This window comes from Eptesicus fuscus, chromosome 3, assembly GCF_027574615.1.
Source record: "Eptesicus fuscus isolate TK198812 chromosome 3, DD_ASM_mEF_20220401, whole genome shotgun sequence".
Lineage (NCBI taxonomy): Eukaryota > Metazoa > Chordata > Mammalia > Chiroptera > Vespertilionidae > Eptesicus > Eptesicus fuscus.
The window spans coordinates 42,032,150-42,139,512 of NC_072475.1; the positions used below are offsets into that span (position 1 = coordinate 42,032,150).

A 107,363-nucleotide genomic window follows, 5' to 3' on the forward strand; every position below is an offset into this window, starting at 1 on the left:
GCATTTGGGGGCAGTTCTGGAACAGAAGGGCCATCCACAAGGAAGCCAGGAAGAGATCATGATAAAACCCAGCAGAGAATAATACAAGTAAATACCATCAAGGATATTAAAGGCTATTAGAAATTCTGTCAGCAAATAAATAAGCTCAGCACTAGAGTTGTTGTTTATCTTTCATAACAGAGAACTGTAGTGTGGAAGTCCAATTTAAAAACAATTAGCGGGGTGGGAGTTCTGGGGAGAGGTCAATGGGGGGAAAAGGAGACATAAGTAATACTTTATATTTTTAAAATATATTTTTATTGATTTCAGAGAGGAAGGGAGAGGGAAAGAGAAACATCAATGATGAAGAATCATTGATCGACTGCCTTCTGCACGCCCCCTACTGGGGACCGAGCCCGCACCCAGGCATGTGCCCTTGACCATTCAGTCCGGAGGCCGACGCTCTATCCACTGAGCCAAGCCGGCTAGGGCAATACTTTATTTTTATATTTATTTTAAATCCTCACCTGAAGATATTTTTCCATTGATTTTTAGAGAGAGTGGAAGAGAAAGGGAAAGAGAAATATCGATGCGAGAGAAACACATCTATTAGTTGCCTCCTGCACGAACCCCGACCAGGGTCCAGGATGGGGAGGAGCCTGCAACCGAGGTACGTGCCCTTGACCAGAATGGAACCCAGGACCCTTCAGTCCGCAGGCCAACGCTCTATCCACTGAGCCAAATCGGGTAGGCAACATATGTAATACTTTAAACAATGAAGAATTAAAGAAAAAATAAAACTACCATCATCCAAAAAAAAAATTAAAAATAAATAAATAAAAACAATTAAATGAAGATATCTCAATACTGTATTAACTGGACACCTAAAAGCTGAAGTCTTCATTTTTAAAAAATTTGACCGGGAAGTTTAAGTAGAACTGGTTTTGTATGCTCCCCTTTTTACATTGTCTATGTTCCACCAGAAACAGCTCATATTACAGCTGAAGTTTTATATTTATTTTACCTTACCTTTACAAGTAATTTTCAGACATTTTGAGCCTATGTCCAGAGGCCTCTTTTTAAAATATTTTTAACAACTTTATTAATTCACGCTTTTGTTATGAATATTTCTGGGCAAATTTTGTGCAGACATATGGTTTTGCCTCTCTGGGTATCAGCCTAGGAGTTAACTGCTGGGTCATATGGTAACTGTGGAACTGCTAGGCTATTTGCCACAGTGGCTACACCCTCTTACATTCCCACCAGTAATGTGTGAGAGGTCCAATTTCTCCACATTTAGAGGCTTCGTTTTTATATGAAACTGTGGACGGGGGGAGGGGGGGGGAGTGTCCTATGGAAAGTAACCTCACAGGGTGATCTGATCATAAGTTCCTAACTGGGCAGGTCATGGTGGGTAGTCAAGGCCCAGCCATATAACTTCTGTAGTGAAAGGTTTTAAGCCATCCGGTGTGCATCTAAGTTAATACCCCTTTGAAACACCAGAAGTAATATCCCTCAGAGGAAGTACTAACCCTCAAGAGAGCACATAATTTTGTTCACAATCCTGTAATCCAATCCCCACTTTGCTTTCTCCCACCTTCCTTGCACCCTCTTTTAAATTTCAAATGTATAAAAGAAACTGCAAAACTGTTTTTCTGAGGAGCATTTGAGATCTTGCTCCCCAGCATATGTCATCAGTTTGGCTCAAATAAACTCATTAACGATTTTCTACAGGTTTGCCCGGACCTGTGTGGCTCGTTTGATTGAGCGTAGTCCCATAGACTGGTTCTATTCCCGGTTGGGGTGCCCCGGTTGCTGTTTCTCTTTCACATGGCGGGGCAGCCGACTGATATTTCTCTTTCACATTGATGTTTCTCTCCCTCTCCCTTTCTTTCTCTCTAAAAAATCAATTAAAAAATTTTAAACATTCTCACCAGGCCAGCATGGCTCAGTGGTTGAGAATCGACCTATGGACCAGGAGGTCATGGTTTTGATTCCTGGTCAGGGCACATACCTGGGTTGTGGGGTGTGCAGCAGGGAGGTGATCAATGATTCTCTCTTATCATTAATGTTTTTTTCTCTCCCTCTCCCTTTCTCTCTGAAATCAATCAATATGTATATATATTTATATATATAAATATATATATATTTAAATTCTCTATAGGCTTAATATATATATATATACAAATACATATATATATAAATATATATATTTATATAAATAAATATATATATATTTAAATTCTATATAGGCTTAAACATTTCTTATGTCAACAAACACAGAGAACTCAACCAGTTCCAGCCATGGAAAGTTTCCTATCAGGGAAAATATCCTTTTTTTTTAAATGAATGGAAACATGTCTTGCATCCTCTCCCCCATTCCCAAAGTCTGTGTTCCATGGTGACTGTACAATCCACAGGAGAAGAAGCACAATACATGGCTTCTTTGTGGTTAAGTTAGGGTCCAATAAGATCTACCAGGGTGGAATACTGAATCATGGGGTTCAGGGTACAGACTTTTCTTCCTGTAGGTTCTTGTCCTCACGAAGTTTGAAGAATAAACTTGCGGACAAAAAGGCTCCTTTAATAAAAAATGTGGAAGTTTATTGGAAGCAGATACAAACTCCATCTGGGCAGGGGTGTCCCCAAAAGGGACCCCCAGGGGAGGGGCCCCCCAATGGGAAAAGCCTGCCCTCTCTCTCTCTAATGGGAAAATAAAAAAATCCTGCCTCGTGTCCCTTTGTCTCCAGTTTATATATGCTGCAGTTCTTTGTTTGAACCTGACCCATTCTTATTGGTCCCTTTCCTTAATTTGGGACCCCCATGTTTTCCTCACTGGTCATTCTCCTAAACCAGGCGTCCTCAAACTACGGCCCACAGGCCACATGCGGGTGTTTTTGCCGTTTTGTTTTTTACGTCAAAATAAGATATGTGCAGTGTGCATAGGAATTTGTTCATAGTTTTTTTTTTAAACTATAGTCCGGCCCTCCAACGGTCTGAGGGACAGTGAACTGGCCCCCTGTTTAAAAAGTTTGAGGACCCCTGTCCTAAACAGAATTAGTTTTCAAAGCTCAAAGCCCACGTGGTGCCCTCCTTTTTCTCTTCCCCTTATCTTGCTGGTTGGAGTTGGCCTTTGATCTCCCAACTGCTCAGGCCAGAGCCCCCCAGCCCCCCACCTGTCCTTGGTTTATGGCTGTTTTAATTGTTTAGGCCAGAAATGTTTCCATTTGCCTGGACCCTCTCTTCCTGTGGCATTTCTCTATCCTCTATATAAAATAAGCACCCTTGCGTCTTTAAGTCTCCATCCATTCATTCCTCTCCCATGGACCCTCCTTATTCCCTAAACCTTCCTAATTAAGCTAGTTAGCTAATCCTTTCAATATGGTTTTACCAAAATCCAAATAGGCCTAACAAACGTTTGGTTTCTTGTTTGGACCTGGTTGGGGACAATGATTTATTTTTAACTACCCGAATGTAATTCCCAGGCACTAATTTAAGTTTGCTTGAGGCTGTAAATAAGTGAGGCTCTCATTTTACAGGTCTAATTAGTATCTGCATCCTGGTAGGGGAACCTCATTACCTTAAGGGCTCCAGGAGTCAGGTTCCTGCCTAATCTTAGGAAGAGTGGTTGGTCTTCCCAGGGAAGAAGCCAGGATACCTGGGGCCTGGGAATCTCTGGTCCATTTAGCAACCGTTTTCCATCTGAACCAGCTTCCCCTTCCCACTCAGGCCCAGCGTTGGAGCCACCACCCTTCTCAGGTTTGCCTTCCCCTGTTTCTCTGATGCAAGAAGCTATCTGCCAGCAATCGCCAGTGTGAGGCTCCCCCAAACTACTGGCTCCTTTTCCTAGGTCAGTGTCAACACTCCTGGAACCTCCCCCACCAACCCCGTCCCCACCCTTACCCTCACCCACTCCCCACCCTATTCCACTCCTCACCCCCTCCACCTCCAGTGATTGCACCGGTGAATAATGCCTGAGGAGGCCTGGGCCAAGGAGGGGCCTGAAATCCAACCTCCAGCCGCTTGCCCAGCTGTGTGCCCCAGCACAGGTCTTTGTCTGCCTGAAGGGTAGGGTGGCTCTTTCTCAGGTGCCATTTGACTGAGCAGGGGCTTCCTTCCAGCTCATTACCAAGTCTCTGTATTTTGTCCCCAGTTGCTGAATCTATCCTCTTACTTCCCTCCATCTCCACTGTCCAGTGGAAGCCATTCTCCTATTTCACCTGGGCAATTCAAATTGCTTTCCAACGGTCTGGATGCTTTTTTTCCTCTTTCTTTCTTTTTTTTTTAAAATATATTTTATTGATTTTTCACAGAGAGGAAGAGAGAGGGATAGAGAGTTAGAAACATTGATAAGCTGCCTCTTGCACAACCCCTACTGGGGATGTGCCCGCAACCAAGGTACATGCCCTTGACCGGAATCGAACCTGGGACCTTTCAGTCCGCAGGCCGACGCTCTATCCACTGAGCCAAACCGGTTTCGGCTCTTTCTTTCTTTTAATTGATTTTAAAGAGAGAGAGAGGAAGGGAGAGAAACATCGATTTGTTGTTCTACTTATTTATGCATTCATTGGTTGATGCTCGTATGTGCCCTGAGGTACATACCAGGAGGATGCTCCAACCATCTGAGCAATCCGGCCAGGGCGTGATCTATTTTGAAGGGAAATTAAATACTGTTCACTCCACACTTAACACTCTTGATGACCTCTTGTGGTTCTTACAATAAAGATCAAAATCTTAATGCCACTTCCTGTGTGATCTGGCCTCTGACTAACTCAGCCCCATCCCAGCCATTTTGCTCTTGCTTAGGTTACCCTGTGTGAGGGTGGTCAAAGGAGGGACACACGAAGCCAAAAGGGGTGAGGACTTATAAATGGATTAGGTCATCTGGAAAACCAGATGGGCTGAACCCCAAAATGGCACCAGCACCCAGGGACGGGAGTCAGAGATTTTAAGGGACTCTAGTAGTGGGCTTTTTCTGGGCGGAGAATTCTCTAGGTGAGTCCGAATCCTGGAAAGGTCCAGAGGGGGCAGGTCATGGCTTCAGCATTTAGCATTTAGCCAAGTGGAATGTGGTCTAGCAAGTGGAATGTGTTCTAAACGAAAGGGAATGTTCTTGTAAAGTGGTCTAAAGGTCAGTTCCCAGGGGAGGGGGTGTCCATTCAAAGATTTGATCAGACCTAACACCCTGGACTTCTCTTACCTTGTCTTAGGCTTTATCATGACCCACAGCTCCTACTGCCTCAGGTTTCATTTAATATTTTTTTCAGGGAGGACTTCTTTACTTCCACTTCCCAGCACCCCGCCCTTTTCCTTCGTAGAGCTTATCTGTGATTGAAATGGACACACTGCATGCACACGTGTAAAGATCTGTAGCTATGTTATTTCTCTTTAAATATGCAAGCTTTCTCACGGGCTCTAATTCCTACTGGGGACTGGGCTCAACTCAAACTTGCCTATTAAAGTTATCTAGTCTTAAACAGTCTCATTTGGGGTAAATATTCAGTCAGTTCAGAGTTGCAGCCCTGCCAGACTTTCCCCACTCCCTCTTGACTTGCCAAGATGGCTTGTGGGATCACAGGGAAGCTTCAAGAAAGTGACAGGAGCTGGGAGCTGTAGCCTGGGTCCTCAGTGGCCTCCGCTCCCTAGTTATTCCTGGTCGCCATGGTCCTGCTGGCATCAGCTGCTGAGCTTGTTGACCGGCAAGCTCCTGACGTGTTATTTCAGCACCTTCAGAGTCTGACATCTCACTTCCCTCCGTCTCTGCTCTGCTCACCAGCTGACTTAGGAGCACTTCTGTTCTTGTTGGGGTCTTCAGCTTTTCCCATCCTCGGGGTCTTAGCCACATTCTCCAGCCATTCCCTGACAAATCCGTGCGCCTTGCCTTTGGTTTAGGATCACAGTGCCCATTGGCCTGTCCCTGGCTCTCGACCATGCTACTTTCCGCCTGCCTGGCAGGAAGCACAGAGAGAAGGGTTTCTGGCATGCCATGTGCAAGTTCTGGACACCCAGCAGAGTTCTGACTCCTCTCCCTCCCCAAGGCTGCTCTCTGCTCCTGAGCCCTGATCAATGTAAAACTTCTACCAGAATTTGGCAGCCTTCCAAGAGCTGGGCCAGGGGAAATGGGCTCCCAACCTCACCTCCTGACCCCTGCTTAATGGGGTACTTTTGTGCTCTTGTATCAGGGTTAGACCCCAAAAGTCAGGAACACTGACACACACATGCTGACCTCTTACCTTATCTATTTCTCTATGACATTTATTTTTAACATCCCAATTCCTAATATGTCTGTGGGTCTTAGCTAAAGCTCAGGGAGGCCTTTCCTGTCTTTCACATAAGATTGATCATACATTTCACAACGACAGGAACTGTTTTGTTTGTTTCTGATTCTCAGTGGCTAACATAGGTCTTGGCACACAGTGCCAAAACACAGAGTAGAAGTGCAATAAAAAAATTGCTGAACAAAACAAAATTTACTGAACAAATATTGTTAATCTGGTTAACCCCTAATAGACCTAAACCCCAGTCAATTACTGGCCCTCTTATTCGTTCACTCAACAAATACTTCTTGAGTTCATACTATGCACCAGGCTTGCTATTGGAGATCAAAGTCCTTTGCCGAAACCGGTTTGGCTCAGTGGATAGAGCGTTGATCTGTGGACTGAAAGGTCCCAGGTTCGATTCTGGTCAAGGGCATGTACATTGGTTGCGGGCACATCCCCGGTAGGGGGTGTGCAGGAGGCAGCTGGTCGATGTTTCTCTCTCATCGATGTTTCTAGCTCCCTATCCCTCTCCCTTCCTCTCTGTAAAAAAATCAATAAAATATATTTAAAAAAAAAAAAGTAAGTCCTGCCGAAACCGGTTTGGCTCAGTGGATAGAGCGTCGGCATGCGGACTGAAAGGTCCCGGGTTCGATTCCAGTCAAGGGCATGTACCTTGGTTGCGGGCACATCCCCAGTAGGGGGTGTGCAAGAGGCAGCTGATCGATGTTTCTAACTCTCTATCCCTCTCTCTTCCTCTCTGTAAAAAAATCAATAAAATAAAGAAAAAAAAAAAAGTAAGTCCTTTAAGACATGTTTATTAAACATTAAATACATCCAAAAGTTGACAACATATGTAAAGTATAAATCAATTGCAAAGTGAACCCTCTCTAAGCCTACCACCCATCTCCAGTGGTAAATCCTATCTAATAAAAGAGAAACATGCAAATTGACCATACCTCTGCCATGCCCACCGGCCAATCAGGAGCGAGTATGCAAATTAACCCAACCAAGATGGTAGTTAATTTGCATATCCAGGCACAGCGCAAAGACTGAAGACAGCGTAGAAGGAAGCCAAGCTCTACAGAAGGGAACGAAGCTGCGGAGAAGCAAGCAAGCAGGGCGGCAGAGAAGGGAGGGAAGCAGGCGGGGTGGGGTAGAAGGGAGGGAAGCAGGAGGGGCGGGGGAGAAGGAAATGAAGCAGGCAGGGTGGGGTAGAATGGAGGGAAGTAGGAGAGGTGGGGGAGAAGGGAGGGAAGCAGGCAGGGCGGGGGGAAGGGAGGGAAGCAGGCGGGGTGGGGGAGTCCTCCACAGGAAGCCTTATTGCAGGAATCTTCTTGCAACAGGCCTCTAGTCCTATAAAATAAAAGCCTAATATGCAAATTGTCCCGTCAACCATGAGTTCAACCAGGGGGCGGGGCCAGCTGGCCAACTGCTGGCAGCCCCTCCCCCTGGCCAGCCAACGGATCTGCCCTGGGCGGGTCGGCCAGACCCCACCCGTGCACCAATTTGTGCAGCAGGCCTCTAGTCTTTACATAATGAAAACAGATGAAAGGGGGACAGGGCAGAAACAGATCCCTGGAGACCAGTTGGGAGGCTAGAGGAGTCTTGAGCAGAGAGAAGAAGGAATTTGGGGCAGGGTGGTATAGGGCAAGAGGAGGATAGGGTCGGCTCAAGAGATATTTAAAGGAAACGTGGACTTGATGGATTGTCACTCGCTAGTTGTGTGACCCAGCCTTCCCAAGCCTCAGTTTCTGCATCTGTAAAATAGGCTGGTAATAACGACAGTTATTTGCATTCCTAGCACCTAGCACAAAGCTTGGTACAAGATGACACACAAAAATCATAGCCACTGTTGTCAATTACTGCACTCGGTAAACTTCATAAATGCTGGCAGAATGAATATTCTGTCCAACTTGGAGCTGGAACCTCCCATTTCCTTCTAGGAAGGAAACCGACAAAGGATGCTAACCCTGCCATAACCGAAGCCCATACTTCCAGGAAAAGTGGCAGCGCGGGCCTGGGTCTGAGTCTGGGCCAGCCCCCGCCCCCTGCAGGCCCCGCCCACATTCCAGCGAGCACCGCCCCCAGGCCGCGCGCGGCGCCGCTGCCGCCTCCGCGCGCGCCCCGCCCCGCCCCTGCCGGTGACGTGCGGGCCGAGCGAACCGGGCGGGCTACACCAAGCCTTGTGCTTCCGCGGGCTCCGGGGTCGCTGGGGCTTCGTGGCGCGGGGGTCTGTGCGGGGTTTTCACTGCTCCCTCACCTTCCCCGCGCGGCCTCGTGGCTTCCTGCTTGGCCTGCGTTCAGCCGGAGACCCGGGAAAGGGTGAGTGTTGGCGGGAGCAGGATGGGACCGGCGGGGAGCGCGCTCCGCTCTCGGGGCCTTGTCTGGGCGGGGGCGGCGCGGGCACGTGCGCGCCCCTCCCCCACCCCGCCGCCGCGCCGCCCCCGGTGCAGGGGGGCGGCGGGGGGGGGGGGGAGACCGCGGGTGAGTGCGGAAAGGAGGGGACCTGAAGGGGGAGCCTGGATCCAGGGAGTGTGTGTGTGTGTGTCCGGGGTGTCTCCGGAGCGGGAACCCGGAATTTGGGTCTGTGTGTGGGAGGTTCCTTTCCTCGGGGGCACAGCGCTCGCTGCGGGGATGGGGGCCCCCTGGAGCCCCTGGAGTCGGCGCTTGCAGGTTGGTGAGCTTGGAGGCCTGTGGTGGGGGTGGAGATCAGCGTGGCCCCCAGCAGTAGCAAGTTGTGGACTTACCCACAAGAATCCTGGAATCTCCCTCCAACCTGTCGCCATCCCCCCCCCGCCCCCCGCCGCGAAGGAGGCGTGGGGTTTGGGGAGGTCGGAGGGTGTTCCAGGAATGCTGCCCCGGTTCCCGCTGCGGAGGTGCGAGACCGGGCCGGGCTGGCGTGCGGAGCTTGGGAAAGGGAGTGCTTGGAAGAAAGGCTGGCTTGGTGGGTTGTGGCCAGATTGCAGAAGACAATGAAGTTTATACCATCGCATTCCCCCCCGTTAGGAATGTAATTATGTTAAAAAATAGAAAGGAGAGGAGTAAAGTAGCACCAAAGAAACCTTAGAGTTTGATAGTGTTTTCATCTACCCTGATAACAGTTAGAGGTTACCTACAATTTTCTATTCCGTTTTCTCGTTATCATGTAAAATGCGATGTAATAAGTAGTACTCAGGAATATAATTGCCTCCTCCTTAATAAGCAAGTAGCAAGTATTCATCGTAGAAAAATTTAGAAATACAAGCAAAACGAGAGAAAGTATCCAATAGTTTCCCGGTCCACAGAGATGATCATTGAGTGTATATTTTTGGCTGTGTATTTTCTTCCAAAGACAGGCGCAAATGATGCCCTGATTAGGAATTCAGTTTTTATGGGAATCTTTTGAAGGTTTTAAGCAGGTCAGCATCATAATGGGACTGCTCTGTGGAGACCAGTTAGGATGCTGTTTGCAGTACCGTGAACGAGGTCCATGACAGTGGAAACAGAGAAGGATAGAAAGGTTAAAAAGATACTTTGGAGCCCTGGCCCGTGTGGCTCCGTTGGTTGAGCATCATCGTGTGTACCAAAGGGTCGCTGGTTCAATTCCCAATGGGGGCACATGCCTGGGGTTTGGATGATCCCTGGGGGCGGTAGGGGGGCTTCGATGGGGAGGCTACTGATTGATGTTTCTGCCTCTAAAATAAATTTTAAAAATTAACTTTTAAAAAAAATGTTTTGGAGGAAAAATGAACAGGACTTAGAAATGGATTGGTTAGGGAAAAGGAGACGTCTTTGCTTTTCAGTATTTGTTTCGAGCAACTATGAATAGGTGGTGCCATTTACCGGGAAGAAGAATGGAAGAGAAATTTGAGGTGGGAAAAACCATGTTTTGTCTGGATATATTAAATTTGAGATGCATATTACTTATGAAGTCAGTATATTGAGGAGGCGGTTGGCTGTACAGGTTTGGCACTCACAGAAGAGAGAGCCTAGAGCTGGAGATAAAAGTTTGGGAGGCCCTGGTGAGTATGGCTAGGTGGTTGGAGCATCTGCCAGGGACCTGAGGTTTCGGGGTTCAGTTCCTGGTCTAGGGCAAGGGTTGCAGGTTCAATCCCCACCACCCAGGGTGGTGTGTGGGAGACAACCAATCCATGTTGATGACTCTCTCTCTCCCCCCCTCCCTCCCTCCATCCCTCTCATCCACTCTCTCTAGAAAATCAATGAAAAAAATATCCCTGGGTGAAGAGTGACAAAACAAAATGAAAAATTGGGGGGGACTACTCAGTTATATAGGTGATATCAAAGTTTTGGGACTATATGAGATCACTTAGGGAGTATGAGTTAGCTCCTGCACTCAATACTTTGAGGTCTGATAGAAGGAGAAGATAGAGCATAACAGGCCAATGAGGTCTGAGAAAAAGCAGGACACTGGTGTCATGGAAGCCAAAAGAGATAAGTTTCTGGAAGATGGAGAATTTTTTTTTTAATCAGTATTTCTAAGATATTTGGTAAGATGCTCAGTTGGCTTTGACATCATGGAGGTTATTGGTTTTGGGTCTATCCAATAATCTAGGAGTGAAAGGTGGAAACCAGATTGGGATAATTGAATGGGATGTGAGGAAGTGAAGACAGTGGTTGTGAATTAGAAAAAAGTGCCCCTTCCTCAAGATCCCTTACGTTCATGTACCCAAAACTAAATTTGATAGGTGAAAAATGGATGTCTTGTTTAATTTTCCCATTTCTTGATTACTAATATGGTTGAAGATTTTTTTCACATTTATTGACCATTGGTGAGTTTCTGTTCCTGTCCTCTGTACTGTTGCTGCTTTTTAAAAAAAAATCATTTTCTAATTTATTGTTGAGTTCTTTAGGCAGTAATAATACGTAGCTGATAGAGTGGAATCATGTAATTGTCTTTTTGTGGCTGGCTTGTTTCACTTAGTGTAATATTCTCTATGTTCACCCAGGTTGTAGCATGTGTCATAATTTCCGTTTTAAGGCTGAATAATATTCCAGTGTATGTCTATATCTATTTTGTTTATCCAAGTGACAATGAACACTTGGGCTGCTTCATGTTTTGGCTGTTGTGAATAATGCTGCTAAGAAGGTGGGTGTACAGATATCTGTAGTAGATACTTGTTCAAGTCCCTGCTTTCAGTTCTTTTGGATATATACACCCAGCCGAGTGATTACTGAATTATATGGTAGTTCTATTGTTAACTTTTTTGAGGAACTGCCACTTTTCTTTTTTTGTTTTTTGTTAATTCTCACCCAAGGATATTTTTCCATTGATTTTTAGAGAGAGTGGGAGGGAGAGGGAGAGACAGAGAGAAACATCGATGTGAGAGAGACACATCGATTGGTTGCCACCTGCCTGCACCCCGACCAGGGCCGGGGAACCTGCAACCCAGGTGTAAGCCCTTGACTGAAATCTAACCTGGGACTTTTCAGTCCGAGGGCCAACGCTCTGTCCACTGACCCAAACCGGCTAGGGCAGGGGTCGGCAAACTCATTAGTCAACAGAGCGAGCCGCAGTTTGCCAACCATGGGTATCATGACATTTTTGTCTTATGTTTTCCTCTAAGAGTTTTATTGTTTTACTAGAGGCCCAGTGCACGAAATTCATGGAAGGGGCTTGGCCCTCGCAGCCCCAGCTTCATCCAGAAGGTCGTCCCGCTGTTTGGCCATCAGGACTAATTATCATATTACGCTTTTATTATTATAGATATCTTACATTAAGGTCTTAGATCCTTTCAAAATTAATTTTTGTTTATGGTGTTAGATAAGTGTCTGATTTCATTCTTAAAAATTTTTTTGTAATTGATTTTAAATTAAATTTCATTTATATTTTAATGTGTTTTTATTGACTTGAGAAACAGTGATATGAGAGAAACGTCTACTGGTTGCCTCCCACACACACCCTGAACATGGTTTGAACTATAACCTGGGTATGTGCCCTGGCTGGGAATTGAACTGGGGACCTTTCAGTGCACAGGATGACACTAAGCCAACTAAGCCACACCGGTCAGGGCTTAATTGATATTGTGTATGTGTGTGTGTGAGAGAGAGAGAGAGACGTCAATTTGTTATTTGACTTAGTTATGCATCATTTATTGGTTGATTCTTGAATATGCCCTGGCTGAGGATCAAATCCGCCACCTTGATGTATCGGGATGATGCTCTAAGTCTAAACCAACTGAGCTACTCGGCCATCAGCACCATTTGTTGAAAGGACCGTTCTTTCCCCCATTGAATGGCCTTGGCACCCTTGCCATAAATCATTTGGCCATCTATTCAAAGGCTTTTTGGGGAGAAGGGGGTCCCACTATATGGTGACAGGAGAAGATGTGACTTTGGATGATGGGCACATGGTGCAATATACAGATCTTGTAATATAGAAAACCCACACCTGAAACCTGTATGTTCATGTTGACCAATGTCACCCCAGTAAATCTAATTTTTCAAAAAACGGTTTATTTTCGGTCTCTAGTCTATTCCATTGGTCTCTATATTTGTCTTTATGCCAATACCACAGTCTTTTTGTTATTGTTGTTAATCCTTACCCCAGGATACTTTTTTCCATTAATTTTTAGAGAGAGTAGAAAGGAGGGCAAGATACAGAGAGAAACATAAATGTGAGAGAAACATCCTGACCAACCGGGGCCTGGGATTGGGATTGAGCCTGTAACTGAGGTATGTACCCTTGGGGACCCTTCAGTCTGCAGGCCAAGGCTCTATCTACATAGCCAAACCTGCCAGGGCCCCAAATATCATATTCTTGATTACTGTAGCTTTGTAGTAAGTTTTAAAATCAGGAAGTGCAAGTCCTCCAGCTTTGTTCTTTTTCATGATTGTTTTGATATTTTGGTGCCTTAAAATTCTATATGAATTTTAGGGTATGTTTCTCTACTTACGCAAAAATGTCATTGGGATTTTGATAGGGATTGCATTGAATCTGTAAATGGCTTTGGGTAGTATAGACATTTTTTATTTTAAAATTTTATATATACATATACATATATATATATATATATATATATTTTTTTTTTTTTTTTCAGAGAGGAAGGGAGAGAGAGAGAAACATCAATGATGAGAGAGAATCATGGATCGGCTGCCTCCTGCACGCCCCCTACTGGGAATGGAGCCTGCAATCCAGGCATGAGCCCTGGACTGGAATTGAACCCGGGACCCTTCAGTCCGCAGGCCCATGCTCTATCCATTGAGCCAAACCGGCTAGGGCCATAGTTCATTTTTTTAAAATATATTTTTATTCATTTCAGAGAGGAGGGGAGAAAGAGAGAGAGATAGAAACATCAATGATGAGAGAGACTCATTGATCGACTGCCTCTTGCAGGCCCCATACTGGAATCAAGCCTGCAACCTGGACATGGAATTGAACCGAGGACCTCCTGGTTCATAGGTCGAAGCTCAACCACTGAGTCACATCAGCCAGGCTCATAGTTCATTTTTCGTGTATAGAAATGCAACTTATTTTCTTTTTTTTATTTGAGAAAGAAGGAAACATCAGTTTGTTCCACTTATTTCTGTGTTCATTGGTTGATTCTTTTTTAAACAAATAACTCCTTCTTTTACTTATTTATTTTTTTGTTAATCCTCACCTGAGGATATTTTCCCATTGATTTTTTTAGAGAGAGTAGAAGACGGGGAAAGACAGAGAGAGAAACATTGATGTTAGTGTGTATTGGTTGCATCCCACACATTCCCGAATCAGGTCAGGGGATAGAGCCTGCAACCAAGGTACGTGCCCTTGACCAGAATCAAACCCAGGACTCTTCCGTCCATGGTCTGACGTTCTATCCACGGAGCCAGACTGGCTAGGGCAGTGGTCGGCAAACCTCGGCTCATGAGTTTGCCGACCACTGACCTAAGCATTTAAAAGAGGAACACTGTGGCTCAGTAGTTGAACTTCGACCTATGAACTAGGACAGTGCTCGGCAAACTCATTAGTCAACAGAGCGGCAAACCGCGGCTCGTGAGCCGCATGTGGCTTGCGAGCCGCAGTTTGTCGACCACTGTTTTAGTGGATGCACTATAATTTGCTAGGGACTATTTCCAGTTTTTTTAATTATCAAACTAGAGGCCCAGTGCACGGATTTGTGCACCGTAGGGGTCCCTCAGCCTGGCCTACACCCTCTCACATCCCCGCGGGGATTGGGCTGGTCCGACATCCCCCAGAGGGATGTAGCAGTGCGGGAAGTGACAGGCGGCCAGGGAAGAGCCTGAGCCCGGGCTGGTGCCTGCCTCTGCTGCCACTGCTTGGTAGTGCTGCCCTGGAGGCGGGAGAGGCTTGTGCCACTGCAGCTGCGCTCACCAGCCACGAGCCCCGCGTCTGGCGCCCGCTGGTCAGCTGAGCGGTGCTCCCATAAGCAGCGCTCCCACTATGGGAGCGCACTGACCACCAGGGGGCAGCTCCTGCATTGAGTGTCTGCCCCCTGGTGGTCAGTGTACGTCATTCGCTTGACCATTCGCTTATAGAGTTTTATATATATAGATACATAGGAAGAGAACTAACATTTAAGCAGCCAACATATGATGTACATCACCCTTCCTTGAGAGTATTTCCTTAGGATAGATTCTCAGAAATACCTGATCCTCCTCTCTTCTCATTTGACCACAGATTTTTATTTGAATCTTCATTGCCATCTCCTTAAATTGCCCTCCCGTTTCCCTCCCTGCCTTTAATCCTGGTCCCCTTTCATTCTGTTTTATACACTGCTATCAAATGAAAAGTGAAGGTCGGTGTGCTTTTCCATCATAGAAAACAAGACTTATGAAACAGATTGTTTCTGTATCATCGGTTCTGTGGGTGTTAGAAAAAAAAGTTTTCAAAGGCTGGAGTGCATTTCATGGATGAGTTGAAATTTAATTTGATTCTTGAAGGATGAAGTAGCATTTTAGTAAGTGGAGAGAAGGCAGAGGTGCAATATTACCCATTAGAAGGTAATTGTGAGATGTTCAGGCATGTGAACTTTGATGATTGCAGACAAGGGAGAGGTAGAACTCATTCTCCTAGATAAGGATTGTTTATTCTGCTTATCTGAAGAGTGAGCTAGGGTTTTAGATATCATTGGTGATTTTTACCCATTTTGTTTTAGAAAAAATAGTTTATTTGAGGTTGAATGTATACCCTTTTATTGAGGTATATAAATCACGGTGTAAAATTCACCATTTTTATTTATCTTGTTTTTTTTTCTTTATTGATTAAGGTATTACATATGTGTCCTTATTCCCTCATTGCCCCCCCACCCCCACTCATGCCCTCACTCCCCCTGGTGTCTGTTTCCATTGGTTAGGCTTATATGCATGCATACAAGTCCTTTGGTTGATCTCTCCCCCTACCCACACCCTCCCCTACCTTCCCTCTGAGTTTTGACGGTCTGATTGATGCTTCTCTGTTTTTGTTCATCAGTTTATGTTGTTCATTAAATTCACCATTTTTAAGTGCATAAAGTATATTCACAAGGTTGTGCAGCCATTACTATCTAATTCTGTAAGTTTTCCATCTCCCTAGTAAGAAATCCCATATCTATTAGCAGTCAATCCCAGTTCCCCCCGGCAACCATTTTCTGTGTCTATTGACTTGTCTGTCTGTGGACATTTCATATAAATAGTCATATAATTTGTGACTTTTTGTGTCTGCTTAATAATATTCTATTGTATGAGAGAGAGAGAGAGAGAGAGAGAGAGAGAGAGAGAGAGAGAGAGAGAGAGATATCGATTGGTTGCCTCCTGCATGTGCTCCGACCAGGGCCAGGAATCAAACCTGTGACCCTTTGGTGCAGGTGCCAACATTCTAACCACTGAGACACACTGGCCAGGGCTAACCAGCTTTATTGAGGTACAATTTGCATATCACAAACTGCACATATATGAAATGTACAATTTGATAAGTTTCGACATCCTTATATACCTGTGAAACCATTCCCATAATCAAGATAGTGATCATATGCATTTCCCCGAAATTTTTCTTATGCCCCTAACTGCCTCTGCCTGCCTGGTCACCTCCAACTGCCCTCCCCTGCCTGCCTGGTCGCCTCCAACTGCCCTCCCCTGCCAGCCTGATCTTGCCCCCAACTGCCCTCCCCTGCCGGCCTGATCTCGCCCCCAACCGCCCTCCCCTGCTGGCCTGATCGCCCCTAACTGCCTCTGCCTCGGCCCCACCACCATAGTTTTGTTCAGAAGGAAGTCGGACGTCTGGAAGATGGCCAGTCGACCCAGTCTAATTAGCATATTACCCTTTTATTAGTATAGATAGATTATATAGGATAGGATTGCTTAAATGGGGTGCGGCGGAAAGCCTTTTTCAGCAGGAGGAGATGCTCTTGGCAGACAAAAACACATAATCCCTATATCTGGACTGATAGCCAGCCATATGCACTATACTGCCAAACCGGTCATTAAAAAATTGAATCACTTTCTTACACCTTACACCAAACAGCTGTTGCCCTTAAAACTCCTCCTCAGCCCCCACCTTAGGTTCTGCCTTCACAGTTTATCCAGATTTGGTTCTGATTGGTTGGTTTTTATGCCAGTCAGCATCTCCGGGCCTGATCTTGGAGGAGGGGCTGATCAGCAGCCGCCTCTCTCTTCGAGAGGTCAGCAGTTCAGCCCTCTCGCCTGCTGCGCGTGCAGCCTGGCGTATGGTCGAGCCTTCGGTCGTTTTGGATGTTACAACGCTGGCTCTATATATATAGGTAATAGTCTATTGTGTGGATATATCACAATTTGTTTATCCATTCACCTGTTAATGGACATTTAGGTTGTGGCTAGTTTCTGACTAGCACAAATAAAGTTGCTGTGAACATTTGTGTACAAGTTTTTGTATGGTCATATGCTTTTATTTCTCTTGGGTAAATACTTAGGAGCAGAATAGCTGAGTCATATGGCAGAGTGTGTTTAACTGTTTAGGAAACTGCCAAACTGTTCTCCAAAGTGACTGTCCCATTTTTCATTCCCACTAGCAGTTCATGAGAATTCCAGTTGTTCCACACTCTAATTGTGTTCTTTTTAACATACAGAGAAGTAAGAAGAAAACAGAAAGAGACATAAAGATACCTATAATCAATCTCTCAGATTGTTCCTTTTGGCATTTCCCTCCCCCAAATAACTCATACATGATTAGAAAATTTAAACATTGTAGTCAGGAATAAAATGAAAAGCAAAACCACTACCCAGAGACAATGATAGTTAATTGTTTTTGATGTAGAAAAACACACACATATACCAGCATCTCTTTTGTCTCTTTTTCTTCTGGTTTACAACAGAAGCAATCAAAGTATAGATGTTGTTCTGCACCTTGTTTTTTTTTTTCACTTTACAATCTATTTTAGAGGTATTTAAATAGTTTCATTACAGTTTTACAGTAGTACCATCAGTTTTGCTACAGGAAAACACAAATTTGTTCAGTGCAATTGATATATTAGAGAATTGTTTGAGTATAATCTGAAGTTTGTCTGCAAGAAATGCTAGGCAAATGCAGGAAACTACCCTGCCCAACTGAGCCACGGGAGGAATACACAAGCCACACACAGGCATGCACTTCAAATACCTTCCAGCAACCTCAGTTTACTGCTGTGTAATGAGTCATACCCATCCACATCTGGTGTTACAGATTTCTGTTGATTTCACATTACCCTCCTACCACTGGACAGTAACTCGTAAGCTGCAAACTTGCAATGTCCACTAACGACCACAGCAAACTTGAAGTCTTTTTCAAGGTAAAGTGCCATGTTTCTTTATGTACTAGAGGACTGGTGCATGAAATTCGTGCATGGGTAGGGTCCTTAGGCCTGGCCGGTGATCAGGGCTGATGGGGGCCTTCCTTCATTCCGCGCCACCCCCTGGTGGTCAGCACATGTCATAGCAGGTGATCGAACTCCAGGTCGGTTGAACTCCCAAGGGGACAATTTGCATATTAGCCTTTTATTATATAGGATTTCTTAACCATTTAGCATGTGTAAAACATCTACCATTATAATTAGACTCCCTTTTTTATGTTATTGGTAAAAATTTCGAGTGTCATACTTCGAAACTTCATTTTTCCCATAAGCCTTGTGATTTTTATGATACAATTTTACACAGCATGGTACATTTTAAAAATGTGTCTGTCACATTATAGAAGAACTGATTTATTCCATGGTATGAATGTACATACTTTCTTTACTTTTTAAACTTTTCAAGTTTTGTTTCAAAATTGGGGATATACATCATATATACTAAAGAACACATAAATAAGGAAGTATGTTATAAAGAATAGTAGTAAAGCAATAAATGACTACTTAGCTCCTACCCAGCTTACAAAATAGTAAATTACTATTTTTTTTGAATTTATTGTATGCCCCTCACTGAGCATTTTTACTTTTTTGAATATCTGAAATATTTCATGATAAAATTAAATTTAAAAATATTAAAAATCTGTACTTCCCCCTCAAGTGGTCTTCCTAATGAATATTGATTCCCCAGCTGATAGCCCTGTCAGTGCACAAATAGTGTGCACACACATACTGGGGGTAGGATAATCTGTAAATAGATTTCCGTTTAAGATTAATGTGTGTTTATCATTGTTATTTTTTATAATTGCTTTGTTGAAATCTAATTTATATGCCATAAAGTTCACTCTGGTAAAGTGTAACATTTAGTTTAGTTTAGTTTTTTAAATTATATTCACAAAGTTGTACAAACATATATCTAATTCCGAAATTTTTCATTAATCGGTAGGTTTTTATTAATGGGTAGATTTTTCAGATTAGGCAGTGTTATTCTAAAGAAAAACTAATTTTCTAAGATATTAAAAAATGTCTTAGGCTTTAAGGTGCTATTTCCTTTATAGAAAGAATCATAGCTCCAGGTAGAAAGGCATAACACTTATCCCCATAGGATTTATTGTCCATTTGAAAGCTCCAGTGAAAAGTCCCTATTTAGTGAAGATGGCAAGATTTGGCTCAATTTATATAGTCCCAATGACTGTGTCCACGAGTTTGGCACAGTCTTGATCTGGTCCTGTTCTTTTCTCTCCAACATAGATATGTAGACGAGTTTTGTTTCCTTTTTGCTTCTCTTGGAAAGAAAACTTTTATGGCTTCACAAATGATACAACAGGATTGTCATATGAGTCAGAACTATCATTTTATAGGATTCCAATGATCTTTGCCTGAAAAGGGCTTCAAGTCTTTGGAAGGTTATATGGCTCCCTTTTGTATATTTTGACACTATGTTTGGTGTATAGGTTATGATAGATCTTTGTGATTGTGTCTTTTAATAGTAGCAGTCTTTATTGTTTTCTTTGCCTTAAATTATTGTCTGTTATTAATCTTGCCAAGCCTGCTATCTTTTTGTTTGCACATGCTTGTGTATAACTTTGCACATCTCTTTTGTTTTAATTGATTTCAGAGAGGATTGGGGAGAGAGAGGGTGAAGCATCAGTGATGAGAGAGAATCATTCATTGATCTGCTGCCTCTTGCACACTCCCTACTGGAGATCAAGCCTGCAACCCACCCAGACAGGTACCCTGAACTGTGACCTCCTGGTTCATGGGTTGATGCTCAACTACTGGCCAGGCATTTTTGCACATCTCTTTATTTTAAACATTTAGCCATAGTGCTTTTGAAGTTGTAGCAATATGAACAAATTCATTTATAAGTGTAGTATTGTGGAAAGCATGATGAAAGCTAGTGTAAACTAGTAGTTATAGTTCCTGTGGATATTTATATTTTATCATGTATTTTAGGTAGCCATTAATTTATTCAGCAAATAGTTTCTTGAGAGCTTACAGGAACTGTGTAGGGGAAAGATGGAGAGAGCTATGTTGGAAGGTATGATCAGGGAAGGCTTTCTCTGATAAGGTGAACATTTGAATTGGGATCTGGTAAAACTAACCTAGGGGGAGAGCATTCCAGAGAGAAGGAACCTTAAGTCCAAAAACCCTACGGAAAGATTGAGGTGTATTTGGGGAACAGAAAGAAAACATACGTCTGAATGTTAATGATGAAGAATGGAAAGGAAGGCTGGACCCAATTCGTGTAAGATCTTGTAGGTCATGTTAAAGAGAGTGATTTTATTCTTTGTTATGAGAGGCCATTGAAGATTTCAAGCAGGGATGACATGATCAGATATATATTTTTATAGTCCTAAACAGGTATAGTGAAATACACCAACAGTTGAAATACATGGATTTTAAGTGTGTGGTTGGATGAGTTTTCATGATTGCACATTACCCATGTAACTCACACCATTATTAAGATATAAAATATTTCTATCACCCCAGAATGATCCTTATTCCTCTTCCCAATCACTCTCCATCACCAGCACCCCACTACTATTCTCTTTTCATTCACCAAAGATAAATTTGTCTGTTTCAGAATTTCATATAAGTGGAATCATTTTATGCATTCTTTCATGTCTGGTTCTTTTACTTACCATAATGATTTTGAAATTCATTCCTGTAGTTGCTTGGATAAGGAGTTCATTGGGTATACCACAGTTTGTTTGCCCATTCTGTTTTGGATTTTGTAGATATTTTTTAAATGTCTCTTTGGCTAATAGAGGAGAATGGTTGCAGATTCTCTCATTCAAATATTTGATAAAGAAACATTGGTTGTCATGTTAACAAAGGGGAAAATATTTTGTAGGAAGTGAAGACTATAGAAATAGGGCCAAAGAATTATAAAAACCATTATTAACATCTTAGAAACATTTGTCTATGTGGAAGCAGATGGAAAACGATTGTTCTGCTCCTCCCCATTACCCTTTTTAAATCAGACGGGCAAAGTTGTCTTAAATGAGAGCACAAAATAGTGGTTCTAATGAGATTCACATGCCATAAAGATCATAGAATTTTAAATAAGTTTTTATTGATTTCAGAGAGAGAAAGGGAGAGGGATAGAAACATTAATGATGAGAGAGAATCATTAATTAGCTGCCTCCTGCACGGCCCCTTCTGGGAATGGAGCCTGCAACCCAGGCATTTACCCTGACTGTGAATCAAATCCTGAACTCCCGGCTCAGCCACTGAGCCACACCAACTGGGCGATCATAGAATTTTATATTGAGAAGATACCTCACATAGTGCATAGAACATTTTTCAAGGACCTCTTTCCCCTAAGAATTGGCCACCCTTGTAAGATATGTCTGCAAGACAGGGTTCTAGGACTAAATTCTAGGGGTTCTAGGTTTTCTCTGACATGAGAACTAAAACTTTTTACTAAGAATTTCTAGTGACTATTACCTAATTTTTATGTTTTTAATTATATAATTTAAAAAAATTTTTCTCTTAGAGTTTATTTCAAAATATAGAGTATTAAAAGGTTTTGTTTTGGTTTTGGTCTTTAATCTTTTTAAAAAACTCAGACTAGTTTATGTTACTTGAATAGGTGTGATACAGGCTGGTTTTGCTTTCTTACATTATACATGGGGAAAAATGTGTGTGTTTTTAAGGCTAACGACAACATTTACTGTTTATAATGAAGCTGTTTCAATGAGATGAAAATTTTAAATTACAGGAATGAGTATTACATATATTTCTGCGTTAGTATTTGATCCCAGGGTATGGAGAAAGTCCTTTTTCACAGACAAATTATAAACAGTAACAGATTTTTTTAAACAGTTCACAGTAACATTTCAGTATTCTTTTTAATTTCATTTTATTTAAAACCTACAAAGGATTAGTAGGACATTTTGTGTCAGAGTTGAATCTGACAATATCTAACAACTGTTCACATTTCCTTTTCATAAATTTCGAAACCAGACAAGAAGAATCCAAAAATTCATATTGCCATGGTTTCTTACACATTCCATTCGCTTATTTATTACATCATGATGATAGCATGCTTCGGCATACGTGCCTAGCCTTAACTGGCATATACTTGAATGCAGCATGTGTATACTTTAGTATTCTTGCTAAGACTGAAGCAGACTGACTTATTTAAACATGCTCAATACACTCCTAAATCTTCCGATAATGTTTATCGGAAGCTCAAGTTTATGCCCAAAGATGGCAGGAGAAGATTGCTTACAAGGGCTGCATGAAATAGGAATTACCTTGGCTGAAAAAGTTAACTCATTGGTGGTTTCTTCCTTACTTACCCAACCTCCCCCCCGCCACTACCAAATTCTTCCCTTTTTCCTCTTTATTTCCCCAGCTTCAGAGCAAACATTAAAAGAGTGTTTTTGCTTCATTCCTTAAGTGAGGGTAAAATAAAGTACTATTTTCTTCAAGAAACCCCAACCTTTATGGGGAAGAACCACTGTAATCTTGAGATTACTGGAGGGGTGGTAGGAAGAGAATATGCAGATTATGAGGTCCATGGAATGGGTTAGTGAAGATGATACTGGATTCACTCATCTTCGCAGGTAATCCCATAAGACTCTTGGCAAACTGGAAGACAGGTGGTCTCTGAGGAAATGGTATGGCACAGAAATAGATTTGGAGATCTGCTGGGTTGTCTCTGCCTCCGATTTTAGATTTGTCTGAGAGTAAGGGTGTTATTGGTTTTTTTTCTTATTTGCATTAAGGAAAAAGGAATGAAGTTTATTGTTTTTTTAAAGAATGTATTCTTCATATAACTGTTCCAGAATTTCACTAGAAATTCTTAGTGACAGTTTGTCTAAAACTAGTTGCAGACCAAATGGAGAAGGCTAAAAGAAAAGAGTAAGATTTTTCTCTCACTTTTTATAAGCTCTGAAAACAGAAAATAATAGATTCAGGGTCTGTATAAAAATAAAGTCTTATTTCTGAATTAGAGCAGGTTAGGTAATGATGGTGAATAACATTAAATGGCTTGATTAAGTATGTTTATTAACACTGAAGTTTTTAGAACATTTTAAAGCTTAGGGCTGTTTTGCACGATAACAGTTATAGGGAAAATGTTCTCTTAAATCCAGGATTTACATATACATATATCAGTACATGAGTCTGACACCTGAATCAAGTGAGTCTGTCCCTGGGATGGGTGTAAGAACTGAACTAAGAGCCTTTTTTTTTTAAAGAGTAGATTTTTTTTTTTTTTAATTCTCACCTGAGGATATGTTTATTGATGAGAAGGTGGGGGGGCGGGGAGATGGGAAAGAAACATTGATCCATTGCCTCCTGTTACACACCCCCACGTGGGATTGAGCCCGCTACCTAGGTATATGCCCTGACCAGGAATTGAACCCACAACCTTTCTGGTGTATTGGACAATGCTCCAAACGGAGCCACCCAACCAGGCAAGAGGCAAGAGAATTTTAAATTGTTATTTCTGTTAATTTTGAGTGAATAAAAAAGTAAGTATTTTTTGAGTTAACATTTCATCTTCATTAATTTTATTTTAAAACTTTGTATTACCTCAATAAATATTCATTGTATTTTTGTCTTTGGTTAGGTACATAATCTCTTAGTGATAGAGCAGAGGTTTGGAAATCAGAGAAATATTCTTGTCTTTTTTATATTGTAGATTATCTAGAGGCCCAGTGCATGAAATTCGTGCACGGGGTGTCCGTGTGTGTCCCTCAGCCCAGCCCGCACCCTCTCCAATCTGGGACCCTTTGAGGGATCAGGCCTAAACGGGCAGTCGGACATCCCTCTCACAATCCAGGACTGCCGGCTCCCAACCGCTCGCCTGCCTGCAGGCCTGGTCCCCCCAACTGCCCTCCCCCTGCAGACCCGATTGCCCCTAACTGCCCTCCCCTGTCCACATGGGGTCGGCCATCTTGTGTGTTGGAGTGGTGGTCAATTTGCATATTACCTCTTTATTATATAGGATGCTAAGGGGCAACTCATGTAACCACCCTGGAGCAGTTTTTTTATTTTATTTGTATGTCAGTAGAAACTGGCTGCCCAATAAGGAGCCACTAGCCATGGATGATTATTGAATCTTTGAAATGTGGCTACTCCAAATCGAGATGTGCTCTCCGTTTAAAATACACACTGGATTTTAAAGACTTAGTTCAAAGATAAGAATGTAAAAAGTATCTTCTTGCTAATTTGTTTATATTGATTACATTGTTGGAGTAATATTTTGGGTATATTGGTTGAATAAAATACATTATTAAAATTAATTTCACCCATTTTTTTTCCTCTTTTAAATGTGACTGCTAGGCCCTGACTGGTTTATTCAGTTGGTTAGAGCAGTGGTCAGCAAACCGCAGCTCGCTAGCCACATGCGGCTCTTTGGCCCCTTGAGTGTTCTAACGCCACTTCTTCAAAATAGACTCGCCCAGGCCGAAAACCGACTTCTGCGCATGGGCCACAAAGTTTCAATCACACCACACGTGGTATTTTGTGGAAGAGCCACACTCAAGGGGCCAAAGAACCGCATGTGGCTTGCGAGCCGCGGTTTGCCGACCACTGGGTTAGAGCATCATCCCGATGCATCAAGGTTGTGGGTTCGATCCCTGGCCAAGGCACGTACAAGAATAAACCAATGGGTCCGGGTGAGGCCGTGTGCCCCTGGATCCGGGTGAAGCTGGGTCCCGGGCCCGGGTGAGGCCGTGTGCCCCCGGGTCCGGGTGAGGCCTCGCGCCCCTGGGTCTGGGAGAGGCCACGTGCCCCTGGGTCTGGGAGAGGCCACGCGCCCCCGGGTCCGGGTGAGGCCTCGCGCCCCTGGGTCTGGGTGAAGCTGGATCCCGGGTCCGGGTGAGGCCATGTGCCCCTGGATCCGGGTAAGGCTGGGTCCCGGGTCCGGGTGAGGCCACGCGCCCCTGGGTCCGGGTGAGGCCATGTGTCCCTGGATCCGGGTGAGACCTCGCGCACCTAGGTCCGGGTGAGGCCACGTGCCCCTGGGTCTGGGAGAGGCCACGCGCCCCCCCGGTCCGGGTGAGGCCATGTGTCCCTGGATCCGGGTGAGGCCTCGCGCACCTAGGTCCGGGTGAGGCCACGCGCCCCTGGGTCTGGGAGAGGCCACGCGCCCCCGGGTCCAGGTGAGGCCATGTGTCCCTGGATCCGGGTGAGGCTGGGTCCCGGGTCCGGGTGAGGCCTCGCGCACCTAGGTCCGGGTGAGGCCACGCGCCCCTGGGTCCGGGTGAGGCCATGTGCCCCTGGATCCGGGTAAGGCTGGGTCCCGGGTCCGGGTGAGGCCTCGCGCACCTAGGTCCGGGTGAGGCCACGCGCCCCTGGGTCCGGGTGAGGCCATGTGTCCCTGGATCCGGGTGAGACCTCGCGCACCTAGGTCCGGGTGAGGCCACGTGCCCCTGGGTCTGGGAGAGGCCACGCGCCCCCGGGTCCGGGTGAGGCCATGTGTCCCTGGATCCGGGTGAGGCCTCGCGCACCTAGGTCCGGGTGAGGCCACGCGCCCCTGGGTCTGGGAGAGGCCACGTGCCCCCGGGTCCAGGTGAGGCCATGTGTCCCTGGATCCGGGTGAGGCTGGGTCCCGGGTCCGGGTGAGGCCTCGCGCACCTAGGTCCGGGTGAGGCCACGCGCCCCTGGGTCTGAGAGAGGCCACGCGCCCCTGGGTCCGGGTGAGGCCATGTGTCCCTGGATCCGGGTGAGGCCTCGCGCACCTAGGCCCGGGTGAGGCCACGTGCCCCTGGGTCTGGGAGAGGCCACACGCCCCTGGGTCCGGGTGAGGCCACGCGCCACTGGACCCGGATGAGGCTGGGTCCCTGGGCCTGGGTGAGGCCATGTGCCCGGGTGAGGCCATGTGCCACTGGGTCCGGGTGAGGCCTTGCGCCCCTGGGTCCGGGTGAGGCCTTGCGCCCCTGGGTACGGGTGAAGCCGGATCCTGGGCCCGGGTGAGGCCGTGTGCCCCTGGATCCATCCGGGTGAGGCTGGGTCCCGGGCCCGGGTGAGGCCACGCGCCCCTTGGGTCTGGGTGAGGCCACGTGCCCCTTAGTCCGGGTGAAGCCGTGACCCTGGGTCCGGCCAAGACCAAACCAGAGGGAGTCGGACCTCCGTTACCACCATTTGTCCACCATCCAGAGCTGAGGGGTCAGTGCTGACATGTACATATAAGGAACTGGTGGACATTGAAATTGGGTCTCAAAAGAACTGTTGGTCCAGAAAGAAACTCACTACAGACTGATTCATTTGCCTGTCAGCATAACTATTATTGTTCGTCTCACATTCAGTTCTTATAAGTATATCTCTAGTGACACATGATCTCGCTCATCTAGGGGAAATGATGAACAACATAGACTGAGGAACAAGAACAGAACCAGAAACAAGGAGGCATCGATCGGACTATCGGGCCTCAGAGGGAGGGTAGGGGAAGGTGGGGGTAGGGGGGAGAGATCAACCAAAGGACTTGTGTGCATGCATATGAGCCTATCCAATGGTTAAGTTCAACAGGGGGTTGGGGCATCCGTGGGGAGGGGTGTGGGATGGGAATGGGGGAATGAGGACAAATATGTGACACCTTAATCAATAAAGAAATTAAAAAAAAAAAAAGAATAAACCAATGAATGCACCAGTGGGTGGGACAGCAGATCGATCTCTCTCTCTCTCTCTCTCTCTCTCTCTCTCTCTCTCTCAAATAAGGCTGCTAGAAGATATTAAATTTGTTTGTGGCTCACATGATACTTCCTTTGGACAGTGCTGGTCTAGACAGCATGTATTACAGTGACTTAAGAAAAGTTAGTAAGTGCTCAATGAAACAAGTTTGGAAGAGGAGCACTGTCCAGCAGGACTTTTTGCAGTGACATAATTCTTCTATGTCTTTGCTTATAGTAGTAGCTACTAGCCACTGATGACTATTGAGCACGTGAAATGTAGCTCGTTCTGAAATGTGAAATATTGAAATGTGGAACAAAACTGAATTCTAAATTTTATTTAATTTTAATTAACTTTAAATAGCGATGTATGGGTAGTGGCTCATGTATTAGGACAATGCAGATCTAGAAGATTTATTGGACTTTACTATAAGTCTATACAGTTTGTTTATTATGAGTAATAATAAACTATCAATAACAATATTTATTGAGTACCTGTTCTGTAGTAGGTATTGTGTAAGTACCAGAGAGAGGATTTATATAATAAATTTTTTATTGAGACTATATTGCTCATATTTTGTAATATGTTTGATACATTAGGAATTTCAAGATAATGTGTGGGCCTACCATGTTTTCATTCAAGTCTGTTTTTTTTCCCTTTTCTTTCTTTTCCTTACGATGGTCCTTCTGTGAAAGCCTGGCCCTTTAAAAAAGTCTGAACAATGTGCTGCTTTGTTAAAGGATTTTCTCTTGGAAGGAAATCCATGCTTTGTAACAGATGATGATGAGCATGATGATTTTTTTTAGTAAACTTTTGAAGTTGTGTCTTGGGGTTGAGAGGGATATGTACATATTTACACTGACTTGTGTCAGTATTTATTCCCGTTGTATGTGTGTACACATATATTTATAAGTACTAGTACCCAGCTGTGTTATTAATTAATTTATTATTGCTTCACAGTGAAGAACGGATGTCATCATGTCTGGAATCAAGCGAACAATTAAAGAAACTGACCCTGATTATGAGGATGTATCTGTGGCTCTTCCAAATAAGCGGCATAAAGCAATTGAGAATTCAGGTAGAAATTCACCTACCTTAGGAAATTATGTATTTTTTTGTTGGCACATGCTAAAATGAAATGCATTTCCAAGGTGTATATAATTTGAAGAAGCTTGTGAGAGGGATAAATAAGTGCTCTGTTTAATAGTAATACACCATGTGTGGCATAAAAGATAGGAACAATCAGGTAGACTGTGAAGCATCAGTAATGAGACAGGCTATAAGTTTTAGTCATTATTGTATGTTAGGTGTAATCATAAAGTCTTATATAAGCTATGTGTACTACAGTGTGGTGTCATGTGAGATGATTATAGGTGGTACATGGATTCAGGTTTTTTATATTAATAGTTATATATATTATTTTAATGTCTATAGAAACGATGATGGTCTCATGAGACTTGTAGTTTTGTGACTATTGCTAAGGATAAGGCTAAAATTATTTTAAAATATTTAATTATATGTTTCACGTGGTTCTCAGATCTGGTAGGTATCTTGAAGGTGGTATATGAATGATGGAAATTTGGGAAACATTGATCTAGTTTACCTCTGCACATAGAGGATAGTAGTTAAGGCTCAAGAGCATTAAATTACTTGCTCAGCATCATATAATTACTAGTTTTAAGTTAAAGAGCAGATCATCAATTAAGTGTCTGTAATTACCCAGAATGTTTTAAGCTATCTTTAAAAATGGAGCTAAATTTTGAGTTTTCAAAACAAATTACTACTGAAATTTATTATTGTTCATTTAAGTGACAAATCTATGTAAGTTAATATTTACAGCTGAGTAAAGAAGGCATCAAAGTCATAAAAAGGTGTTACAGCTCCAACAAAGATGAGGACCCCTAGAGTTTAAGTAGTCAAGAAAATTCCTGTCTCTATAAGTGCAATCAAGTCATACTGTACCCTCCACCAAAGTCTTTGTAGAGCAAAGATTACTAAATCTTACAAGGAAATGTTGTTTCCTTTCAGAAACAAACAAAATAAATGTGAAAGTATCATGCAACTCAAATGTATCATATGACAACTTTTTTAAAAATATTTTTTTATTGATTTCAGAGAGGAAGGGAGAGGGAGAGAGAGATAGAAACATCAATGATGAGAGAGAATTATCAATTGCCTGCCTCCTGCACACCCCATACTTGGGATCAAACCTGCAACCTGGGCATATGCCCTAACCAGAAATTGAACCGTGACCTTCTGGATCATAGGTCGACACTCAACCACTGAGCCACGCCAGCCGGGCAACATAACTTTTTAAAAATAAAAATGAGAATAGGGAAAACAATGTTTTAGTAAACATCATAATTTCAATTTAATCCAGTTTAAATTCCCAAGCACTCAGCCTGAGCAGGGATACTTTTTGTTATTGAGTCACAATTTGTTAGCTCTTGATATCCATACCCTATCTAATTCCCAATCGTATTTTTCAGAATTTTCTCAAAATAGATTTGGTAGGATGCTTCCTTTGCCTGTATTTTATTTTGTTTGTTGTTCTGTTTTTACTTATTCCATGAAAGGATAATTTAGAAGAGTTTTTTCTTTTTCAGGAGCTTATGATAAAATAGCATTCAATGATCATTGTCTCTGGGGAGACTTTCAGTCTCTGCTGGTTTCTGTACACAGGGTTTGTATCAAGAATATATACAGTCATACTAGAAAATATTCTTCACCTCAGATATGAGAAAAATTGGTCATTTGCCTTTATGCAGACATCTATAAGAATGTTTATATCATTACTAGTTTTAAATTGACAATTTAATGGCATATTTTATGGGGAGAAAGTGACAGGGGTGATCACGGAGTCCAAATTTTCTCTGTAATTTTTCATATACCCCAAAGCATGGTGATTTTCTTTTCATCTTACAAATGCAGGTTGTTTTGCAAAATCCCAGGTTGTTCAAGTGGTTATTTGGCTCTTCTATTTTTAAATATTCTCTATCAAGCTACATTTTATATTCTGATATTTTAACTCTTTGAGTTGCACGTTACTTTGAGTAGTCATCATCTAAATTCTGTTACCTTCGGAGGCATTTTCTTTCCTTTTGAATTTTCTTCACTCATCCCTTTGGGTAGTTGTGGTTAGAAACTGCTGAATTGCTTGCTAGATCCTTCTCTACAGAAGGAAACTTCCTGTGTTATAAACTGCTCTGATGTTACTGCTCTAGCTAATTCTCTACTTCTTTCTCCTAAGTCACCAAATTTTCTCTCAGAATCTTCATGGGTTTCTTTTTATATTTTGGTAATTTTATTTTGATGTAATTTCAAACAGGAAAATTTCAAGAATTACCCATATTTTTAAAATTATGATTAATGACCAGTTGTTTACATTTCGCCTTCTTTGGTTTATCGTTCTCCCTCAACCAGTTATCCCAGTATTGTTTTTTATAATGTCAACATAAGAAATATTCAAACCAATAGAGAAGTTTTGTGAGTTTACTTGAGCCAAACTGTCGACAGTTGTTGGGAAGCAAAATCTCAACAGATTGAAATAATGCTCCAGAGAATGGCAGTTTTGCACCTTATTTTATACATTATAATCAAAAGAGAAGACATAAAATCCATTGGTGATAGACTAGGGCGCAGTGATGGCGAACCTATGACACGCGTGTCAGCACTGACACGCGTAGCCATTTCTGATGACACGTGGCCGCTGAGGCGGCTGCATGCCGAGGATGAAACATTTGCGAAATAATGTTTTTTCCTCAAAGTGACACACTACCTGAGTTATGCTCAGTTTTTTGGCGAAGTTTGACACACCAAGCTCAAAAGGTTGCCCATCACTGGACTAGGGAGATGGGAGAAAGCAAAGTGGAGAAGCCTTTGGGTTTGGGTAAAAAGTAAAATAACAGACACATATATCTTTTACATAGGTGGGTACAGGATAGTTAACAGTCAACAATTAACATGATAAAATAATGAGAGGCTTTATGGTCTCTGCTCTGGTGCATTAATTGTGCTCTGAGGGGTCTGGAAAAGGGGGAGTTACCCTGACATTCCAAAGGAATGTTATCGAAGATGCATTGTCTTTTGTCAGGGAAGATTCTAGTCTAGGACGTGACTACCTGCCATAAACTGCTTTTAGTTAAAATTGTTTTAAATTTCAGACCATCTGATGTGGTTACTTTAAGTCCCTGAGCTTGCAAGGCCATCCTGCAGGCCTTCCCTAACCTTGTCAGGCTATCATGTGGCCCCTTTTCAACCACAATAACTCTTTTTCCCTCTCTGGGATCCAGTCCAGGATCACACAGTGCATTTAGTTGTCATATATCTTTAGTCTTTTTTAATCTCCTCAAATAGTAACATTTGAATTATATAGGCCAGTTATTTTATAGAATGTCCTTTAGTTTAGGTTTGTTTGATATCCCTGTAATTAGATTCAGCTTGTTGGCTGAGTGATGTAGTCTTCTCAATGCATCCTATCAGGAAACACAATATTAGTGACTAGAGGCCCAGTGCATGATTGAATCATGCACGTGTAGGGTCCCCTACACGCTTTCGCTTTCCATCGCGGGGGAGCTGGGTGCCTGTCCGCTGGTGCACCAGGCCTTTCGGAAGCCTCCTCCGGCTCGGCGGAGGCTTCCGAAAGGCCTGGTGCCGGAGCAGACAGGCACCCAGCTCCCCCGCTTTTGATGGTCCGCGGCGGGACGTGAGCTCGCTGCCCCAGAGGCCCCTTCTGTGCCGCAGCACAGCCATGGTGCAGACGCTGAGCTCGCGTCGCCACTGGCCCAATCGGCTACCCCGGCCACCCTGAGTCCCGCCCCCTGCGCCTCCCGCTGGCCCAATCGTGGGCGTAGCGGAGTGATGGTAATTTACATATTACCATTTTATTAGGTAGGATGTTCACTTTTCATCATTGGTTAAGATGATGGCCACTAGGTTACTATTTTCCTGGGTTTCTTCTTTGCTTGTTGACTTAAGACAACCACTGATTAATTAGACCATGAATTACTTTATGTTCTTTGTGTAGCTCGAGATGCTGCTGTGCAGAAGATAGAGACTATTATCAAGGAGCAATTTGCACTTGAAATGAAGAATAAGGAACATGAAATTGAAGTCATTGACCAGGTATAATGATGACAAATTAAAAAAACACACAAAGCTATTGAAAAAAATCTACACATGATGACTTGAAAAAATATCTCTTGAGATAGAATCATAGTTTATTTTTTCCCTTTGCTGTTTTTTTTTTTTTTAAAGAGCTTTCTCATTTTTGGAAAAAAGACATGCCCCCTCCCTTTTTTTTAATTAATGAAATTACAGGAAAAGATAAAAAATTTACCTGAAATTTCATCCCAAATATAATTCCTCTTTGCTCTTGTGCTCAATTCTTTGTGGATGTTTCAATGACAATGCATGTGTACACATAAATATACATATTAATATGTCTGTATGCTCTTGCAAAAACATTGGTTTTTGTCATTCTTTTAGGTCTTTTGCCAACCTGATTGGTGGAAAATGGTCATTTTTATTTGTCTTTGATTATTAGAGAGGCCTAGCTTTGGTTGGTCATTTGCATTTCTTATTTTATGAATTATTTATATATCCGTCCTGTCATTTCTATTTTTTAAAGTAATGAGTTGACATTTGTTTTTAGCGACTGATTGAGGCAAGAAGGATGATGGATAAACTTCGTGCCTGTATTGTCGCAAACTACTATGCTTCTGCAGGACTTCTAAAAGTTTCTGAGGTAACTTTTCCTCATATGCAGTCATTTCTGGCCACCCATGTTTGTTGTGTGAAGGGGAAATTAGTGTTGATGTGGAATTCCTGCCTTTGAAACATTTCTTATATTGACCTTTAGAATTCAAGAAGCCTAGCCTACTTTCCTGGGAATGTACATAAACTTATTGTGTTCAACCATAATCCTTTATTTGTCCTTTCATCGTACCTCTCTATGTTGTCAATAATCCTAAGTAACATTTTTTTTCTTTTTAATTAATCCCTTTCCTACTAATATTTAGCAGTGTTGTTAGGCTTTGCAGATAAAAAAATAATTTGCCTTCTTTCTCTTCATTTGATTATGGTTGGCTTTGGAGGAAGTTGTAGGTTGTTTTTTTTTTTTTTCTTTGACTTTTCATTGCTAATGAATGGAATTTCTTTTTGTTTGTTTCAGTAGATTTGCCCTGTTCAGGAAGCCCTGATTTCCATCCCCCCTTACTTTTTATGAAAAATTTCAAATATGCAGAGAAGGTTAAATAAGCACCTCTTAATGCATCACTTAGAATGAACAATTTTAACATTTTGCCATATTTGTTTTATCTGTTTTATTTTTCTCTAAAGCATTTGAAAATAAGTCCAGGCATCATGACACTTCACCTCTAAATATTTAATTACATATTTCCTAATGGCCATTCTTCTATGTAGTCACAATACCTAAGAGAATGATTCACTGCTATTATCTGTTAACCAGTCCATATTCAAATTTTCCTAGTTGTCCCCAAAATACCTTTTAAAGCTGCTTTGTGCGTTGTTGTTGTTTTTTTTTAAAAAAACACAACAAGGATCTAATCAAGGTTCATAGCTACATTTAGCTATTTTGTTTCTCTAGATTAATTTTATCTAGACCCTTTCTCCCGCCTATTTTCCCCCCCAGAATATTGATTTATTTTAAGAGATCAGGGCATTTATTTTGTAAAATGTTCCACATTTTGAATTTATTTTTTTCCCTTGGTTATTTCTTCATTCCCTCTGTTTTTCCTGAAAACTGAAAGTCAAATCTAAATATTTGATTATTTTAAGGTTAAATCATTTTGGCAATAATGCTTCATAGGTGATGCTATATACCTCATGTTGTTTCACTTCAGGAGATATAGTAATCAGGTTGTCCTGCTGTTGGTGATAAGAGTGTAATTATTTGGTTACTGTGATTGCCACTAGATCACTCCAGTTATAAAGGATGTGGATAGGATTGAAAGGCAACAGGACAGATTGACATTTTGATAATTTCAGCATAACTTTGTTGTTCTCTCTTAAAATTTTTTTTTCTTAAGTTTCTTTCTATTAGAGTTAGGTAGTTCTCCTTTTGGACAGTACTGGCTCTGTGAGAATGGCGGGAGGTATGATGGCATACCGCTTTGCATCGTTTCCTATGGTTTTTGTAGCTAAGGGGTACCTTTCATATTTAGGCGTTCATGTCATCCCGTGGAGCTTTAGGGTGCCTGGTGTTGGTGATACTCCTGTTGTTGTCTTAGAGAAATCTGGAGTATTATTTGAATTTAATTTTAGATGGTAGACAGTTGTCTCTTCTATTGCAGGAGTTTCCATAAAACATTAGAGTCTGAACCACTTTTCTGCAGCTAACAAATCATAACAAATTACCACAAGCTTGGTTGGCTTTAAACAACAGGAAGTTATGATTCTGGAGCCCAGCAGTCCAAAATCAAGGTGTTGGCTGGCGCATGCTCTCTTTGAAGACTCTTAGGAATAATCCTTCCTAGCCTTGTCCTAGCTTCTAGTGGTTGCTGGCAATCCTTGGTGTTCCTTGGTTTGTAGCTGCATCACTCTAATTTCTGCCTCTGTCTTCACATGGATGTTTTCCCTCTGCATATCTTCTCTTTCTCTCTATGTTCAAGTTTCCTCTTTTTTTTTTTTTTTTTAATGTTTTTGTTGATTTTAGTGAGAGAGAGAGAAACTTTGAAGTGAGAGAAACATTGATCTACTGCCTCCTGCACCACCCCTACGGGGGATTGAGCCCACAACCCGGGTATGTGCCTGACCGGGAATCAAACTGGTGACCTTTTGGTGCATGGGACGGCGATCAAACAACAGAGCCACCCACGCCAGGCCAAATTTCCCTCTAAAAAGAGCACTACTAATGGTATCAGGGCCTACCTTTATCCAAATGACTTTATCTGAACTTGATTACATCTGCAAAGACCCTATTTCCAAATAAAGTCACATTCATAGGTTTAGGGTGGACATGAATTTTTGGAGACACTATTTAACACAGAGTAGATTCTGATGTCATTTGTTATGTGGCTTGCTGTTGGATTCAACAAAATGGACATCATGATCTAAGGGTTGTATGACGTAGGACTGGAGCTATTCTGAAGAGCTGATTATTCATTTAATGTTTTGTTTCCTTTTTTTCTTTCTTTTTTTTACCATTAGCAGTTTTGAGTTGTGCTATTTTGTGGTCCAGAAATGTAATGGTTTTTATCTTATATTCTGATTAGGATATATTCAGTGATATTTAGTTATAATTTTAGTTTGTTGTAAAAAATATATTTATAGCTCTAAAAGATACCTTTATTATTGAAATTCAACAACTTTGTTGCTTTGATTCTGAAACACTAGTCTCTGGCTCCTTTTTCTTTCTAAAACAATTATTTTAATAGCACAAGGTTTTTTTGTTTTTTAATTTTATTTATTAAATTGATTGGGGTGACATTGGTCAACATGAACATATAGTTTTCATGTGTGGGTTTCTATGTTACAAGATCTGTATATTGCACTATGAATGGCACAGGTTTTAAAAGCTGGGCTTCCTAGGAATGTAGCACAGTGTGTCGTATTATATAACAGAACACACTGTGTTTTGTATGCAGGTTAACGAGATACAGAAAAATACCCTAGGCTTCAGTACTGAACTGAGGACAAAGTTTATGTCAGTATTAATAATTTTAAAGCATTGTATACTACATTTTTCTCCTACGTGGGAACTATTTAACATATGCATATATTTTTATATTTCTTACAGGGATGTTTTATTCAGAGCTGTTCTATCTATGTAAAGCAATGTGAAACTTATTTGTTTAAATTTTTTATTGATTTGGAGGAGAGAGAGAGAGAGAGAGAAACATCAATTTGTTGCTCCATTTTTTTGCATTCATTGGTTGCTTCTTGTATGTGCCCTGACTGGGGATCAAACCTGCAACCTTGGTGTATCAGGACAATGCTCTGACTGAAACATATTTTCTAAAGTCAGATTTTGCTTTCTATATGTTACTATGTATTTACCTTTATTTTTCATTTACCTTCAGAGGACTTGTATCTTTAGCCTTTAGTGTTAGGATCTTTGCATAGTTACTTATCACTTTCTTGTTTTGGTGGTTCAGACCATGTTCAGGAATTAGAACTTTATTTTATGGGTGTGGAGAGATTTTGAAAGATTTTAAGCATGAACATAAAGTAGATAATTTTTCCTACTTTTGATGAATTTGATTAAAGTTTATTTTGATTGCTTTCACTTTTGCAGGGATCAAAGGCATGTGATACAATGGTTTTTAATCATCCTGCTATCAAGAAATTTTTGGAATCACCATCTAGGTCATCATCTCCTGCCAATCAGAGATCAGAAACTCCATCAGCCAATCATTCTGAAAGTGATTCTTTATCTCAACACAATGACTTCTTGTCTGACAAAGACAATAACAGCAATATGGATATAGAGGAAAGACTCTCAAACAACATGGAACAGAGACCAAGTCGAAATACTGGAAGGGTATAGTAGAATGGACGGGAGGGAACCAAAGGAAAAGGGAACTATATTTAGTAGAGTATGTATATGTTATTTAATTTAACCTATTTTATAGGAACCCTGGGAAATAAGTTAATTCTATTCCTTTTAGAGATGGGGAAACTGAGTCTCAATGAGATTAAAGTTATATGTGTCCTCAAGCATCAGAACCGAGAACTAAACCTGTGTCTTTCCTTTTTGTTGTTTTTGTTACTCCTCACCCAAGGACATATTCCATTGATTTTCAGAGAAAGTGGAAAGGAGGGGGAGAGACACAGAGAAACATCGATGTGAGAGCAACACTTCGATAGGCTGCCTCCCGCACATGCCCCCACCAGGGCTAGGGATTGAGCCTGCAACCGAGGCATGTGCCCATGACTGGAATTGAATTTGGAACCCTTTAGTCTGCAGGCTGACACTGTATCCACTTAGCCAAACCAGCCAAGGCTAAACCTATGTCTTTCTTTTGTTCTTCAACATTTTTAAATTTATTTTTTAATTTTTATTGATGTCAGAGAGGAAGGGAGAGGGAGAGATAGAAACATCAATGATGAGAGAGAATCATTGATTGGCTGCCTCCTGCATGCCCCCTACTGGGGATCAAGTCTGGGACCCTTCTCCGAAGACCAGCACTTTATCCACTGAGCCAAACCCGCTAGGGCTAAACCTATGTCTTTCTGATTTTAAAATTCAGTACCCCTGCATATGGCACCACTCCTAGTGCCATTCACATGGATATGAAAGAAATTTTGAGGAGTTGGCAATGCTGACCTTGCCAAGGTCTTTCCACTCTGTCATGTTTATTTGCAAGAGCAGTGATTCTTTAGCATTTTACTCTGTGAAACTGGATATTCTAAGATACTTTGATAACTGGAGGAAATTTGACGAATGATAAATAGAATTGAAAACCATTTATTGCTCTTTGATCCTGCCAGCTTATGGAGTTGCCATCTCAAGATACTCTGAACTTGTTAGTATAATATTTGGCTTCGTTTATTTTTAAAATAATTTTTATTGGGGAAAAAAATAACTTTTTGAGAGAGAGAGAAACATTGAGGTGGCAGTGAAACAGCCCTGACCAGGAATCGAACCAGCGACCTTTTGGTACAGGGGCAATGCCTGTTAACTGAGCCACACCGGCCAGGGCAACATTTGGCTTTAGAAATGAGACTGATTGTTTTTCTCATCTACGTGTTCTGTGATAGAAGACATTTCAGGGTTCCTTTTCACAAACTCAGACATCAAGGATTTGATTTTTTTTTATATATATAAAAATGAAATTGGAAATTTTTATTATTATAAATTCATGTATTCATTGCTGAAAAATTTACAGAAAAGTAAAAAAGAATAGAAAAATCAATCATAATGCCACTACTCAAAAATTGGAACTCTTAATGTTTGGGTTTACTTGCCTTTTTCAGTATTGTTTCTGGGAAAATACTGTGTATTTTTTCTTTTTATAATTAAAAAGAATTCAGGTTGTATTGATCATTGGATTTATCATCTTTTATATAATACATATAGTCATGTTTATGTAACAAATATTTAGTGCTATGTTTCAGGCACTTTTCTAAGAATTGTAAAAAGCAATCATATAAGGTAAAAACTATTATCATCCTTATTTTATAGGTGAGGAAACTGAGACAGAAGTTAAATAATTACCCAAGATTACAAATCTACTAAATGGAAAAACCAGGATTTAAACCCTGGCAGTCTGTCTCCATAATTAAACTTGAACTATTGTGTTTAAATTACTTCTCATCGAAAATGTTTTGATAGTATAGAAGGTGGAAAAGAAAGTAAATCCCATTGAGCCCTTTCCCCTTTACTATTTCCCAGAGGTAATCATTGTAATTAGTTTCTTGTGTATCCTTCCACACCCTATTTGCATAGACAAAGCATATGTGTATGCCTGTTAAATACACACACGTGGAAATATAGTGTACAAACTTTTTGTCTCAACTAATGCAAATATTAGAGTAAAATTATTCTTTTATACTCTGAGGTGCCACAAAGCCAGAGAATTTTATAATAAAAAAATTGCAAGTTATTCATTTCATACCTTGTATGATTTTATAGTTTCTGCCTATTGAAAATTGTCCAAATTGAAAATGAAAATTATGATTTCTTTCAGGACACCTCTAGTATTACTGGCTCCCATAAAACAGAGCAGCGGAATGTTGATCTTGCAGGAGATGAGACTTCACGACTTTTTGTAAAGAAAACAATAGTAGTGGGCAATGTGTCCAAGTGAGTACCCAGTTGAATTGTCTCATTTTCAGTCATCCATTTATGTTAATAGAACTCAGGCATACTCTTATTCTAATATATAAAAACCCAGGGTCCATAACGACTGAAGGCTCGACTGACCAGAAGTCAGTCTTGCAGTCAGTGCTGTTGCTGTGGCGACCCAGCACTGACTGCCGAGGGGGCTGCAGATCAGGCCTAGAGAGAGGCTTGGACAGAGAAGCAGGGTCTGATCCGTAGCCTCTGGCAGCTGTTGATCAGCCCTTTCCTCTCTCTTTCTCTCCGGGCCTGGCCAGCAGCCGAGCCTCTCTTTCTCTCCGCGCCTCCACGTGGGCTGCTGATCAGACCCGCCTCTCTGATCAGACCCGGAGATAGGCCCAGAGACACTGACTGGCATAGAAACCAACCAATCAGAACCTAATCTGGGTGAACTGCAAAGGCAGAACCTAAGGTGGGAGCTGAGGAAGGGTTTTAAGGGCAACAGCTGTTTGGTGTAAGGTGTAAGAAAGCGGTTCAAGTTTTTAATGACCAGTTTGGCAGCATAGTGCATATGGCTGGCTATCAGTCCAGATATAGGGATTTTGTATTTTTGTTTGCCAAGAGCATCTCCTCCTGCTGAAAAAGGCTTTTCCTCTCCACCCCCTCACCCATTTAAGCAATCCTATCCTATATAATCTATACTAATAAAAGGGTAATATGCTAATTATACCAGGTCGACCGACCATCTTCCGGACGTCCAACTTCCTTCCTTCTGGACAAAGCCATGGTGGTGGGGGCCGAGGCAGAGAGGGCAGTTGGGGGCAAGATCAGGCCAACAGAAGCAGTGAGGAGTGATCAGGCCGGCAGGGGAGAGCAGTTAGGGGTGAGATCAGGCCAGCAGGGAAGGGCCGTTGGGGGCAAGATCAGGCCAGCTGGGGAGGGCAGTTGGGGGCAACCAGGTCAGCAGGGTAGGGCAGTTGTGGGCGAGATCAGGCTGGCAGGGGTGGGCCGTTGGGGGTGAGATCAGGCCAGCAGGGGAGGGCCATTGGGGGCAACCATGCTGGTAGGGGAGGGCAGTTGGGGGCGAGATCAGGCCGACAGGAAGGCTGTTGGGGCCGAGATCAGGCCGGCAGGGGAGGGCAGTTGGAGGCGATCAGGCAGGCAGGTAGAGAGGTTAGGGGCGATCAGGCAGGCAGGAAGGTGAGCGGTTAGGAGCCAGCGGTGGGATCGGCCCTAAACCGGCAGTCGGACATCCCTCAAGGAGTCCCCGATTGGAGAGGGTGCAGGCTGGACTGAGGGAAACCCCCGCCCTCCTCCCCGACCGTGCACCGGGCCTCTGGTAGTATTATAATAGAGAACTCAGGAATTCTTTTTTTCAAACTCTTAGTTGTTTTGTTTTAAAATACATTTTTATTGACTTCAGAGAGGAAGGGAAAAGGAGAGAGAGATAGAAACATCAGTGATGAGAGAGAATCATTGATTGGCCACCTCCTGCATGCCCCCTACTGGGGTTTGAGCCCACAACCCAGGCATGTGCCTTGACCTGGAATCAAACACTGACCTCCTGGTTCATGGGTCGATGCTGAACCACTTAGCCACGCTGGTCGGACAAACTCTTAGTTGTTTTAAAAAAAAGTAATATCCAGAGACTTGAGAATGCTGCTTTAATGTGTCTGCTAATCTTTGACATAGAGTAAATTATGCTTGGTAAAAATTTCTAAGACATGAGGTTTTACACAAATGGTGTATTTCATTAAGCATGTAAGTGTGGATAAGTTTAGAGGGACTTTTGACTTCTTCTGACCTAGTTTTAACTTAGGTAGGTAGATCCTAAAAATGTTTTATTTGGTTGCCAAAATTGAAATGTTTTTAATTTGTAGCAGAAGGTTGCAGACCAGTTCTTAAAGACAGAATTCCTCAAAGTTAAAGAGCTATCTATCTCTCTTAACAGTATGATCTCATGCTATCTTTTGGGAGTGTGAACATTTTTGCCAAGTATTTAGGAATGAATAAAGACATAAATCTTCAAATAGCAGAAGATTATTTCCTCACAAAGTCTTACTTGCCCTTTTCCAACCCTGTTAGGTATATTTCCCCTGTTTTTCCTTGTCATTTTTTTCATTTAATCATTTTCTGTTTTTGTACATTTTCCCCAAATCAGACTGGAATCTCTTTTGGGTAGGAACTATGACTTATTTATTTTGTACCTTATATTAGTTGGAGTTCAGTAAATATTTGCTTGATGAATAAATTGATATATTTATAGAAATTGTAATTAGATTCAATTATTTAAAAAAGGATTTGGAATTACAATAATTATCTGGCAGGAAAATCAGATGGGGGGCGGAGAGGATCTTCCAAGCCCCAGTTAATGGATCATTAATAACAAACAAGATGTACATAAAATCTCAGGATACTAAAAACAAAGATTCTTAATGGTCCATGTAAAAGTATTTAAATGGAATCATAAAATATGATTAGGCAATTAGATTCCTGTTTTATAGATTATTTTAGAGTTAGCATGTATTCAGCTAAGGAAACTAAATAGCTTGTGTGAAGTGTGAGAGCTGGGGTCTTAAATATAGTACAGGACAGATCAGCCCAGGAAAGGTCTAAGTTAGAAATCTAGATAGATCCACCAGGCCACAAGAAGATTGGGTAGAAACCGTCATTGACATTTTCAAACAATTATGTCTAATTTGTAGGTTTTGGGGTTTTTTAAAGATACGCTAGAACTAAAATACTGGTTAATTATAAATTTTAAGTAGAGGGAGTGATTGGCATGAAAATTGTAAGGTCTTTGTTCTGGAAGAGGGTAAAAATATTGATTGACCTTAGATTTTGTTAAGAGTGCTTGCTGTAATATCTAAGATAACAACTAAAAGAATAGATAATAGAAATTTAAACTTTAACAATAAGGGGAGGGGTGGAGAATGAATGAAAAGGGAGAATCTGATTCTAGAAAAAGGCAAGCAGGGGCAGGAGGAGGGATATAAAGAGAAAAAACAAGACAAATAGTATAAAGTAATTTGGTAATAACAAATCTAAATGTATAAACAGTCATAAAATGCATATGGATTTAACTAGTTAGAATATAGTAATTCTTTTTTTTTTAAAAATATATTTCTTTATTGATTTCAGAGAGGAAGGGAGAGGGAGAGAGAAAGAAACATCAATGATAGAAGAGAATCATTGATTGGCTGCCTCTTGCACACACCCCACTGGGGATCGAGCCCGCAACCCGGGCATGCGCCCCTGGTCGGAATCGAACCTGGGACCCTTCAGTCCGCATGCTGACACTCTATCCACTGAGTCAAACCAGCTAGGGCTATAGTAATTCTTATATTGAGATAAAATAACCTAAAATTCAGATCTCTGAATTTTATCAGTGAAATCTAAATACAGAAAGATTGAGAGTAAGCAAATAGGATCTTGCTCCCAGCATATGTCCTCAGTTTGGCCCAAAAAAGAAAAGAAAGTAAGAAAATAGATAAATTATAACTAGCAGATTCTAACCAAAAGAAAACCAGTGTAACATATTGATATCAGGCAAAAGAGACGTTAGGACCAAAAGCATTCCTAGAGGTAAAGATTTATTATATAATGGTAAAAGGTTTTCTTCATCAAGAAGATAAAAAAATTCTTAGCTTCTGTGTACTTCATAACATAGTCTTAAAATGATAACAAAGTCTTAAAATTGATAGAACCACAAGCAGAAATTACCAAATGCACTACCACTGACTTTATTTTTTTTATTTTTTTCTTTTTTTGGGTTAGGGCTAGGGTTCGGGTTAGGGTTTGGGTTAGGGTTAGGGTTAGGGCTAGGGCTAGGGTTAGGGTTCACCACTGACTTTATATACATCTCTCAGTAATTGGTACATCCAGCAAACTACTTATATGAATATAAAAAGTTGGAATATCAGTTAACAAAGTTGAAGTACACACATATAGAAAATTACACAAGAGAAACATTTTTAAGCATACAAGGAACATTTATGAAAATTGACTACATAATAATCCAAAAAGCAAGCTTCAACAAAGGACTTGTATTTTTTCTGACCACTAGTGCAATAAAGCTAGAAATCAGTGACAATAGGATAACTAAAAAACCTCCAATATATCTGGAAATTCAAAACACTTGCAAAAACTCATTAAGGCAATGAAAAAAATCACATTAAAATAACCAGAACTAAATAATAAAATCAAAAGTTGTAGGATAACACTAAAGGGATAGTTAAAGGGAAATTTAAAGTCTTAAAAGACTACAGTAAAAAAGCTTAATATTAATAAACTAAGCATCTATTTTTTTTTTTTTAACTAAGCATCTTAATTAGACAATGCAATGGGGGAAGCAAAGAATTTAGGAAAAAAAATAAACAGCATACATAAACATGGTGAAATTAAGGAAAAAAGATACAAATATTAGAAATGAAAAAAGACATAACTTCAGATGCTGCACACTGTTAAAGAGATAAATTATGTATATCTTTATGCCAGTGTATTTGAAAATTTAGATGAACTGAAGAATCCCTAGAAAAATACAACTTAAAAGTGACGTTGACAAAGGAAACTTGGAATAGTTATAGAACTACTAAGTAAATTTACTGATTTTTTTTAACATTCCTGTGACAAAACCAAACCACACCACTTGGCTTAGATTGCTTTACAGGCTGCATGAATAGATAATTCTATTTGTATACAAAATCTGGGGACAAAGAGACAACACTTACCAACTTACATTATGAGGGTATCCTAACTCTGCTCATAAAGCTTGACAGGGAGTTCATAAGAAAAGAAAAATTATAGGACATCACACTTACAGATACAAAAATACTGAACAAAATCTTAGCAAACTGAATTCAGTAACTATAGAAATGGTTATCGTGAGCAAGAAATGCAAGTTTGGATTAACATTAGAAATCAATAAGTGTAATAAACACATTAACAGATTAAAGAAGATAAACACTTGATCAAAAATGCAGAAACAACCTTTGACAAAACTCAACATCCATTTGTGGTAAGTCTTCATGGCAGACTTAGAATTTAGTTAACTCAGATAAAGAATATCTTTGAAAAACCTACAGCATATTTTATACTCAGTGGTGAATTTAAGTCTTCCCGTTAGGATTAGGAACAAGACAAGAAATGTCTGGGGCCACTACTCCTATTCAGTATTGCTCTTGAAGATACTAATGGAGTCCTGTTTAAAAAATTAAAAGTATTTGAATTAAAAAACAAATAAAAGTCATTAACAGATGATACTGTCTACATAGAAAAATATAAAACAATTTTTGATAAAGTTTTAGAGTTAATGAGAGAACTTCACCAGGTTGTTGAATATAATATCAGTATAGAGATCAGTTGTTTCTGTGTGACGGCCACAAAATTAGAAAATGTGATTTTAAAAGATGTATTTACTATAGCAATAAAAATACAGTAAATAAGAGACATGTAAGCTTTTCATGAAGAATTATAAAAACTAAAGACTTAAAAGAACTTAATAGTATACTATGTTCATGGATAGAAAGGCTCAGTATAATAAAGATAACACTCCTCTTCGAATTGATATGTAGATATGCTGATTAAAATCTTGACAGGGTTCATGAAATCCACGGGCTGGTTTTTATATATAGAAGAGCAAAGAGTCAAGACTGGACAAGAATACTGCTGATGAAGAACCAGATTAGGCAACAGGGCCTACTGCATCACTAAGGATACCTATAGGCATAGGTGACATATAGAAGGCTATGATCATATTTTCTAACAGAATGTAATAAGGGGGCCTTGTTAAATAAAATCAACTGCATAAGGGAGGGCTAAAGATACTTGTTTTACCATGGGCAGGACTTAAGGTAATGGCTTGTTTTGGCTTTTAAAAGGCCAAGCCAGTTGCAACATTCTTGACTGCAATTGAGTAGGAACCTGAAGAGTCCAAAGTTCTAGCACCCTGAAACCTATATGAAATCAACCCGAATTCTAGAGGTTCCTAACACAAGAATAAAATACATCAGTTATTTCTACATCATGTACCCACTTGGTAGTAAAAGCAAGGTTAATTTTTTAAATTCCATAGTGATACTCAGAAAACAAAACAAACTTTAGGGGAATGCCCCTTAGACCAAAAAAAAATTTTTTTTTAAAGTAAAGGATTAACTGCAAAGACTTTGGTTAGGTGATATAGCTGTTTTGCTACAATTTAAAATTTTTAAATTAAATTTCAGCTTTATTAAGATGTAATTGACAAAAATGTAAGATTCAAAGTGTACATTGTGATCATTTGATATATGTATACATTTTGAAAGTTTTTCCTCTCATGAAGTTAATTCAAACACCTATCATGACCTCAGATAATTGAGAGAACATTTACGTTCTATTCTCTTAGCAAATTTCAGTTATATAATACAATATTATCAGCTATAGTCACAATGTTATAGCTGAAAGTTAGTATCTTCTTACCAGCCATTCTGTATTTTTCCCAACTCTCAGCCCTGGCAACTTTTTTTCTATTCTTTCTATGAGTTTGATTTTTTTTAGATTCCACATGTAAGTGATACCATGTAGTCTTTGTCTTTCTCTTTCTGACTTATTTCACTTAGCATAATGCTCTCAAGGTCCATCCATATTGTCACAAATGCAAGCCTCCTTCTTTCATGCTTCGGTTGAATAATACTCCATTGTATGTATTTATAATCATATCTTTATTCAGCTGTTGATGGACACTTAAGTTTACTTGTCTTGGCTATTATAAATAACTAGAAGCCCGGTGCACGAAATTCGTGCACGGCGGGGGGTTGTCCCTCTGCCCAGCCTGTACCCTCTCCAATCTGGGACTCCTGGAGGGATGTCCGACTGCCCGTTTAGGCCCGATCCTGGTGGGATCGGGCCTAAACGGGCAGTCGGACATCCCTCTCACAATCCAGGACTGCTGGCTCCCAACTGCTTGCCTGCCTGCCTTCCTGATTGCCCCTAACCGCTTCTGCCTGCCAGCCTGATCACCCCCTAACCACTCCGCTGCCAGCCTGGTTGATGCTTAACTGCTCCCCTGCCAGCCTGTTTGCCCCCAACTTCCCTCCTCTGCCGGCCTGGTCACTCCTAACTGCCCTCTCCTGCAGGGTTGATGACCTCCAACTGCCCTCCCTTGCAAGCCTGGTCCCTCACAACTGCCCTCCCTTGCAGGCCGGGTGCCTCCCAACTGCCCTCTCCTGCTGGCCATCTTGTAGTGGCCATCTTGTAGTGGCCATCTTGTGTCCACATGGGGGCAGGATCTTTGACCACATGGGGGCAGCTATATTGTGTGTTGCAGTGATGATCAATCTGTATATTACTCTTTTATTAGATAGGATAGAGGCCTGGTGCACAGGTGGGGGCCAGCTGGTTTGCCCTGAAGGGTATCACAGATAAGGGTGGGGGTTCCCTTGGGGTGTGGGGCGGCCTGAGCGAGGGGCCTGTGGTGGTTTGCAGGCCGGCCACGCCCCCTGGCAACCCAAGGGGAAGCCCTGGTATCTGGAATTTATTTTCCTTCTACAATTGAAACTTTGTAGCCTAGGGCGGAGCCAAGCCTGCTGCTCCCTCCGGGGGCGGCAGCCATTTCTGTGGCAGTTAATTCACCTTCTACAATTGAAACTTTGTTGCCTTAAGCGGGTGAGCCCGGCCAGGTTGTGCGGAAAGCTTTGCTTCCCCTGTTGCCGGCAGCAACCCTGGCCTGCTCTCTCAAGCTCCATTCTGCCGCCATTTGTTTGAATTTGTTTACCTTCTATAATTGAAACTTTGTAGCTTGAGTGGAGGCTTAGGCCTGCAACGGCTATGGAAAGCTTGGCTTCCTCTGTTACCTGGGAAACCTTGCTCTCTGTGGCTGTAGCCATCTTGGATTGGGGTTAATTTGCATACTCGCCCTGATTGGCTGGTGGGCGTGGCTTGGCTGGTGGGCGTGGCTTATGTAGTGGAGTGATGGTTAATTTGCATATTACCATTTTATTAGAGAGGATGCTGTAGTGAACATGAGAGTGCAGATACCTCTTTGATACACTGTTTTCATTGTGTGTTTATATACTAATCCTATATAATAATAGACAAATATGCAAATTGACCATACCTCCGACACACTCAGAAGCCACACCCACAAGCCACGCCCACCACCCAATCAGAGCGAGTATGCAAATTAACCCAAACCAAGATGGCTACAGCCACAGAGAGTAAGGTTCCCTAGGTAACAGAGGAAGCCAAGCTTTCTGCCAGCCGTTGCAGGCCTAAGCCTCCACTCAAGCTACAAAGTTTCAATTATAGAAGGTAAACAAATTCAAACAAATGGCAGCAGAATGGAGCTTGAGAGAGCAGGCCAGGGTTGCCGTCGGCAACAGGGGAAGCAAAGCTTTCTGCACACCCTGGCCGGGCCCACCCGCTTAAGGCAACAAAGTTTCAATTATAACCCCAACACAAATGGATTCGGGCCTCGGAGGGAGCCCCAGGCTTGGCTCTGCTCCAGGCTACAAAGTTTCAGTTGTAGAAGGAAAATAAATTCCAGATACCAGGGTCTCCGCTTGCGTCCCAGGGGGCGTGGCCCACCTGCAAACCACCACAGGCCCCTCACTCAGGCCGCCCCACGCCCCAAGGGAACCCCACCTTGATCAGGGACACCCTTCAGGGCAAACCAGCTGGTCCCCACCCCTGTACCAGGCCTCTATCCTATCTAATAAAAGAGAACTATGCAGATTGATCATCACTGCAACACACAATATAGCTGCCCCCATGTGGTCAAAGATCCTGCCCCCATGTGGACACAAGATGGCCACCACAAGATGGCCAGCAGGAGAGGGCAGTTGGGAGGCACCCAGCCTGCAAGGGAGGGCAGTTGGGAGGCACCCTGCCTGCAAGGGAGGGCAGTTGAGAGGGACCAGGCTTGCAAGGGAGGGCAGTTGGAGGTGATCAACCCTGCAGGAGAGGGCAGTTAGGGGTGACCAGGCCAGCAGAGGAGGGAAGTTGGGGGCAAACAGGCTGGCATGGGAGTGATTAGGGGGTGATCAGGCCAGCAGGCAGAAGCAGTTAGGGGCAATCAGGAAGGCAGGCAGGCAAGCAGTTGGGAGCCAGCAGTCCTGGATTATGAGAGGGATGTCCGACTGCCCGTTTAGGCCCGATCCCAGGGATCGGGCCTAAACGGGCAGTCGGACATCCTTTGAGGGGTCCGAGATTGGAGAGGGTACAGGCTGGGCTGAGGGACAACCCCCCTCCGTGCACGAATTTAGTGCACCGGGCCTCTAGTATATATATATGCATGTACACTGAGTGGCCAAATTATTATGATCTCTGAATGCATAATAATCTGGCCACTCAGTGTGTGTGTGTGTGTGTGTATTAGAGTCCTGGTGCATGAATTCGTGCATGGGTGGGGTCTGGCCAGCCTGGCCAGGGGGAGGGGACATGGGCAGTTAGCTGGCCTGCCTGCTGGTTGAACTTCTGGTCAAGGGGACAATTTGCTTATTAGCCTTTTATTATATAGGATATACACTGAGTGGCCAGATTGTTATGCATTCAGAGATCATAATAATCTGGCCACTCAGTGTTTATAAACTAGTGGGATAGTTTTATTTATTTATTTATTTATTTGTTTGTTTGTTTGTTTGTTTATTTATTTGGTAGAATTTACTCTAAGCCATCTGGTCCTAGAGTTTTCTTTGTTGGGAGTGTTTTGATTATTGATTCAATCTCCTTACTAGTTAGTAATTGTACTGTTCTGATTTTCAATTTCTTCATGATTCAGTCTTGCTAGAGGAGGAATTTATCCATTTCTTCTAGGTTGTCCAATTTTGGGCATATAATTGTTCATAATCTCATTGTGCTTGTGTGATATCAGTTGCAACATCTCCTCTTTCACTTGTAATTTTATTTATGTGAGTCCTCTCTTTTTTCTTGGTAATTGTAGCTAAAGGTTTTTCTATTTTGTTTATGTTTTCAAAAAACCAACTCCTAATTTCTTGTATCTTTTCTTTTTTATTTTATTTTTGTTGTTGACATTATTACAAAATAGAGGCCCGGTGCACGAAAATTCGTGCACTGTGGCAAGGGGGTCCCTCAGCCTGGCCTGCCCCCCTCACAGTCCGGGAGCAGGCCTAAGCTACAGCCTGGCCGCCCCCATCACCCCACTGCTGCTGCTGCTGCTGCTGCTACCGGCCCTCACAGCTGCTGCGGCTTTGTCCGGAAGGACACCCAGTCTGTCCGGTCTAATTAGCATATTAACCTTTTATTAGTATAGGTGTCCTCATCCTCCCCACCTTTGCCCACCTCCACCTAGCCCCTATGTGCCCCCCATTTTCCTCTAGCCATCATCACACTGTTGTCTGTGTCTATGAGTTGTGCATATATGTTCTTTGGCTAATCCCTTCCCTTTTTTAATCCAGTACCCCCTTTCCCTCCCCTCTGACAGCTATCAGACTGTTTCATGTATCCATGCCTCTGCTTCTATTTTGTCAGTTTATTTTGTTCATTAGATTCCACATATAAGTGAGATTATATGGTATTTGTCTTTCTCTGATTGGCTTATTTTACTTAGCATAATAATCTCTAGGTCCATCCATGCTTTCGCAAAAGGTAAGATTTCCTTTTTAATGGATGCGTAGTATTCCATTGTGTACAGGTATCACAGCTTTTTTATTCACTCATCTACTGATGGGCACTTGTTTTGTTTTCAAATCTTGGCTATTGTAAATAATGCTACTGTGAACTTAGGCATGCATATATTATTTTGAATTGGTGTTTCAGGATTCTTAGGATATATTCCCAGAAGTGGGGTTGCTGGGTCAAAAGGTAGTTCCATTTTTAACTTTTTGAGGAAACTTCATACTGTTTTTCACTGCGGCTGTACCAGTCTATATTCCTACAACAGTACATGAGGGTTCCCTTTTCTTCACATCTTCCCCAGCACTTGTTTGTTGATTTATTGATGGTAGTAGCCATTCTGACAGGTGTGAGGTAATATTTCATGTGGTTTTAATTTGATTCTCTCTAATGATTAATGATGTTGGACACTTTTTCATTCTTTTATCTTTTTTACTAGAGGCCCAGTGCATGATTGAATCATGCACGTGTAGGGGGGGGAGCTGGGTGCCTCTCCGCCTCCGGCGCGGCGAGGCTTCTGAAAGGCCTGGTGCCTGAGTGGACAGGCACCCAGCTTCCACGCTTTTGCTTTCGATCGCAGGGGAGCTGGGTATCTGTCCACTGGTGCCTGAGCGGACAGGCACCCAGCTCCCCCGCTTTTGATGGTCCGCGGCGGGACGTGAGCTCACTGCCCCAGAGGCCCCTTCTGTGCCGCAGCACAGCCATGGTGCAGATGCTGAGCTCGAGCCGCCGCTGGCGACACAAGCTCAGCATCCCGCCGGTCCAATCGGCTACCCCAAGTCCCGCCCCCCCGCGCCTCCTGGCCAATCATGGGCATAGCGAAGGTACGGTCAATTTCCATATTTGTCTATTATTAGGTAGGATTGTCATTTTAGTCTTCTCTGATCTTTGTTATTTCCTTCCTTCTACTAGCTTTCGGCTTAGTTTGTTTTACTTTTGCTAGTTCCTTAGGGTGTAAAGTTAGGTTGTTTATTTGAGATTTTTTATTTTAATGTGGGCTTTTATTGGTATAAACTTCCTTCTTAAGATTGCTTTTGCTGCATCCCTTAAGCTTTGGTGTGTTGTATTTCCATTTTCAGTTGTCTCATGATATTTTTATTTCTCTTTTGATTTCCTCTTTGATCCAGGGATGGTTCAGTAGCATGCTGTTTAATCTCCACATATTTGTGAATTTCCAAGTTTTTTTTTTTATAATTTATTTTTAATCTTGTTTTAAGTAGGTGTTAATTGTTTTATTAGGCTTTTGAAGGATAAAAAGTATTCAGTTTCCTTTTCTTTTCCTCTAGGTATATACCTCCTGATAAGAGAGAAGAAAATGACCAATCAACCCACAAATGGATGGTGTATGTCCGAGGGTCTCGTAGAGAACCCAGCATTAATCATTTTGTCAAGAAAGTTTGGTTCTTCCTTCATCCCAGCTATAAACCAAATGACCTTGTGGAAGTTAGGTAAGCATACTTGAGTTTAAAGAAGTGCAGATTTGCCCTAACCGGTTTGGCTCAGTGGCTAGAACGTCGGCGTGCGGACTGAAGGGTCCTAGGTTTGATTCCGGTCAAGGGCCTGTACCTTGGTTGCGGGCACATCCCCAGTAGAGGGTGTGCAGGAGGCGGCTGATTGATGTTTGTCTCTCATCGATGTTTCTAACTCTCTATCCGTCTCCCTTCCTCTCTAAAAAAATCAATAAAACATATTTAAAAAATAAAATAAAGAAGTGCAGATTTATTCAAGTGAAAGAAAAGTGATTTATTTTGAAAACACTCCCTTGAAATCCTTTCTTCCTTTCTTCCTTCTTTCCTCCCCTCCCTTTCTTCCTCCCCTCTCTCCCTTCCTCCTTTTCTTCCTTCCTTCGCTTCTAGTCTTACATCTATCTTTTTTAAATTTAATATTTTAATTGATTTTCGAGAAAGGAAAATTTCAAACATGTACAAAAGCAGAGTATATTGAACCCTAATATATCCAACACCAATTATTAATAGTTTGCCAGTCTTTTCTTCCATCAAATTTTCTTTTTCTTTTCTTTACAAATTAGGTTCTGACTGAAAATTCATTGGTTCAATTAGCATTCTCATGAGTTCCTCTCTATCCTCTGAAATCATAGTCACTGTTTGGGGAAGATCATATTGTGAACATATCTTTTAAGTCCTCTTAGCAGATACATTCAAATAAATTGTCACTTTCAAATAGAGTATTCATGACTTACTTTGTTTTTGCCAGAGTGGAGGAATAAATAAGTGTTGGGGTAGGAAAAATATATTTCAGCCTATGTCTGTCAAATAGCTATCAAGGATTCTGACTCATATTGTGACATTCATCAAAAATTTTATTTTTTTAAATATATTTTTATTGATTTCAGAGAGGAAGGGAGAGGGAGGGAGATATAGAAACATCAATGGTGAGAGAGAATCATTGATTGGTTGCCTCCTGCACACCCCTCACTGGGGTTCGAGCATGTGCCCTGACCAGGAATTGAACCATGACCTCCTGGTTCATAGGTTGAAGCTCAACCACTGAGCCACACTGTTGGGCCATCCAGTCACTCTATTTCATTATCTGTGAAAAGAATGACGTTGGATTATATGGTAGTAGGGGCTCAGTGCACAAATTCATGCACCTTGAAAGAAACTGTGGGCCGCAAGGCTACGGTGGGCACAGGGGCAGGTCCTGGCCCATCCTCTGTGTTCCCACTGCGCCTCCCTGCCCCTCCCCTGTCCCCTGTCTGCGGCAGCCCTGCTCCTGCCGCCCGCTCCCACACATTGACAGCATGGAGTGGTTGGGGCTGGCGCCAGCAGTGGGTACCAGCAGGGTCGGTTTCAGCAGGTCTGAGTGGCGGCTGCTGCCCTGATTGCCCTTCAGGAGCAGGTGGAGGTGGAGAAGCCCTCAGGGGCGATGGGGGCCGGCAGTCGCCACTTGCACCCGCTGACGGCACCAAGTGATCGGGACTGGTGCTGGACGCCAGCAGTGAGTGCAAACGGTGGCTCTGGAACTAGCTGCAGGTGCGAGCGCCGGGCTGGACCTCGGTGCATGGGAGCAAAGAATTTTCAGTAACCACCAGAGGCTCACCCTAATGATAGCAGCTGGTGCCCCGCCTTGGTCTGGCGCCCCCACTTACCTGCTCTACCATCCTGCCGCAGCCAACACTCGCCATGTTCCCCACTCTGCTGCCTGCTGCCATCGTCTGCCATGTTCCGCACGTGCCCCCTGGTGGTCAGCGCATATCATAGCAACCAGTTGTTCGGTTCCGCCCTTCAGTCTATTTGCATATTAGCCTTTTATTATCTATCTAATAATAGGGTAATATGCATATTGGTCGGGACACCGTCACAGTAACAACTGATCAGCAGGCTGCGCGCGCAGCAGGCGCAGGTGGGCAGGGACTTGCAGTGTTGGGGAGGCAATGGGCAGCTGCCACTTGCCCAGGGCTGGCCTGGGGCTCAGGCAAGCCGCCGATGGCCGATGTCGCTGCAAGGGTCCGAGGCTCAGGCATTGAGGCGAGTCACAGGCAAGCCACAGTGGCTGCGAAGGCCGAGGCTCAGGCAGCCTCGCGGCTGGCAGTGGCAGCAGCATAGGCATGATGGGGGCGTCGCCTTCCCCTGATCGCTGCAGAGGGAGGCCAGAGGCGGCAGCAGCGAGGGGGTGATTGGGGCAGTGCTGATCAGCCGGCGGCAGAGGGAGGCCAGACTGTGGCTTACGCCCGCTCTGCAGGGAACAGGCCTAAGCCATCAGTAGGACATCCCCTGAGGGCTCCCAGAGTGTGAGAAGGGACAGGCCGGGCTGAGGGACCCTGCCCCAGTGCACGAATTTCGTGGACCGGGCCTCTAGTATAGGGTAAGTGTCTTAGCTCTAAGTATCCAGTAATTGAAAATTTAATGTAGGTTTGAGTAAAATTTTTCTTTTATCATTTAGCATTATATTTATTTGTTTATTTATTTTTAAAATATATATTTTACTGATTTTTTTACAGAGAGGGAGGGAGAGGGATAGAGAGTTAGAAACATCCATGAGAGAGAAACATCGATCAGCTGCCTCCTGCACACCCTTTACTGGGGATGTGCCCGCAACCAAAGTACATGCCGGAATCGAACCTGGGACCCTTTAGTCCGCAGGCTGACGCTCAAACCGGTTAGGGCTATAATTTAGCATTTTAGCATAATGCTCAAACCGGTTAGGGCTATAATTTAGCATTTTAGCATAATGCAGCATACTGATTTACCTTCAAATGAGGAAATGTAAATGATTGTCAGAAGGATGTGAATTTCTAACATCCATTGGGAGAAAACTTTTCCTTTAGAATGATTACATGTGGATTAATGTGTTAAAATATCTGCTCTTCCATAGAGAGCCTCCTTTTCACCTGACCAGAAGAGGCTGGGGTGAGTTTCCTGTCAGAGTTCAAGTTCACTTTAAGGACAGCCAGAACAAGCGGATAGATATCATACATAATCTGAAGGTATTGTAACAAAACATTGTTCTCTGGAAATGAACTCTCTCTTTCACCTGGTATTGAACATAGTAGGTTAGTCCTTCTGGGAGAAGTGGCCAGGTGAAGGATAGCGGAAGCAGGATAAACCTTTCTGAGTGTGTTATGCTTACTGCTATACACTCCTTTGTCCTCTGAAGGTTGTGGGGGGAAGGGGGTGCACTTTACAGTTGAATGTATGTTCTTTAGATCAGATCATCAGAACACTTGAATTTCTGACCAGAGCTCACTGTTACTGTGTTACCTGCGGTTAATCTGTGTGTTTTTTTAAATCTTACTTTTCTATAAAATGAGGCAAATGCAGCCCGGCTGGCGTGGCTCAGTGTTTGAGTGTCAACCTATGAAGGAGGAGGTCACAGTTTGATTCCGTGTCAGGGCACATGCCCGGGTTTCAGGCTCGATCCCCAATGTGGGATGTGCAGGAAGTCACTGATCAATGATTCTCTCTCATCATTGATGTTTCTGTCTCTCTTTCCCTCTCCCTTCCTCTCTAAAATCAATAAATATATATATTTAAAAAATGAGGCAAATACAGAAAGTCCTAAAATGATGTTTCGTTCAATGTCATTATAATGATGAGATGTCATAGGAACTTAACTCTTCTATATATCATTTAACCTACAGTAGATTTGGTTTCATTATACTACTAGAGGCCTGATGCACGATATTTGTGCAAGGGGCTTGGCCCTCACAGCCTCGGCTTCATCTGGAAGGTTGTCCAGAAGGTCGTTCGGCTATCCAGTCTAATTAGCATATTACGCTTTTATTATTATAGATAGGTGTTTTGCTTAAAGTCTCAGAACCTATCAACGACATTAGGTGAGGATTTCCTGAAATAAGTCTTGTCTGTTTATCGCATAAGGATAAAGAATATGTTTACCTCCTAAGGGTAACAATTGAAGTGAACATGTTTTAGAAAATGTAAAGTACTCTAGCAGGTTGTAAAACTTTAGTTATTTATCCTCACCTGAGGATATGTTTATTGATTTTTAGAGAGAGGAAGGATTGATCAGTTGCTTCCTGTATGTGCGCTGACTGGGGATCAAACCCCCAACCTTGTGGTGTACAGGAGGACAATCCAACCAACTGAGCCACCTGGCCAGGGTGAGGATTGTAACACTTTTGATTTGTATTGTCAGAAATCCTTCTCTGATATATCCACATGGTTGGTTATGCAGCTATTATAAGTTACATTTTACAAAGTGTTTTCTATGCCTGGGGGGAAATTAGCATTATATAGTAAGCAAAAAGCACCAAGTATAAAGTATATGTATAGTATGAGGTCAACCATGATTTAAAAAAGACACAAAAGAAATATACCAAAATGTTGGAGTATATAATTGAAGTAATGATGTTGTGAACTATTTCCTATGACCTTTTTATCTGTGTGTGTTTTTTTGAAAGTATTTTTACATAATGAACATATTTAACTTTTGTAGTTGGAAGACAGACTATTTTCAAAATGTTCCTCTAGCCCCTCTCTATAGTAGTCTTGTATACATTTTCTTATATTGAACTTCTCCCATAGCACCCTTACTTGTGGCTTACTACATTGTTCTCCTTAATGACTCCCAAAACTGAGCTAAATGAAACTGAATACATCTGCAAAAATCGGTTTTTTGTTTCCTTTGTTCTACAAATGTACCTTTTCTACCTTAAGGCATGCTGAAATTTGCCCTCCATTGCTTGTTATGCATCCATTGTAAAACAGCTTAACTTCATGTACACTTTATTTTCTAGAGATTACTGTGAGATTAGATTGCTTTATGACCTCAGAGCAAAACAAATCAAATAAAGAATTTATTGCCACTTTGTTCAGAGGGGCAAAATATGGTCCCACTTACTTAGAAGAAGGTCTAAATTAGTTTTGCTTTCTTTTTATCTTACTTTAAGCATCACACATACCATTTTGTAGACTGGGCCCAGCCCTTATCCCAATGATTAAGGAAGTTGTTTGCATAGTTTTGTATATTGTATTGTCCATATCATTTAGAATTCCTGGTGAAAGATTGAGGCACATTATTTTAAAATGATGTATTTAAAGCATTTCTTGTCAAGTTTTTTGAAAACTTAATTTTACTACATATTATGTATCAACTAGAGGCCTGATGCACGAAAATTCGTGCAAGAGTAGGCCTTCCTTCCCCCGGCTGCCGGCACTGGCTTCGCCCCGGGACCTGGCGGCTTCCTCCAGCCCCGGCTTCATCCAGAAGAATGTCCATAATGACGTCTGGAACGACATCCAGTATAATGAGCATATTGCCCTTTTATTATTATAGATTGGCCTTGAGACTTTAAACACCTGTATTGTGACCATGTGATTTTTATTTGTACTAGAGCAGTGGTTGGCAAACTGCGGCTCGCAAGCCACATACGGCTCTTTGGCCCTTGAGTTTTTAGCAAAGGCCAGCTTAGGAGTACCCTAATTAAGTTAATAACAATGTACCTACCTATATAGTTTAAGTTTAAAAAATTTGGCTCTCAAAAGAAATTTCAATCGTTGTACTGTTGATATTTGGATCTGTGACTAATGAGTTTGCCGACCACTGTACTAGAGTATCATTTTTCCTGTCATTTCTATGTCAACCCTCAGAGCCATCTTTGCTTCTTCCATTTTTGTTCTAAATATTCTTTTAGTTGCAAAACATTATTCTTCATAATCTTATATTCTACCCTTTTATTGTTTCCTGATTAGCTTATTTAATTCTAATCTGTCTTCATTCTGCATACCACCATCAGATTAGACTTCCCAAACTAGGAGAACTATTATGGTATTCCTGTCTGAGAAACCTATATTGCTTTTATTTTTTGTGATTATAGATAATGCTGCAGTAAACATCTTTTTTTTGTAAAACATCCTCCATTTTTGGATTGTCCTTAGAATGGGTTGTTAGAAGTGTATACGTTATATTAAAAGTATAATTACTACATGTATGTCAGAGGTTTATATTAATTTTGAGTAAAATTAATTGAGTAATTCTTCCCCACAATATTAAGAGGGTTTTTGTTGAAGTGATCAATTTATATTATGAAAAAGTAGTTATGGTATGAAAACTTATGGTGAAAGAGTTGTTAGATAAGATTATATTTATAAGTAAGCATGTGAAACCTAACTCTTGCTTTTGTCTTTAAATAGCTGGATAGAACGTACACTGGCTTGCAGACTCTTGGAGCAGAGACGGTAGGTTTTTCCCTCAATGGCATTATTTGGGAACAAATAGACTGAAAATTGATCTTCATTTTTAGTTAGAAAAAAATGAGTGCTAAATTTAGAAAAATTTTATATCCTCATTTATTTATTTTTTAGTGTGAAAACGTACACATAAAATTTACTATTTTTAAGTATACATTTAAGTATTCTTACATATATTCACATTTTGTGCAGTGATTGCTATCACCCTTTTGGAAAACTGAAACTGTAACAATTTACGATAATTCTCTATTCTCCTCTTCCTCTAGCTCCTGTCACTCACCCTTCTACTTTCTCTCTCTCTGAATTTGACTACACTAGATGCAATATAAGTGGTATCGTACAGTGTTTTGTTTTGTTTTGTAACTGGCATATTTCACTTAGCATGTTTTCAAGATTTATCCACATTGCAGATGTGTCAGAATTTCTTTCCCAAAAAGGCTGAATAATGTTTCATTATACGTACATCCTACATTGTGTTTATCCATTTATCTGTCAGTGAACACTTGAGTTGCTTACATCTTTTGGCTATTGTGAATACTAAGAATGTGGGCCTGTTTGTTCCAGTCCCTGCTTTTAATTCTTTTGGATAGATACCCAGCAGTGAGATTGCTGGATGATACTGTAATTCTGTTTTTAATTTTTTGAGGTTTTCCATAACAGCAGCACCATTTTATATTTCCACTAACAGTGCGTAAGGGTTCCAATTCTCCAGCATTTGTTGTTTTATGTCTTTTTGATAGTAACCAGGTATTTCATTGCGGGTTTGGTTTACATGTCCCTAATGGTAATTGATGTTGAGCATCTTTTCATGTGTTTGTTGGCCATTTGTATATCTTCTTTTGAGAAATGTCTTCAAATCCTTTACCCATTTTTTAATCTGGTGGTTTGGTTTTTTTGTTGTTGAGTTTTAGGAGTTCTCTCTATATTCTTGGTATTAGTCTCTTATTAGATATATGAAATACAAATATTTTCTCCCATTATGTGGGTTACCTTTACATTCTTTTTTTTTTTTAACTTTTCATTCTTGATTATGTCCTTGGATGCACAAAAGTTTTTAGTTTTGACATAGTTCAATTTATGTTTTTTTCTTTTGTTACATGTTTTTATGTGTCATATCCAAGAAATCATTGCCAAAGCCAATGTCACAAAGCTTTGCCCCTATGTTTCCTTCTAAGAGTTTTATTGTTTTAGGTCTTTGATCCATTTTGAATTAATTTTTGTATATGGTGTAAGGTAAAGATCCACATTCATTCTAATGCATGTAGGTATCCAATTTTCTCAACACCATTTTGTGAAAGACTGTCCTTTTCACATTGAATGGTCTTGGCATCCTTGTCAAAAATAATTTGACCATAGCCCTAACTGGTATGGCTCAGTGGATAGAGCGTCAGCCTGCGGACTGAAGGGTCCCAGGTTCGATTCTGGTCAAGGGCATGTACCTTATTTGCGGGCACATCCCCAGTAGGAGGTGTGCAGGAGGCAGCTGATCGATGTTTCTAACTCTCTATCCCTCTCCCTTCCTCTCTGTAAAAAATCAATAAAATATATTTAAAATAATAATAATAATAATAATTTGACCATATATGTAATAATTTGACCATATATGTGAGGGTGTATTCTATTCTAATGGTCTATATGTCTTTTATGCCAGTACTACACTGTTTTAATTAATACAGCTTTGTAATTATAAGTTTTGAAATCTGGAAGTATGAGACTCCAACTTCACTTTTTCTCTTCTTACCACCTCCCTCCCACCTTTTTTTGGAATTTATGATATATCAGCAGTAGTCATCCTATCTAATAAAAGAGTAATATGCAAATTGACAGTACCTCCACAAGCCACGCCCACCAGCCAATCAGGAGCGAGTATGCAAATTAACCCAACCAAGATGGCTGCAGCCATGGAGCTGCAGCAAGCAGGAGGCTTGGGTTTCCCTGGCAATGGAGGAAGCCAAGCTTCCCTGCCTCCCTGGCTGGCCCAGGCCTACACTCAAGGCTACAAAGTTTCAATTATAGAAGATAAATAAACCCCAGATACAAGGGCCTCTGCTTGGGTCACCAGTGGGCGTGGCCAGCCTGCAAACCACCACAGGCCCCTCGCCCAGGCCACCCCACACCCCAAGGGAACCCCCACCCTGATCCAGGACACCCTTCAGGACAAACCAGCTGGCCCCCACCTGTGCACCAGGCCTCTATCCTATCTAATAATCCTATCTAATAAAAGAGTAATATGCAAATTGACCATCACTCCAACACACAAGATGGCTGCCCCCATGTGGACACAAGATGGCCACAACAAGATGGCCAGCAGGGGAGGGCAGTTGGGAGGGACAAAGTCTGCAAGGGAGGGCAGTTGTGGGCGATCAGACCAGCAGGGGAGGGCAGTTGGGGGTGACCAGGCCGGTAGAAGAGGGAAGTTGGGGGTGACCGGGCCTGCAGGGAAGGACAGTTGGGGGGACCCAGGCCTGCAGGGAAGAGCAGTTGGGGGAGGACCAGGCCTGCAGGGGAGGGCAGTTAGGGGTGACCAGGCTGGCAGGGGAGCAGTTAGGCATCAATCAGGCTGGCAGGGAAGTGGTTAGGGGGTGATCAGGCTGGCAGGCAGAAGCAGTTAGGGGCAATCAGGAAGGCAAGCAGGCAAGCAGTTGGGAGCCAGCAGTCCTGGATTGTGAGAGATATGTCCGACTGCCTGTGGTAGGATCGGGCCTAAACAGGCAGTTGGACATCCCTTAAGGGGTCCCAGATTGGAGAGGGTGCAGGCTGGGCTGAAGGACAAACACCCCCCCCCCCCGCCGCACGAATTTCGTGCACCGCGCCTCTAGTTATAATTATAATTAGCTAGTTATACTTTGTGTTATATTAGAAGATATTTTTTGAACACAGAGTATATGCGAGGCACCAGTCTAGGTAGTGGGGATACAGATTTTTGTACAAGGTAGCTATTCTCAACTATTCTTGGTTGTGTTGCGTTGAGAACTGGCAGATGGTATACAGTAAGCATAAAAGCAAATAAGGTTTCATTTACAAATAAGTGCAATAAAGAAGAGAGTTGCTTTAGCTAGGTTGTTTAGGGAAGGCCTGAGGACGGCGTTGGATTGAGACCAAATGGTGGGAAAGAGGCAGACATGCAAAGATTTGGGGGAAGAGTGTTCTAAGGCAGTGAAACAACAAGTGGAAAGACCTCAGTTTTATGGTTGGAATTACTGATTATCGATTAAACCAGAACAGATTATATCTGGGATAACCCTTTAGTTCTTGAGATGGAGATTGCCTTTAAAGTATGATTAGAAATCATTTGTCACATCTCTTTCTTAGAGCATTGTGTTCTTAGAAGGTTTGGGGCTTTCTGGGACACTAATGATGAATTCATGAGCCCAATTATTGCCCGATTTTGTAGGTAGTGGATGTTGAGCTCCACCGGCATTCCCTTGGAGAAGACTCCCTTTACCCTCAGTCCTCCGAGTCAGACCTCTCTGATGCCCCACCATCTTTGCCTTTGACCATCCCAGCCCCAGTGAAAGCTTCCTCACCAATAAAGCAGTCGCGTGAGGCAGTACCTGACACCTCTGTGGAGAAAGGTAATATATTTTTTCTTGTACATTCATGTATTTTTCCTTATATGGAGGAATCATTCTGGAGCATTTTTTTCTCATTTACATAACACGATAATTAACTGCTACCTTCAGAGACTCAGAGAAAGGAAATTTTCCATAAGTAGGCAAGTTGCCTCTACTACCCAGTACTATTATGAAAATACCAAAATGCTTATTACTCTTCTCAGAAAATATCTTTCATTAAGTTCTCCTAACATTTTGTAGAACACAAAACTCACTAAAAAGCATTAAATTTTTAAAATAGAAATTACTTTATTTTTATGGTTATATTGCTATTTCTGTAGATTCAACAAAAGCTAAATGCTTCTCTACAGGACATACTTGAATAAATCAGTGTTGCAAACTAGACCATGCCACAAATCTTTTTTTATTTATTTCAGAGAGGAAGGGAGGAGAGATAGAAACATCAATGATGAGAGAGAATCATTGATTGGCTGCCTCCTGCACGCCCCCTACTGGGGATTGAGCCTGCAACCCAGGCATGTGCCCTTGGCTGGAATCGAACCTGGGACCCTTCCGTCTGCAGGCTGACGTTCTATCTACTGAGCCAACCCAGTTAGGGCCACAAATCTTCTTTAAGTATGACAAATCGTTTGTTAAGGAATAGATACCATTCTTCCCACATGATAAAATAGAGCAAAACATCAAAGTAATAATAGAGAATTGGAAAAATCAATTAATAAACCTATATGTGCATTAGGGAAGGGGACTTGAACACAGTCTCAATTATAGCTGAGCAGGAAGAAACAAAACCTCTTCCACTGTGAGATGCGCTGATGATAAATAAGGTGACCCTGCCTCCTCCTCCTCACCAAAGTAAAAGAATTCATTAACATTTCCTGTAACCCTGACAAAACATTAGTTCTGATTTTGCAATATTAATGTTGGATTTTACAGCACAAACTTTATAAAGTTTTCTCTGTTAAATGCTTTTGTGCTTGAGACTTCTTTTATGACAGGTAACTCAGAGAAAAGTAAGGCTTATCGAACGAAGTTCATGAGGTTGGGGCATATAATAAAACTGAATTTCTGCTCTAGTTTGGGTTTGTAGATGTGTCTCTCACTGGAGGAGAATGTGGATATTTTAACAATCATATTAGAGAAAAGATAGGCATTAAAAGTATGACAAAGATAATTTCCCTGTTTTTAACTTAATCAAGGCTTTTCAGTCCAACTTAGAGAACTCTTATCATCATAATTAAAATCAAGCAGATAAATAAAGTTGCATTTTTGAGTTGCATCAATCTTTTTCATTAATGGAAAAACTACTTCTCACTGGCTCAACAAGGGGAAACTATAAATAGGCATCCTAGAACAGCCCTGTGATGTGATTATGTCCAGCATCATCAATGTCATGGAGCATAGATATATATTTTTTAATTTAAGTTTTCCCATCACCATTTATCCCCTCTATGCCCTCTTCCACCTCCACCCCCCCTCACCCCCTGTAGTCACCACACTGTTGTCCATGTCCATGGGTTTTCTCATGGAGCATAGAGCTTAATGTTTCTTTCCAGCCTGTCGTTGCACTCAATTCCTTTTATTAAATTACAGCTAATTAATTGAGTTACAATTCTTGCATCTAGTAGATATTAATTAAAATACCATGTATTTTAAGCCATTTTATAATTATATGTAGTAAATACAGAAATATATTGAATTTTGTCAGTTCTTCAGGTGGAAGAAAATTATATTTTTTTCTGAGTTAAAAACCATTAATTTTTTATTCCTTGATGATTATAGTAGTTTCTTGTAATTCTGGTCTGGTTCCCAATTTTGTGAACAAGAAACTTAAATAATAAATATCTAATCTTATTTAAAATACTAGAGGCCTGATGCACGAAGATTCATGCAAGAATGGGCCTTCCTTCTCCAGTCTGCGGGCACCGTCTTCGCTCTGGCTGGAGCTGACTTTCTACCTTCGCTCCGGCCTGGAGCCACCTTTCTGCCTTCCCACCCTGCCCAGAGGCCCGGAGCTGCTGAGGGGCGGGGGGGCAGAATGCCTACATTGTCACCATGGCAATGACACAAGTGTCCCACTCCACCCCCGGCCACTCAGTGCCTGCATATGCAACTTTTTTTTTTTTAAATATATTTTATTGATTTTTTACAGAGAGGAAGAGAGAGGGATAGAGAGTTAGAAACATCGATCAGCTGCCTCTTGCACACCCCCTACTGGGGATGTGCCTGCAATCAAGGTACATGCCCTTGACCGGAAACGAACCCGGGACCCTTGAGTCTGCAGGCTGACGCTCTATCCACTGAGCCATACCATTTCGGCCTGCGTATGCAACTTAACCCGCCATATTTGTTGGGTTAATTTGCATACTCCTGATTGGCTGGTTGGCGTCTCAAGGTTACGGTCAATTTGCATCTTTCTCTTTTATTAGTGTAGATAAGATTCATCATCAATAAATGTTTAAGTATTCACTTATATAACTTACGTACAAGAAATAAAATTGACTCTAAATGGTATTAGTTTGTCTCTTAGCCTTCATTTTAATGTGATGTTAATATTTTTGTTCTTTTATAAAATCTCAACTTTATTCCTCTTTAAATTTTAATTACATATTCTTTATGGGCATTTAATAAGATAGGACATCATTAGATTAAGTTAATCCTTTTGAGTTTTTCCTCCTCTCTAATTTAAACAGGTTTCAATTTGTATAAAAAAATAGAACAAAATGAAATTGTGTACTGTTTATAGTTAATATGTTTTCTAATTTTTTAAAGAAACATTTTAACAAAATATGATTCTAGGCATATTCACATTTGTTAAAAAACAAGACAACAGGCCCCAAATGTGGTCACCTATGCCAAGCTCACATCACCAAATTCAAACTTACAGTTTCAGCCTCTTCCAGAAATGAATCTTAAATCAGTCAATCAGGAATCCCCTAATCAGCACTAGATGGGTAATTGGCCTGATGGACCCCTGCTGTCCCCTAAGAAAGGTGACCTTACCACAGCTGATCTGCTTTTTGCTCAATAACTCCCTTACTCCTGCTCCCTTCCGCCTCTAAAAGTCTTTCATTTTGTACGGCTCCTGAGAGCTGCTTTTTCTCTGCTGCATTGGATGCTGCTTGATTCATGCATCGTTGAATAAAGCCCATTAAAGCTTTAAAATGTACTCAGCTGAAATTTATTTATTTATTTGTTTATTTATTTAATGGCCTTGACTAGAATCGAACCCGGTACCCTCCAGTCCACAGGCTGATGCTCTATCCACTGAGCCAAACCAGCTAGGGCTGAAATTTACTTTTTAACACACTTCACCCAAAAATGTATAAAGGGATAATAAATACTGTGGATTATATTTACTTTACTACTAGTAAATGGCTTAAATGGTTGTTGAAATGATAAGGGATTTTTATTGTTTCATTCTTTTCCCACAATGGTAAGATTTTATTATTGAAAAGAGATTAATGACTTAATCATTTGCTTGTTTCATTTCAAGCAGGATTACCAGCCAATACTGAAACTGAGAGACATACTACATTTTATTCTTTGCCATCTTCACTGGAACGAACACCCACCAAAATGACAACATCCCAGAAAGTTATGTTTTGTTCTCATGGCAATTCAGCTTTCCAGCCAATAGCATCAAGCTGCAAAATTGTGCCACAGAGTCAGGTTCCTAATCCTGAGTCACCTGGGAAATCCTTCCAGCCTATCACCATGAGCTGCAAGATTGTTTCAGGTATACAGATGATGTGTGTGACGTTGATGTGTATAAAAATTATTGGAATGACAAAAAAAATACTGTGGTTTAAAAAAAATTTTTTTTTTTTTTTTTTAGTTTTTCTAAGCAGGTTTTTTTTTTTTATTTGACAAGTGAGCTAATCACTTGATTAGCAGAACAAAGGTGTCAGGAAGCAAAAACAAAAGTCATCTATGTGAAAACAATTTTTTAATGAAGCAAGAAATGAAATTCAGAGAGGTCAAATTTTCATCTAGAATCAGCACAGGTAAAATGTTTGCTAGGATTATGGTTGAATTTAAAGTAGGAATTATGGTTTGTGATTATATATGGAAACCAGAGCAACTAGTAATAAAGCAAATGTAGAGGCCTTTTAGTTTGGAGTTGAAATATCTTTTATACTCTAACTACATGAGAAAAATTACTCATTTCAATTATTATCAGGAAGGTTGAATTTCCATTGCCTTACAACAATTTCACATTTATGTTAGGTAAACTTTTAGTAGGACTATATGTTTTTGGCCGTACCACCTCAGGAAAGACTGAAGGAGAGTCAGTAAAAATATTTAGGCACTGGGAGGTTTCTGTATAATACTTAAATGAAGGGGAAGGAGGGAGTCTTTGTTGATAAAAATAGAAAACTAAGCAGTAATATGACCCAAGTCTTTGAAATTTATGAGAAGTAAAGAATGTGTAATTTTATCTACCAATTAGAAGCACTGTGGAACTTGCTGCTTCAGAGGTAGATGTTGAATGTATAAATTGGTTTGAAGTTTAGAGAAATTGAGGGATGACAAATTCGATCACTAGAAGACAATAGAGGACTTTAATGGTATATTGATACCCTTTGAGCATATTCTGTGGGAACATGAATCTCTCTGGATTGTGGCTGTGACATAGTATTGACAGAGACTTGGTTTTGGGTGGGTGAATTTCTTATTTTCCTACTGGAAATTAATCCCAAATCAAGATTCCTGGTTCCTAAATCCAATTTATCACTTACTAATTTCCTCCCTAATTTTAGCATCTTCAAATACAACCTGCCTAAGTTGTTAAGAGATTTATTATCTAGGGATTCAACAGTTCCACACTGTTATGTAAAGCGCTGCTTTTTGAACTTTAATGTGCCTACAGGGGAACTTGTTAAAATACAGATTTATATTTGGTAGGTCTGGGCAGGACCTCAGAATCCGTTTCTAACAAGCTCCCAGATGGTGCAGATGCTAATGCTGCTGGTCACCAGATGAGGCTGTAGAGAGGGAAACGCACTGGTCCCTGGCCTCAGCTGCACCGAGGCTGCCGCCACTGCTGCTGCTCAGCACCCGAAAGAGACAGTCTCGTCACCTTTGTCCTGGCAGCCCTGCCCTTCTTTCATCACCTTCCAGCATCTTCTTAGATGGGTTGAATATATTTATTTTGTTTAGTTTATTTGTTTCTCTTTTTAATTAATAAAGGTTCCCCCATATCAACGCCAAGTCCATCACCATTGCCTCGAACCCCAACTTCCACTCCAGTCCATGTGAAGCAAGGCACTGCCAGCTCTGTTATTAGTAACCCTTATGTTATCATGGACAAGCCAGGGCAGGTTATTGGAGCCACCACTCCCACTACAGGTGTGTGTTCGATCAATATTTATGTGATCCAAAAGATTTGATCTTTTTAAAGATGAAATCCTAGTGTCACTTAATAGCCATATAATGGGAAAATGAAATCTCCATCCATAAACAAGAGGAGGGAATATATAAGAGTAACACTAGTGCTGATTTTCTGAGGAAGATTTAGTCTTTTTGTAAAAGTTGTATTTTAAAAAATATATATTTTTATTGATTTCAGAGAGAGGAAGGGAGAGGGAGAGAAACATCAATGATGAGAGAGAATCATTGATCGGCTGACTCCTGCACAATCTCCACTGAGGATCAAGCCCACGCAACCTGAGCGTGTGCCCTGACCAGGAATCGAACCATGACTTCCTGGTTCCTAGGTCGATGCTCAATCACTGAGCCACGCCAACCAGGCAAAAGTTGTATTTTTAAGAATTGACTTACATTTTCTCCTTAGTTTCTAGATTTAAAATGAGCTGTAATTAATTTTTAAAGAGAGAGAGAGTTGATTTTATTTCATTTGGAAGACATTCTTTTTGGGCCTGCAAGCAATGTGGTTATTTCCAAGTTAAGCTTTAGTTCAAGAATAACTTTGTGAGCAATATACTAGTATACTTCACCCCAGTCAAATAAAAAAGTCATCTTTACTTTTCTGTGAATAAGATAAATTTTGCATCTGGGAGGAAAATTGTACCCTACCATTATAAAAGGAAAACACGAATAAGAAGAATAAGACAGATTTGGATTCACCATGTTTGTCATGTAATCTTACGTAACTACAGACTGCTCTTCAGGTTTTTTTTAAGTACTTTCACTAACATTAGTTTAATTGAAGGTAATAAATAGAATATTTAAACACATGCTCCTAAGTGTAAACATTCTTGTAGTTTTCACTTCTAATTAAGAGAAATGGTAAAAAAAGAAATGAAATAAGAGAGATGATTCTAAGGTAATGAAACCTTTCTTCCCCAAATATTTTATTTTAACGTGAATGTGTGTTGGGTCATTTCAGGTAGGTTTTTGGAAAAGTTGGTTCCTTTAACAGTGACTGTAATTGTGGAACTCCTTTAAAAAAATGCTGCTTTCAGAAATTACCTAAGACCCTTTTGAATATACTTAGGGATGCAAATATGTGTGCTTTGAGAATATTTAGTGTTAGCAATCAGCCAAACGTCTTTGCAGACAAGTTTGGTAAATGGGTAGGTGACCAAATACCACTTCGGGTGTTGACTTTTTTATATATATATATATATATATATTTTTTTTTTTTTTTTATTGATTTCAGAGAGGAAGGAGAGAGAGATAGAAACATCAATGATGAGAACCATTGATTGGCTGCTTCCCACATGCCCCACACTGGGGATCAAGCCCACAGCCCAAGCATGTGCCCTGATTGGGAATCGAACCGTGACCTCCTGGTTGATAGGTCAATGCTCAACCACTGAGCCACACCAGCCGGGCTTGACGTATTTTTGACTATAGATAATGTGAGTGATTTTTATCAGACCCTAAAGTCAGTTGTACAAATGGAGTATAAAATGTTGAATGATGGCTGGATTTTCAAACAGGTATTCCTTCTAGTGAAGCTACTTTGAAGGAGCTAGCATTCACATTCACTTGAATGTATACATTTTGGCACATTGTTAAATAACCAATTCCATTATGTTATAGTATCTTTTTATACAGTAAAACTACTTACTTTACTTATTCTACACATTCTTACAAACTTCTTGTCCCTTTTCAGGTTGGTGAAGTGGTCACCTTTGTAGGATGAATCCTTAAGTGTTTCTTCTATAACAGTTTCAGGGTTGTAGGTTTTCAACCCTTAAAGATGAAAACCATATAGTGGGGAAAAGGGAAGGGTGGTGGAAAATGCTTTAAAATTCCATTTTGCAAATTTTATTTTGTTTATACTTTACTTTTAAATCTGCCTTGCTTACAGGAAGTCCTACAAACAAGCTCTCTACTGCTTCTCAAGCCTCCCAAGGAACAGGTTCCCCTATTCCTAAAATTCATGGAAGTAGTCTTGTAACATCTACTGTCAAGGTAACCTCCTATCACATTATTGCACTTGGCTAGTTTTAAAGACAGTGTGTTTGAGTTCAACAGTAATTTGTTAGTTGATATTGCAAACTTCATGAAGTAAAACCTTCAGGCTAATAAGTATCTTGAATGAAGATCATCTTACTCCAGACTTCTGTACCTTTCCTTGATCTTTTCCTTGTGTAGAAAATGTTTCTCAACACTTCTGTCAATTAGTTACCTGGTATCTATTTGAAACTACTATGGTGAGGCAGCTTATTTTTTGGGTGGAGGGGGGCAGCTTTGTTATAAATTTTTTCTTATGAAAATATTCATCTGGCAAAACATTCTTTTTTCCTATATTTGCACCAAAAAGGAGTAAATATATTTCCTTTTCCACATGTCAGCCATTTGGTTACTTGAAAATAATTCCTCTTTCCAAAATTAATTGTTTTATTTTTCAGGGAATAAGTCCTTTGAAATTTGGAATTCCAAATGTTATCTGACTTATTCAGATCAAAGTGCTAGCTATCTGTTCACTCTTTGGCAAAGACAATTCTTGTTGTTTGGTTAAGTTACTCAACTTATTTGTCATTGTCATGGCTGTCTTAAGGCTGGAGTTTTTGAGGTATAAACTCCTGTGTGAGAATTGCCAAGAATTCAGAGATCATCTCTTACATGACTGTGTGCTAACATTGCATTTCTTATACTTAGGCACTTAATGGTGATGATATTGAATAGTTTCCTGGTCCAAGGCGAGGTTTTTCTCTAAATTCAGTGTAATGTGTGAGCACTGTGTTTATACAGATGTCTGAATTGTAATAATTTTGTTTCTTGCCCCTAACATTTATTTATGACAAATTGACTCTGAGATTTGCATTTTGAATTTGAGAATTGGAGACGACAGTATTTTAAATGTTGACTTTTGCTGTCTTTACAGTTACTATTTGTTTAAGTTCTTTTTGTTGTTTTGTGTTTTTTTTTAATATATATTTTATTGATTTTTCAGAGAGGAAGAGAGAGGGATAGAGAGTTAGAAACATCGATGAGAGAGAAACATCGATCAGCTGCCTCCTGCACAACCCCTACTGGGGATGTGCCCGCAACCAAGGTACATACCCTTGACCGGAATCGAACCCGGGACCCTTCAGTCCGCAGGCCGACGCTCTATCCACTGAGCCAAACCGGTTTCAGCTGTTGTTTTGTTTTTTAAATGTTTATTGAAAAATTTCCCTGTGTCCTGGGTATTTATTCTGAGTACAGACAACAAGTCAAGTTGTGAGAATTATAAAAAGGATATGCTGACACACTGACTGCCTGTTTCATTCATTTATTTAGTGCCTAGGCTCTAGGGATAGAAAAGAAATAAAACATAGTGCCTGTCCTTTACTAGCTTACCATTTGGTAAGAAACTAGACCCGGAAACCAGTGAGTTGACCAAATATGAGAGGTAGTGTGATGGCATCTTCTGGCATACAGGGGGGCGCAGATGAGTGGCTTCCTGCCAATTACTAGTCTTGCTTTGCATTTGGTTTCCTTTTTTAATATATTTTTATTGATTTCAGAGAGGACGGTAGAGAGAGAAAGAGAGAGAAACATCAATGATGAGAGTATCATTGAACAGCTGCCTCCTGCATGCCCCCCACTGGGGATTGAGCCCACAACCCGGGCATGTGCCCTGACGGGGATTCAAACCGTGACCTCCTGATTTATAGGTCAATGTTCAACCACTGATCCACACTGACCATGTGCATGTGGTTTCTAAAATAATATTAAAATGCAGGTGTTGAGGCTTAGAAGACCCCAAAGAGTTTTGGGCTTTTTGTTTTGGTTTGGTTTTTGGTTGTTTATAAGTGCTAGAGAATGTTACAGACTTGTATTAAATATGACTATAAAGTATCTAAAGTCACTTGTTTTATCTTAATTGTACAATATGTATTTTTACATTCACAGCAGGAGGATTCTTTGTTTGCATCTATGCCACCTCTTTGCCCAATTGGGAGTCACCCTAAGGTTCAAAGCCCCAAACCTATAACTGGAGGACTTGGAGCTTTCACAAAAGTGAGTATTTTTTTCAGGGATCATCCTGCAAGTCAGTATGGTCTTACATAGTCTTTTTTGTGGCATGTTGGAGTTGGTTGACACTACCGCACAACATGTAACTTTTTAATCAGCCTCAGTTCTAAGCCAGATCCTGCTTTGGAGACATGCTTCCATTTATTCAGTGGTGTCCACAGGGCAGCCCTTGGAGCCCAGGGAGATGGCAGCTTGAGAGAGCACGGTGTGTTTCTCTCTGCTGTCAGTGTGCCAGTACCTAAAACAAACGAGTAGGCTGAGTTTGTAGATACACAGGATCAAGTCCAGATCCTGCTTTGTCCCTTTAATAGCTGTTATGGGCTACCTTTAAGCCGTGTTTTTACTCTTCTGGTGGAGCCATTCTTTACAGACCAGGCTTCATTAATTTATTCATTCCTGCGAACAGAATAGATTCAGGTATTAGTAGCTCTTTTCTTGGGATGTTTATTCAGTATCATTATCATGTTTGTTGCAAGGTAATCATCAAGCAGGAACCTGGCGAAGCCTCTCACGTGCCCACAACTGGAGCTGCCAGCCAGTCACCACTCCCCCAGTATGTGACTGTGAAAGGGGGTCACATGATAGCTGTGTCCCCTCAAAAACAGGTCATAGCTGCTGGAGAAGGGACTGCCCAGTCACCAAAGATTCAGCCCTCCAAGGTTTGTGTTGGGTAGGGATGGGGAGGTAACAAGTATGGCCATTCTTTGCCTAAATGATTGACAAGTGCTGAAAAGATACAGGTGACAGGGTTGCTGATCCCAGAAAAGCCTGGCATCAAAGCCCCACTGGACAAGCGAGTTAGTCGACGTGCAGTCCGTCTGTTCTTTACCAGTGACCAGAGCAGGCGTGTCTTGTCGAGGGTCCTGGGACAGTCAGAGGCACCGGGCACAGTGTTATCTCTGCCAGCGAGGGTGATTGACTTCCTGAGCACAGCTTTCCACATGATTCAGTCTAACGTGGGTAACTGACAGGACCAAGGTCTACTGTTTTACTGACTGACTTCTGATAGGCGAGTGCCGTAGTTTATACCTCTGATGTCCACGCTGTGTGATCTGTTTAAGAATTCTTGGCTCTTTGGAGAGTTTCTTTTCATTACAATTTGGAGATGTGGGGAATTATTTGTTGGGAGAACTGTAAAATTGCACATAGATCCATGTTTTATAGCTAATAAGTGACAGGATTTGAACCCAGGTCTGCTGACTCCAAGACTCCTCATTCCAGAACTAATTAAAATTTGCAAGACATAACGTAAACATGCTTTTAGAACATCCAGAGTTAAATTATCTCACTTTTAGGGAAGATATATTCTAAAGCTCTTGAGAACATTATGTGAAGTGTTTGCTTTTCAACTTGAGAGCCAGCCTGTCTAGGGAGAGTGACTTGTTTTTGAGCAGTGGTCGGCAAACTGCGGCTCGCGAGCTACATGTGGCTCTTTGGCCCCTTGAGTTTTTAGCAAAGGCCAGCATAGAAGTACCCTAATTAAGTTAATAACAGTGTACCTACCTATATAGTTTAAGTTTAAAAAATTTGGCTCTCAAAAGGAATTTCAATCATTGTACTGTTGATATTTGGCTCTGTTGAATAATGAGTTTGCCAACCACTGTTTTAGAGGAATACTTTAAAGTAGAAAAAGGTTTTAGATATTTTAGTTAGACTACATAGCTACAGATGGATCAAGATAAAAATTTATAGTGTTGCCCAGCCGGCGAGGCTCAATGGTTGAGCATTGACCTATGAACCAGGTCATAGTTAGATTCCCGGTCACATGCCAGGGTTTCAGGCTCGATCCCCAGTGTGTGGCATGCAGGAGGCACACAATCAATGATTCTCTCTCATCATTGATGTTTCTATCTCTTACTCACTCTCCATCTTTGAAATCAAGAAAAATATATATTTTAAAAATAATTTATAGTATTTTATAAGTGGTTCTAAAATCTCTTAAGAGTCCATTTACTACTTTCCCAAACTTACCTGGGCATAAGAATCGTCTGCTGATTTAAACACATAAACGCGTAGGCCCCTATCTCAAACTTATTGATTCAGAATCTTCTTGGGGGCCCTGGGAATCTGGATTTTTAAAAAGCTCCCCTACTGACTCATGATTAGGCAAATTTAGGAACCACTGAGCTGCAGCATCAAATTTAACTTTGTGGCTTCCATAGCCCGAATCACTAAGACAGGTGCCTCAGTTGCATCTTAATCTCCCTCTGTTATTTGGTCAGGGGCAAGCATTTTGTCAATGTCCTTAAGTGAGCAAATTATTGTCATGCGGACCTCCTACTCAGATACTTCCTATATGTTCTTCAAAATCTATTTTACTTCGCCTGGAGATGTATGGTATTACTGATTTAGGTTTCTGAATTAATACAGCATTTCTGTTTATGCTCAGGATAAGTTAGTGGATTTTGCAAATTCATTTATCCAGTAATGCTGCACTGGCTTTCTTGTCACATTGCCACCTATCTAATGGCAATAACAACTGAGAGGAAGTGGATGGGTTTGTGCTAGAATGCCCTGAATAAAGTTTAAGGACACCTAAAAAGAAAGCCACAGAAGAACGTGAAAGAACTGCAAAGAAGCATGAGAAAAGACATCACTGTTCATCCAGGAAATTGAAGTCATGCTTTGGGCTCGAGATCCGGCTCTATCTGCAAGTACACCTTGGTTATTGCTGAAGTGCACTTGTAGAAACTGCTGGAAAACAGAAGCGTGAACCAAATGGTGTTGTTTTACCTTCCCTACAACTTCGGCACAATAAAAACAGCATATCGTATTCATGAAAGTAGAGAGAGGTACTGCTTTTGACATGAAAAGGGATAGGAATTAGTGGGTTCATGTGGGAGTTAAGCAGTGTAGATAGTAAAAAAAAAGCATATACAGAATCTTGCTGAGTTGCAAAGGTCTGTAAAGGGCACAGGAAAGGCAGAAATAGAAACACTGCACCCGAGTGATATATTTATAACAATACAGAACAAAGGGTGTCTGCCTTGTAAAAGTAGAAGGAAATTAGGAATACAGAGGAGGTTTTAAGCCAAAATGTTGTATTGTTTAAAAAAGAAACACGCAAAGCTAATTTGGGGTTACAGTGTCCTACTTAAGAGCCTTCCTTGTGGTGTCCGTAGACAGCTGTGTGTAGGGTTCCCCCCAATAGAATGCCAGACTTACTCATTCTCGGTTATTTTAGAACAAAGGAGGAGCTGTTATCCTGTGAGTGCTATGCTCCTACTGGATAAGCTTGGCTAATAAAAACTGCCCTCCTGTGGCCAACTTAGGATACCACATTTTATTTGGCTCTGGGAGAGATTGTGTCATATCCTGGAAATTTTGAAGCAATTGAATGTAAGGATAGAGATTGGCACATGGAGGGAAAAGCAAGTCAGATGCATGGAATTTTGGGGAAGAAATTAAAATAGGTCCAATATGTATGTATTATTTTCTTTAAGAACTTGGCTTTCTTTAAGAACATGAAAATAGATTATGTGTAATTTAACTTATGCAATAGGTTATTATATTTGATATATTTAAGAAATGTGAAGACTTGTCTTAGGAAAAAAGTTCAACTGCTGTAACCCAAGATATCCAAAACTCAAAGACTTAAGTAAGTTTATTTCTATCATACATAAAAGACCAGTGGGCAGTTCTGTGTTGATTCCACAATCATCAAGAATCTAGACTTCTATTTAGTTGCTTTGTCATTCTCAAAATTTTATTTTCATCTTTTGGGCTAAGAGAGCTACTTCATCTCAAGCTACTACCATATTCACATTTCTGGCCAGCTGCGGGAGAGAAGAGGAAGGGTGGAGGGAAGAAGCATAACCCAAAAGGTTGCACTTATCACTTCTGTTCATGTGTCTTTAGCCAGAAATCAGATGACCAAACCTACTTGTGTGGGGGCTGGGAGATATAGTTAATATTCTATGTGACTGTATCCCTAGTTGAAAATTGGGGGCTCTAGGAGAGAGAAACAAAGAATGAATATTGAGGTTCAACTGGCAATTTCTGCTATACACCAAAAATGTTTTTCTACTATTAAGAAACTTTTTTTTTATGACGCACAGAAAACTTTTTGATTAGTAAGAAGAGTTTTTATATCTCCACATCTCTAGGGAGAATGACTTTCCCAGCAACTCCGTTGCCTGCAGAATGAGGCTAGTAGTCAGAATAAATAGATTTGGGTAATCCTAAAGGATTGGTTGAACCACGCCAGGATAGCTGGGAGAATTTCTCTTCATTATAGGTTAACTTGCTTTTTTAAAAATTGGTTCTTTAATTCTTTTGTTTCTTTCTTCTTTCCTTCCCTCCTCTCTAAACTTACATAAAAGTGGAGAGACTGCCCTGGCGGGTTTGGCTCAGTGGATAGAGCATTGGCCTGGGGACTGGGGGGTCCCAGGTTCGATTTCAGTCAAGGGCACATGCTCAGGTTGTGGGCTCGATCCCCAGTGGGGAGCGTGCAGGAGGCAGCCGATCGGTGATTCTCTTTCATCATTGATGTTTCTCTCCCTTTCCCTTCCTCTCTGAAAACAATAAAAATATATATTTATATAAAAAGTGGAGAGACTATTATAATGAATCCCATGTGCCCATTATCCAGTTTCAACAATTATCAAAATTTTTGCTAATCTTCTAGAATATGCTGAAGCAGACATCAGATGTTACATACTTTAATTTCTCTCTGACTAACAATCTAGGGTTTAAGATCAAAGTCCTATGCCCTGGACAAAGGCTTGTCCTGTGGCTCTTTTCTCTCCATTGAGTCTCGTGGGGCTTCATGGATTACCTTTCTTTAGTTAATGAGTGCCAGGTTAGCTTGGCATCTCATAAACTTATTCTCGTTTATGCCTCGGAATCTTATGAGTAAACATTATAGATGAGCTGTCTAAAGCTAAAGCTCAAAAAGGTTAAATAACTTACCCAGCTACTAACTGATGAAACAAAACTGGGAAAACAGGTCTGTTTAGAAAAACCTGTACTCTTTCCTCTATATTATACTGTGGTTCATGTCAATTGATTAGGGGACCATTTTCTGTTTGTTTGTTTGTTTGTTTGTTTGTTTGTTTTGTTAATTCTCACCTGAGGATATTTTTCCATTAATTTTTAGAGAGAGTGGAAGGGAGGAGTAGAGACAGAGAGAGAGAGAGAGAACATTGATGTGAGAAAGACACATTGATTGGCTGCCTCCCACACATGCCCCAACCAAGGCTGGAGATGGAGCCTGAAACCGAAGTACGTGCCCTTGACTGGAATCAAACCCGGGATCCTTCAGTCCGAGGGCCAACACTCTATCCACTGAGCCAAACTGGCTAGGGCAGGACCATTTTCTTTACATCAGTCATATTATCCAAGCACATGGCAAGTGCATTTCTCTGTATTTACATTCTTTGAAAAGAAACCATCTATGATTTAGTAATTATTTAACTTAAATATTCCATTCACCGGTTGTATTTGGTTTATCATTTTGTCCCACCTCTTAAGTAATACTATTTTTTAATGTAGAAAGATTCTAAGAATCTTTAGAATTCTTTAAAATAGAGAGTAATATAGTCATTACTCACATATCCTCCTCCCTAAATTAACATGTTCATATTTAATTTAAATCATTTTTTCTCCAAATAAAACATGATTGATAAAGACGAAGGTCCACTTTGTTCTTTCCAAAAGCAACACTATCATGAAATTGAATGTGTAGTTTTTCAGTCCATACTTTTATTATGTAAACACATAGCTATAAGTAACATGTAATGTTTGTGTGTTGGAAGATTTACATAAAAGATACAGTTGACCCTTGAACAAATAGGTTTGAACTGCACAGGTCCACTTAATCAGATTTTTTTCAAGAAATACCTGTACTGTTTGATCTGTGGTTGGGAGTCCACAGATGCAGAGGGCTGACTGTATTCTTTAAGTTACACTATTTTATATAGGGGACTTGAGCATCCGTGGATTTTGGTATCTACAGGGGTTCCTAAAACCAGCCCCTATGGATACTGAGGGATACTTGATGCAGTTAAGTTTTGTGGGAGACAAAAATTATACTTGGATTTTTTTACTGTGGAGATATCGATATCCCAAATGCCTATGGTCAGGGGCCAACTATATTCTTAAAAGTAAAATTGCTACAACATATTTTATGTGAATTCTCAGTTTTATTAAATATGCCAGTACCTCTCTAAGTGGCTGTACAGATATACTTAAGCAATGAACAAAAGCTCCTGTTTCTTCATATCCTCCAGCCAATTCTTGGTGTTATCAGACTTAAAAATTTCCCCTCCAATCTGATGGGGAAAGTACTTACTACTTTCTTTTTTGCCTTTTGAAGGCAGATCTTTTGCCATTTTTGTAAAAATGTTTTCATCTAGGTTCTGGTGAGAAGTTATTTTTATGAAATAAATTGTTTCTTCTAATTGAGCATCCTACTATTTTGTCTTAAAAGAGCTCTGTAGTAGCCCTAACCAGTTTGGCTCAGTGGATAGAGCGTCGACCTGTGGAATGAAGGATCCCAGGTTCGATTCCGGTCAAGGGCATGTGCCTTGGTTGTGGACACATCCCCAGAAGGGGGTGTGCAGGAGGCAGCTGGTCGATGTTTCTCTCTCATCGATGTTTCTAACTCTCTATCCCTCTTCCTTCCTCTCTGTAAAAAATCAGTAATTTTTTTTTTTTTTTTATAAAGAGCTCTGTAGTATTTTCTCACTTTGAAAGAGTTCACTCTACAGTATTTTCAGAACCAGATATTTCTAATGTTCATATTTTGGGTACTGGGGTCTTTTTTTAAAAAGTCATTTAAATATTCTTTTTGTTTACACTTTTCCATTTTTAACCAAGTGTCTACCTTTAGGAAAGATTAGAAATATATAGAGATGGCTTCTTAAAAATCAATTGAAAGAAAAAAATCAGTTGGAAGAGGTGACATCATTGTTAGGAAGGAGTTCTAGAGATAAAGAAATAATAGTTTCAGATAGAGGTAATATAGAAGGGGTTACAGAAGAGGTGATATTTGCCCTAGCCAGTTTGGTTCAATGGATAAAGCATTGGCCTGCAGACTGAAGGGTCCCAGGTTCAGTTCCGGTCAAGGGCACATGCCCAGGTAGCAGGCTCGATCCCCAGTAGGGAACATGGAGGAGACAACCGATCAGTGATTCTCTCTCATTATTGATGTTTCTATCTCTCTCTCCCTCTCCCTTCCTCTCTGAAATCAATAAAAATATAGTTTAAAAAAATTTATATATATAGGGTTATTTAAAAAAATGAAGAGATGATATTTACATTTTCATAGTGGAGTTTATAGTCCATATATGAGAATGTTTATTGCAGTTTTTCATAATGTAAAGTTTAAAATTACCTAAATATTCATGCAGTTATGAAATGTTTACATATGTTATGATATATCAATTCTAATATATTATTACTTGGTTATCTAAAAATGTATTTAAAAAACAATGACTGATAAAGGCTTGTGATATGATGAAGAATTAAAAATTACAGAATTTCATGTATGATCCTAATCTGATTTAAAATGAATATTAAAAAGAATTAGAAGTAAATTCACTAAAAATATTGAGAGGGTTTTTTTCTGAATGAGTAGGATTTTTTCTTACACATCTGTATTTTCTATGAAAACACATATTTGTATAATTAAAACAATAGTAGCTGGGGTTAAGAGAAAAATTATAACCTCTTATTGTAATAATTTCCCAATTGTAAGAAATACTGCTGTTCGCATCTATCATAGGTTGCCTTCCTACATTGGGTTAGATCCCAAGTACCGTATCTAGGACTGTGCTTTGCTCTTTGCTAGCACACAGTGACTCTTCTGTTCTAAGTGCTCTCGAAGGACTTTAAGGAGAAGCACTGCTGGACTTTCCTCTGTTTTCAACAGGTGGTCGGGGTGCCGGTTGGGTCTACTTTACCTTCAGCAGTGAAACAGGCGGTGGCAATCAGTGGTGGCCAAATCCTCGTGGCCAAGGCCAGCTCTTCCGTCGCCAAAGCAGTTGGTCCAAAGCAAGTTGTGACCCAAGGAGTTGCCAAAGCAATTGTGAGTGGAGGTGGAGGAACCATTGTCGCTCAGCCAGTGCAAACCTTAACCAAGGCCCAGGTCACTGCTGCTGGCCCCCAGAAGAGTGGATCCCAGGGTTCAGGTAACTAATACTGTGTGGGGGTACTCAGCAGCAGTGCCTACCAAAAAGTTCTTTGCTAGTGATTTTATTTGGTATTTGGTTCTGTCTAGAAAATCTAGTAAGGTGTGTGTGTGGGTGGGTGTGTGTTAGCAGTAATAATAAAAATACAGCTTGTTTCTTATGATACTGCTTTTAGGTTTGAAGAATAATTTTCATTTGTCCTCATTTCCACTTTAGGTTGTATTTCATACTTAAAACTTTGTTCAGTCATTGCAGCATTTTGAGATATTAAACATTTGAATGTGTTCTAGACTTCGATGTGTTGTTTCTGTGAAGGCATGATATTTAAGAATATCTGCCTTTAAAGCATTGTGTATCTGAGAAACAAACTTTAGAGTTTCCTTTTTTTTTTATCGCTTTTTAATAAGTATTTTATTATTCTGTGTTTTAATTTTAGAGATGGCATTGCTCTAAGTTCCATTTTATCTTACTGCCTTTCTTCTCTTTTTCTTCTTTATCATTTTAGTAATGGCAACATTGCAGCTACCAGCCACTAACTTGGCCAACTTGGCAAATTTGCCACCTGGCACTAAACTTTACCTTACAACGAACAGCAAGAACCCTTCAGGAAAAGGAAAACTGCTGCTCATCCCTCAAGGAGCCATCCTGCGAGCCACCAACAGTGCTAGTTAGTCCATCATTAACTCGTTTGGTTCTTGGGTCTCTGGGTATGTTCATCTCATCCACCTGAGGCTCAGTTTTTACCTGTTTCAGGAAGCATTTCCGTATCTTTGGTGCCATAATGGTAGTATTTGCCCAAATGCACTTAAAACATGTGCATAATTTAACTAGAATTAGCTTTCAGTAATCATAGTCTTACGAGGTGGCACTATTATTTTGGGTTTATCTACTCAGAGTTTGGGATCAGGGACGGATTATACTGACGAGATATGGCTCTTGAGGCTGTGCTGGGAGAAAGCTGTCTGTATGAACTGTAAATGAAGAAAGGGCTTCCTTTCAGAGGTAACTGACAACAGGTGATACCTGGGGAGAAGTTCTATACTTCCAGTAGCTGGAACCTATTTCTATTTTAAAGGAGACAGGAATAGGACTTGGATCCAGAGTCTCCACTTGCCATTGTTCAGATATGCTTCTTAACCCATTGCACTCGCTTGCTTTTTTCTCGATTCCTTTATTCTAATGCTAACCGTGTCGTCACACTCGACATCCGAGTGCAAAAGGTTAAGTGTGCTAGGTTTGGAGATGGAAAGAGCAGTACTAGCTCGGCCTAAATATATGTCTTAAAGCCCCAAGGAATTAAGTGGTTTATGAGACTTATATAAACTGCTTTGACATACAGAGAAAAACAATTTGAGTAGTGTTGTAAAGGGAAAGGTCAAAGGAATTATTTTCCTCTGAATCAGAAGTACAATTGGTACAGCAATCAAATTCATTAGAAATTAGCCACTCCTGCCAAAATGCAGTGTGTGAGCTAATCACCATTTTGTTTATTGACTCTAATGGGTGATTTCCAGTCTCTTGCCCTGGTGTTTTTTTCTTCATACCTATTTTTTTCCTTCATTCCAGAATTCATCAGTTACTTAGATTTTAGTTAATGTACAGTATGTTACCCAAAGGGAAGCAAAAAGGGTCCCTTGGCTTTAAAGTGGACTTTGAAGAGCTAAAAAGAATGGGACCCTGGAGTCATCATAAATGTGAAGAAAGTCTTAATTTTTTCCAGGAGTGTGGAAAGAGAGAGTACTGTAAAATCACACTAAATTCTAGCAGTTCCACTGAAATTGAATCAGATGCCAAAAAGTTTGGAAGCATGTCAGTGAGTACATTAAAGTGCTGATTAAAATCAATCAGTGGTTGAGCATCGACCCATGAACCAGGAGGTCACAGTTAGATTTCTAATCTGGGCACATGCTCAGGTTGCTGGCTCAATCCCCTGTATGGGGCGTGCAGAAGGCAGCCAATTGATGATTCTCATCATTGATGTTTCTGTCTCTTTCTCCCTTTCTGAAATCAATAAAAATATATTTTAAAAAAAATAGTTGGTTAGAAAATGTCAGTATCAGACTTTCTCATGAACTTCCACAACTAAGTCAAAACAGTTGTCAAAGGTAAGTTCTTCATTGTACTCAAAGCTGAACTAATCAACTCATGCAGTTGAAAGTAAATAGATGTCACTCTTCAACTCTAGGAAGTTCTCTCTCTTGTCAGAGAAAGAAGAATAGGAAAGGGAGGGAATGGTGCTGTAAATGAAAAATCTTTGGGCTCACCTATTTTTCAGTTAAGCTTTTTGATACTTTTTATGATGTTGCTGTCATTCATTGTATTTGCAGACCTGCAGTCCGGCTCAGCTGCCAATAGTGCTGGTGGTGCCGGAGGCAGTGGCAGTGGAGGTGGCAGCAGTGGAGGAGGGGGAGGAACAGGAGGAGCCCAAAGCCCCGCTGGGCCTGGAGGGATATCCCAGCACCTGACCTACACATCTTACATTCTCAAGCAAACACCTCAGGTCTGCTCATTATGACTGGTGTCTTTTAAATCATTCCATTATTTAAGAACTGCTTTTAGCTATACTGGATTTACCATTACAGCTCTGGGATTAGGAGTCAAAAACTGACATTTTAGCTGTGTTATAAATCTATATTATCTATACTAATAAAAGGGTAATATGCAAATTGGTCAGGACATCGTCACAGTAACGACCGAACAGCAGGCCGTGTGCAACAACAAGGCCAGCAGGGGGGTTAGTGAAGGACGACCGAACAACTGAACAGCAGGCTGCGTGGGGCGACCAGGCTGGCAGGGGGGTTAGTGAGGGATGACCAAACAACTGAACAGCAAGCTGCGTGGGGCGACCAGGCTGGCAGGGGGGTTAGTGCGGGACGACCAAACAACTGAACAGCAGGCTGTGTGGGGCGACCAGGCCGGCGGGTGGGGGGCGGGCAGTTGGGGGCAACCACACTGGTGGGGGGGGGCAGTTGGGGGCAACCAGGTCGACAGGGGGGCAGTTAGGGGCGATCAGGCAGGCAGGTGACCAGTTAGGAGCCAGCAGTCCCGGATTGTGAGATCCCCAGGATCGGGCCTAAACCGGCAGTCGGACATCCCCCGAGGGGTCCCAGATTAGAGAGGGTGCAGGCTGGGCTGAGGGGACCCCCCCTCCATGCACGAATTTTGTGCACCAGGCCTCTAGTCTACACTAATAAAAGAGAAACATGCAAATTGACCATCACTCTGCTATGCCCACCAGCCAATCAGAGCAAGTATGCAAATTAACCCAACTAAGATGGTGGCCATCATGGGTCTGGAGTGATCAGGAGGCTTGGGTTCCCCCTGGCAATGGAGGAAGCCAAGCTTTCCGCCCACCCTGGCCGGCCCTGGCCTCCGCTTAAGGCTATAAAGTTTCAATTATAGAAGATAAATAAATTCCAACAAAGATGGCAGTGGCCACGGAGCTGGAGCCAGCCGGAGGCTTGGGTTGCTCCCGGCGATGGAGGAAGCCAAGCTTCCCACCAGCCTTGGCCTGCCCTGGCCTCTGCTCAAGGCTACAAAGTTTAAATTATAGAAGATAAATAAATCCCAGATACCTGCTTCCAGCCGGCCCTAGCCTATACTTAGGTCTCCGGGGTGTGTGGCCGGCCTGCAAACCACCACAGGCCCTCGCCCAGGCCACCCCACACCCCAAGGGAACCCCCACCCTGATCCGGGACACCCTTCAGGGCAAACCAGCCAGCCCCCATCCATGCACCAGGCCTCTATCCTACCTAATAAAAGAGTAATATGCAAATTGACTGTCACTCCAACACACAAGATGGCTGCCCCATGTGGACACAAGATGGCCACCACAAGATGGCCAGCAGGGAAGGGAAGTTGGGAGGGACCAGGCCTGCAAGGGAGGGCAGTTGGGGGCAAGCAAGCCTGCAGGGGAGGGCAGTTAGGGGTGACCAGGCTGGCAGAGAAGGGAAGTTGGGGGTGACCAGGCCTGCAGGGGAGGGCAGTTAGGGGTGACCAGGCCGGCAGGGGAGGGCAGTTAGGGGCAATCAGGCTGGCAGGGGAGTGGTTAGGGGGTGATCAGACTGGCAGGTAGAAGTGGTTAGGGGTAATCAGGAGGGCAGGCAGGCAAGCAGTTAGAAGCAAGCAGTCCTGGATTGTGAGAGGGATGTCCCAGATTGGAGAGGGTGCAGGCTGGGCTGAGGGACACACACACACACACACACACACACACACACGTGCACGAATTTCGTGCACCGGGCCTCTAGTCCTATATAATAAAAGGCTAATACGTAAGTTGTCCCCTTGGGATTTCGACTACTCACTATGACATGTGCTGACTACCAGGGGGCGGCACGGAACGAAGGAAGGCCCTGACCAGCAGCTGGCAGTTGGAGGAAGGAAGGCCCCAATTGGCCGTGATCACCGGCCAGGCCTAGGGACCCTACCCATGCACGAATTTCGTGTACTGGGCCTCTAGTTTGTTATAAATGTTACAAATCTGTATTGTTTTGTTTTGACAGAAGAGGGAGTAGAGATTCAGAAAGACTTAAGTAACTTATTCAAGGCTTCTCTGCTAAGCCAGTGCAGGCTTTGGATTTAAACCCAGATCTTTCTGACACAAAGGAAGATTTTCACTCTGCTAATGCTTCCCAAATCTATGAGGTAATAAACAGTCTTAATGTGCAATTCAAAATGTTCTCTCAGAAAGGAGTAACAAAAGAGATGCTATCAGACTGTGGTATTTGGAGTTAGGTTGGATTCAAGATGAGGACCGGGTTTCCGCCTTCTTCCCCTTGTCACAGGGTCTTGGCTCTCCTCTAAGAAAAGTCATGGAATTTTGGTTCCAGACATTTTTACTGAGAGGGATGGATAGTAATCAGTCTGAGTGATTAAATCCAGCTTTCAGGACTAGATTACATAACTTGAGTTTCCCACACCTGCTCTGTAACTACTGTGCAAAGTTTGAGAAGTAGGGATAACTTGGTAGTGACACCAAGCACTATTCTTTTCAGTTATTGTGGCTGAGTTGCAGAATAAGGGAGCATTGTAGCTTGTAACATGGGACGTTGTGATTTAAAGGATCAGAGGAAGTTTTTTGAATTTAACAAGTTACTGATTCGGTCTTTATTTTTTCTAACTTAGGGTACATTTTTAGTTGGCCAGCCATCACCCCAGACATCTGGAAAACAGCTGACTACTGGGTCAGTGGTCCAAGGTACACTGGGAGTCAGCACATCTTCTGCTCAAGGACAACAAACATTGAAAGTCATCTCTGGACAAAAAACCACTTTGTTTACCCAGGTAAATACACACACACACAAATACATGGTGATTGTGGCATTTATTTACAAATTTACAACTTATTCTTTCCACAAAGAAATTAAGGTTAGATGAGAAAATGAACAATAATGTAATATAGAAAAAATAAGAATAAAATCTTGAGATTTGGGAAAACATTAGTAGAATGAGAAAATAAAGCTAAGTTATCCAGATCTACAAATAGTAACGTCCTATATAGTTAATAAAATTTGCCAAACCAGAACAAGAAGCATTATCAGTCATAAAGTGTACACTATTTGTGAGAGAGAAAAACTAACCACAATATTTCCTAGAAGAAACATTTTCTTGACACCTCATGCTAAAACTTCTCTGGAGGGACTTCATGCAGGAGATGCTGAATACTGAGAGGTGATTTCAGCCACACCGTCCACACAGGACGTAAACACTGCAGGGAGTTTGGTGCACGTGTTTCTACGCGCTTCTTAATATAAGCCCAAAAGATCATTCTTTTTCATTTTAGTCATTTTTGTGACTATGCAATGATACTCTGTAAGACTAATGCAAATTGTGCTGTGGCTGCTGCTCCTGGATTCTTATCATGGCTCCTTCAGTTACAGGCAGTCCTCAGGTTACGTCGGACTCGACGTTCATCGTTTTGTGGTTACGTCGCCATCTCCCATTTATTTATATAAAAAAAAAAGTTCTGTCATTTCGACGTATGTACATATGTGCTTTATGTTTTTTTATTATTTATTTACCACAAGTAAAGGTCAGGAATTGTTATCTTTCTTTTAAATTTTTTTTACTGTTTCACTTCATTACTGCTGTGTATGTGCTCCATGTGAGTGACGTAGGTGCTTATGTAGGTGGGTTCCGACTTACGGTGAAAATCACGTTACATCGCACCATAAGAACAGATCTCCGACGTAACCTGAGGACCTACTATATTAGCTGTGTGACCCTGGTAGTCATTGAGATTATCTCTTCATCTTTAAAGTGGGACTAAAATCTACCCTATAAAGTTTATGAAAAGATTAAATGATATAAGATATGTAAAAGTGCTTTTTGCCATTCCTGGCATATAGTGTGCCCACAGAGACTGAAAAATGGTATGATTTGTAGGATGCATTCATCTGGGCCACAAAGCAATCATTTAGACCAAGGGTCAGCAAATGACACCCAAAGCTTCCTATTTTTATAAATAACATTTTATTGGGACACAGCCACACCCATTTAATGCTATAAAAGTAGAGTTGAGGAATTGCAACAGAGACGTGGCCTGACATGCTCACTCATGCCTTTTGCTGAGCCTTGTTTTAAACTATTAAAAGTATTATAAGTTCTTGCCGAAACCAGTTTGGCTCAGTGGATAGAGTGTCGGTCTGCGGACTGGAAGGTCCCAGGTTCGATTCCGGTCAAGGGCATGTACATTGGTTGCAGTCACATCCCCCGGTGGGGGGTGTGCAGGAGGCAGCTGGTCAATGTCTCTCTCTCATCGATATTTCTAGCTCTCTATCCCTCTCCCTCTCTGTGAAAAATCAATAATATATATATATATATATATATATATATATATATATATATATATATATATAAAAAGAATTTAAAATTTACAGCCCTTTTAAAAAAAAAAGTATTATAAGTTCTTGAATGATTCTCCAGGACTAAATGCTAATCCTGTACTAGCCTAGAGCACCATTAATTTACCCACTTAAATCTGACCCTCTCAGTTCAATTTTTATGTTTAAAGATTTTATTTAAGAGCACTTTGGACTCAATTATCTTAATAACAAATGGCCTGGTGTCTCTGAAGTCACTTCTGCCAAATAGTGGCTTGCAATTGCATTCATTTACTTGTTCTGTATTAGGGGTAAAGAACATTTGTAGGTAAAAGGTCATAAACTTGAGAATTTGCACAAACACTTCCCATAGTTTTGATCAGCAAGAGTTTCTTGGACGTGCTCTAATTCTACAGGCATCTATAAGTAAGGAATGAATTGTGCCTATTACCCAGGGCAATATTATTACTTCAACCCATTTTGTTTTTGCAGGCAGCCCCTGGGGGACAGGCCCCTCTAATGAAAATATCTGATGGGACATTGAAGTCTGTGCCAGCTACCTCGCAACTCTCAAAGCCTGGAACCACCATGCTGAGAGTAGCAGGAGGGGTTATCACAGCTGCCACTTCGCCAGCCGTGGCCCTGTCAGCAAATGGTCCTGCACAACAGGTGAGAATTAGCATGAGCATAGAAAATCATAACGAAACCTAAAAGTACTAAAAACATAAGATATTCAGCAGGCACACAAGTGGGCTCTATTACTCTTTTTAAAAATGGAAATGTAATTTACATGTCCTAAAATCCACCATTTTTAAGTGTACAATTCAGTGGTTTAGATTATGTCCCCAAGGTTGTGCAACCATTGCCATCTAATTCTAGAATATTTTTTTCCCATCCTGAAAAAAAACACTCTGTAGCAATCGACAGACATTTGTGTTGTGTCTACCTTTTGACTACAATGCATAATGCTGCCATAAACGTGTTGTACACGTTTTTGTATAATATATTTTCATTTCTCTTGGCTGTATACGTAGGAAAGGAATTACTAGATCATCTAGTAACTGTTTAAGTTTTCGAGGAACTGCCGAACTGTTTTCCAAGCGGCTTCACCATTTTAGATTCCACCAGCAATGTATGAGGATTCCAATTTTTCCACTTTCTTGCTGACACTTGTTCTTACTCATTTTTTAAAATTATAGCCATTCTAGTGGGTGTGAACTTGTAATTCATTGTGGTTTTAATTTGCATCTCCCTATAGCTAATGATATTGAGTATCTTTTCTTGTGGGTTTTTTTTTTTTTTTTAAGATTTGTGTACCTTTAGAGAAATGTCTATTCAGATCCTTTGCCCATTATTTAATTGCGATATTATCTTTTCATTATTGATTTGGATAAGCAATGTGGCAGATCCATAAAATTGAATATGATTCAGCTATAAATAGGAATGAAATATTTTATAAATGTGGTAACCCTGTGATACCGCCTCATTTAAAAAATTTTCTGGCCCATGAAATCTAAAAATGTAGGAAACACCAAATTAGAGAAGCAGTCTTTCTAAATGGCATTGCATTTAATAAGTAGGTAATAACACTAGTAGATAATATTTATTGAGTATGCTGCATGGCAGTCACTGTCCTACGTAAGTTACTGCCTTCTTTTGTATTTCTGTTAAATCTGGCCCTGCGGACGAGCAGTCAGAAGGAACAGCTCCCAGTTCATCATCCACTGTAGGTTCCATAATGAAAACTTCTGGGCAACAGCAAGTGTGTGTGAGCCAGGCCACCATGGGAACCTGCAAGGCTGCTGCTCCCTCTGTCATCAGTGCCACATCCCTGGTGTCCACACCTAACCCCATCTCCGGGAAGGCTACAGTGTCAGGTCAGTTGTATCATAATGATATTATTTCTCCCTCCCTTCTTTGGCTATAATATTTTTAGAAGGTCTTAAATATTTTTATAATTTAATCCTCTCCCAAGGATATTTTTTCATTGATTTTGATGAGTGGTGGGGAGAGAGAGAGAGAAACATGGATTGGTTGCCTCCTGAACAACCTCAGCCGGGGACAAATGTGCCCTCACTGGGAATCAAACTGGCAACCTTTCAGTGCACTGGACAACACTCAACCAACTGAGCCACACTGACTTTTTTTTTTTTTTTTGTATTTATTTACTAGAGGCCTGATGCACGAAATTCGTGCAAGAGTAGGCCTTCCTTCCCCTGGCTGCCAGTACCCTGGACCCTGGCTTCCCTCACAGCCTCGGCTTCGTCCAGAAGGTTGTCCGGGAGGACGTCCGGTCTAATTAGCATATTATACTTTTACTAGAGGCCCAGTGCACGAAATTCGTGCACTGGGGAGGGTGTCCCTCAGCCCAGCTTGCACCCTCTCTAATATGGGACCCCTCGGGGGATGTCCAACTGCAGATATAGTAGGCCCGATCCCTGTGAAATCGGGCCTAAACCTGCAGTTGGACATCCCTCTCACAGTACGGGACTGCTGGCTCCTAACCGCTCACCTACCTGCCTGATTGCCCCCTAACTGCTTCCTTGCTGGCCTGATTGCCCCCTAACTGCTCCTCTGCGGGCCTGATTATCCCCAAATACCCTCCCCTGCTGGCCTGATCACCCCCAAGGCTTTTATTAGTATAGATAGGACCCTGCACAGAAAATTTTACTAACCCTGCTTTACAATAAGGGCTTGACGATTGAATCATTAGGATCAGACACCAAGATTTCCTTTCTTTGAATAGTGGAGGGAATAATTATCTTGTCTTTAAGTTGCCCGGAAATTAAAATGAGATAATGACTTAGAAAAGTATAAAAGCACCATATAAAGACAACTGTCTTTTTAATGAAGTGGCAAAATGAAAAACACTTTTTATTCTCCCCTTCCTTCCTTTACAGCTTTTATTTAAAATTTGAAATTTATAAAAATTTCACTCCAATTTTCATTTCTTTACATTCAATATTATTTTGTATTGGTTTCAGGTTTTATATTAGTTACAGAATAGTGGTTAGACAATCATATACTTTACAAAGTGTTCCCTGATATTTCTAGTACCCACCTGGCATCATACCATCATTACAACACTATTGACTATATTCCCTATTTAAGTGACAATGGGTTTACAGGTTCCTTTCAATCTTTCTTTTGTGTTGCTTGTCCTTCCTTTTCTTTCTCACTTCTTCCCTCATTTTCTTTATATAGTATCTTAATTGGCCATCAAAGCTCAGTGAAGGCACTGGGACACGCTTAATCCATTTTACAGACCAGGAAACTGAGGCCAATTCCAGTTGGCTGTGGAACTTGACTCAGCACACAGGAAGCCCTCAGAGTCATGCTCTTTGCGCTTCCTAAGGGGCAGCGGCCCAGCAAACAGAACAAACCTTCCAGTCAGGCTTCCGAGCCTCTTTCTCAAGCACCTCTTCATTGCGGATGCTCCACATTCTTTCCTCTCCCCCCATTCTTTACTGCCCCCCTTTCTCTGAAGCAGGTGGAAGGCTTCCCACTCACTGCCTAGGCATGCTCTGCTATGGGGCAGGGTGTAGCGAGCTTGCTTTTGGGTGAAGGCAGGAGCAGTAGTCACTGCCTCTGAAGTGTGAAGGCTGCCTGAGCGTGGCCGGTTAGCACTGGGAGCTTCTCTGAATCACATCAGTCAGTCCAGTACTCTGCGGTGCAGCACCCCTCCACTGAGGTGGCACCACCCCTCAACCCCCGCCTCAGGGGTGAAGGTCCTGGCCCTCTGCCAGGAGTCCTTCCATGCCCCTTGATCCCTGGCTGGGCCCACCCACGTCTTGGGGGCACTGCAGAACCTCTGTCTTTCTGCAGATGAGGCAGATCCCTGCCCTAGGTCTCCGCAAAGCTATGAATCTGTGGCCAGAGGCCTGGTCTGGGTCTCAGCAACCACATGCCTGCAATGTTCCCAGGGACCCTGGGAGCGGCTGGGCGAGTCCCGCCTCACCTCCCCGGGTTGCCGATCTCCCCAGGGACCCCCCCTGAGAGGCGGGATGGGCCCGACCACGCCCCCGCAGGGTGCTGATCGCCCCAGGGACCCCCGGGAGGGGCGGGATGGGCCCGGCCACGCCCCCCCCAGGGTGCCGATCTCCCCGATACCCTCTTGAGTGTCTGGGCAGCCAGGTCTCGCCTCCCCGGGGCAGCGATCTCCCCAGGGACCCCCGAACTAAGAGGACTGGGCACCGCCATCTTGATCTTCTCAACGGCGGATATGCCACCCGGAGTCCCACCCCCCAGCCTCCCGCCGGCCCAATCGTGGGCGTAGCGGAGGTGCGGTCAATTTGCATGTTTCTCTATTATAAGGTAGGATTATTATAGATTTGTTTGTTTGTTTTTGTTAATCCTCACCCAAGGATATCCCCACACCCCCTTTTTTTTAAAGGGAGAGGGAAAGACAGAGAAACATCGATGTGAGAGAAACACATCGATTGGTTGCCTCCTGCACAAGCCATGACCAGGGCCTGGGCCAGAGAGGGGCCTGCAACCAATGTACATGCCTTGACCAGAATTGAACCTGGGACCCTTTGGTCCACAGGCCAACACTCTATCCACTGAGCCAAACCAGCTAGGGCCACACTGATTTTTAAATAAATAATTTAATGATTTTTAAATGCCATAATAAAATCTCAGCTATCTGGAGCTTTATTGGGTATTTTAGCTGCTTTTTCATAGTGTAATTTTGTAGAAAGCTGACAAAGTACCCATTTCTTTTTTTTAAATCAGTTTTAAATGGAACTCATCATAAAATATCATACATCTCTTTGATTTTGCAAACAAAACATATAAAATATAAATTAGCCTTGCTGACTCTTTAACATTAGTTATTGTATTGGATAGTATTAGGGTGCCGCGCTTGAGGTCTGACAAGATGAATGATGTGTTTTTGACCTGAAGGGCACCAGAAAAGTGTGCCTTTTACTCTGTTGGGTAACATACATCCAGGAGCCTTAATTCAAATGACTTGCATATGCCCAGGTTGTGGGGGTGTGTAGGAGGGGGTTGATGGATGTTTCTTTCATGGATGTTTCTGTATCTCTATCCCTTTCCCTTCTTCTCTTTAAAATCAATTTTTTTAAAAATATATTTTATTTATTTTTTACAGAGAGAAAGAGAGAGGGATAGAGAGTTTGAAACATCGATGAGAGAGAAACATCTATCAGCTGCCTCCTGCACACCCCCCACTGGGGATGTGCCCGCAACCAAGGTACATGCCCTTGACCGGAATCGAACCTGGGACCTTTCAGTCCACAGGCCGACGCTCTATCCACTGAGCCAAACCGGTTTCGGCTAAAATCAATTTTTTTAAAAAACTTGCTTTAGCCCTGACCGGATTGGCTCGGTGGATAGAGTGTCCACCGGTGGACTGAAGGGTCCCAAGTTCGATTCCAGTCAAAGGCATGTACCTTGGTTGCGGGCACATTCCCGGTGGGGTGTGTACAGGAGGCAGCTGATCAATGTTTCTAACTCTCTATCCCTGTCCCTTCCTCTCTGTAAAAAAGCAATAAAATATATTTTTTAAAAAACAAAAAACTTGCTTCAGTTTCCTGATAATAATACCTGCCTCATAAAGTTGAGAGGATTGAATGAGTTAATATGTTAATGCATGTCTGGCATGTAGTAGCTAGTCCTATATAATAAAAGGGTAATATGCAAATAGACCGGTCGCTATGATGTGCACTGACCACCAAGGGGCAGACATTCAATGCAGGAGCTGCCTCCTGGTGGTGAGTGTGCTCCCACAGGGGGAGTGCTGCTCAGCCACAAGCTGGGCTGATGGCTGGTAAGCACAGCAACCGGCCTCCGTGGCAGCGCCAAGGATGTCCAACTGACGGCTTACTTCCATCAGTCAGACATCCCCCGAGGGCTCCCAGACTGCGAAAGGGTGCAGGCCGGGCTGAGGGACCCTCCACCCTCTGTGCACAAATGTTGTGCACCGGGCCTCTAGTATGTAAATAGTTGCTGATATTATCATTTTCAGTGTCAGCATTGTTGTTAATCTACATTTCCTTATCCATAATTGTAAAATCTAAAAAGCTGTGAAAACCAAAGGTTTGTTTTTTACTTTCAGAACTAATTTTAGGGTGAAATCTAACCTCCATTGATAGGCTGTTTATACTACTTAATATGGATATTTGTATTTTGCTGAAGAAATATTAATGTATTTTATTACATCGCACTGTCCTTGATGCCAGGGGCTGATGTAATTTGCAGCATTGTGTCTCAGATTTGAGAAGTTTTGTTTTTCTACAATACAATCCAGATACTTTTCTAAAATACTATAAAAATGTCACAGCAATGTCAAACTGTTACAAAAGTTTCTGAACACTCTTAATTTCCATAGTAATATAACAGATTAATGTCTTATTGTAGATTGATAACAGTGTACCAATTGGCACTGATGAACAGAAAAGACTGAGTATCACTTAAACGTGCATAAACGCACACACACACCTTAATCCCTTTGGGTAAGAGTGAGAATATTGTTGTTCGTATTAAAATTATTGTCATCAGCCCTGACCGGTGTGGCTCAGTGGATAGAGCGTCGGCCTGTGGACTGAAGGGTCCCGGGTTCGATTCCGGTCAAGGGCATGGACCTTGGTTGCGGGCACATCCCCAGTAGGAGGTGTGCAGGAGGCAGCTGATCGATGTTTCTCTCTCATCGATGTTTCTAGCTCTCTATCCCTCTCTCTTCCTCTCTATAAAAAAAAAAATCTATAAAAAATAAAAATAAAATTATTGTCATCACTACATTCCGTACATGACTCTAAACCAGGTCCCTATGTCTTGTTTGCTTTAGGGTAGAGGAGACCAGAAGATGAAGGCTAGTCTGTTTTTCCATGACTTCCACCTCCCAGTTGAAATTGATCAGGTTCTATCTAGTGTAAGGAGTGCTCTGCTTTACTGACTGACTGTTGGAGGCAGGTGTCAGGACCAGAGTAGATACTCTAAGAAATGAGTGCCCTCCCCTTTTCTGATTAAGTTTTTAGCATGCAGTAAATGAAGTCTCCCTGCTTTTAAGTTCTAGTTTCATAAGAAGAAACTTTCTGAATAATATTTTCATAACAGAATCCAAGTATTTCCTACTGACCAGTAACTTTTTAATTACATTGTGTGTGCGTCCTAAACTAGTTTGAACAGGTCAGTCACCACTGGGACTGGAGCAGAGTGGGCGAGGGAAGGGGCACTGGAGATGAAGTCAGGGTGATGGGGCCAAATCACTAGGGCCTCTGTAGGTCATTCTAAGAACTTTGACTTTTACTCCAAGGGAAGCCACTGGCGGGTTTTAAGCTAAAGGGTAACATGATCTGCCTTATCTTTTAACAGGATCACTGGCTGCAGCCTTTAGACTAAACTATGGGGCCCAAATTGGAAGCAGGGAACGGACCAAGAAGTAGGCACTAAAAAAGAAAAGTCAGTGATGTACCAGGGAGCCCCGGCAACATTAGACTAAAAGGAGTTCCAGAAAGAAAACAGAAAATAGTGGGAAGGAAATGATCTGAAAAATGAAACAATTTAGCCCAGAATTGAAGGGCACGAACTTCCAGGTTCAAAAGTCACAGTGGCCAGCACAATGAAAGAAAGATGGCTCACATCGAGGCACAATTTGTTCATGAAATCACAACACCAGGGACAAAGAGAAGATCTTAAGAGCTGTCAGACAAAGAAAAGTTCAGAAATTACATATCATTGGCTTTTCAGTAGCAATGCTGGAAGCTAGAATACAGCTTTTCAAAATTCTAGGGTGAAATTACTTACAGTTTAGAATTCTGTAGTCAGCCAAAACAATACTGAGTGTGAGGGTTGCCAGTGTATTTCCTATGCACCCTGTCTCAAGACATTGCTAAAATACAAGTTTTATCAGAATGAGGAGTTCTAGACCAAGATAGAAGAAGAAAACAGAATCCAGCATGGAAGGCAGAGGGGACTCCAGAGTAACGGTGGAGGCTGTCCCCAGGATGAGAGCTTTGCCGCAGGCCTAGAAAGCAGCATCCAGATTGGAGCAGATCAGCGAGCTCCAGGAAGGACATCTCTTACCAAACGGAACTGTAAATTGTTTAGGAGATTTGACTATGTGGAGAACTGTATTAAAGGGTGGTTTACAGCAATCTTGAAGAAGTGAAGACTTAGATGTTAAAAGAGAATTAAACAAATGAGAAGAAGGAAATGATTAAGCCCAGAAAATAAAATGGAATCATAGTATCATGGTATTCTTTGCATCGATAGAGAACAATATTTGAGTATTAAGAAAGAAAGGGTATAAGTACCTGAATGTGCTTAAGTCTTAATAGTCAGTATGTAACATTAAAATGTTACATCAAAATGAATCAAGGCCTATAATATACACATTCTTTTAAAAAATACTGAAATAAATATTAAAAGAAACGACCAAAAGGGTTAAAAGTGGGTGCTACTGCCCTGGTTGGTTTGGCTCGGTGGATAGAGCATTGGCCTGTGGACTGAAGGGTCCTGGGTTTGATTCCAGTCAAAGACACATGCCCAGGTTGCGGGCCTAATCCCCAGTGGCGGACGTGCAGCAGGCGGCTGATCAATGATTCTCTCTCATCTTTGATGTTTCTATCTCTCCCTCTTCCTTCCTCTCTGAAATCAATAAAAAAATATATTTTTTTAAAAAGTGGATGCTATTGGGGAACTAGACAACGCTAGGGAGGTGGAGCAAAGGATGACCATTTTTAGTTATAAGCCTGTTAGCACTTTTTATTTTCAACTAATAAGCATGTAATATTTTAATAAAAAAGAATTTAAAAAACATGAAAATAGCCTGGCTGATGTTGCTCAGTGGTTGAGTGTCAACACATGAACTAGGAGGTCATGGTTCGATTCCTCGTCAGAGCACATGCCTGGGTTGTAGATCGATCCCTACCGCTCTCGGAAATAAAAATGTATTTTTTTATAAAATGAAAATATCAGGTCATTGTTTTACTCTCTGGTGGCATGTCTCAAGAAGTTCTTGTAAAGACTGGTTTAACATTCATCTATTGCAAAAAAAAGATTTTCTTTTTTATTTAAGGCTTTCCTTCTAGGACGTACTTAAGATATTCCTTTCCTTAAAGCAACTGCTTTCCACTCGAGAAAGTATCTTTAGCCGCTGATGCTGTTTTAAGTAATGACATTATAACAGGTGTTTGTGTTGTATCTGTTGTGCTTTCTCACAGTAACACCCTTTGTCACCTTACTGGCCTCTGAATGCCTAGCACAGCTCTGTAATGGAAATAGGAATGTGGAAACGACCTTTAAAGGAAAGTGGGAGAGGATGACCCTTTCTAAAATGCCAAGTTGAGAATCTCTGGTGTGTGACAGAGGCTGCACAGAGAGGAGATTGTAGGGGACAGCAAGTAGACAGAGTGAAGTATTAACACACAGGGATGGTATGAGGGGATGCAGGTCAGATGGGACCAGATGAAAATGGACTCTGGATGCTTTGAAACTAATTTTGGAAACATTCTCTAGGCAGTCAGGAGTCAGAGAAGATTTTTAATGGCAGAAAAATGGCAAGTTATCTAAACAAAATATAAACTTTATATCCAGATTTGTACGTATTACAGCTATATACAAAATAAGTAAATTGTCATAGAAAACAAACATGGAAAAGAACTCTCAAAATGTTCAATACTGGTTGTCTCTGTCCTAGAACTTTAGGTGACTTCTTCTCTTTTCTATTAGTTCTGCTTTTCCAAAAATTTCTGTATTTTTGATTGCGAGGTAAAAATAAATCATTATCCTCACACCATTGTTTCATTGTGAAATCTGCCACATCCATGGCCTCATGCTTCCAGCTCTTTGTTTATTGAAAGGGTGAGTGTCCTAAGAACTTCCTCTTGTGAGAAAATATAAATGCTAATGAGGGCAGTAACTTCAAGGAAGCATCTGATCTTCAGCTTGGCCCTATCTTCCAACTTATTTTAGGATTGTTAAAGATTCACTCCAGTCAATCCAATCCCCAGCAGGCGGTCCTGACAATCCCCAGCCAGCTCAAACCGCTCAGTGTAAATACATCTGGAGGTGTGCAGACTATACTGATGCCTGTGAATAAAGGTAAGTCCTTCAGCAGGGGCTGTCCTCCTGTGGTTGTCTCCAGGTCTGTCGTGGGGGAAGTCCATATTCTTTCAGTTGGTGACTGCTCCCCCTCGCACAGCCTGCCTTTGGCTGTCACACGCTCCCTGGCACCTTGAGCTCTAGAGCAGAAGTCGCCAACCTTTCAGACCTCACGGACCACTGGTTGGCGACCGCCACTCTAGAGACCAACTCTAAGACTGACAGAAAAACCCAGATGGCCCATGGCTTCTAATAGCTGCCCATTTCTGACGTTGAATAGAGGGGGAACACTGTAAGCATTTATGAGACTTCATAAATGGATTTTTATTTTCTTAATGACAGGCCCCCATTTCCACAGTTGATGGCTATGATTCAGTTACCCTAGTACTAATGGTAAACAGCCCACCTTGTCAAAATCACCATTAAAAAGGACCTTCATTTCTGTTGTACTCTGATTGTTTTGTGCTCTTAGTCTAAATTGGGCTGTCGTCTGTTAGATCATCCTCATTACAATAACTCCTCTATTTCTTATATCCTCCCCTGCCCTTTCTTGCCTTTAGTGGTTCAGTCGTTTTCTGCCAACAAATCACCTACCATTCTGCCGGTGGCTGCCCCCACTCCAGTTGTCCCCAGCTCTGTTCCAGCAACTGTTACAAAAGGTATGTCGTTTCTCACCGTATATCTGCCCTCGGGTTTTATGCAAGACATTAATGAGTCCCTTGGGTCTACAACCCAAATATTTTTCAGCATCTGTGGATCAGCCACCTCAAAAAATGCTTACTGTTTACATATAGACTTGACATTGAGGGAAGCATAGAGATGGAGCATCATTTCTGCCCTTCAAGAAGGTGTAATCGTGTTGAAGAGGGTTGATTGAGATAGATAGTAAGTAATGAGTGATAGATGCAGCCTAAGTGGATTCTGGAATATTTCAATCTAGGATGTCTGATCAGGGTTGGTGGGTATGGAGGGGGATAGGACTTCGTATGGACATGGATTGTCTTTGTAGCTGTGGAGAGGTCCGGGCATGCCGGGTTAAGGGGACAGTAGAGACAGACCCACGAGACCCAAGCTAACAGTTCTCCCCTTGTCTGCTGACTGTGAGGACAGGCCCATCTCAGGCCCCCAGCTGTGTCCCTACCACAGCTGCTGCAGCACTTCCCTCACTGGTTTCCAAGAAGGGCTTTTGTTTCTGCCTGCACGTGTCCTTCCATCATTGCTCCCTAACAGCTCTCTCTTTGTTGCTCTTCCCTTGTAGTGAAGACTGAACCAGAAACTCCCGGGCCAAGCTGCCTCCCTCAGGAGGGCCAGACAGCAGTGAAAACAGAAGAGAGCTCTGAGCTGGGGAACTATGCTATTAAGTAATTATTTCCATCTTTTCTAAGGGAGTTGTGCTTTGGATGTTTTTCTGAAACTTAAAAAACCATGCCTGGGACAGTTGAGTATGTGTGAAGTTGTGGGTGTGTATTGTGAAGCCCCTTGCTGGGTGGAGACCTGTCCGGATGGTGATCAAGTATTGATGCACAGCTCCCGAGTCTCCATTTTACACATTGATGGGCCTGAGGCATCACCTACCTTATCTGTTGTCTCCGGAGCCTCAGGTGGAATTACAGACCTCCCTCCAGCAAGCTTGCCAGCATGTGTATACTTTGCACATGATGTAATTACTCAGGTGTGTACACATTTTTTTGTCCAAGTACCCACGTACCTGCCTAAACAGCTGCCTTTTCATGGGCCATACGCACTCATTGCTTCTTCTAAAAAGACTTCATGCCCTGGCCGGTGTTGTTCAGTGGTCGGAGCATCAGCCCATGCACCAAAGAGTCGATTCTGTGTCAAGGGCACATACCTGGGTTTGGCAGGTTTGGTCCCTGGCCCTGGTCAGGGCATGGCGGGGAGAGGCGAGGCGATGTTTCTCTTCTCCCCATATACCCCCCCCCCCCAAAAAAAAAAAAAAAACTCTAAAAATCAATGAAAAAAATATCCTCAGGTGAGGATTAACAACAACAAAAAAAACTTCACATGATTTTCCAATTTCCAAATCGGTACCCACCTCTGACCACATATTTTGATGTATCTCAGGCTGCTGGGGACAGTAGAAAATGAGTCATTTTCACATGATAGTAGACAGCTTGTGAACTGGAATAACGCTAAGACAGGCATTTTTATTACAGGATTTTCTGTTCTAGTGGCAGTCACCATACAAAAAGGTTATGTGGCTATTTACAAATATAAGTAAAATAATGTCTACTATTTACATAATTTGCCATTCCTGGGGTCTCTTCTGTTTATTTAGTCTGTTTTCTTTTTAAGCATAGAAGGATGTTTTATAAAGAAGGGTGTCTATGGAAGGAAAGACTGCCCGTATAATTAGTTTAATTAGTTTTAATTCCCACAGAAAGGGGGAATAGGTATATAAATTTATGTGTATATATGGCTAGAAACTGTTATATGCATTTACAACCTCAATTTTCTTTTATCCTTCTCAGGATAGACCATTTAGAGACGATCCAGCAACTCTTAACGGCAGTAGTAAAGAAGATCCCATTAATCACTGCAAAAAGTAAGACACTTTTTAAAAGCTGTGAACTACTTGGGATATTGAGTCAACGTAATCACTTGTACAGTAATTAATACTGCGGTGGTTATCTCAGAGGTTTAGCTACAGCTATAGCTCATTTACAGGGTTTTAGAATTCGTAGTATCTTGATCAACTAGTTAGTGTTTTACTGTCTTTAGTATTTGACCTGCAAGAGGAATTTTTCACATTTTTTGTATATAAATCATCAATCTGTTATGTATGTCATTAAAGCTGCATTCGTTTTTAATATTTATTTATAAGGAAAGAAATTAACATTTGCCTACAGTGTGCCAGCCTCTGCAGGCTCATTGCATTTATTGTCTTATTTAGTCAGTCTCTTGTGGGATGTCATCTCTGTTTACAGATGAGAAAATCGAGGATAGTAAAATTAAGAAACCGCACAAGGTCACTAGCTGTGGGTGGTGAGGTAGGCTGCAACCCCAGTTCTGTTTGACTCCAAGGCCACTCATCCTCCCTCCTCCACTCACTGTCGCTCACTGCGAAATGCATGATTGTCACGACCTCCAGCAGCGAGGGCTGCTCTGTCGCTGCCATTATTCGCCAGACTGAATCGCTGGCTTCTCAGCACAGGTGTTCTGACAGAGTAACAGCCTCACTGAGGGGCAGGCTGCCTGTGATACTTGGGCAAGATCACCCTGAACAGTTAGAGGGAAGGGATGGAGCACATGATCATATTATATTCATGCAAATATGAGAATGGTAGGCCAACTACAGACCACCCTGCTCATTTTATTCTAACTGTAATAACAAAGAGAGTATCTTTTTTTCCTTGGTTGAAGTTCAAAGGGTCATTTTGAGGTAGTTCAAAGTATACTTTCAATAACATGTTCTTAACCCAGCAGAAAAAAATCACTCAAAAAAACTTTAAAAAAAAAATTTAGGTACAGATACCTCAGAATATTAGAGCTGGAAGGCAGTTCAGAACCATCTTTCCCAGCAGTTTTGTCCTCCAGATGAGAAAACTGGAGCCCAGAGAGGTGACCGTCAGGTCCCCCAGCCACGAAGCTAAGGGCACAGCCAGAGCCAGGTCTCAGGTCGTCTGGCTCCTGGAGGAGTTTTATTTCCACTTATTTTAATAGCTTCAGCCAGTGGATTACCTTTCTCTACCAAAGAAGCTGGCTGCCCACCGAAGGGTGTTGCTTTGAGTGCACACGAATGAGATGCCTTTTCTCCTAAGGAGAAGCATCTGAACTTGCCCGGTAAGGAATGTACTTCAATGAGGAAGTCTAAAGAAGCTTTGGGACATGCTTCCAACAAATAAGACTTGAATTAAATCGTGGTTTTATTCAGAGTTTGCTGGATCTGTGCCTTCTAGGTGAGGATGCCAGCTGTTTTTCTGCGAAGTCTGTGCAGCAGTATTATGGCTGGAACATCGGAAAGAGGAGAGCCGCCGAGGTAATCCATGTCTAACGCGTGCATTCTGGCCGCGTCCATAAGCCTTGTCATAGGGACCAGTGATAAAATGTGAAGCATATTTTGTTAATATTCGATGATAGAATCTTTTCCTCAGTTACATATCTTGTTCTTCAAGACTTGTAGCTAGCCTTTGAAAGGTCCACTTTCTTTCTTTTTTTTTTTTTTTTTTTGCATTGGTAAACATTTTTACAAAATTCTTTAATGAATTTCAGTATATTACTGAATTAAAATTCAATCAAGTGTTTATTACTCCAGTGCGGCAGCTACTATGCCAGACAGGGGGGTTATGAGGAAACAGGGTGTGCAAAGGCATGCTTGGGAGCTATGAGAAGGTCATTGCAAAGGGTTTGGGGGAGGTTGGAGGAGAGGAAGTGGTAGATACTAGGTTGAGAACAGGTGACTTGTAGGCCAAACTTAAACTTAGGAGAGCCATTTTATATTATAAGCATTAGGTAAAAGTTCTTGCCCCTTTTTTTAAAATTGAGGATTAACACAATCAGATTGTTTACTTTAGAAAAAAAATGATTCTAACAAGTTAGCAAGGTGATTTTACAATTGGGTGATTTGTTTGAATACTCTACTAAGTTGAAGAATTTGGTTATGATTTAAAAAAAAATTTTTTTTTTAAGTGGCAAAGAGCAATGACAATGCGAAAGGTCTTACAAGAAATACTGGAGAAGAACCCAAGATTTCACCACCTGACGCCCCTGAAAACCAAGCACATTGCTCACTGGTGTCGCTGCCACGGCTATACCCCACCTGACCCCGAGAGCCTCAGGAGCGACGGGGACTCCATTGAGGACGTGCTGACCCAGATCGACAGCGAGCCAGGCAAGCCTTCAGGGGAGCAGCCTGAGGCCTGTTCCCATGGCACACGCTCATCTCTTCCAACCCCTGCAGTTGCCTAGGACTCCACGAGTTACTGTGGAGAACAGGAGCCTTTGCTCACTTCTGACCCCGTGACCCCGCCCTCCCCTAACACAGCCCCTAGAGAGCTATTTATGCCCAGGTGCCGTGTCCCAGCCAGCACTGTGTTCAGGAGTGTCCTCTTCAGCACCATTTCTTCTTGGAAGACTGTGCTAATCCACCTCCTTTCCTCCAGGCAGAAGTGACTTCTTCCTTTGTGACCTTATAACCCTCCCAGATGGGTCCAGTCTCCTTGAATCTGGGGACACTGCCTTATCTGTCACTTCATCTGCAGACATGGCTAGGAGTGTACCACCCAGTGTTGGAGGGGAGGCACAGACGTAAACAATGTTTCATGATAAAATATAAGCAGCTGTGTTGTTGTGGAGGTGAGGGGTCAGGGCCTAAAAGATATATTGGGAGAATATTTTGAGTCTCACCTTAAAGAGTAAGAAAGGTTGCCTCTGACTGATGTGGCTCAGCGGTTGAGTGTCAACCTATGAACCAGGAGGTCACAGTTCATTCCCGGTCAGGGCACATGCCTGATCCCCAGTGGAGGGCATGCAGGAGGCAGCCAATCAATGATTCTCTCTCATCATTGATGTTTCTATCTCTCTCTCTCTCTAAAATCAATTTAAAAAAATATATTTTTAAAAAAGAATAGGAAGAGTTGTTTTCTCCTCCAAACCCCATTTCTGTAGAAAAACAGAAGTTCTGCCTCCTCGTCTGAGGGAACCTGGAGCACAGGGAGAGTGGGTGGGGTCCTTTAAGACTTAGTGCAAGTCTCTTTTCCTCCACGCAGCTTTCCCAAGACCCCAATGCAGGACGGCCTCTCCCTGCTCTGATCTCTGGCAGCACTTAATACAGAGCCTGGAGGGTTTGTCATATTTATGTAGCTAAGCTCTCGAGGGCAGAGACCATGCTGGTTACTTCTGTGCTTCACTGGTAGTAAATAAGGCATGATGCTCCACATATAATGGGGTTCCCGTTAATATGACTGATTAATTGTGGGTGCCCAGTCTATAAAGCAGAAGCAGCCAGGAGCAGGGTGCTCCACCTCATCCCGTGGCTGGTCTGACCTCGCTCATCCATAGGGTGAGAAGGATGCACTGGAAGGTGCCTAGCGCCTCCGCTGGCTTGAAGTTCTAATGCTCTTTGTTACATCTTGTATAAATCAGCTCATGAAAGACTTGCTGTGAGGTGGACCTAAAACGATAGCAGCACTTCTCTCTGAGCAGTGAGAACATGGGTGATTGTCATTTTCTTCACTGTACATGTCTAAATTTTCCACATTTAAAAACATGAAAAAAAATTAGTCCTTAATATTTGCGGGGTGAGGAGATGGTCTAGTTTTGGTGGCATGAGGCAGAATTACGTGCTGGCTGTGTCCTCTCAGGGTGCCTGTGCTGCTTGTCGACCTCATGAGTTACTGGTTCCGCTAATCACAGCCATCGAGTGTTAGGGCCAGGCGCTCAGTTCCCTCACTCCTCTTCTCGGTCCCAGGCCGTTGGTCTTTCGTCACCACAGCTGTTCTGAGACTGACCCCCTCCCCTTTAGAGTGCCCGTCGTCCTTCTCCTCCGCCGACAGCCTGTGCCGGAAGCTGCAGGACCTCCAGCAGCTTCAGAGGAGAGAGCCGGAGCACGAGGAGGAGGTGGACGTCCTCAGCCTCTCGGAGCCACTGCAGACAAACATCAAGAAAGAGCAGGAGGAGAAGCAGGAAGAAGTGAAATTCTACCTGCCACCAACACCGGGGGCGGAGTTCATTGGCGACATCACACAGAAGGTAGGGGCTGCGGCTTGTGGTGCCGGGTGACCACAAACCAGGTGCTCGGTGCTCGGACATTCACCTGATAAACCCGGGCTCTGTTCCCTTGGGCAAGAAGTTAATCACCCGTGAGAAGGGTGCTTGTTGAGCGTGGAATTAAAGCAAAGGCAGTAGATTTTGTTATTTTTCATCTCCTTTTTGCTCATTTGCCTCAGTAGCAACACCTTTCTCTCGTGAGGGAGGCATGTCATAATATTTCCAAGTCAGACTTTAGAGCGTGAGCTTTCCCTCGCATTCCCATAGCCCCCGGGGCTCTGACGGCCGTGCAGATGCACCTGATGGCACAGGAGAGCAGTTGTCCCCTTTGAGGGAACTCGGCAGCTGTCCAGCATCTGCACCTACAGTTACTCAGGACCCACAGTGAAAGGCAGTGTGTTGTCACTTGCAGGAGGAAATGAAAAACGCAGCCAGGCACTGTTTCCAAGTACTAGTATCTCTGCATCACCCTTTGCAGACAGCGCCTTAGGCTGAGTCCAGACTTTGCAATGTTTTGATCCCACTGTTGGGATTCATGGCAAATCCTGATCACGGTCTCCCATGAAGGGGATGTGGGGCTAGATGTGGGATTATAATAGCATTTTTAACCATCACTTAGAATCATGAGAAATGGGATATCTTATTCCAACTGGACATCTCCTTGGGTACCAGAGAAATGTGCTTTGTTTAAAGAGGCTGTTCTCTGTACAAATAGGAGCTAATGCTTCCGTTGGCTCTTCCAGATTGGGATCACCCTGCAGCCCGTGGCGCTTCACAGGAACGTGTATGCGTCGGTGGTGGAGGACATGATTTTAAAGGTGGGTGCCTGCTGGCAGCAGAGGGCCCGGCAGGCGGGCAGGCTGGATGGGTGGCAGGCTGTTGAGGGTAAGGGACAAGGACAAACAGAACAGAGATGACGAGGTTTTCTTCTGTGTTTTGTTGTTGTTAATCCTCACCCGAGGATATTTTTCCATTGGTTTTTAGAGAGTGGAAGGGATGGGGAGAGACAGAAAGAGAAACACTGATGTGAGAGACACATCGATTGGTTGCCTCCCATATGTGCCCTGGCCTGGGGCTGGGGATCGAGCCTGCAACTGAGGTACGAGGTACATGCCTGTGGCTGGAATCAAACCTGGGACCCTTCATTCTATAGGCCAACACTCTACCCACTGAGCCAGACCGGCTAGGGCCACAAGTTTTAAGATTTCTCACCGTATTCAGGCTTAAAGTTTTCTCTTTTTTTGTCTTCGGACTTTTTTTTTTTTTTTTAAATATATTTTATTGATTTTTTTACAGAGAGGAAGGGAGAGGGAAAGAGAGTTAGAAACATCGATGAGAGAGAAACATCAATCAGCTGCCTCCTGCACACCTCCTACTGGGGATGTGCCCGCAACCAAGGTACATGCCCTTGACCAGAATCGAACCTGGGACCCTTCAGTCCACAGGCGGGCGCTCTATCCACTGAGCCAAACTGGCCAGGGCTGTCTTCGGACTTTTAAGTGAAGTTAAGTATGGTTCTTCTAAGTGTAAACGCATCTGCAATAAGAGTTCCTTTCCTGATGTCACTAATGTTTTTAGTGTTATTTCAAGTGCTTTTTCAGCCGTTGGAGGTGAGAGTCGGTGCTCTCTTTGCTTCAGGAGGTGACCAAGGCAGAGCCTTGGGTGTCCTGCACAGGTCACACAGCAGAGAAGTGGCCACCACTCTCCCAGCCCAACCCGGGTTCAGCTGGTCCTTCCCTGCTGTATCCTTCCCGCAGCAGAGGATGCCAAGTAACCCGCCCCTTGTTTCCTTTAAAAACAACTTCTGATGAATGAAAGTCACCCCATTCCATTTCTGAGTCGTGGCGTCTATCATTGTGGCCTACTTACTGTGTGTGGCCTGTTATTCCCACCTTTAATTTTTCCTTGAGGACTTTTGACCCTTAGGTACAGTTTCCAAGGCGTAGGGTATGAGCTGGGGTCGGATCTAGCCCTTCTTGCCTGAGAGCAGGTGGCCGTTGCGAGAGGTAACAGCGTGTTCTGTTGCAGGCTACAGAGCAGCTGGTGAGTGACATCCTGAGGCAGGCGTTGGCGGTCGGATACCAGGCAGCATCCCACAACAGGTACCCTTCTCTCTGCAGTCGTGGTGTCAGGCCTGCAGATCCTTCCTGACAGTTCAGTTGCTCATTAAGATGTTTTATACTTAAGTCAGTCCAGGAGGAGATGGAGGTGTCCGTGCCTGGAACATTCTCAGAGGCAGACAGACTCCAGGTTCTAGTTGGTTATTTTGAGAAAACCTGTTGGTGGTGGAAGCTCAGCTTTGCCGAGAGTCCGCATCTGCCCAGTCACTGCTCCGTGGATACCGTTCAGCAGGGCTCTGCTATGCTCCAGGGTCGGACAGTTAGCAGCTCTTTGCAATTAAAGATAACAGTGTCCATTATATGTCAGACTGGGGCCTGGCATCCATATATTACCTGATTTTTTTTTTTTTTTTCATTGCCAAACCCATAGTCCACTTTTGGAAATTGGGAAACCTGGCTTTGTAAGGTGATCTTCCCTGGCTTTTCCAACACATCCATGATAAACCTAGAGGCAGACCCAGAGCTCTCTGGCTGCGAAGCCCACTCACAGGCTCACCACGAGCTTGCTGCCGCTCTAATTATAAGTAATTGGGACACTGAATTTTGCTCTTTTTCTGGGCCCTGAAAGAATGGTAGGCAGGCCCTTGGTCCACATCCTGGCACTCCTTTCAGAGGAAACAAACATTTTATCCCATTGTGATCAAGTTGTAAGGGTGCCTGCGGACAGACGTGATGAGGCCTGTCAGAGGACGAGGTCAGACTTCACAGGAAGGCGGCATCGGGCACAGAGGCGTTCTGGTGATCCGTTTCCTGTCCACTTGAAGTCAGGAGTGGGCTGAGCGCCTGCTGGGCCCCTGCCCGCCCCCTGGCCTGATCATGGAGATGGGGGGACTGGTGCTTTTGATGAGAACATTTGACATCACACTTGGCCCGGCAGGACTCCATCTACCATCTTCCCAAGAGACAGGCACTGAGGCCCAGAGCTCTGTGGTCCTTTGGCTCAGCTCTCAGTCTGCGAAGACTGAGCCACAAAATACCATTGTTCTGCGCTGCACTGACGTCCTTTTTCTCAGTACTCAGCATCTTTTTCTTAATCATTCAACCAGCTTTTTGAAGTCCATCTCATACCTGTAGCTGGGAAGTCAGATGTGAGCCCTAAATAGGGCTGAGTAAAGTGGGTAGCCAAACCTTCACCAAAGTTTTAAAAAATTAATAGGAAAGGAGAGAGAATGCCCCTGGCCACTCCCCAAGAGGCCCTAAGCCATGCCTTGTCACTCGCCATTATCCCCCCACCAGGACCTGTGCAGGAGATGGCCCTTTAGATAAATGAGTAGGTACTTGAAAGAATTGCACCTAACAGCCTTTGTTTTTTGGACCAGGATTCCCAAAGAAATTACAGTGACTAATATTCACCAGGCCATTTGCAACATTCCTTTTCTGGACTTCCTCACAAACAAACACATGGGGATACTGAATGAAGATCAGTGAGTGGAATGAAGACACCCCTAGAAAAGCAGGATCTGTAGCTGGATCCGAAGCTTTGAACTATGATGACTCTTCTGTTCGGGGAAGGAGGTCGTCCGGGCCTCAGAATGTCATGGTTAACGCACCGTTCCCTCCACCGAATTCAGCGCAGCACCAGAGTGTTCAGTCCCAGGTCAGATCCCGTTAGGACACAGGCTTCCTGGTTCCGGGGTGAAGCTGTGGGTGCATGCTGTCAGCTTGCATCTGTCCACTCTCTGTAAAGCTCACTGGAGGGTCCAGAGCTGGGCCAGGCCTGTGTATCAGGTCCTTCTCCCTGTGGGGCGTCCTCAAGGGGGCACCTTGGGCCTGACTCTCCCTCCAGGAGGAGAACATGAGTCTGGCAGGCCAGAGATTTCACCCATTCTGTGGGCTGGGTTATAGGCAGCCCAGCGGTTACCCTGGCAACACCTGGAGGACTAGGCTCAGCACTCGGCGGGTGGCCACGGTGTGGAGAATTGGCCCTTGGCCCACGTGCATCGGTCACAGGATGCGGTAATGCTGTGCGGGAAACAAAGGCCCGAAGGTTGCAGCCTGAGCAGAAGTGTTACTTGATGGAGCACGGGAGCATCACTGCCTACCGCCAGTCTCAGAGAGGAGGGATGGCCAAGTCACAGGCAAGGAGCAGATACATTCCGGCATTGGTCTGGGAAGGTTCGACTGTAACCAGGAGCTCTCAACGTGTTCAAAGAGACAGTGCCCGCAAATGCCGGCTCCCGGCAGTCAGGCTCACACAGCCTCGCCTGTGTGCCAGGCAGCGAGCTGGTGCCACAGTTCTCGGGTCACCCAGGCTGCACCCGGCTGGACGGCCAGTGGGAGCAGCTCCTGCGACAGCCGCCACGGCTGTCTGTCCTCCGGTGGATTCCATGTCCCCTTCTCAGGCAGGTGTTTTGCAAGAAGGAAAGTGTTTCACAGAAACACGTGTGAGTGCCTTAAAGGTGGAGAAATGACTGCTGAAGCCGAAAGACAGGGCTACCTGCTCAGCAGTGAGAAAAGACTGTCCATGAGCAGGTGGGAGGGAGGAGTGAGGAGGAAGGTAGCTCTGTACCTGGAAGACGTCAGTAATGAGTTTATTCCCAGTCAGGAAGCTGCCCGAAGACTGTGTGAGTCAGGGTCAGCGGAACTTACAGAGGCAGCATAATTTGTGTTTTCTGAGTCCTGCAGATGTTTGTCAGGAAAAGAAGGTGGGGAGGTGACACCATGAGAAACCTACCCACTTTTATTCAGCATCTGAGGATTGCAAATGCAGGAGGTCGTCTGTTGAGAAAGGCAAGGGTGCCCCCTGGCTTGGTGGTAAATAGGTAGTAAAGGCCCAGCTAGTCACACACGGATGGGGTGTGGGCAAGTGCGTGGGTTCATTCCGCAGTGGACTGGGACAGCCACAGGACGGAGTTTCATCCCAGGGAGAACAGACCGACTACAGGGATGAAAGCCTAAGGAAATTACCTTTTTGCAAAAGAAACATTAAATGATTTAACAGCCCCCACATGTCTGTATTTGTATCATAATGTGTAATATAATTGTGTAACAAATACCTACAATAAATCTTTTAGTATTTGTGATGGGTTTTCTGAATTTGAATCACTACACTGTGGTCGAGTTCTTCTTACATTACGTTAGGAAGAGCCAGGGTGGGGCAAACATATAGGTATTTGTGTTAAATTCTCCCTCTTCTTTCCAAAAAAAAACAAACATGAGGCTATCTGTGCAAGGTAAAGGAACAGCTACGTGTCTGAGAAAATTTTGGAAGATCCAAGTAGACACTGGACACACTGATTTCTGACAGCTCGAGGCAAAGGAAAGCTGCTGACGGAGCTCAGAGCCTCCTCACAGCCACGGTGGGGAGGGAGCAGCTCTGCCTGGCCCTCGCGGGCGTGGCTGGCAGGAGAGAATGGTCTGTACTGAGGTCTTGAAGAAGTTACTCCTGAGACCGTCCGGCATGACCATCTGCTATCATAATGGCTAAAAACTACAGAAATGCAGAACATTTCAGAATGACCACTCTGTCCACCCTTCCTGAAATAAGGCTTGGAAAGCCCTTCCTTCGCCGGGAGGCGGCTCTGTGACAGGCCAAGCACAGAGCTTTCTTGGGACCGGACCTCACTAGTGTCCACCTTCAGGGAGCTGAACGGCCGGAGGAAGGGGAACAGGGGCGCTGCTGGGCTCCCTTCCTGGATGTTCCCTCAGCCACAGAGGCTCGACACAGGCGTCACCTCACTGAGCCCTCCCTCCTGCTGGTGGAGGGACGTGGCCAGCTGCAGGGCCAAGGCTCCCTCAGAAGCTGCTTTTCGTCGTTTGGCCTACGACCCTGGCGTTACTGCCGGTACGGAAGTGTTAGTGTTTGAGGCGGGTTTCTGAGTTGGAAG

The 107,363-nt window shown here is 42.3% G+C and overlaps 1 protein-coding gene across 1 annotated transcript; it reads left to right on the forward strand.

Annotated features, from left to right (window-relative positions):
* The first annotated feature begins 8,396 nt into the window (after positions 1-8,396).
* YEATS2 (YEATS domain containing 2) lies at positions 8,397-105,871 on the forward strand. The gene is made up of 31 exons (XM_054713783.1): positions 8,397-8,561; positions 27,602-27,719; positions 31,668-31,765; positions 32,295-32,387; positions 35,898-36,143; positions 38,293-38,408; positions 50,279-50,440; positions 53,328-53,439; positions 56,606-56,650; positions 60,057-60,237; positions 63,734-63,973; positions 65,428-65,586; positions 67,517-67,620; positions 69,550-69,657; positions 70,149-70,331; positions 77,546-77,804; positions 78,310-78,471; positions 80,132-80,304; positions 82,929-83,087; positions 85,118-85,294; positions 86,319-86,502; positions 94,562-94,690; positions 95,251-95,349; positions 95,949-96,051; positions 97,180-97,253; positions 98,608-98,687; positions 99,338-99,539; positions 101,172-101,398; positions 102,160-102,234; positions 103,445-103,518; positions 104,856-105,871. Exons 2-31 carry the CDS (start codon positions 27,620-27,622, stop codon positions 104,962-104,964), a joined length of 4,233 nt encoding a protein of 1,410 aa, XP_054569758.1. The 5' UTR covers positions 8,397-8,561; positions 27,602-27,619; the 3' UTR covers positions 104,965-105,871.
* Positions 105,872-107,363: the final 1,492 nt, after the last annotated feature.

What these genes read in the sequence shown, in the direction of transcription:
- YEATS2 (XM_054713783.1), top strand. Translation starts at nt 27,620, where the DNA reads ATGTCTGGAATCAAGCGAACAATTAAAGAAACTGACCCTGATTATGAG. An exon ending in AAATTGAAGTCATTGACCAG is followed by an intron (nt 31,766 to 32,294) that starts GTATAATGATGA and finishes ATTTGTTTTTAG; the next exon opens with CGACTGATTGAGGCAAGAAG. An exon ending in TGACACCTCTGTGGAGAAAG is followed by an intron (nt 60,238 to 63,733) that starts GTAATATATTTT and finishes CATTTCAAGCAG; the next exon opens with GATTACCAGCCAATACTGAA.